Source organism: Opisthocomus hoazin, chromosome 2 (assembly GCF_030867145.1).
Source record: "Opisthocomus hoazin isolate bOpiHoa1 chromosome 2, bOpiHoa1.hap1, whole genome shotgun sequence".
Taxonomy (NCBI): Eukaryota; Metazoa; Chordata; class Aves; order Opisthocomiformes; family Opisthocomidae; genus Opisthocomus; species Opisthocomus hoazin.
The window spans coordinates 104861892-104976490 of NC_134415.1; the positions used below are offsets into that span (position 1 = coordinate 104861892).

Here is a 114599-nt window from a genome sequence, read left to right on the forward strand (position 1 = left end):
CAGGAGCTCTGCTCGCTCCAAGAAGCAAAGCTAAACCTAGTGAAGAAGAACTGCAAAGATGGTGTTCAGGGGAAAAGGCTAGTTTCACCATTATTTCCTTCTTTGCCACCCTTACCTTCTCCTTCAGGACACACACCTCCCCCCATCTCCCTCTCCATGGGACATCTCCATGGTTGAGTCTCCTGTCCAACTGCTTCTTTTGCTCCTGTGTAACCTCTGCCTCCTCATTTTACCCTGCCTGCCTGGGAGGAAGGCAGCTGCCTGCCCCCGTGCAGCTGCACGCCAGCAACCCCACACCCTAAGGATGCAAACTGGGAGGCTGTGCCTCTGCTTCCCACTGCCCAAGTGGTCGAAGAGACAGAGGAACCTGTGCAGCCAGACACAGGCATGAGCCACCCAGCAGCCCTCTGAAAATGCCTCACTTCTTGTCATTACGAAGGAAGGCACAGCAAGGCTTAGGCAGCCTGGACATTGGGACCGAGTGCCCAGGCCACAAGCCTGTGTGTGGCTTTTTTGTTCATGGTTAACCCAAAAAAAGAAAGGAAGAAGCAAAAGAGGGAGATGCTGCAGAGCTGCAGTTTGGCCAAGCTCAGCTCATCTGGCAGCTAAGCTTGAAGAAACAAGATGAGATTTCAGTGGGGGCAGAAAGCAGCAGGTCTGGCACAGAGAGTGAGCTGCAAAGTGTCTGCAAGGAGGCAGGCAAATGAAATTCTTCTTTTCTCCAGAGACAGGAGAATGAACAGCAGAAATGGAGACCCACAGGCCATGTAAGAGAGGTGAGAAGACAGGAGACCGCACCAAAGGCAACCTGATAAAGCGAGGAGATAGTCAGGAGGGAACACAAGAGTGGGCAGAACAGGAGAAAGCCCGGGAAGATTAGACAGCTGGGAGAGTTCAGCAATGTCTGTGGAGCCTGATGGTGCGAGAGAGATAGGGCTGGCGTATAACTTGGGGTGGAAGGCCTTTTTGTTTGCAAAATTTTGTCTTTAAAAAAAAATTTGATAAAAAAGAAAGAAAGAAAGAAAAGCTCCTCTGATTTTGAGCCGCTCCTTGCAACTTAGACATCCTGAAATGCTTGCCAAGGAATGCTTTCACATTCTTACCTCGTCAGCTCTGGCACGCGGCGAGGCAGGCAGGAACTCCTCTGCATCTGGCTACTGTGGAACTGGTTTCGGACATGCAACTGGCAACTCCTTTCCAGAAATCCTAGCAATTCCTTCTTCTTGAGCAAAGCCGCGGTTTCCATCCTCCCTCTGCTTCTTTCTGTGTGGCAGATAAAAACTGAAAAGGAATGGAGCACGGTGCCGTGGGACGATGGACGAAGATTAACGTCACTCATGGTGGCGATCCTAACACAAACTTTGGCTTTTGCAGGCTTACAGTTATCTTATCTATTTTTTATCTAGATCAGGGGTGATAAAAGTCAACAATTTTTTCCAAGATGGGTTCAGGCATCAGACCCTTGCTCATTTGTTGTCTTCTATAAGGGTCTGAGCTCCAGACTTTCCTCACATTTGACCTCCAAGTTTCCCAGGCGTCTCAGCACACACCCCTCCAGACAGAGGGGAGCACCAAGATACCGGTGTAGGTCCAGTCACTGCCCAACCCAGCAATGCCCAAGTCCCAGAGGGACTCAGTTTGGAAGGTAAGCAATAGCCAATGGCAATCTACAAATTGCAATGGTGGCCAATTAATTTTTTTTCAAGAAGGGCTTAGCAGAAAAATATCAGAGCTCCTATGAGACCCTTGTGGTCGGGGCATTTCTCAGAAAGTGGAAGGTCAGATGCTCTGCTGCCTCAGAGGGTTCAAATAGACATAATCTCCGCACAGAATATCTAAACCAATTCCTTAACATATTTTTTAAGGGATCTCTGGAAGGATGGAAATTCTCCATCCTCCTGATTGGACTTTGCTACCACAGGGAACAAAACAGAAGATATTTTTAAACCTCTTTATAAATCTGCAGTGTGCTGACATCTTCATTACTGTGCAATGTTCTTCCTGCCTTATCTCAAGAATCATAAAACGGAGCGAAAGACGGCCAAGGCCAAAGAAGATTTTCAGAAAAATAGAAGGTCTTTCATAACAAGGGAGACAAAGTAAGTTAGAAGTTCTTCTCTTGGAAAATAGGCATCTGGGATGGGGGGGAATGTGATAGGGGTACATAAAATTAAATCAGCTAAGTAAATTGTGGAACTAATCTGTGCAAGATGTTATGGGGGCCAAAATATGTGAGGGTTCAGCAGGTGATTAGCCAAATTAATGGAAAAGATGTAGCTAAAGTAGCTAGACAGTGGCAACATCATCATTGTCATTATTATGATTCTTATGGTCTGGTTTAACACCCAGCGTTTTGGTTGCCATGGTCTGGGTGCGATCTCTGTCCGAGGAAATCCCCAAGCCACAGGCTGCTGAAACGTAGAAAATACGTCAGGGAAGCATCATTTTTTACTGGCTGTTTCTCATGGTCCTTCCCTAAGCATCCACATGGCAGGGGGAAAACATTGGCTCTCTGGCCTGATGGAGTTGCGTTCTTACACAATGCGATGTTAATTGACAAGAGAGCATAGGAGAAAGAAAGGACTGCAGCCCAGCAGGCAGGCGTTGGGTTAGCAGTCCTGGGCTTTGGGAGCTGGTTCAGTGTTCATGCAGTTACTAGCAGAGTACAGAAAAAGAGAATGAGGACCACTCAGATGTCTCCCCTAGCAGGAAGACTCCCAGCCACCAGGCCTCCATGTGCCTTCCTCTGGCGGGAGCCTTAGCCATGCCCAGTGTCTCCTCCTGTGGCGTGGTTGGATGTGGCTGAGCATGCAACTGAACTGAAGTTGTCAGCTATCTGGGTGAGCCCTCCAAACACAATAGCATTGCACAGAAGACAACTAGATCAGCTGCAGGCACGTTGCCATGTTCTTTGACAGAGGGGTGAAGCATGCCCATCCCTCCCAGCAGTCACGCAGAGCAGGTAGGTGCTTCGTCTCCTGTAGGGACTCAGGGCTCTCGTGGGGCTACCTCTCTAACCACCGTGACAAAGCACCTGCTTAGTAAGGAAAACCTCAGTGTTTCCTATTGACTTTGCTATGCAGCAGAATTTTCAACTGTTTTGCTCCATGCACCTCAACGCAGTTGTTCATACCCTTATCCCTAACTACTCAAGTAATGCATTAATCTGCCTGTAGCTGCTCTTTCTCATGCCCCAACCACCTTCCAATCAGGTCTTATAACCTCATTAATGGGTACAGCCCACATCTTTGGCAACACTGCTCTAACAGCCCGTTAACATTAACTAGCCCCTTTGATGGAAGTACTGGTTGCTTTGAGCCATGGAGACACCTAACCCTACCCGTGAGGTGAAAAAAGAGTTTGGGGCTCATACACAGTCCTAGGAAAGCAAACAGTTCTGGCTGGCCATACAAACGCGTAGAAAACATGTGGTTACCTTATTCTGCGTGTGGTCCTAGCCCGAGCTGACCCACACTCTGCAGGCACGGCTCAAGGGTTCCGTGGGCATCAGGATGCGGCCACGCTGCTCAGCGTGCAGAGAGCTCAGCTGTATGGACACGAGTTGTGCTGGCCTCAAGATGAGTCATTTACTACTACAGATGCAGCGTGTGTATCTCCCACCAACTCCCACTGGTGAGAACAGGCTACATCTATAAATTAGGCATAATGAAATCTAACATTCATGCACCCAAATCTTTTCCTGGCTTTGCGACCAGACTCTCTACAGATCTCGAGGATTGTTGTGTCTCTGTGGTTATATCCAGCAGTACTTGATGGCACATCACGTACTATACAGGACCCAAGGAGCCCTTCACAGATGAGCAGGCTGGTCAAGTACTGCAGCTCCAGGCAAGGGAAAAGCCTCAGAAACCTATGATTCAACCTTGTGAAAATCAAGCAACAATCTGAGTCTCATATAACAATTTACACACTGTTTTCAAGTCCAACTTTTTGTAAAACATCTGAAATGCTACATCCATTCTTTGTGTCTGAAATAGCAAACAGATGTTCTTATGCATGGACAGGGTCTAATATCACTGTCTATTGCCTGCAGTGTGAGCAGGAACCAATTTGTTTTCCTGATAAAAGAAAGTGCAGTTCAAACGCACAGCAATTTACAAATTGCAGAACAGAAGCACGTAACAGTTGAGGTCGGAAGGAACCTCTGGAGATCATTTAGTCCAACCCCCTTCTCAAGGCAGGGTCAGCTAGAACAGGCAACCCAGGACTGTGTCCAGATGGCTGTTGGATATATCCAAAGATGAAGACTCCGCAATCTCTCCAGACAACCTGTGCCAGTGTTTGACCACCCTCACAGCAAAAAAGTGTGTTCTTATTTCAGATGGAATTTTCTTGTTTCAGATTGTGCCCATTGCCTCTTGTCCTGTCAGGGGCACCACTGAGAAGAGGCTCTGCCTTCTTCTTACCCTCCTTTTAGGTATCTACACACACCGGCAAGATGCTCCCTCAGTCTTCTCTTCTCCACTCTGAACAGCCCCAGCTCTCCCAGCCTCTCCTCATATGATAGTGGCTCCAGTCCCTTAATAATATCTCAGGCAGGTCATGGGACCCCCTCTGGTAAGCTCATACATTTCTTGTACAGGGGAGCCCAGCACTGGACACAGCACTCTCCCTCAACCTGCTGGCAACGCTTTGCCTAATGCAGCCCAGGATACCTTTAGTCTTCTTTGCCATGAGGGAGCATTGCTGGCTTCTTATGGTCAGCTGGTCCACCAGGACACCCAGGGCCACCTTCTACAAAGCTGCTGTCTAGCTGTTTGGCCCCCAGCCTGGACTGGAGCATGGGGTTATTCCTCCCCAGGCACAGGACTTTGTATTTTTCTGTACTGAGTTCCATGAACTTCCTCTCTGCCCATTTCTCTAGCCTGTCCAGGTGTCTCTGAATGGCAGTATGTCCATCCGGTGCATCAGCCACTCCTCCCGGTTTTGTGTCATCTGCAAACTTGCTGAGCAAGCACTCTGCCCCATCATCCAAGTTATTCATGAAGCTGTTAAGTAATATTGGCTTTAGTGTCAACCCCTGGGTACACCCTTAGTGACAGGCCTCCAGATGGACTTTGTGCCACCAGTCCCAACCCTTTGAACTTGGGAATATTCAGGCAGTTTTCAGTGCACCTCACTGTCTACTTATCAAGCCCACACTTCTCTGCTTGTCTGTGAGGATGTTATGGGAGACAGTGCTGAAAGCCTAGCTAATATTAAGAAAAAAAAAATCCTCTCAACCACCCAGCCACTCATCCCATCACAGAAGGCTATCAGGTTCGTTAAGCACAATTTCACCTTCATAAATCCATGCTGACTATTCCAAATAACTTTGATCACATGAGGCTCCTTCCAGTTATCTGAAGAAGACCTCATCTACTACTTCTTCCCGATCCAATGATCTGTACAAGATGCCCACAACAACGTAACCCATGCTGGTCTATCCTCTAGTACAAAACGAATGATCATTCAGCTTGATGTGCGTTTCCAGTCTAGTCCAATGGTCAATGACTGAGTTGTGGCAGAGACACACGCAAACAGAGGGAGGAAAAGAGCAGAAAATCATGTCTCATGGGTGGTGCAGAGGGTGATGCCACTTTTTGAGCTTAGGCAGCCAGCACACTGCTGTGTATGATGGAGCATCATAGCTCTGCTCTGAATATCTCAGACTGAAATGTTTTAAGGCAATGCAGTAAGGGATCTGCTCCAAGAGAAAGTTTTGTTGGGGCCTAAATACTGCAGGACAGGTCGTAAGGAGCATGGCCCTGTGCTCAGAAGGGGTATACCGTGGGTGTGCCCTCCCTGTCTCACTGCTCCTCTGTTTCTGGGCGTACCCAGGACCCATGCAGAAACCCAGCAACCTTGGAAAGCTGCAGGGCTGCAAGCAGTTCACACCTTCTACCTCTGGTACCAACCTGCAGCCAGGGGTAAGGCTGCAGTTGGCAGCAGAAAAGCAGATCTTCCTTCCTCTGAAGGCCTGAGATGGAAAGGGCAGTGGAAAGAAGGAACAGAGAGAGAGGGAGAAGTGCAGAGGGGAGAAGAAAGAACAGAAGACAAAGGAGTTTTAATAGTTCTCATACTTCTTCAAATTCGTACCAATGAACCTGACTGTATCCACGAATGTTTTGCAGGACCTTTACCTGTGTCAGATAACAGATGGGTAGTCACGTCAACAATCAGGTTTTAGTTGCTTCAGAACAGAGCATGTGTCCTTATACGCACACCTTCTGATGAATGATGCCCTCATAGCCTCCCTCTCAAATACTCCCACTGATGATTGCTTTCGAATTTCAACTTGGTGCCCTTTCCCTAGACCATTTTCTGTGCTTGGAGACACCTTCCTGATCTTTTAAGCACAAACACATGTCTCCTCTCCCTTCAAGCTCTCATCGTTCACACGGATTTCCAGTGCAAGGCACATTTCCAATGCTACAGAATTCATGGTTCGCTCCTCAACCTAGAATCATAGAATTATAGGATGGTTTGGCTTGGAAGGGACCTTAAAGGTCATCTGTTTCCAACACCCTTGCCATGAGCAGGGACATCTTCCACTAGACCAGGTTGCTCAGAGCTCCATCCAACCTGCCCTTGAACACACAGGAAGGGGGCACCCACAACTTCTACCATTGGTACGGCATTTGCCTAAAAAAGAGGGCACCTCGGAGCAGAGACATGTTCCCGGTGAAGCTTGTGCAGAGCCATGCAAACCATGGCCTGACGGTAACAGATATCTGGAGCATTTTACATCTAAATGAGGTAGGCAGCCAAATTTTGGTTTTCTCACCTGTGTTGCTACAGATGGGGGTTACAGCACTGCAGTTACCTCAGCACTACACCAACAGCAAGTGACAGCAGAAAGACACCCAGCAGGAGGGTTCTGCCATCGGAACGGGTAAACCGATTATCTTTAGTTGTTCTGATCTGCTTACTCGTTCATTGGTAATTCTGTATAACCTACACCTGCACTCTGGGTTTGTTTAAACATAGAAAGGCAATAGCCATAAAGTCCTTTGCAAATACACTGAATTTATTTTGGGAAAAGTTTTGCTGAACATTTTTAGAAGAGGAAGGCAGACCAGGAGTACAGCTTGCGTGCTGCCCAGTCCTTTCCATTACAGCGAATATTGGCATCAAATGGATACACAGAGAAAGCTGTTTCTGAGGAGATTTTGAGCATTGCATTTGAACTGCGCATTTTACAGGAACAGGGAAAGTAACACTAAAGTCACAAAAATCTTAACTTTGATAAAACCTTCATCCTTTACAAAACCCAGAAGGTACGGTAGGTGATCTTGCTGCATTTAGACCTTGTCCTCAATTGTTCCTTTTGCACAAGGTGTAAGAGAATGGCACATAATTCCAAATTACTGCAACAAAAGACAGTGGTTATTGCACTACTTACACACATACTTACATACATCTTTCTGGCAAGGTAAAATAGCCTTTTCCCACTGCCAGAGGACACAAAAGTGCGATTAGGTTGCAAAGTGCTTTAAGTGGTTTCTCTTCAATTATTTTCATCTTTTGGTAGTTAAGATTAGCGAACAATTTAAGATTTTGAGGTGAAAACTATTCATTTGTGCTGTTTTTATAGCAAACCCAAAATCACCTCTTGCTGTAAGCTAAATTTCTTGTGGATCCTGGAAGAAAGAGTAAGAAATCAAGCAAAGGAGCATGCAGACATTAGAGCTCAGTCTTGTACTTCCAGTAAAGCTCTCCGTGGACCACGAAAATACGTGTGTAGCTGTCATCATAGGTTTGGCCTCTGCAGTTGCTGCCTGACAAGAAATGCTGCGCTAGCATATCCTTGGTAGCATTGTAAAAAAATCACAAGATCAGCTTAGGAATAATTCAATGTTAATAATACTTTGTGCTTGTCTAACAGGCTTATTCGGTGACCTTGGAGCAAACCCTGAACTCTCCAGCTGGGAGGGCAAAGGGGGAAGCACGGCTTTCGGCCGCGCAGTGGAGGGGCCCAGCTGTTTGCCGAGGCTGGGGAACGCTTCGCAGACAAAGAGGGGAAGTGCTGATGCCATTTTCCCCCAGCAAGGCATTGAAGCTGTTTCTCCCTGCTATTGATGACACCATTTTCGAACGTGCATGGAAAACAAAGGGTATTTGTTCTTACGGGTTTAAAAACGTACAGTTTTCTTTATACATAGCAGGAATAAATCTATTTATTTTTTTCTTCTTTGTCAGACATGGCTCTCTTTGGGCTTGTGGCCATTCATGTTCAAACCCCAATTGTTTTCCCTGGTGTTTCCAGAGTTGGTTGTTTTTTTAAAGCAATTGTTCCTCTCTAACTGGACGGCGGCAGAAGTAAATCAGCTTCCACGTGTGTAGAATCAAAGGAACAATGAAACATTCAGCCAAGCTTGCCTCAACAGATCTCTTTTTTTTTTTTTTTTTTTTTTTTTGTACTTTCAGGGCAATTTTCAACAGGAAAACTGCCTGAGAGCTCAGCAGATTTGGGAGAAGGAGCTCCGAGCAGCAACTGTGACTCCCCTGGGAGATTTGGGGCCAGATCCTCCCCTCACAAAAGCTCCTGGAAGTTGTGCGACTGCCCCAACAGAGCTGGGAGAAGAATTTGATCCATTTGCTGCTTGCAGTGGTATGCTGAGAGTGAATTACCGTGATTAACGAGTTTCTGTTCGTCAGCTGAAGTGCGGTGACTGGGTGTGTGACAGCCGGCTCCAGGTTTCTCAGCAGCGTGAGCAAAGTTCAAGTGTGCAGCCACTCTGCTTATGGTCCTGGGAAGAGGTGGAAGAACACAGTGGGAGCGGGGCGGGCCGGTGCCAGGATTTTACACGATCATCCCATGGGCTGACAGCAAACCGCCAGGTAATGGAGGCCAGCTGTCACCTGGGAAGCTGTCAAGGCACTGATGTCCAATACATACTTCCTTAAATGCTAGGGGGCACTTGTACACAGGGGTCTCTTCCAACTGGAAGCACGCAGCCCCTAATAAGGCTGAGGCTACGTCTTGGACCTCAAGAGCAATTTCCGGTTGTGTGACCTGAAACCATCGCAAAATTATTGACTGTCTTGCTCTAAGACATGAAAGAAATGACTGAGGCAGAGTGAGGAGGGCATCACCCACACCCCGTCCGTCGGGAGCTGCAGTCGTGACACGGCACAAGCACATCTCCCCACCACTGTGAGCACCTAGAACATGCACAAAGATACCAAATTTGGTTCAAACCGCTGAAGGAAATTTCAGCAGAGAGTATGCAATCAAGTGGGCTGGAAAACAGCCAAGATGCTGATTAGCACCCTGCAAAAAAGTCACCGGTGATCACGATGAGGCCTATTTGATTAGCTGCCAGTGAGCTCCGAGTGCAGTGCGCTGCGTTCCCCACCACGCTCAGCAGCTCTCCCACCATCTGCCCTTTGCACCGTGACTAGCCGGAGAGCTGAGCAGAAACAGTGTCAGTCCCCGGCATCTTTTCCTTCTGGTCTTTTGCCTTTCTTTGCGTTGAGAGAGTTGGGGTTGTTTGGCCAGGAGAAGAGAAGGCTTTGAGGACACCCTATTGCAGCCATTCGATACTGAAAGGGAGCTTATAAGAAAGACGGAGAGATACTTTTTACCAAGGTCTGTAGAGACAGAACAAGGGACAGCAGTTTTAAACTGAAAGAGGATAAGTTTAGGTTGGATATAAGCAAGAAATTCTTTCCTGTTAGGGTGATGAGGCACTGGGACAGGTTGCCCAGAGAAGCTGTGGCTGCCCCCTCCCTGGCAGTGTTCAAGGCCAGGCTGGATGGGGCTCTGAGCAACCTGGTCTAGTGGAAGGTGTCCCTGCCCATGGCAGCGTGTTGGAACTAGACGATCTGTAAGGTCCCCTCCAAACCAAGCCGCTCTATGATTCTATGATTCTGTGATTCTATGATTCGGGTGCTCGGTGAGGCCAGGGAGACTGTTTGCCTTCAGCTAGCTGGACTGCTGGCTCTAGCAAATGTTTCCCAGAAAGCGAAGCTTACAGCTTGTGTTCCTGTTTTAAAATATTTATGGTTCTGAGTTTTGCCACTGGTGTTTCAAAAAGAGAACATTAAAATAGATTTGACATGAATGGCTGTATTCTTTACAGTTTTACAGTTTATTTAGCCTGTTCAAAATGTCATCTTCTTTTCCAGGCAGCATTTCCTTGTTAACATCTCGTCAAACCTTATCTGATTTCTTTCTGCTCCTCAGCTTTGTCCTTATGACAACTACCCTTTTTTCTTTCCAGTGTTCTGCATCAGTTCCACCACCTTTCAGTTTTACTTTCTGAGCTTCTTTTTGATTCTTTTTCTCAGCTAACTAAAATGAAGACCCAACACCATAAACATTTGTGATTTTAGTGATACTATGTAATGTAAAATGAAGGGAGGCACAGGAAGGAAGTACATATTTTTAGAAGAAAAAGAGGATGTTCTGAAAGAACCTTCAGAGAGAGGCCAGCAATGCTGGTAACGGTGTCGAAAAAATTGCATATGCAATGGGTGAATGGTTTTATGATCTGGATTTGTCTGAGGGATGAATCCTGGCCTGACGGAGGAACTTTGGTCCTGACCACAGGTATCAGTCTGTTCTTAATTTAAGATGACAATACGACCACACAAATTTAATACGAAGAAAGAGACTTTTGTGTTCCTCTGGTAAACGAGGCCCAGAACACGCCCGTGCTGGGCTGTAAGGTTGCACTCAACAGCCGTGGTTAAAAGAGTGCAGACTGACAATCTGGAAGAGACATTAGTCAGTGGAACAGTTGGTGGGGATAGAAAATCCCGAGCAGAGGTTCATGTTACTAACACAAAACTGCCCTGCAAACGGGCGAGACCAACAGATCAAATACTCGTCAAGGACAGAGGCAATTTGGGCCCCAAACTGCTGTTTTACTGATGCCCATTCAGCCCCAGCCCAGCACCCTTTCTGACAGGTAAGAGCAAGTCTCCGTAACGATGCAGGCTGCGATGTAGTGCCAGGTGTGGCATCAGGACAGCCACATCTAGCACTGCCTGCTAGAATTAAACCAATTAAATTTCATTTTTAATAAAAATCTGGATCTTTTAAACACAACAGAGACTTGTAGCTCTCTCACCAAACAAAGCTTCTGCTAGTGATACCTACTGTACAAATACCGTGCTCAGGAAAGGTGGGGGGCCCAAATAATGCCAGTTGATTTCCTGCCTTAAGGTCCGTGGTTTGCAGAAGCAGCCTCACAAGATACCTCCTTTCCAGTCCTTATTTTCCTTTTCACAAACATGTTCAAGACCTCACCCCTTCTGTTTGTTCTGGGATCCCTGCGCTGCCTTCCCACCTCCACCGTGCACCCCAGAGAGATGCTTGCTGTGGCCTGGTACCACTTGCCCCGAGGCAGGGCAAGGCAGGTTTCCACCCCAGCTAAGGCTAAAGCAACGTGTAGAGGGCATGACACACATGACTAGTCCCTGCAGACCTGCTGTAACTCCACCTGGGACATTATCAGCAGCTCCAGCTGCCACCCAGGCACCCCCCCAGGTGCTTCCATGAGAGGAGGGAGCTTGAACCAAGCCAAGCCTGACTTGTCTCTGGATTTAACCAAAAGCTCTTGGCCTTGCCAGCAAAAACCATCCTGAGGAAGTACCTCAGGGAGTGTCCCGCAACGGCACATCCCAAGGCAAGAGGCCAAGAGGCAGCGCCGACGAAGGCCATGGAAACTGAAACACGAGCTTCCTGGCAAGGGCTGGGCTGAACGCCCACACCTGGATGGGGCAGCCACCCTGCGTGCAGGCACCGCGATGGGAGTGACGGTCCCTGCGTTGCCATTCAGCTGGCGAGCAATGGCCGGCAGAGCCAGGGCGACCCTGCTCTCCAGCCGTCATTTCTGGTACCTGCAGTTTCACTCCTCACTTTACAGAATGAGTGTCACTCATTTTGCAGCATGCAGAAGTGTCATCCAGCAGGTAAAGCTCAGCCGAATAGAGAATTTGTTTTCTTCCCTTTGCAAGAGATGTTTTTCAGCTGAAATGGCATTTAAAGGGGGACCATGGTAAGTACCTGGTTTTTTATAGCTTTTACCCAAAGTGATGTTACTAGCCGTGGTCCAAGAACAGTTTGCCACGTGAAATCCAATTTTTAGTTGTTGTCTAAATCAATATCAGGCTCATTCCTTCTGCTGTTAAAATCAATGGCAATTGAATTTGAATTTTAAGCAGAAGCTGGGCCCTGGTTCTGTGAGAATATAAAACCAGACCTTTCCCTCTTGGCCCTGCTTTTTTTTCCAAAAGAGACTCAGCAAACCTACACCATGTTAAGTTTCCTTCTCTTCTAAATGTATGTTTCTAAAGAGGTTTCAAAAAATACTTCACTCTTTTGGCTGAAATATTTCCTTTATATCGTATTACCCATGGAGCTGGATCGGTGGCATTTCAGCAACCGCGTGTGAATGTCACAAAGCACATAACACTGGACAGCTTTCATGTAGGTGATGGCTTTTCGTAGCTGTGTGACTTCAGGGGCTTTTACCTTGCGCTTCCTACCAAGCCTCAGGGACATTCCTGAGACCCTGGGAATGGGCTCAAATCCTGAGCCATCGCTCCCACCACCTGTGGACTTGCTGCAATTTGCAGGGGCCAGTCGTGCCACTAATTTGCTCTAAGGCTTCACTGACAAATAGAAAAAATGATTGAACTGAGAGAGGTCTAGTCAATACATGCTACTGTAGAGCTGCTTTCTTTCGGTTCTAGTTGTACGAGATCTGACAGCATGGTTTTCTTCCACCTTGTTAATTCAGCCAGGGAAAGAGCAGCTAATGTAGGGAAATAAACCTTTGGGGAAAATAGGAAAAAAATAATAAAACCAGAAAATGTAATAAGTGTCTGTTTTCCAGAGATTGCAAGCAATTAAACAGAAAAAGAAGTCAATGTTTTCAAAAGTCTGCTTGAAACAAGAAGTGGAAAAGAGAGGTCTCATCCTAGGGACCTTCTGGAAAAGGAGACCATTAGCAGAAGCAAATTGCAATAAGCACATAGCACCCACACCCATGTCTGCAGTGACGACCAACACCGCAGCTCCACGATCCCTTAATCCAGCACGAGCGTTCACTCAGGCAGGAAGGGGTGGCCCTGTCCTCCCCCTGCTCCCACCTCTCATTCCCATCCTCTCACTTGCACACACACCAATGCTCATGCCATCTGCCAGAGCCTAATACCCTCTGAACGGGTTCTTTCTGATATCCTGCATCAGCAGGGTTTAATGTTTTAATACTAAATTACTTATTTGAAGATATCTGACATTACACAGGGCTTTGATTTAGCAGACTGATACAGCAATATACTGAAATCACAACACAAGCATAATATAGCAATTGCAATACACAGGTGAATCACAACGCAAACAAATCCCATTGCTATTCTCTGCGCACTCACCATCACAATGCTGGGCATCTCTGGTCGCTAGGAAGAAACAGGTGGGTTGAAGCCAGCTCAAGGCCATTGTCCTCATCACAGTTATTTTGCTGGTTCTTCAATTTTTGTATTCCATGTTGGGCTCAGACATGCATACACTTCCCCCATGCTGGCATGGCTGGCTCAGGAAGATGATTTCTACCAATTATTTTAAGGCAGGCCAATTACACAACCAGTTGATGAACTCAGCCGATACAGTAGTCTGTCTACAACAAAGGTCACCCTCCCCTTGGTGTTGAGAGAAGTTCAGCTTCCTTTACAACACCTGTGCTTACTTCCTACATTCTTTCCTGAGCTTCGTGACCACACCATCCTTGCCTACCTCCTCTGAGCCTTTTTCCAGAGCAAGGGTTTGTTGATTGATTGGTCACACAGCCGTATGGACCACACCTACTCATTTAATTAAGCATGCCAGGAAACGTGGCCAGGCACCGGAGCTCAGGCATCCATGCCTAAATAAGAAGAGCAAAGCCTTCTGGCCATCTCCCAGTTCCCGAGTTCCCAGGCATGATCCAGAGGTTAGCACAAGGAGGCATCACTCTCAACTGAGAGTCTACGTGTGGACACCCTGCTGCGGGTGGTCCCTGTACAGTGAGTCTGGCGGTGTGGGCACAGGCATCCTCAGAGCCAGAGAACAGCCTGGGACAAGATCGATTCCCTCATGTTGGTGTAGCTTTCTGCAAATCTTCCTTGCTTGTGCTGGGTTAGATTCCATTCAGGCTTCAGCCCCAAGATCAGGTGAATGGCAACAAGGGACACCTGGAACAAACGGTTGCAGAAAGTGATGGGTGAAGCCGGGCACCAGGCCTTTGACGGCATCCAGACTAAGCTGACCGTGGCACCACAGCCTGGAAAAAGATGTCACCGGCACTGTTGAGGGGAGTAAGTGCAAGGCTCTCCAAAGAAGTCCCCATCTTCTTGGGGAGAAAGGGCTCGGTGGAAAGTGAAAGAGAAATGTCAGGAATGTCAGATAGGCCAAGATGTTGCAGGGAGCTACTCCACGTCTGTAAGCCTACAGTCGCTTATTCCAGCCCCTCCTTAGTCTTTCAGTGCCCTGGTTTTGATTAAAACAGAACCGATTCTCTTTTACCAGAGTGTCCACGTAAGTTTTCAGGGGAAGGGGTCCATCTTACTGACCTGTTGTCTGCTTGATACCTTCTGGGGTCTATCAGGAATGAAAATTGTACACATACAGTCCATCAGGCGAACACTGAGTTTAAATGGCCAAACTTCATTTTCCTAGAAGCCTTTACCCACTGTTTAAGCTAAAATGGGATCTGGACCACAGACAAACGCCTTTACAGTGCCCTACCCGGGCAGGTTGCTGGCACAGTTCTGCATGCGTGCTACGAGGTGCGGGGTGCTGTGCGGCAATCGTGAACTAGGGATGGATATTTTATAAAGCTAACATTATGCACGGAATTCATTTGGGGAGCATAAGCTTCCCCTGCTGACTCCTGACAAAATACACACTACGTATTGCAGAGTATAACGGTGCAGTAAGAAACACTGATTACTGTATGTATTAAAGACGGGAACAAGCCCATGGTGCTAATACACACAGAGCAGAGTTCAAATCCTTTCAGTGCCTGTGTGGCCCGTCCTACCACCCCTGGGGACAGCCATCTTTTAAAGTCTGGATGCTGGGAATGCTAAGCCTCCTCAGCAGAGTGATGCTCCAGATCAAGTCCGATGACTGCGGCATTTGAGTGGGGCTGGAGGAGGCTAGGGTTGAGGAAAGGGCAAGGGAAGAGCAAGCACCATATCTTGAAATAGAACGGAGGATCCAAGCCTCATAAAGCTGCCTGTCAGAAGCAGGAGGGGCAGCGAATAATCCTGCGCCCAGGTCACAGCCCACAGGAGCTCCTCACTGGTGGGGCAGGACCTCACCACAGCAGGCACGGGGCAAACGCGGCTAAGGAAGAGACGCAGGCACACGCAGGGCCAACACGCACTGCGGCTCCAATGTCAGAAACCAGCCAGCTGTTATTAACTGAAACCCGCTTTCCTGCTTTCTTTTAAAGAAGACTACTCTCCACTGTCAAAGGGGGAGCTGGGCTCAGTTAGTCTGAGACTCTGATCTTAATGGGCTTCACACCATTGCCATTATTAGACAAGCCTTTACCATGTGGGTGGAAGTAAAAAGCCTGCCAAGATCTAGGAGACAAGTAAGAAGCTATGTGAAGAATGGGGATTTCTGATGAGAGCCTCTGATGATGAATCCCCTGCTACTGTGCTCGTCAGAACGGGGCCAGAAGTCTCAGCTCTCGAGCTGCCTTTCCTCTGCCGTCAGCGCTCTCACTGCAGGGCTGGAGCAAAAATGCGATGGTTATAAAAAGTGATCAGTGATCCATACAAGGGAAGTAACAAGGCAACTAACTTGTCAAAATGACATCAGGAGGAGGGATTATAACAAAAAGCAAATAGGCCTCGGCAGTGCTTTTTTTTTCCATCATAAAAGTAGGTTGAGGAAACCAAGACACATCGAAGATGACAGTTTATTGAATTTGGCAGCAGTTCAAAGCTAGAACCTCTTGTCCACGCTGTGCAGAGCTCACACCTGCTATCTGCAAGAGGTAAGGGATGAGGACCACAGGCGCCTCGCACAGAATAAAAGAGTGAACTGATTATTCTTCCTGAGTTCAGAGGATGCCCTACGCAGCCCCCAATGCAGGAAATATAAACATATTCAGTGAGAAACCGCTGCAATAAAATAACAAAATCCTAACACTTAAGGCTGGCAGGTGCTGTAAAGGAATTATTTTTAAAAATACACTCCATTGAGCCTCTAATGCTTCTCCTGGTATAGAATAAAAAGACAAGAAGAGCTGTTTACAAGGACCATTCATGCATGTTAAGTCCACGCAAAAGGCTCTGTTGAAGTGAAAGGTGAGGAGGGTATGAGGATACCGCCCATGCTGGAGCTCAGGCTTCAAAGCGGCTTTTCTCACTGACAACTGCATCCGGAATTTGGCGCATTTCAGCAACAAGCAGGAGCTCAGACAATTTTTAACTTGTCTAATTATAGCATGTTGGTAGCGATACTATAATTATGAGAACAGAGGCACTCTCATATATATGCCTAGAAGAGCTTCTGGTGCCAAGCAGAGCTGTTAGCAATGATAAGTGTCCCTGGTATATACTGAGCTAATTTAGTTCTTGTTAGAGTATATGTAAGGGCTCAGACACCTAAGCGGTCCCTGCAGCTGAACAAGTCTCTGTGCAGGAGCAGTAGTTAAAAGCTCTCGGTCCCCAGCAGAAGCAAAGCGAGCTAGCTTCGATCTGCAAAGATTTAGGCCGATGTACTTCATTTCTCACTTCCAACAGGAAACAAGAGCACAAACAACTTATTTCTGTGGTTGAAGCGATGTGGTAACTCATTAAACAGAAGCAGCTTGGCACTTCTGAGTTCCAGCTGTTTCATCCCGTCACAGAGAAGCCATCCGGGAGATGAAAGGGTCCAGGGACATCCCACAGCAGCCGTTCCCACGCCAAGGCTGGAGGCAGCAGTGAATGAACCACAGCGACTGCTCAGAAGTTTTTGGTTCTTACCATGTTTTAATGAAATATGTGATGCCAAGGGGGCTTTAGGGCAGGAACTTTCCAGGCTGACATGAGCTGAAGGTTCAGAAAGTCGGGAATCACCCAGCTGAAGTCAAGTAGACCTTAAGACACTTAATATCCTTCTTATTTTAATAGGCAGCCTGAAACATGAAAGAAAGAAACTCCTGCAAGTCTTCACCTTTGTCACATTGTAGGAGACAATGACACTCAATACAAGCTATTTGCCTTGCACTACTGCAAAATTCAAATAAATTGCCAATTTTGATATATTTCGGGTTCTTCTGTTAATTTTTCAGAGCACAAAACAACCACTTCTGGTTTCTGTTTGAAAAGACAAAAAAAATCTGAGGTTGGATATATGTTGCAACTGCTTTCAATTTTGGAAAAATTCAGTGTATAAATTACTCCAGCAATAAAATAAAAAAAGCTACTAGTCCAACCATGCTGAAGCTCTTCCTTTTAAATGAGAAAAAGACTATTACAAGAATACAAAATTCCTCTAAATTTGATTAAATAAAAACCTGGTGTTTAAATTATCAAATAATAATGATACAGCTAGTAGGCATGGATACAGCCAAACCAGAAAATGAGATCGAGTTCAGAGACAGAATCTTGTATCACAGAAAACACTGAAAAGATCGCCTTAAATGCAAGAGACAAAACAGTGAAGGTACTCAAAAAGAGGAACTTGCCTTATTTAAAATGGAGTTAGAAGAGAGAAATAAGGGCAGACAAAAAAACAAGGACTGGATCTCATACTTCTGATATTTTCACAAAAGTGGCTACTCACAGGTGTAGCTGTACTAGCCTTCTACTCTGGGAAGCGGTCGACACAACGCACATCATGCCATGAGCCCGCTGCAGCTAAGTAGGATGGATACCGATGTGAGAAGCTAGTACATAGTTTCTGATAACAGCATAATCATGCCATCCTCCTACAGCCTTTTAAATAGACCAACACATGCAAGAAATCCTAATAATTGTTGGTGAGACTGTGCAAGAACTAAAGTGAAAATTTATGGCAAAGGACTGGGAACTAAGAGTGCAGCAGGAAAATGAACAGGTTTTAGCAGCTTGGAAATGTTACAAATACAAAAAACTGTGTGAGCAGGAAGATGGAATTAAGATTATAGACCAAATTCTGTAACTGAGGCACAGGAGAAATGTTAGGTGTCATCAAAATAGGTGTAAGGCTTAATGAAAAAACATAAAACTAGAAGACAGGACTGTAAACTCAAATGCATTTGTTCATAAAAGAAGAGTCTTTGGAAAAATGTCACCTCAGCAGCATGAAAAAAATGCTTTTGGAAGCAAAACCAAGTACATTAAAACACTACTTTCACGGTGAAGTCGTAAGTAGTCACTTGTTATTTTTAGTTGTTGTTATTATTCGTATTTCTTTGGTTAAAAGACTTCTGAGGGAAGCAGTGGGTTGAAGAAGCAACTAATGAGACTGACCAGGGCATTGTTTTTTATACAGTTTATTTTCATTAGTATACATCAGGCATGTTTATTTGAGCCACAGCAGCACTGTGCCCCCAGAGACAGCAGCCTCCGCTTGAAGCGAGAGATCTTCTTCTTTCCCAGGACCCCACCATGACCTCCTGTGGACTTCAGCGCAAGGCCTCGGGTGACAGTCGCAATCTCAACCTATGCGCTTGGGGCACTGTGATCAATGCGGCCAGGGATGTTCGTTTTGGCTGCTCACCTTGCACACCAGGATCAGTTTAGTGTCTTCAGCTATGCTCGGGAAAATCTCACTGTGCCTAAGAGTGAGAGAATGGATTCGATCGCCTTTAAGACCTTTGCTTACTTATAAACTCATGATGAGCTTGTGAGGCGTCTTTGGAGAGCTACCAGCACTGTACCCAGTCTTCCCTTAGAGCTCCTTGGGTCATTATCAAAGTGACTCCAGTGGGGTGCAACATTTCTATACCCTTCTCTTATATCCTAAATATTTGTGGTCCACTCAGCACACACGTAGTAGGAAAGTGTCCCTGCCCTGAGGAGTTTACAATGTAAGTGGTCAAAATAAGCAAAGCGTGAGGGAGAAAGAGATTAATATCCACCACTGTTTATCTCAGTGTCTGCCTATACCACAGCTGGGAAAAAAATAGCAATCCTAGGAGAACAAAAGCCAAACTACCCCTCCTTCCCAGGGAAAACCAAATTACATTTCACCTAACAAGAAGCAAGCTTATGCTAAAATACCCCCTACACAAAAACCGATCTGGACTGGTGGCTATATCCCTCACCAGAGATTATTCCCAATAGCCGGCAGGGTGCTGCTGGTAGCTTGCAGCCAGGGAACATGCCCAGGGTCCCCTCACAGTTCTCCTGAGGTCAGCAGCAGGGCTGGAAGCATCAACAGCAGCCACTGGTTTGGGTGGCTCACTTTTCAGCTGCACTTCTTCAGAAGGCCCTCTGGAGATGGTCAGTGAGAAGGTGGAAAACTCGAAACCACTGGTTATTTTGAACGTTTAATCTTTAACTTGGCATTTTTTTCCAGTTGGCAATACAACACATTCCCAGCCTTCCCTCTTCGCAGGCCATGCGAGCAGGGGTCCACAGGGCAAAGGCAGGTTCTGCCTTCCCAGGTGAGAGCTGGAACACTCCTCGGAGTGTTTGTATCAGGCAAAAAGGTTACTCTTGCATTGTATGCAACTCAGCACAAATGTCCACGTATAATGGTTTTCTCAAAATACAGAAAAGGTCTTCTGTGAACACTAAAGACTGGAAGAGGAAAGGAGCTATAGCAGGATCCAAGTGCTCTGTAGGGAAACAGCCTCCTCAGAAATGTGACTGCGGTAATGACTTAATAACTGTACTGACTATTCAGTCAAGAGTTGGTGCCACAAAGTTCAGCAACAAGGCAATCTGAATGTATTTAATACTTGAAAAATTCCAACAAGGAATGACAGTCATTCAGCTTCACGTACATGTTTTCAGAAAAATCAGAGCATTTACAAAAATACTTTCCCCCATCTCTAATTTTGCATTAAGACAGCATGATTTACTGCTTGCTTTAAGCAGTGAGAGGACGTTTTCTCTCAACAACAGGATTATCTCAAACAGTTCACGCTGACTGTGATTAAAGAGAAATGGATAGGGAGCATGGCACATGAAGAGGGATCGCAAATCACAGAATCACAGAATGTTCGGAGTTGGAAGGGACCTCTGTGGGTCATCCAGTCCAACCCCCCTGCCGAAGCAGGGTCACCTACAGCAGGCTGCACAGGACTTCATCCAGGTGGGCTCTGAATATCTCCAGAGAAAGAGACTCCACAACCTCCCTGGGCAGCCTGTTCCAGGACTCCGCCACCCTCAGAGGGAAGAAGTTCTTCCTCATGTTCAGATGGAACTTCCTATGCTTCAGTTTGTGCCTGTTGCCCCTTGTCCTGTCGCTGGGCACCACTGAAAAGAGTCTGGCCCCATCCTCCTGACACCCACCCTTCAGATATTTATAGGCATTTATAAAGGTCCCCTCTCAGCCTTCTCTTCTTCAGGCTGAATAAGCCCAGCTCCCTCAGCCTTTTCTCATAGGAGAGATGCTCCAGTCCCCTCATCATCCTCGTAGCCCTCTGCTGGACTCTCTCCAGTAGCTCCTCATCTTTCTTGAACTGGGGAGCCCAGAACTGGACAGAGTACTCCAGATGGGGCCTCACTAGGGCAGAATAGAGGGGGATGTTGCCCTTAACTGCTCCTCCAAAGCAGAACATCTAACAGTCTTAATGGAAACACAGCGTTGTACTCTTACCAGCTCCACTAAACCGAGTAATGTGACAGGTCTGAATCCCGGCCCCTTTTGTTTCGAGATACAGCAGAAAATTTGTGTCAGGCTGCAGTGCACAATGATGGGTTTATGATGTTGTCTTGGAAGACTGAGCGTTGTTTTGAAGGATTAGAAGTTGTAATCCATAGAGTAAGTCAACAAAAAGGAACCACAAAAGGAACAGGCGAGAAGCAGGCATCCAATTTCTAACGCAAAATAATACAGTTTATACTTTATTCACCCTGCCGTGATTACCATTAGCTCTTATAAAATCCCTCTACGGAAGCAGAAGCTGCTTGCTAGATGAAGTGACAATACACTTATCCCCTTGAAGAGCTTCTAATCTTAGCTGCAGACGCGTCCAAATCATGAGGGGAATGCCCAAAAGCAGGCAGGGAAAGAGAGCGGGGACGGGCTCCCGGGGCTCTCTGGGGTCGCACCAGAGCCGGTGGGATGAGGAGTACCAGGGTGAGATCCAGCCAAGGTCCTTGCCTCCAGGTGAGCCGATCCTTACGTCCTGCTCCCTCCCTTGCACCCTGCAACCAGCAGCAAAACCCCCGTACGGGCTGAGGTGAGTCGTGCTTTACCAGAGACTGGGTCTGCCCCGGAGAGAGAGCTACGATTTGAGCACAGGCTTCTAAACGAGACGCTCCCGATTGGTACTTCTACTTCAGACGCTGGCAAAGAGGAGACGGGCTGAGGAGGACCCGTGGGTTGGCTCAGCATCTGTGCCTCTGGGTTAAGCGACCGCTTTCTTCGTGCCTGTTCTGAAACTCCCTGCTCCCTTACTACTGGCTCATCAGAAACACCTTTTCATTCTCCGCGCGTCTCCGGTTAGCAGCCCCGGCAGCTGCCAGTGACAGCTGTCTGGCAGTGCCATGGGGACAAACCAGCTCGTATGTAGTGGCAACGCTCCTGGGGCTTGTTGTTTTCTCAGCTCAGGGCAATCAAAGCTTCAGCAGCCAACTGACGACATCAAATAAAAATGCACGTATCCCAAGTAACTAAGGTGAGCAGCGTTGACAAGAGCTGACAGCAATTGCCTCTCTGAGATCATGAGCGGCACTGTGAGAGAGAAAAACAGACTAACGCCAATGGCGGAGAAAAATTCCTAATTATTTCAGCTGGATTCTATTTGGCAAGAAACAAAGTATTTTGCTGTTGTGGGACGCCATCTGCTCTGCCTCTGGGGTAAACCTGGCTCTCAAAATACACTCCAAGTTTGGTGGGTCAGTGCAGGTCTTCAGCCTTAGAAAGTGACCATGTGCCTACAACACCGCACGCTGCAGGGAGATGTGAGGAGAGGAACTGCAGGAAAGTAACTGCTGTTCATGTAAAACGTGTGAAATTGGATCAGAAGCGTAGTCAGGGCCAAAAACCTGCCTCCACTCTAGCGTGTGAGAATTTTGCCCTCGATGGCAGAGAGCGAAAAGCACCCTCAAAAGGTAGTGACAGTTTGCAACGCGATCGTACCTCAGAACAGAGAGTTAGTGTGTTCACACCAGATTTGTGTTGGAATCTCAAAACTGCAGCTTCATCCAGCCACTTGCTTACGAGACCTGCCAAGTACAAAACTGGGAAGAAAAACCTCGGTTGGAAGCTTTTCCCACGAAGACCAAGTACTTAAACGTTAGACATAGTCGTACAAACAGCATGAAGCGTTTGTGGTTTGCACAACAGAAGAAAACATCGTATTCAGACAAGGCAGATGCTGAAATTTCACGCCCGACACTTCAGTCCAGCATTTGATTTAAAGAGAAGAGTAATCGCATCCTACTTATCTTGCTGATAAAAGAACACGGAGCTACCGCAGTCAGCCTGGAGGGAAGCCAAGGCAAACCCGGGCAGACCTGAAAATTCCCATTAAGACGACTGAGTGGCAAACGATGGTTATTTGTTCTAATCAACATGTTAACTTATTTCTGGGGAAAAAAAAGGACTAATTTGTTTCTAATCAAAACAGGGACCAGTGTGTATGATGAACCATTACGAAACAGGCATAGGTGGGATTTCTAATAGATTTTTTAAAAAGACGGGTTTAGTAGCTGACCCCCCCAAAAGAAGATCATTCAGGCTCATCTCCCTGCAACGCACACTGCCATCACTTTATCCAGGCTAATTTCAAACCCCGCATTGATGGACCTTCTACTCCAAACTCTTCCGTCTCCCCTGTGCTGCAGCCCCTGCCGACTCCTCACCCTACATTCAGTTGTCCCAGCTATTGCAGAATCACAGAGTGTTTGGGGTTGGAAGGGACCTCTGTGGATCACCCAGCTCAACACCCCACTTGAAGCAGGGTCGCCTACAGCAGGCTTCACAGGACTTCATCCAGGTGGGCTTTGAATATCTCCAGAGAAGGAGACTCCACAACCTCCCTGGGCAGCCTGTTCCAGGACTCCGTCACCCTCAAGAGTGAAGAAATTCTTCCTCATGTTCAGACAGAACTTCTTGTGCTTCAGTTTGTGCCCATTGCCCCTTGTCCTGTCGCTGGGCACCACTGAAAAGAATCTGGCCCCATCTTCCTGACACCCACCCTTCAGATATTTATAAGCATTTATTAGGTCCCCTCTCAGCCTTCTCTTCTTCAGGCTGAACAAGACCAGTTCCCTCAGCCTTTCCTCGTAGGAGAGATGCTTCAGTCCCCTCATCATCCTCGTAGCCCTCTGCTGGACTCTCTCCAGCAGCTCCTCATCTTTCTTGAAGTGGGAAGCCCAGAACTGGACACAGTACTCCAGATAAGGCCTCACCAGGGCAGAGTAGAGGGGGAGGAGATCCTCCCTCGTCCTGCTGGCCATACCCCTCTTGATGCACCCCAGGATGCCATTGGCCTTCTTGGCAGCCAGGGCACACTGCTGGCTCATGGTTAACCTGTCATCCACCAGGACACCCAGGTCCCTCTCCGCAGAGCTGTTCTCCTCCTACCTGTGCTCTCAAACGCCAGCATCGATTTGCCCTCTTCCCTTTTGCTTACCATGGGCTTAGTGAGGACAACCACATCTGCTGAGGCCTCTGGTCACCTCTGCTGCTGCTGCCTAGGCTGGGTCACTTCGGACTCAGCTTTCTGTAGTGCTCAGGTCCTGCCTCTTCTCTCTTAAAAAGCAGGATTACAATAGTCATGAGAGACAGGTAAAAATCAAATGCAAGGTATAACTTCTTTTAAACCTGTCCTAGAAATCTTTCTGTCTAAATCCCTAACAATGTTTAATTGGCCCTTCTCTGAACTCCAGCCTCACTGACCCCACTCCAGTAACGAAGTCTCTGAAGCCCATCCTGAGCAAATATCCCGGCAGCAGTTTCATCAGTGCTCTGCGGAGAGGTCCACAGCAATGCCTTCACCCATGCCAAACTTGCAGATGCTGCAGGAGGACAGGTACCGTGCTGGGACTCCGTACATCTGCAACCCAGAACGCCGCCGGCCGGCCCCCCACCCTCGTTAAATGCCGGACGCTCAGTGCCAAAGCATTTGGCGCGGTTTGCTTCGCTCTCCCGAACGGATAATTCCAAAATGACGTCTCCCAGGTCGTGACCCTGCTGCTGTTCTCTGATCACAGCACGAGCGCTTCGGAGAGGCCGGGAGAGGGAAGGAGCAGCAGCTCAGCGGCAGGCAGCAAGTCTCACCCCGGAGACCCCTCCAGCTTCACCCCACCAGCAGCTGCGTCCCCCCAGCGCCAGCTGATCGACACCCCGGCCGTACTGACCTTCATTAAATACTCATTAAAACAAGTGGGGAGCGCCAGCCGCGGAGCAGGAGCGGGTGCACGACAGCCTCCGGCGGGCTCAGGGCACGCTCCCCTGCCCGCCAGCACCGTGGGACGCAGCACGGGTACGGGGCAGCCGCGCATCCCGCTCCCGCAGCCGGCACCGCTCGCTTCCCAGCCGCCGACCGCCTCTCAGCCCTGACGCCCCGCTCCACCCCTTCCCGCGTCTCAGGTCGCCAATGGTTCTTACTTTTTATTTCTGAACCGCCAGATTGGGTCTTAATTATTTAAGCGTCTTCCAGATTTAGACAGCTGTTCTGGCTGTGAGAGTAACGCTCAGCGCAGCGCGCTCTCATCAATAAACCACGGAAACAAATGTGTGTGCCCGTTGGAAAGCAACTTTATTTAAAGCACGTTCAAAAGTCATGCTCAGATTTGCAGATGTGAGAAGACCTAACGCCGGTCCCGCTTCAAGGAGCTCAGGACATTTTAGCCCAAGTGAGAACAAACGGGACTTGTGCCTTATTCCGTTAATTTTGCTAGGAGCAAGATTGCTCCGTCCCCCTCAAACGAGAAGGGGTGCCTCGGAGACACCCAAAACACGGGCTTGGGAAAAAGACGGTGGAGGGCTACGAAGATGATGAGGGGCCTGGAGCATCTCTGCTGCGAGGAAAGGCTGAGGGAGCTGGGCTTGTTCAGCCTGGAGAAGAGAAGGCTGAGAGGGGACCTAATAAATGCTTATAAATATCTCAAGGGTGGGTGTCAGGAGGATGGGGCCAGACTCTTTTCAGTGGTGCCCAGTGACAGGACAAGGGGCAACGGGCACAAACTGAAGCGTAGGACGTTCCGTCTGAACACGAAGAAGATCTTCACTCTGAGGGTGATGGAGCACTGGAACAGGGTATAGAATCATAGAGTCATAGAATGGTTTGGGTTGGAAGGGACCTTGAAAATCATCTTGTTCCAAGCCCCCCTGCCATGGGCAGGGACAACTTCCACTAGACCAGGTTGCTCAGAGCTCCATCCAACCTGGCCTTGAACACTGCCAGGGAGGGGGCAGCCACAGCTTCTCTGGGCAACCTGTTCCAGTGCCTCACCACCCTCATGGTGAAGAATTTCTTCCTAATCTCTAATCTAAATCTGCGCTCTTTTAGTTTAGAGCCATTTCCCCTTGTCCTATCACTACACACCCTTGTGAAAAGCCCCTCTCCACCCTTCCTGTAGGCCCCCTTCAGGTACTGGAAGGCTGCTGTAAGGTCACCCCGGCCCTCCTCTGGCCCCGCTCCAACACATCCACGTCCGTCCCGTGCTGAGGGCTCCAGAGATGGACGCAGGACTCCAGGGGGGGTCTCACCAGAGCAGAGCAGAGGGGCAGAACCCCCTCCCTCGCCCTGCTGGTTGCCCGGGGGGCTGTGGATTCTCCTCTGCTCAAACACGCTCCCGTGCCGCCTGCTCCGGGCGACCCCGCTTTGGCGGAGCCGCAACCCGCCGACGCCTCGAAGCGCCCGGGGCGGTGCTTCGAGTGACGTCACATCACTCCCCCCTCCCCGCCCCCCCCCCGCCGCCGCTCGCGAGCCCCGCACCATTCTGACGTGCCGGTCAGCCCACGGCCGGCCGCTGGGCGGGGCCCCCCGGCCTCGCGCCCGCCCCGGCCCCGGCCCCGCCCCCGCGGCGCCGCAGCGTGACAGAGCCGGCCGGTGCCCGCCCGCCGCCCCCAGCGCCGCCGCCGCCGCCAGGTAGGGCCGCGTCCCCGGGCGGGAGGAAGGGCAGCGCCGGGCCCGGAGGAGGAGGAGGAGGAGGAGGAGGAGGGAGGGCCGGTACCGGACGGGGGCCGCGGCGGGCGGGGGTCGCCGCTCCGCGGGGCGCGCAACAAGTGTGGCGGCGGGGCGGAAGGCGGGCTGGCGGCGAGCGGCGGGGCCGCGGCCGGCAGCGGGGCAGGAGGGAGGGGAGCGGGGCGGCGGAGGGGCCGGGGCTTGCGACGGGAGCTCCTTTCCCCCCTGCAGTTAGTCAAGAGCATGATGCAATCCCGCATTGCCATGGCTACCGCATCCCGGGGCGGCGGCGGCGGCTCCTTCCGCCGTGGCGGGGCACGGAGTCGCCAGAAATAACCCGGGCGGGGACGGGGTGGGGGGGAGAACCGGCTGCCTTGAACGGCGAGGGAGCGGCCCACGGCCGGGCGCTGCCTCCCCGAGGCTCCAGGCGAGAAAAACCCGGGCCCGCTGTTTGCCCCGCAGCGGTGGGGCCGCCGGGGCCGGGAGCTGCGGGCGGCCTCGGAGGGGAGGCGGCGGCTGTTTCCTCCTCCTCCTCGTCCTCGTCGTCCCCGATGCCGTTACCCCGCTCTCCGGCCCGGTGATTGCCGGGTTGGCGTGCGGGGCAGGGCAAAATCTCAAGATTTATCGAGTGCAAGCGTTGGGAAAGGAGTGCCGAAGGAAGGGCGCGCGGTAGAAGCGTGCCAGGCACGGGCTTGCTCAAAAACTTTGTGACTTGGCTTTTATCTCTTCCACCGCCTCCTGGAAGCATCCGCGGCGTTAGGGGTTATCGTCTGGGGCGACTGGAAGCGTTTTCTGCTTTCCCGCCCTCACCCGCTTCCCGCGGGCGCAGCAGCGGAGGACCCGACTCCGGAGAGCTTCCCCGCACCCGTCCGAACCCGCAGGCGGAAGGCCGGTTTGGCAGACCCCGGGCGGGGATGGCGACACCTTGGCTTGCTCCGCGAGAAGGGCTCCTGGCAGATGGCGAGGGGGGTTTCTGCCCCTGCCAGCCGGGTACCGCACTGCCTGCTCGGTGTCCCAGCCGCGGTGGAACGGCGCTGCCCGTGCCCCTAAGCAGTGTTCCATGTGCGGTGGGTGAGCTTCGGTGGGGCCGCGGCGGAGAACGCGAGCGAAGAGCTCAGCCGGCTGCTGGCGATGGTGAGGGAAAACAAGGCACCGCAGCTGGGACGCTTCCGATGGGGAGGGCTCCGAAGCTGCTCCGTGCCGGTGGAAACACAAACACGCCCTGCGGCTGAGACCAGAGGGCAGGCGTGCAGGCACCTCCGGCCCTTCGCCGGGGTTTGGGGCCAGGTTGCTTCCAGGGCGAGGTTATCTCTGCGAGAGCAGCTCTGTGTCAGTGCCCGGCAGCTGCGGGCCTGCCGGAAGCCCTGGGCTTAAATTGTCACCGGTGGCCCTGGCTGGATGGGGGGGTTTGCAGCTGTGGAGCCTTTGTGGATGCGGGTGAACGGTGTTGCTGCATCGGTGTTAAGCTGCTGGCGTAGAGGGAGGGGATTTATCTGTTTTTAATACGAACTTGTGAATGACGCTGAAGTTCTGTGATGTAACTTTGGTAATTCACTCTCAGCCCTCCTCGTTCCTTTGGTGCAGTCGCAGCCCGAGATGTTTCTCTGTTGTTGGCAAACTCCAGCGCTAAATACTGGTGTATCCTCACCGCTGGTGACGGGAGTCGAGGCTGCGTCGGGGAGCGTAAGCCTGTGGCATGCCTGATCATCTGGTGCTGTTTGGCAGTGAAAGCTGGAGCTTCTTACAAAAGTATTCACATATTTGAGGTGCGCTAGGCGTAATCTGTTTGCAGAGCAGCGAGCAGCCGAGGCACGCGCCCTGCCTGGGGGCAGCTGGGCTTCCACGCGTAGGGCGAGGATTCCCCTTGAAAACTTACGGAGCCTGGAGGTGGCTGGGATCAGCCGGGTGGAGATCCTTCTCCAGCTTCACACGAACTGAGGGGCAGAGGAAAGGGGCTGCTGTGCTGTGAGTTTGCTGGAGTTAAGGCTGGGTTTGCTCTCGAAGATGCTGTTGCCAGCTGACACAGGTCAAGGGGGCTAAAAGGCATGCCAGAATTTTGCTGGATTTTTACTGAATTTATGACAAGGTGCGTGTTACGTATGTAATGTGTGCTGGAAGCCCTTAGGGACTTCTTTGTGGTTTTTATCCGTGATTAGCTAAGTGAATTTATCATAAGTGATCTAACTTAAGTCCCCTGTATTTCAGCGTTCAAATGCAACCAGAGAGTGTAGCAGTGAAGTTAATATGCCGTGGGGCTTTGTCTCAGGAGCTGGGGAAGGGTCTGCTTGTTGGTCTGTTTGCCTCACTGTGCTTTTTAAAAAGCAATTGCAGTTTGTGTGGTTTGGTGACTTTTACATACCAGAAACTGATCAGATGAAGTATTTTTGACTGGAACTCATTCATATTTGGTACGTATATATAGCATCATTGAGGATACTTAGTTTATGTGCTGTCTGACTAGTCTCTGGGTGTACTTCTTGCAGTATTTTTAGTAAGTTGATGTTGTCTTTACATTCCTCAGCAAGGATTCCTCTTGTTGCATTCCTTGCCTTTAGTACTGCCAGAGTTGAAGTAAAATATTTTGAATTCTCTGGTCTAATATCTTCTTTCCCTGCTGACCTTCATTTTGTTTTGTTTACAAGAGGAATTAGCTTAGAGAAGATACTGTTAATGGAACAAAAAAAATATAAATTGGATATAGTACCATAAATCCATCAGGCCTCTGGGTAACACCTTTAATGGCTCATTCTTTTGCAACTTGCTAGGAACAGATTTGTGGAAATATGTTTGAAGATTGAGATATTTTGGAACGTTGGTGGAACTAACAGTATTTTAGGATTTTGGACTGACCTGGTGGTGAGGTCCGTCAGCCACAGGTGGAAAGCCCGGCACTGAGAGCGATCCAGAGCTGCCCCTTGGGAAGCGTATTCCTTGTAACTGACATTCAGTCGGTAATCGGTTAAACGCTGTCAAGTACTGAGCTGACCTCGTTCCTTTACCTTCCTCATTTCTGGGGCAGCAAACATTGCAACATCAAAAGCTGCTGATTCTGCTGAGCTCAGAAAAAAACCCCACGCGTACGGAGCGAGGTGGTGGTGCTTACAAGGTTAAAAGACTCGTCTTCTGCCTTGTCTTCTAGTGGCGTCAGTAGCCCTCGCTCTGTGGTGGACAAGGTGAGTCTCCCAATGAACACGTCCCGGCTGAGACAGATCCCGGGGAGAGAGGCAGCGATTGCGTACGGTCTCCATGTTAAAACAGCGCCGTGCCTCTGTGTCCTGTTGTCCCCTCTGTCCTTCTTGGAGCTGAAAGGATGCCACCGATAGGCTCTCACCCTTGCTGCCGCCCCACGGGCTGGGCAGGAGGGGTGGGGTGGTGCGGGGCAGCAGGCGGTTGGGCTTGGCGGCATTCCATTCTGGCTGTCACCTTGCCACCAGCACAGGAGATGGCTTCGGCAGCGCTCGACTTGCTGCCTGGCCAGGGGTTCCTGCCACGGCGGCAAGAAGCCAGAGCTCCCACGCCTTCTGGATGGGTCGTGCCAGAGAGGTCCCTTTGGACTGGGAAGGCCTTTTGGGGCAAACGGGCTCTTGGTGGCACGTTGTGTGTTGTTTTTTTTTATTCCGGGCATTGAGGGTTTGTTCTCTGAGCAAACAGAGGCAGGGATGCTCTTTCACTGCTGAGGAGCAGAGCCACAAATACCTCCACCTGTTACTTCTTGGCTTTTTTTTGACTCCCATGAGTGGCGTGCTGTCTGGAGATGGGTCAGAAGCAAGCTCTGTTGCCTGTTCAAAGCTACTGAAGCTCCACTTAGATTTGGCAGCTCTTCATACAGGTCGTGAAGGCATGTATGGGGGTGATGGTGCTGTTTGCTATAACCTCCCCTAGGTAACTGAACAACTTGCTCATTTTGTTCTCTTAATCTCAGTCCTCTTTTGTTACCTTCTTTGGTTGCCATGTCTGAGATTAGTGGTATAGGGGCAAGATCTGTTTAAACATAGGAATACTTCTGGGACTGTTCGCCTCAGCTCTTTCCAGTAATGCTTTTGTTTTCCTGCTTTTACAGTGTACAAAATGATGTTCTTCCAGGATGGAACATATGCTTTTGAAAGCTGTTTGACTATGTAACAGACTGAAGAAATTGATGCTTACTGGATGGCAGTGAGAGCATGCTTCTCTGTGTGCATCCAAACGCTTCGCAAAACTGACAATAATCCCTGTAATCTGTAGCTGTTTTGTCGTGTGCAGTATAGTCACTAACTCGTTTTGTGATTCTTAAATGTGTTAGAAATGCAGAAGATTCCTGCGATCCAAACGATTTACGCCCGCTAGCATTGGAAGCACTTTTTCCCTTAAATGGAAGATCACACGCAAGGACAAGTTAAAAGGATAGTCAGTGTATTATGTAGAAGTTAATCTGTTTAGAAACTGATTTCCAGTTCAGATTGCTTTGCTACGGCCTTTCCTAAGGCTGTTTAAATTTGGTGTTGCAGCAATATGGTTAAGAGGGCATTGCTGAGGCTGACATCCCTGGAGATCCCAAGTGCTGATTGGTAAAAGCGGTTAATATCTGGGTTCCCGAGGGCACCGAAGCGTGTTCCCTGCTGACAGAACAGCAGTTATATCTCTGTTTGATAAAGGTCTTGCCAACAGTGACCTGGATTGACTTTTTGATTGACAAATCAAACAAATGCTGCCTCCAATCCTACTACGGAGATAACTCGTAGAGTTGCTGTGGAGTGTGAATGCAGTCGCTCTCCCTAGATCTGTTTAATGAGATTAATCTCCTAAAATTTATTGCGTTGGTCTCTCTGTTCTTGTTTTGGCATTTAGGACACTTTATCTTACAGGGTAAATAAGTGCACAAGAGCAAACTTGTCCAAAGTATGTGGTCGGTAAACGCTTTCCTGCTGGGTTTGATGTGTTGGAGAATTATTTAATTTCCTCGTTGAAATGGTTGACTCATATAAAACACAAAGCGTCAAGCATTTAGAAAGCACAATAGCAGTCTAATAAGTTCCCTTACCAGGTGAAGAGATTTTACGGATGCTTGCTGCTAAATGTAGTTGTCACTTCTCCAAGAACAAATGAATCATGCTGCTTATGCTGAATGCAGCGCTGCGAATCAAGAGTTGGTCTCAGCATCCCATTGCATCTGGGTATTTTGCATGCCCTTATTAAAGCATTATTAGCTGTAGAGGTTGTGCTTCATTAATGATAGCTTTGTTGGTGACAAACGGGATACAAAGCAGGTAGAAATATAAAAGCCCTCCATGAACTTGTATTTGTGCTGAAGTTGTCTGGATTTAATTGACCTCCATGTCAAAGCTTCATACTGAACATTTGTGTGCCAAGTGAGATGCTTTGGGCGATGACTAAATACACTGAGTTGCACTCAGTGTACGGAAGATATAACTTCAGAAGATATAACTTGCTTGTGCAAAGCTAACAGTGAATGTGGAATAAACCCTTTCACTGGCATTTTCAAATTCTGCCCTGCTTTTTGATCCTTACTAGATCCTACCCTTTGAGACACTGGGTCAGCAGTTTGAACAGAGTAACTCTTTGTAGAATCGTAGACTGGCTTGGGTTGGAAGGGACCTAAAAGATCACCTAGTTCCAACCCCCTTGCCATGGGCAGGGACACCTTCCACTAGAGCAGGTTGCCCAAAGCCCCATCCAGCCTGGCCTCGAACACTGCCAGGGAGGGGGCAGCCATGACTTCTCTGGGCAACCTGTTCCAGTGCCTCACCACCCTCATGGTGAAAAATTTCTTTCTTGTATCTAATCTAAATCTACCCTCTTTGAGTTAAAAGCCATTACCCCTTGTCCTGTCACTACATGTTTTTGTAAAAAGTCCCTTTCCAGCTTTCTTGTAGACCCCTTCAGGTACTCAAAGGCTGCTGTAAGGTCTTCCCACAGCCTTCACTTCTCCAGGCTGAACAGCCCCAACTCTCTCAGCTGTTCCTCATAGGAGAGCTATTCCATCCCTCTGATCATTTGTGTGGCCCTCTTCTAGACGTATTCCAACAGGTCCATGTCTGTCTAGTGCTGAGGGCTCCAGAGCTGGACGCAGGACTCCAGGTGGGGTCTCACCAGAGTAGAGCAGAGAGGCAGAATCCCCTCCCTCAACCTGCTGGCTGTGCTTCTCTTGATGAAGCCCAGGATACGGTTGGCCTTCTGGGCTGCAAGCACACACTTACGGGTCATGTTTAGCTTCTCATCAACCAGCACCCCCAAGTCCTTCTCGTCAGGGCTGCTCTCGAGCTGCTCTCCGCCCAGCCTGTATTTGTGCTTGGGATTGCTCTGACCTATGTTCAGGACCTTGCATTTGGCCCTGTTGGACTTTGTGAGGTTCGCACAGGCCCACCTCTGAAGCCTGTCCAGGTCCCTCTGGGTGGCATCCCCTCCCTCCTGCATGTCGACCGCACCACACAGCTTGGTGTCATTGAAAAACTTGTTGTTCCGCTCCTCTTATCGCTTGGAAGCACTCCTCTCCCTCTGTGACCTTGAGAAAACTGTTTCTCATCTTGCTGGCTGTCTTTGCTGTGGCTGGAGGGTAATTATTTTTTTCCTATGCACAAGTTCAGCTCTCTGCTGTAAAATGTAGACTTGATTTCAAAAGCATGTGGTCTTGATTTCAAGTAACACTCCAGCTTTTCAGGTGTGTGTATGCTGATGGACGTTTCTGTTGGTGACACAGTTCCTAAGGATGTTACCAGTGTTAGACAAAAACTAACAGGTATTTATTTACAGAATAAGTTGGTTTAGCGTATTAAATGAAATACACCTGAAAGTATTTTATTGTTTTAGGCCATATGTTTAGCTAATTAATTCATAGGCATGCGAGTTTGTATTGGTGCCTGTTTTGCTCTTTTTTTTCTTTTTTTTCTCCCCCCTCCCTTTACTTTATGCTGTTACAAACTCACTGGGAAGCATTTTGGATTAAGGGAGTGTTTCTGCTGTGCATTTGTTGGCTAAGGAGGCCCTAGCAAGTGCTAGTTACGGGAAAATGCCTTCTTCCCTTAGGTGCCGTATGGTTGCGGGTTTGGAGCAGACCGCAGCGTGGTGGAGGAGCTCCTCTGCTGAGTTAAAGCCATGGCATCTGTATTCAGATAGAGGTCTTGAAGCTCGAATTATGTCTTGAAGCTCTTAGAAGTGAGCAAAAGAAATCTGCTTGTATGTTTGCCACTACTTCATCAAGTGTCAATATAGGGATCCGAACATAGGGGTCCGATCTGGACTCGTGTCCTCAGGTTTGGTTTCTCTCGAGATGATAACAACTTGGGAAACTGTAGACCTTTATGCCTTAATCTTTATAGGCTTTCCCTTAAATATTCTATTTCTATGCAGATAATTTAATCAGAAAGCTTCTGTTAACCTTTTCCTAAAGGATTATCTCCTGCTCCCAGCTGGCTTTTAAAAATGCTGATTTTTCGAATCATCATTCTGAGAATCGTCTCCTGGCCAAACAGTAGGGAGAACCTTTGACTTAAATAACAATAATTAAACCTTTAACCAGTTAGGAGGATGACATTCTCCAATGTTTAACGTCGCCCTGCCCTTTGGAAAAAGAAACTTGAGAAACCTTTTTGCGTGCTGAAGTTCAAACAGCATGCTAGTTTGGGTGCATGGCACGTGTGCTTGCTGAAAAGCATCTGCGTGTTCAGTTCGTGCACGTGGCGGCTCGCAGGCTTTTGAGCAAGACCTCACGTGGTGGCTGCAGGACAATGTTGGTAGAGGCAGAGGAATCTGGAGTTGGCTTTGAAGGACACAGTGACAGTTTGCTGTGCTTGCATTTTTATCTGCATGCTGATGTGGATTGCAGGGTGGCAGATGCTTATGGTGAATGCCTGATTCTGGTTCGGTGGTTCATTTCTCCTTTGCAGGACTGGCATGGAGAGGTTGCTCGTAGCTGACCACGGACCTGGTGAACTGACGCAAGCTCTCAGCCTTTTGTCCTAAGTTAGGGTCATGCATTTATCACTTGCGTCATATATTTGTCCCTCAGTTCACTCATGTACAGTGGCCTTTTGGTGTGTTGTTAAGCTTTGCATTAGTTTAGTGAGCTTGACTTATTGCATGCATGAGGCCTCATTAATGGGGAAAATAGCTACGCTTGTGACACAGTTCAGAATTTTCTTTTTTTATTAACATATGTGATACAATGACAGAAAATACGCTGCTAGCCCAGCAGCCGTGGTTACTTAGGACTTTTTCTTTGCCTCCTCAACAGGCCTAAGTAGAAAAGCCTGTCACAAAAGATTTGAGCAGATTTTTTGTATTTTATTGAATTCTGACTTGTGTGCCACCCAGAAGGCGCAGCTCACACCATGGTCACCTCTGCAGCCTCTCGTTTGCTCTGGCTACAGCAGAGGTGGCTGAGCTTTCCCAGCCCTGGCCCCCGGACTCAACCGTGGGCTGGGAAACTTTGGGTGGGTGTCCCCATCACCTTCTGCAAGAGGTTTAAGTGCAGTGTAAGGGCCAGAGGAAAACGCAAGCGTGGGGGAAGACCAGCAGTATGTAGGGTGGCAGACCCGTTAGGTAGGGATGGAGAGGGATGGCACTAAGCAAGTCAGTAAGGAGTACTGCATTTGGCAAGCCTTGTCTGTTTGGTTAAAAACGAGGAGAAAAAATAATAATAATACAGGTCTGCACAGAAAGGTCGTGGTGTTCCAGTGTAAATCATTGCCCTGCTAATGCATGAGCTGCTGCCGCTGCTTATAGGTAAAGATTGTCCGTGGGCATAAGCCATTTTTAGAGCCAGTGATGGTGTCAGACCACTTGTCATGAGAGTTTGAATGGTTGTAGCTCTGTCCTCTGGTTTTGCAGCCTTCGTCAGGTTCCCGAGTAATTCTTCAGAGGCCGTACTCGATCCTGCACTTTTACTTGACAGATTCCCAGAACCTCTGACTTCCCTATCCATTCTTCTGCCCTTTCAAAATCATCATCATCTGCCCTTCAAGCAAGCAAAAGCAGGCTGCGAGTCTGACCGTGCCTTGCAAAACAAAAATAACATTCTTTGGTACTTCTTTGTATTGATTTCTTGTTCTGTCACCACTAAGTGGTTGCATTAAGGTACAGGGAGGGACTGCTAATGTTGTTCTCAATGGTTTTTCTCTCATTTCTTGAAGTCCACTACTTAATTGCCTCATTCCTTCTAAATTCAGTAGAGAGCTCATTTAGATAAGGTATTCAAAGCTAAACTCCAGTTGAGCAATTTGCCGAGCTATCATGAATTTCCAGTTGTGCAGACTGAATACTTCTCGGTTTCACAAAACACCTTCAGGATCAAATGCTGCCCCAGCACCAGTATCAGTTGCAGGTAGCACAGTTCAGTTTTCTAAGCATTTGTGGAAACTGACTTTGTGTCTTAAAATACACATTTAGGAAGCTGTTAAAACACAGATTTGAGGACACACTCGGTGAGAACCCGGGGGTGTCACCAGGTTTTAGCCAGCGTTTGCAGGGTATGAAGAACGATCGTCCCGCAGCGAGTGCTTTGCATCCCTCGGTGCTGTGTTGCCTCCAAAGGAGAGATGTGTGGCCTTGGGGGGAGATGACTGGCTTTGGACCTGCGGTGATGGGGGCTGCAAGTGAATTGCCAGCTGAACGCGTGAAGAAGCTTAGCAATGAAGTTTCGCGGTTTTCCACCCCTCTCCCCCCCCTTCACTTTTCCTTGCTGCTCCTTTTCTCGCTTTCGTATTCCTCTCCGTATCTATTTTTCAGGCTTTCCCTTTTAAAAGCTTGTTCACCCGGCGCCCTGGGAGGTTGTTTTGCAGAGCAGAGGAGCAGGGCTGGGTTTGGGGATGATGAAGGATCCCTAATCGGCTGTAGTCGGCTCTGACACGTCCCTCCCTACAGCAGCATCACTCTGCTGAGACCCCTACCAAGTTCCCACCTAAGCTGTCAGTCATTAAGGTGCGAGCAGAATATTAACCAAATCTGGTGTATTAATTTTTTTCCCTTCCTCTGTTCATCTGCAACATACCAGCTCCTGCATGAGGCCGTGAACTCGAGCGTTTAGCTTCCCTGGTCTAGAATAACAGGTTTATTTAAATGAAGCCTCCCTTCACTGCTGTTTGTCTTAGAGATGACACATCTGTGTGGAGGACTTGCATTCCAGGGAGATAAAAACATTGTGGAAAAATAGCCTTCAACCACTGAAATTGTCTTTTGAGATTTGAAATATTGTTTCACGAAAGAGTTTTGTTTTTGCAAAAAAGCATGTTTTGCTTTTAGCATGCAGTAAAAATAGAGCCGTGGTGGTGGCGAGATTCTGGAGGGGGAAACTTTCAGAGAGCTGCCAACATGAATAAGCAATTTCGTTGCCTCATGCTTCATTCTGTATCCTACACAGTCTGTACAAAACATACATGAAATAGGTGCATTCAGAATGTACAGGTTTGGTCTTGCCTGCTGAGCAATTTTTAATGTATTGCCATCCATATCCTAGATGCCAGTTTTACTGTAGAGGCTAAAGAGCCTGTCTTTTGCCCAGAGTTTAAAGAGTTGCTTTACAAGTGTGGCTAATGAAACTCAAATTAATTCTTTCCTGTCTCTCATTCCTGGCAGAATATGAGCACTTAGGAGATACAATGCAAGTTAGGTTTTCACTTTGCTGCGAGCAGTGTAGTAAAGAAAAGTTTTATTTTCCATCTATTAATCACTTTCTAATTATCTAGCGATGTGTTTTTCTCATATAACTAATTTAATTTTGAGCTCTGGCATTGAGTAAAAAATGTTTGGTATTATCAGAAGATCAAACTTCTCACTGAAATTTAGTCTTAGGCTGCTGCACTCAAGTTGTGTCTCAAATCACTGCTAAGGTTGTTGCAGGATCCTCAGCTGCAGGCTGACAAGTGTGTAGTAAGAGTTTTCAGTCACGTTCACCATCTGTTTAGGTTTTTATTTCAGTCTTTTTCTGTGTATTTCTTTTTCATAAGTTCTGTTTCTACTGGAATAGTTTTGCTGTGTTTAGAATCATAGAAAGTTTTGGGTCGGAAGGGACCCCTAGAGGTCATCTAGTCCAACCCCCCGCAGCGAGCAGGGACACCACTAACTAGATCAGGTTGCTCAGAGCCCTGTCCAACCTGGTCTTGAATGTTTCCAGGGATGGGGCCTCCACTACCTCTCTGGGCAACCCGTTCCAGTGTTTCACCACCCTCATTGTAAAGAATTTCTTCCTTATATCCAGGAGTTTAGATGGAGTAAAACACTGAAGTTGCCTTTTTTTGGAAGAAATCTGTGGTTGGTCTCTGTCTGTTGGGTTTCTCGATGGTTCGTGTTCTCCCCCTTGCCTGCGAGTCCTGCCCTCTCACAGCTGACCTGCTTTGAGACCACCCTTAGTACTGCGGTTTTCAAGACAGAAATGTAGTAATGTGTCTTAAAATCTGTCTCCTTCATATTTTGAACGTTTCAGAGGAATGGGTATTTGCTTTTTAGAGTGCAGTAATCTGTCCGTTTGTGCTGTTAGGATTATATTTAAGAAGTCTCTGCAAGGTAGCTCTGCATGACATTAACATATCCTGTATCACCTTTTGTTATTTCACATTTTCTTTTTTTCTGCAGTTCTTGCAATTTTCACTAGAACCGTTCCTGTATGTAAAATGATGTGTGTGCAATGCATTTTGTTTTCGACTGCTCTTTAGAGCATTTTAGAATTCTACTTTAAAGGTTCTGCATCTTTCTTTTTATCTGTCTGCTTTATTTACCTTTCTGCTACGGTCTTGGTTTCTTGCCGGGTGCAATGCGATGGCTTTGCTGAGCTTCAGTCAGGTCAGATGTGTTTGTCACCCACATGCCTGCCTTGTGCTGGTACTTCTCCTGCAGTAAATCAGGTGGTGGGATGGACCCAGCTGAAAGCTGGTCTTCTTGCTTGGTTGTTTTTTTTGGGGCTACCTCAATTTCCTCCTGCTTTCTTCCACCCGGGCAGGGTGGAGTGTAGGGGACGAGTGAAAGCACCCCTTGCAGCAGCATCAAAAGCTGTTCTTGATTGCTCCTGGCCACCCCACATGCCCTGGGTGTGGTTTTATAGCTGTCACCTGGTTGAATGGAGAAGTTGAAGTGAGGGTAAGGCGATGCGGTGGCTGTCAGCCCAAGGGTTACTGGTGGTCACGAGCCAGCACCGTAGCAGGTGTGAGCAGGAAAAATGCCTGTATGGAGGGGAGCTTCTCATCTTTAGGAACAAGTAAGTTGCCGAAGACATTGTTAGAGAGAGACTTTGCAGAAGCGTTGAGGCAGAGGCGGCGTATCTGGTACCCCTGCTCCAGGGGACTGCTGCTATGCGGAGGGCGGAAGAGCTGCAGGGTCAGGGAGAGAACTCCTTGCCTGCTGCTTGTCTGGGTGTTGGTGTGTGTCTGTATTTAAAGCAGATATAGTGAATTAAAGTACTCGCCCTGCCTTTGATCTGGTACTAAAAGAGTGGCTAAATTTTGGAGGGAATGGGCTTATTTTGCTGGAATTCCCTACATGAATTCTGCAGGTGCCTGATTTTTTTCTATTACAACTTGTAGAAAACAGCTTGGCAGCTGCCAGATGTGTGGACAGTGTGGGTTTTTTTTTTCCTCTGATAGTCTACTTAAAGTTCGTAGAAAGAGTGGATGATAAGATCACACTAAGCTTTACCACTACAATATTTCCTTTTAATTGGGAGGTTGGTCTTTCTTCCCTTAAGAAAAGAGTAAAATACAAGAAATTGCAGTACTTTCATCCTGGAGCAGGACCTTCTGATGAAGTAATGGTTAGGAAAGTGCTGCCAACATCAAACCAAGGAAATGTACAGGTAGAAATGCTTTCTCTTCTAACTACTCCAGGAGTCAGCCATCTTTTTCAGTGGCCCTTGTTACAGGGATGATTTGGTACCCAGAAACTTGCTGATTCTTGGCAGGGGTTGGTTTGGCACAGGTCTGGTGCAGGTCAGGATGTTCAGCTCTTCAGGACTCATCAGGCTTTTTAGCTCTGAGCTTCTGTAACAGAAGTGCTATCAGCTGGCTGCATAGTTCTGGCAATACTTCATTTACGGATGTGCTAAGTGTCCGTGTTTTGCTAGAAGGGGATGTGATCCAACTGATGCATCTGTAAAAAAAATTCCTGTCTCATCATCTTCTGCCCCTTCATGAGGACATGTAGTTGTCGAGGAACGCAGCAGATGTGACAGTAAGTCTCGTGGCTGGGCGCTTGACTGAGGCGGCTGGGGGCTTGCAACCTTGCAACCTGCCTGTAGGCCCACAGCCCCAGGGACGTACTCCAGGTCCCTGCCATGATGGTGGGCACTCGCCTCTGAGCTAAAACCAGAGTTCCTACAGTGGAAGCCCCTATGATGTCTGACGGAACTTGCTGTGCTTCAGTTTGTGCCCGTTGTCCCTTGTCCTGTCGCTGGCCACTACTGAAAAGAGCTTGGCTCCATCCTCCTGACACCCACCCTTCAGATATTTGTAAGTATATATTAGGTCCCCTCTCAGCCTTCTCTTCTTCAGGCTGAACAAGCCCAGCTTCCTCAGTCCTTCCTCGCAGGAGAGATGCTCCAGTCCCCCAATCTTCTGAAGCACAGCAAATTCCGTCTGAACATGAGGAAGAACTTCTTCCTCTGAGGGTGACGGAGCACTGGAACAGGCTGCCCAGGGAGGCTGCGGAGTCTCCTTCTCTGGAGATATTCAAAGCCCGCCTGGATGAAGTCCTGTGCAGCCTGCTGTAGGTGACCCTGCTTTGGCAGGGGAGTTGGACTGGATGACCCACAGAGGTCCCTTCCAACCGCTACCATTGTGTGATTCACTCTCAGTACTGTTTGTCAGTGCTGGGCAGGAAGAAAACAAGGTCAGCGTCTCACATTACAGAGTGTTAACCCCTTTATCCTTTGGAAGGGAGATTAGATCTTCAAAGGCAGTTGTTTTTCTGAATGATGAGCCTATTATTTTTGTACTGTTTTGAAGGCAGGGGGTTTAACAGAGCACCCAGCAGCAGGGTTTTGCTCTGAGCAGCACAATGCCAAGGCGTAACAGTTGTACTACGAGTAATTTTTTTTTATCCTTTATTTCTCTTAGTTCTCTGAATGGTGGGAAAAGTAACATTTCTGGTACTTTCTTCTATTTAAAGCTACCAGCCATTTTTTACGTTCCTGACTTTTTTTGATAGTACAACTGTACAATGTGAACAGTACTGTCTGGCACGATGTCTGGCATCTTAAAATGAAGGCACCACGTACTGATACAGCTGCAGCCTGACAGGATTAACTCATGCCTCGTGGGGATACTGCAGGAAAATAGAAAAGTTTGAAGATTGACTTCTGGTAGGGTGCCTGGCCGTACGAAGAAACAGCAGAAAGGCCCGCTGTGGTGTGCATTTACAGTGTCAGTGAGTGTCTCATCTTCCTTTAGGTAAAAGCGTGGAAATTCATGTTTATTGGGGAATGTAACTAATTCAATAGATACCATGTTTGGGATTGTTTAGTGTGTTATGGCCCACCAGGGAATTTCAGCCCTCCTGTAGCATTCCAGGTACTACCCCGTTCTCACTGGAAATAAAAGTAAGGACACAAATAACTACTTTACATACTGTGTAACTGGCCTAAGGGTGACTTGTTTGTGTGCTTTTGCAGTGTGATCTATTTCCCAAACTCGAGCGGTCCTCCAGAAGGTATCGTTCACCCATCTGAACACAGGAATTGTAGCTTCACCTCTTAGCAGGGCATTTCAGTCCGGGTTTTCTGGGCGCTGTTATCCCTGCATCAGCCAGATTTGCATGGTGCAGCATTACTTTCATGACTGTCATCCTCAGCTTTCATAGGCTTCCTATAATTCATCAGCTTTTTATTGGATCGCTGTTTCTAGTCAGCATGTGAACCCCAGATAACCTTGTGATAGCTACAGCCTGTTTACTGGAGAACTGCACGCGGCCATCTCTTGCTTTGTACGTACGGTGTTCCACCTGCGCAGGAGAACTGCAGGTGCTTTGATGGATCAGATGGCGAGCTTTCATATGTCAAGCTAAGAAATGCCGAGAGGATAATCAAGAACTATAGACCTGTCGTATCATTTCAGTTTTCTTCTTGAGATGTCCCCTGGGTTCAGGCCTCGGTGCAGCAGCGTTTTCACTGACAGAAGGGGCAGGCTGGTGGCAGGCGCTGGCTCGGTGCTCGGGCTCGGTGCCACTGCTGCCGGGTGTTAGAGGAAACGAGGGTTCACATGGCAGGACAGCCCCCCGTTGCAGCTCTTTTTTTTTTTTTTTTTTTTTTTTAAATTTTAGTATGCAATTATGAGATGTGGGCATTTTATTTAAAAAAAAAAAAAGTAAATTGAAGCTTACTGTCTTGAAGCTGCGCAGTACTCTTGAACTCTGCTGCTTGTAATGGTCGTGCAAGGCTGGGCTCCTGCATCCTTTGGACCTGTTGGCCGTGATCTCATCGGCTCTGTTGTTAGAAAATAGAGAGTCTTGAAGAAGGAGGCTCATTAAAATAGGCTTTGGGGACTGGACCTTTATTTTTCTCTTGTGGAAGTAAAAAGTTCAATGGAGTGAAGTGCACAAATGGAGATTAGAGGACCCCCTTTATTAAAGAGGAGGAGTTTTTCAGACCTTTTTGCAGGTGGCACTTGAATAAGAGAAAGGAGACCCAAAATGAAAGCTGAAGTCCTTATGGCCCTCTGGGCTTAGCTTTTGACTCCTGCATCTTCTCAGCTTGCTCTCTTTAGCTTCCTAGGCTTCCTCTGGCTAATTTGCTGTTGTGAACTACAGCTAGAAACATTTTTCCTATTGCAGTACCAGCACTGCTTTTGAAAAAAGAGGGAGCTTCAAATTAAAACAGTAGCTATTAATGAACACTCACATACTGCTTGGGGGAGGAAGGCTTTGCAGCAAAGCTGTATAGCGAATGGTGTGCTTTGGCTTTCCTTCCAGAAAAGTCAACCTGGAGCTCTTGTGCCATGTACATATTTTCCTTGTTTCCATCTAACCTAGCTTGCTACAGATCCTCTTCTCGGTTTCTTTCCCATATTAAAAAACAAACAGTTCTTTAACCCCCAGCTGGGAGTTGTCTGTGCAGTGTCCTTGCACATTTTATAGTTGCGCGCTATTGCAAACACAGCAGTTGAATAAACCTGCGTGCTTTGCCTTTTCTTCCTCCCCATTTCATTTCTGTAAATACTTTTGCAATCTGCACTTTATGACTCTTAACAGCACCGTGCTATAAGCTGGCAGCGGCTAGGAAGTTTCCAGCGTCGTGGTGCCAGGGTAAGGGCGCAGTGGCCGGGCACCAGGTACCCCCTCGAATGTTTTATTCTGGGAAAATGCACACTGGCGCAAAACGCATTTCAGTGTAGTGCTGGGGGATGCCGGGTCTGCTGTTGCTAAAGGGGGCTTTGCAGCACAAGACCCTTATATCTAGCAGGATGTGTCCTTCTGGGATGGAGAGGCAGCGGTGTACCCTTTTCCACCCATTCTCAGCGCTTCTGTGGATGCGTTTGTGTGGTTGCTTCCAACTCGGTCTTCCCCCTTGACTGTGGTCCTGCGCGTTCTCCCTCTGGCTGAAGTTGTCCCCCGGTGCAGCAAGAGCTGTTGACTGACCTCAAGGGGATGAAATGCATGTTAAGCTCCTAATCCTAGGACGTTCAGATCTTGATTTGGGCTAGTTTAGATCTGCTGAAAATATGAATAAAACTGCACGGACCTGTGATTTGTCTTAAATCACCTATCTGAAGGTGGTTTAATGAGGTGTTGGGTATTGAGCACAATTAGTTATTCCATTTTGCAGCATCCTTTCTTGTATTTGTTCCGTAAAATACTTCAATTGCCACAATTGTGTTTATGTATGAAGGCAGTCATTACTGAAGGGTTTGAGGGGGTAGGATGATGGGAAAAGTAATGGCAGGAAATCATCCCCCTAGTTAACTGGCCAAAGTCTTCCTTAAACCCCTGCAGTTTTGAATGTTTGCAAATCTCGTTGAGGTTAAACCGTTGGAGACTAGCCTCTCTCCTTTGTCCTGCGTTTCTCACTGTTCCCTGAGTTTTATAGAAATCATTTATTTCTAAATGTCCTTACGCTGGTGCTGCTAGTGAGCGTGAAAGCTCGGCGCTGGGGGTCCTGATGAGTCAGCAGCAGGCTTGGAGGATTTGCTGCTGCTGCAAGGTGGACCAAAAATCTGCATCGCTTTGCTAGAGATACAGTGGCAAGATAAAGTTTAAAAATAGTTTCTTGCATTTTAACAAAACTGAAGTGCAGAATCCACAGCATTCCTGCTTCAACTGGTTTCCCATAGAATAAATGTACTTGCACTTTCAGATCAATATGGACTGATTTATTCTAAACTCCTTTTTATTGCTAATATTACGCATGCTTGGGACCTAAGATGGTATTCAGAAAGGGCAAATAAGGGGAATCTGGGGTTGGCGGCGAGTTGAGAGGCAAAGGGAATGCATGCAAGGGGCAGTTAAGGCTTTGGGAGCGGAAAGGAGGAGTTGGGCAGCTTTGGAAAATGGACAGTTAATGATTGACAGCTTTGATTATCGGTGCTGTCTTCCAGTTCTCGGGCAGCTGAGTGTTTTCAATTCCAGGACATGTACGAGAGCAAACAGCAGCGTGATTGTTGTGCTTTTGGAGGAGGGAAACGAGTCACCTCTGCAGTGGCAGGGACTGGGAAACATCACTTTAATGAGAAAACACAATTCAAGATTTCCAAAATCAAGTGCCTAAAATTAGGCTTCGGAGGCCTAATTTAAGAACGGAGCAAGTGGCCGGTTTCCAAGAAGGCTGAGCAGCCAGGCCTGATGGCGCGTTGCTCTCGGAAGCCAACGCAGTTATTCAGATGCCTATTTTGGGGATTTTTTTGGAACTCCAGTTCAGGCACTTAAATGTGAAAACTGGGATCTGTTGTTGCAGGGCGTTCTCGAGCAGCAGGGTGGGAGCTGGAGGATCCTGCTGGAAGGGAGCAGGCTCCCAGTGCTTTGAGCTTTCAGCACAAAATGTTTTGTTGCTGCTATTTGGTTTACTTCAAAAGAGTGGCATGGGATGGGAGGGGGCAAACCTTTAGATGTTCATGCCTAGTCTTTGTACTCGGAAACTGAAGTTAATCCAAGAAGAAACTCAAGAAACAACATTAAAATGCGACCGAGAATTCTTAAAACACTTTTTGGCATAAACCCTCCAGAATGTTTTCTGTGGAACGTGTAGGAGAGAATTTCCTTTGAGGGGAAGGAGCTGGTAAAAGACTTCAGCACTTAGTAGCCCTTTCCTCAGAGAGTAGTGATGTGCATTAGAAGAGCAGGTTGCCACTGCTGGTAGCCTGTATGAAAAGCTGTTGTAAATAAATTTAAAGAAAAAAAATTTACTACGGGAAAAGCACATCTCTGTGTAGCCTTTGGCCCGTGTTTTCGGTTGCGTGGCCAGGGCCATCCATGCCCAGACGAAGAGGCAAGGCAGCGCTCGCATCTCCTGAACATGTGGGTGCTGCCGGGGCGTAGTGCATGTCCTGGTTCATAGCCCCAGAAGTGGACCAAGGATGTAAAAGGTTCTGTGGACGTCAAAAAAAACCCTTATCTAAGTCAAGAGGATTTTGGAAAAAGTAATATTTTAATGATGGGGTCGATCTTGTTGGAGCAAGGCGAGGCTTCAGCCTTCGTCATGTTTGTGTTGCAGAATTGGAAGTGCAGTAATTAAAAGGATCTTGCAATATTTCTGTGAAAATCAGTGCTGCTTGGAGATGCTTAATAGCTTTAAAAATATGAAGAGAGCCAATGATATGATCTCTCGATGCGTTTGTTACTTCTTTGGAGTAGTGCTTCATACTAGGTGAAGACAAAGGCCTGGTTAAAGTCATCCCTGCTCTGTGTTTCCTGTTAATATCTGCAGTCCTCCTAGGAGTGGCTTTGTGCACTACCTCCTGCTCCAATTCAAAAATGAAGGTTTTTTTCTTCCCTCGAGCTGTATCATCTGAACAACCTGGATGTGTCCATGCTACTACCACACAGGCAGCGAGAATTTTCCCTCTTCTGTATGATGGAGCACCAGACCTCAGGAGGTCAGTGTCAAAGGAAACAATCTCTGGAAAAAAAAAAAAAGTGTTTTCGGTGTCTGCTCTCCAAACCTTTCATCCCCCAGAACCTTCATCTTGATGTGCTGACCCCAGACCTCTTAGTGCTTGCCCCAGCCCGGCGCCATTACCCCCATGGCAGGGGATGCTGTGTGAGTAGCTGCAGCCACCAATGCTGCAGCCAGCCCCTTGCTCGAGTCCTTGAATTGCATCTCACTTCGAGAAATTAATGCTCATCTGGGTGTTTGATTGCTTTGTGAACTGTTCTTGTAACCTGTCATCCGTAATGGGTGCTTGCAGCCTAACGGTGCTATCTATGTCTCTACCTATAGCTTGCAAGTCATAGATGAAGAAGTTGCATATAAACCAAGGAAGCTGATAGTGTTAAAATATAAATCTGATATAATGACACATCTCTGCTCAGTAAGAACAAATTAGCAATGTGTATGGGTTTTTTTCTGGAGGTGGAATGGTGTTTATTATTTTGACAGGTAGGAAATTTTTTCCTCCATCCTACAAGCATGTAGCTGCTTTCTCCAGCCTGAGGAGACCTTTACCCTTCCATCTCCCCCAGCTTGCGATTAGCAGCTTCCTCTGGGCTTCTCCTGGATTTTTGTGTCCAAACACAGATTGGTGTATCACAGCCTTCTTGTGTGCCGGTGGCTTCCGTCTGATGCTGTCAGCTCCAGGTCAAGTTTTCATGGTTCCCTGAACCGTGACCTTTGGTAGGGTGGGTGGTCACCTGTCAACGGGTGGACTGCTGAACTCGCATTCATGCAGTTGGCTCGACTACAGCTCAGCACTTGGCTTTGTGAGTGGACACGTTGTGAACTTTATTTTGTTAGTAGCCTTTGTGCCTTTTTTGTTGGATTTCCAAACCCTACTTGCTTATCATCCTAAGAATTATAGGGGAAGAGAAAGTGAGAGCTGGTTTTATGCTACTGAACGTAATTAGCAAAGTTAAGTATGTAGGATGGATCCTTTCTTACCTTCTGTTAATGAGAAGAATGCAGTCCTTTTGACCATGATGTGGCTTATTTGGATGGACTACCGTGATGTTTATGTGTACCAGAAGAGCACGAAAAGCACAATGCATTTTTCAAACTGTGTTGGAGGTCTGGTTTATGTCCATTAACGTGAATATCTGGAAACTCTGAGACGTCCTCCATGTACCTCTATGGAAGATTCTCTAGTATCTGTAAAAATCAGCTGGGCTGGGCTGGGTTTAAAACACCAGATGTGTGTTTTCCTGGGTTAAATATGTGGACTTGAAGGAGCACAGCCTCTCTCGGGCTGTAAGCCTGGGCACTTCCAGACACTGATCCATCTTGCCCTGGTGTTCAGGGCTCTTCCTGCGCTGGTGAAATTTGGTAGCAGAGAGGATGGTTGCCTTCCTGTCCCCTGTAGAAAGGCAGGTTAGGGAAAAATAGTGTGTATAGAGGTACCTGTTCTAGAAAGCAGCGTGTGGCATGACTGGGTCCTTTTTTTATTTGCCTTTTTCTGACTGTGGGTACTGAATAGTGTGCTTGGCTGTGGGATGGCTGCTAGGTAAAGGAGCATTGCTGATGATCTGCTCGTGCGTGTGGTCGGCTGCAGAATTCGCTGACTTTCAGCATGAGGAAATGTGCCCATTACAGTGTTTCAAATGGCAACTGGTTTGATTTTTGTGGAAGTCGATGTTCCTCTGAATCGGGAAAACTATTCGAATTAAAAAAGAACCCTTGTAGTCGCTGCCGTTGGAGCAGCGTTTAATGTTGTGTGGCTGTTGGCGGGAGACTTGATGCCTTTTCACATGACCCCCGCTGAACAAAAGCAGATTGTTTCCCTCTGTTTTGCTGTTACGCAGATGAGTTCCTTTCAAAACAGTTTCTTTTTCGGCAAATTCTGGAAATCCACACCGGGAGTAGTTCTCCCTTCGCTGTGCCTTTTACAATCTGCTGTCTGATAATGCTGGCACAAAAAGCTGCTTTGGGGTGGCAGCCCAAAAAAGCCGAGAGCTCTCCAGAACACCTCCGCTTCTTGGGGAATGAGTTTTTCTTCCAGTGCTACGGAAGGGCTGATGGTTGAATTTCATTTCTTGCTGTCTTTGCTCTAGCTGGGTGGAGCTTGTTGCTGCTTTCTTTGTTGTTTCATTTACTTATCTGCATTTTCAGTGTCCAGCAAACAACCGTATACAGCAAGTCAGTTCTGGGTTAAACTTTTTTGTATATTTTTGTATAATGAACCTCTGTTTTTGAAACAAACTCTCCCACCTGGAGTCTTCCTCTGCAAAAAGGGGAGTGGAAGCCAGGCGCAGATGCTGGGTTGTTGGATGATGCAGCGCTGTGTAACTAAATCAATCGGTGCTGGATCAAAGGAGCGACCGACAAATTGAGTAAGTGGGGATTTCAAGCGACAAAATTAATTATCCGCCGGGGAGTGCTTTTCCTGGCGATATTTAATAGCTGACCGATTAAAAAAAAAAAAAAAAGAGAGGTGGGGGGGGACACAAAAAAGAAGAGCTTGCTCTAGATAACTTACTTTCTTCTCCTTGGAAATGATATACTTCTCACAGTCTTCCTGACGTTTGTGCTGCTGGTGGCACAGCATAGACTTCTCGTGGCCGTTCACACGAGCGCTCGCCATTTGAGTGTCGTAGCCGGCGAGGTGACATAATCCCAAAAATGCACCTTCTCGTGAAGCGTGGATTTATATGGGCTGGGCTTCTTCGGCCAGACGATAAAGCCGGTGTGAATCAGGGCTGCAGTAGGCTCGCGGCGCCAGGCTCCTGCCCGCGACCCTGCCGTCACAGGGTGCGGGCTCACAGAGGTGCCCCCGCTGTGTGAGCGCCCGTGTCCAAGTCTATTTTCATGGTCCCAGGGTGAGTTGAAGCCCCTGAGGGGCTAAGCGGCTCCTGGTCCACTTTGGACCAGGGACAGGGCATCGTTTGTGCCCTGCTTGGCTTTTTGTGCTGGGCTCGGAAGAAGTGGAGGTGTCAGTCCCAGCTGACTGAAACCAGAGGACCTAGTATTTGTTTTACTGGCAGAAATCAGAAATGCCCTGGAGGCAGGGTTTTCACAGGTGCCAGAGAGATGTTTCTCTAGCTGGGACTGAAAAAATAAATAGAGATGAACTTTTTTGTTGTTAGCAACTACATGTAAGCTCACATAGTTGTTCCAGTTTATGCTGTGGTTACGTTGACAGCTTATGTGCTCCTTACGTTATTTCCCCGTAACTAAAAATTCCTGTTAAGGTTAGTACTTCAGGGGGGAGAAACACCGAGAAGTGAAAACTATCCTGTTAAAAATGGATAAAATAATGTCAGTGAAAGTTTGGTATGGATGTGGATAGAAAAGAGGAAATTGGAAGGGTTTTTTCCTTTTTTCTTTTGGTTATTTTTTTCCTTAATAAAGAGGAAATGAGTTCCTCTTCTCTTCAGAAGAGCTTCGCGTACCGTTATCCCTGCTGCTGGGAAGTGTTACTGCTGCTTCCCTGCTTTCAGCCTGGGGAGGTACAGCAGCTGGCGTACCCCAGTGTATATAGCAGGGGCTACTAGTACATACTGGCCGTGTGAGGAGCTGACAGAGGACGTTTGAATCACTCTACAGTACTGACGTTGGTCGAGTTTTATCTGGTAACGTCTTACCAGTGAGCAGTTTCTGGAAATGGAGGTGCTCCTGCCACAAACAGCAATGTTTTCTCCCTTTCCTCTTCAGCCCTCTCTGTCGTTCGGTGGCTGTTGATCTCTCAGTTTTATGGGCTGTTAATCAGAGCTGTAATCAGTCACCTATCCACAAAAGTGATAGCAGAGCCAGTTTTCGCTTTTTTTTTCCTTCCTTCCTTCCTCCTCGCCAGCTAGCGTTGCCAGCTGTTCGAGTCTCTTCGTGAAGAGACCTTGGTCGTATTTGTTTGAGCATTTCAGTGTTGCTGGTGTTCTCCAGGTCCAACCCTTCTCCTCCTCCTTGCAGAGGAAGCGTGCAAGATGTCATCCTGTATTTGCACTTACAAAATACAGAATTAAGAGGAACTTCAGGGTAATCCAAACTCATTATTTTAAGCTTCTGTGTATCTAGATCCGTGATTAAATACTGCTCTTCCACCAGTGGCTGTCTGAGACTAGAACAGGCTTGATGTGCTTTATATATGCTGGTAATGTCCAGTATGTCTGCTGCAATTTTTGCATATTAGTATTTTCTTTAACTCTAACAGATGGTATTCAGATGGTTAAACTATTTTCGTGAGCTGAAGAACTAACTTTCTCCTCTTCTTTCCGTTTCGGTAGGTTGTAGAATGGAACTTCTGGATAAAACAATCAACAGCTACCTTGATGTTTGGCTTGGACCCAGAGGTAAGATTTGTCAAAACTTAAATACGTAAATAAAACAGGTATTAAAATGCAGGTACTCGAGCATAAGAGACAGCTTCCTTCTAACATTCTGACATTGACAGGTGACTACTTTCTTCAGTATCTGCAAAGCATCAAAATGTGTGATTCTGTAATGAGTAAAAAAGTCTGTTCAATGCTTCTGCTCTTTTTACCTGAAGTGCTGCTAATTTTTCAGCTGTGACAATCATGGGTGCTACTCTTCTTACTGTCAGTTGAGATTGTGTTGTTTAGTCTTAATCTCACTCAGATCTTCACCACCTTTTGGTTTTTAGAATTTAGTAATAGCTTTTATTTAAAAAAATCTTTTTTTAATGTGCATTTGGCAATTTGATAACATAAGAATACTCTTGCCCTCATAACTAGAGCTGCTAAGGAATTCTTCACTGAAAAAGTCTGTAGTTTTTGGAAAGCATTGCTTCTTTGAAACCATTCATTTTTAAAGAAACAATGGCTTTGGTAGGCTTTCCACTGGGAAAAACTCTACAGGCGAAGAACAGCAATCCTGGTCAGCGCGAGGAAGGGAGAGGCAGTGGGACCAGTGGTGGCCTCGTGATGAGGGCTTCCAGCAAGGGTAGGGATGGCCCTGTTCCTCCTGCTCCTGACCAGAGAAGACTAAATGCCAGCATCCCATACGAGTGCGCATAGCAATGCTGCTCAGTGGCATCAGCTTTCTTCCTCTGATGGCTTCAGCAGCATCTTCCCCACCACTTTATTTGTCCCAGTGCAACTCCAGTGGTGGTGCCGCTTCCTCACAGAACAAAGTCCACAGGAGTGGAACAAGCCTCTGATCTGTCAAAGTGTGTTTTCTGTTTGCTTTTAGTGGCTTGGTGACCGTGTTGTCCCTCTCTTCATACTAAGCCCATTTAAATTAGTCTGGATGTTCCAGCACAGCTTAGGGCGTGTGCTGGCATATGGTCTATATTTGCTGTGACTTAAAAATAATGAACCATAAAGGTGGTAAATCTAAACAATTCCTCGGCTTTCTTAACTGCTTCCCAACCTACGGTTTAAGGCCTCACTTCTTACGTTCAGGATCCACGTATGACTCCTTTAAAATTAAATCAGGGCTGTGAATGCCAGCAGTACTTGAATTGTTCATTTATGGGTTGGTAAACTTGGTTTCAATCCTTTGGGTCGACTTCAGTGAGAGGATTGAAATACCGCCATGCTGTTGCCGGGTACGGATAACACAGCTGTGGTTCAGAGGCTCAAGCACTTGTCCCAAGTGTTCCCCTGAAATCCTCTCATTTGGGGTAGTTTATGTGCTGTTCCCAAGCGGCTGACATGTTGCCGACAGGGCTGGCTGCTCTGTGTGTCATCGCTCATGCAAGGACTCCAAAATTTAATCCTTTTAAGTAGCACATAGTACTAATTGGGTTAGTATCGATCCAAAAATAATTATCGGGATCATCTACCGATAAACACAAAGGTGTCTGCTTCATCCATGGCTTTGCAGGCTCTGTGAGGAAATGAGGTGTGTACTATCGGGAAAGGTTGGTTTGAGAGAATAAGGGGGAGAGGGTTGTGGAAGCTTTTCTTTAGAATTTAAGCTCATCTGTGGTATTCAAGATGGACGACGATTCTGAATGGTAATGAGTATTTAAAAATAATAGCGGTTATAATTTAAAAATGTTTTTGCCTTAGGAATAGAATTATATCTGCTTTCATTAACAATTGCACAACTAAAATCTTATTGTATGCGAAGGTTGTTTGTAATTAGCCATGTGGCCCTTAATGAAGGGGCTTGCTGCTCTTCCTTCGTCTTTCTCCAGTATTCTGGCACTAGAAACATTTTGAGTACAGCTTTTTCTGGATGCACTAAACTCTTCCCCTTACAAAGTCTAAGTGTTGGTGTGTTTGTGTTTGTTTGTTTCAGACCCCAGAGTAAAAGGATGGCTTCTTCTGGAGAACTATACACCTACCTTTATCTTCTCAGTCTTGTACTTACTAATCGTATGGCTAGGACCAAAGTACATGCGGAATAAGCAACCGTTCTCGTGCAGGGGTGTTCTAGTGGTCTACAACCTTGGACTTACACTGCTTTCGCTGTATATGTTCTACGAGGTAGGAGAAAAGGGGCTGGGTCGGGGTTGTTTTGCAGTGTCTGTTATATTGGCTTGTGTTGAAAATGATCCCTGAGGACGGTCCTCCTAAACCTGGGGAAACATCTGCAGAAATGTTGCAATCGTTCTTCAATGTCACTTCTTAGGGGAGAAAACCATAGTTGTAGCGTTACCTGTAAGGATGGTATGACACAAACCTTAAAGGCTTAAACGTCTATGCTGACCTCTGTTAGCAACGTTTCAAATGCGCTTCTCTCGCGCAGCGCACGTGAAGGCCTGGTCTTTCAGCGTGAACCTGGCTACTCCTTCAGTAACTCCTCCTTGCCTAGAAGTCACGCTCAACGAGATCGTGCTGGTGGATTGTACAGAGTACTTTGTAGGAAAACTACGGCTTGGTTTGGAGTGCAAGAAGTGTTTTATTTAAATGTCTTTAGTCATGCACACACTCTTTGCATCTATTTCTGTAAGCTTGCAATAGCTTCTTTTGTGTCCTCTTAGTTTTGCTGAAACAATCGCATCAACGCCATTGTGATTCATCTGTTTCTTGGAAGTTGAAATCTGAACACACAAATGGATTTTACACTGAGTTGAACTTTCTGTGGACTGACTTTCTTTTCCTAACAAAACAAAGATTTAGGCGGGATAAAGTTTTCCACTTCCCGGAGAGCACTTTAGCTGCTTTTACTCAGAATTGTATGTTTGTTGTTGAAGTGAAAATTAAGAACTGTGGCAGTGTAAATACAAATGTGGTCAGAAAATGACTGGGTGTCTGGCTTGCTTTTAATCAAAACTGTTCCTCCTTTCTGCAAGGAGAGATTTCATTCTCAACATGCAATTACAAGCTACTGCTAAAACTACTAATCTCTTTTTTTTTTCTTTGTTTTTTTTTGGCATTTGCTTAGAAGTGTATGCAAGCTGTAATTCTCCTTTAAGTTTGTAGTTAATTCTATACTGTTTTGCAAGGTGAGTATTTAGATAGGAAGTGATTCAAATTTAAAGTTCTTTCTCTTGTGTAATGAATTGCCTAGTCAAAAATTACTGAGCTGGGTTATTAAGAACTTTGATACTTAATTCTTCAGGGGGAGCTGTTCTGGATTCAGTAGGTGCTTGGGACAACTTGCATCCCTGATGTGCTTACATTTCTAACCTCCCTGTCAGGATGTTATAATCCAGAAAAATTTATGTTCATCTGTTTAATTTGTCTAAAGTAGTGTTTCTGTGGACTTCATGTACACCATCTGCATTATTTTATGCCGATACTATTTGTAATGATATAATAATCTATTGTTTTAACCTGCAGTTATGTTACTGAGGGTTTACAAGTGCACACTTTTCTTCAGTTGCACGAAGTGTGGATAAAACTCTCAGGACTGCCAATCTTTTTTGCTTGAATACTTGGAATAATACTCAGTAGTTTCCAAATGAAAATAACTGTAACGTTCAGGCATGTTACAAAAACTGCTGATAAATTTAAACAGTACAAAAGATCTGAACTGTTGATCTTCTAAATGCCTTTTTCTTGTTGACAATGAACTGGTTACCAAGAAAGGACTATTTGTTGTATGCTGAAGAAGTCGTCGTACTTGTAACCAGCTGAATAGGTGTTACATTGTGAAGGAATGAGACAACTGAAATACAGTGAATATTGAGACTTGTCCTTCCTGCATAGTGAAATACTTCACATCAACATTAATATTGTTCTTAATGTAACGTTAGCTGTGTGGAAGTGTTCATTGGTATTGTTGTAAATAGTAACCTTCTCTTTATAAATGGGAATACACGAAGCTACAGTGTCGTGGAGGCTATTGAACTCGTGATAGCTGCAACGAAATGCGTTTGACAGCACTTAGGTGCTAGACATGGGGGCAAGCGGTGTTCTGCAACACGGGACTGATGCCATAAAAATGCTGCCAAGCAGGGAGCCGTGCTGGCTTAACGCCGTGCTGCTTGGTGTTTGCAGGGAGAGAGCCGAAGGGCCGGGTGATAGGGGAAAAAAAATCAGCTTCCTGCGCCTCCAGGTACGCTCACAAGCTGTAGTCCCTCCGCAGTTACCTGTGTCAGCGCACAGCAGGCGATACGCTCACTTGGGTCGCATCAGTCATGGAAATTTGGCGTTTAAGGATCAGCCGTACGTCAGTAGCAATTTATAGTACGTGTACTCACCTTTGAGATAAAGTGGTGAAGAGCAGCATTCAAAAAAAGAGATGCAACGTGTTCTCTTCCTTGTTGTCGCTTTGAGCTTCATCTGGATTAATCTTTTCTCAGTCCTAGTTTGAGGAGAGGCATAAAACATCACCACTTATGAACTTGTTCAGCAGCCTGTCTGAAAATAAGCTGCCTTAATAGCTTATGTACAACACACCTGAAACCCTGCTTTGGAGTTTTTCCCAAGTTATAGCTGTGGTGGTTCAGGTCATGATTCATGGCATGACAGCTCAGTTTAAATGTTGTATGACCAAACCAAGATGTTACACTGAGGCATCCTCCCAACCAGGATGAGAAAGATGACCTACTTGGTTTTCTGACCTTTAAATCTGAATGTTCATATGCAATAACGTGGGGGAAAAAAATTTGCATTGTAGGATTTGTATAATTCTAGTTATTGTGTACTTGCACCATTTGGTTCACTGAGGTAATATAATATAACCTTATTTTAAAGTCACTAGAAATCTTATACCTCTTATTTGGAATTCCTAAGATAGCCGTTTCTGTGTGTGCTTGCTATAAATTATTTATTTGGGCATTTAATGGCTGGGCTGGGTTCTGGTGCTGGCAGAACAGAGTGGTGGACTGTTCTTGTCCCAGACGATGGAAAAGGCAAGGCAGACCTAGAGGAGTGGGAGAGGTTTCTCCAGGCTGACCTGTCACTCCCGTGCTTCAGGACAAGGGGATGCTCAGTAGGGGCAAACAGCCACGTTTTATCCTGTATAAATCTACAGTGCCTGGACTTCGAGGGGAAATAACACGGCTGTCTGGGGCAGGGGCAGCACGGGGTGGCCTCCTGTGTGGTGGGGAGGGCGCGTAGCGGGGCGGCTGGCGGAGGGGCAGGAGGTGTGGGGTGGTCGCTGTATCTCAGAGCCGTGGGAGCAGCAGCACCGCTTCCACCCGTGTCGCTGCCCCGCGCCGCGGCCGGGAGCCGGCTTGTCCTGGGACGCTGGGAGCCTCGCTGTGCGAGTCCCAGCTGCGTCTTTCGGCAAAGCAACGTGAATGACAGGTGCCCAGTCGTACGGCATGCAGACCTATTTTATTTCGGGGGTGTTTGTTAGCAAAATGAGCCAAGGGATCTGGACCACCTGGACTTACGTTTGAGGAAACTGGTCAGTGGTGAAGGCTCACTTTCTTAAGTGAGCTCTTTGCTGTCTTTTTTTTCTCCATCTGAAAAATTAATTCCCAACCGAATCTGCCTGAAGAAAGTCAGGGGTTTTCCTGATGAGGGAGGTGGGGTATACGCTGTAGGAAAAGCACCCCAAGAGCTGTTCCTTCTGTTTGAGGAAGGACGGGGCTCGGTGACGGGGTGCCACGGGTGGCAGCTTGCTGCCGGGCTGCTCTCGCCTCCACCCGTTCTTCCTCTCCGGTCCTGAAGCCCTTATCTCTGTGCTGAGGTGACTGCGCTCACGTAAAGATAAAGTTTCCTATCTCTGCAGGCATTTGCTTGCTTTGATCAGACACGGTGAACTTCTGTTTCTTCTCACTCTAATCTGTCTCCGTTTGAGAGACGCCTTGACAGCGTGATGCAGTGCTGGGTCCCTTATCTGCCGCTCGCCAGCGAGTCTCAGACCTTGGTTGTATCAGGAGAAGGCAAAATCCTCCCCAGCAACACCTCTCCTAAAGCCCAGTCCGACTGGTGTTAGTATGCTGGTTTATTTTGGTAGCAGAGTTGATTAAAAAAAAACACATGCCATGGCATTTGAAAGAATTCGGCAATGGAATTACAAAATCAAAGCGATATAAAAAAAGAAAATTTCACTGCAGGGGAAGGAAGTATGAGTTGCTTGAGCAGAAAGGCAGCTTCGAACTGCAGGGTTTTGCCCTGAGCCGAGGGACTTAACATTGACTTTGAGTACCATTTTAATTGGGTTATGGAGGAGCTGTCTCTTTTTGTGTCATTTAAAAATCGCGTACTCTGATGAAAATTATCATAGTCAGCCTTTTTGAGACAGGTTAATTTCTGGAGAGAAGATATGCCTGTGGCTGTGCATCAGCAAAGCCATTAGCAAGCCTGGGCTCCTGCCAGCCGGACGGTGAAGGGCCCCGTAGGGACAGCGGGCGGGGAAAGGTGGTCTCCAGCCTGGGGTGGCTGAGGAGCCACCAGCCCGTTGCTGGGCACGCTGCAGCCTGCTGTGCAGTAGCTGTGAGGAGGGGCTGGAAGCTCTGGCCATTCTGGAAGCGGACCACAACAAGCATGAACAATGACTTCAGTGTGCTAGCTGACAATTTATGACACCCCCGCTTACTGCTTTTGAGGTGACACGTGAGCAGCTCCCCGATGCCGCGCGCCCAGCCCCGTGCGTAGCAGAGCCATGTGGGAACCGTTCAGGGTCAGGTCTCAGGGTGGTCAGTCGGTTTCGTTTTCTGAAGCCTTCCGGCACGTGTTGAAAGTGCTGTGGGTGCAAGGAGTGGTGGTGTCGGGCAAAGGAGCAGCTGGCGGACTCGGAAAGAGGGTGATCTGTGTATGTTGTATGTTGCACCAGGCAAGGTTTGTGGGCACCAGCAGCGCTTCGTGGGCAGCTGTAGCAGCTTTTCACCATTTAGCTCCTTCTGGAAAGGGAGGGATTAAATTATTCTTGTAGCTGTACTATTTATACGGTAAAAGATGTTACCATTTCGTACAAATGTTGCTTTGCTTCTGTCGTTGAAGCCGCCGTGGCTGTGAGAGTGTTAGAACTCCTGGCACGTCGTTACGTGCTCGTGTGGAAGCGAGGGAGTACTCGGGTTTAGCTGAGGCTGCCTGTAGCCACGCTGGTGCCTTTGCCCTTCCCAGAGGTGGGATCCATCCAGACATTTTTGGCTGCGTTACGCTTTGGGTAGTGAACCTGTGTCACCTGCAGGGAAAGCTCGTTGGGTTTCACTATGCTGGCCTTTCCTTGAGAGAAGTTTGCGGACCGCAGGGTTAGTGATGGAGGCTGTTTGGATTAATGACAATATAAACATTGTGATTACGCCTCTATTCCTAACACTTCCTTGAACTATGAGAACTGTATGAAAACATCTGTAGGCTCTTAACAACATGAGCACAGCACAATGTGGTCTTCTGTCTGAGGGACTGGCAGGCACTCGTGAAGCCACACGGCCCTGAGAGCGGTTCGTGCAAGGCTTGCTCCGGGGCGTAGCTGGTGCTTGATCAGGGCACTGCTTTCAGACTGGTGTGTTTGCACAGCGGCGTCTTCTTATGGCCGGGAGAGGATTCCTCCTGTGGCTGCGTTCCCTTGGCTGCTTGGGTAGAGAAATTGCTTGGGTCTCGATGTTCACGGCTGCCCTGCTCTCGCCGTGGCGGGGTGGTATTGATTTATCTCTAGTATACAAGATAATTCCAGGTCTTATGTTTTTTTCCTTTTTCTAAATAGTGGCAATAATTCTATCTCAGAAGGTCAAAAATGCTGACTGGGTATTTTGAAAGCTAATTTAAGGGGAAAATGAGCCATGAAAGAAGTAGCATTAGGAACAGGTAGATCATTGAAGTGATAATCTTTATTGTACCTTTTAGAATTAGCTTCCCATTCACAGTTCTGAGCAGCATTTAATCGTACCAGTTATTGCAGTCTTTCAATCAAGTGATCATTTTAAATGACTTATGGTACAAAGAGTTTTCCACTGTGGCTTTGCAAAGCTTTTTTTTCCATCCTTCACAAGCATAGATAAGGCCAAAAATGGACAACTTGCTCGTGCAGGAAATCTGTCTCTGCCTTTAAAATGGTTTTTGGGATACCTGACAATTCTTCTTTTCACTTGGGAATTGTCTAAATTTGTTACTCCTCTTCTCATGCTGTTCCTGAGAAGAAAAATGTCATTATAAACAGCATCCAGCGATCCCTTCTGTCGCGATGTTAACAGGGTACTCGTGCCTGTCCTTGCGCCCACTCCCTCCTCCGTCCCACCCTCAGCCTGCCCTTCCGTCTCCTACCCGTGAAAGGGAGGGACACGGACACCCAGCTTGCTTCTGGCTTCTGTCTCAGCAACAGGCTCCCCCTTATCCTCTTGTGACTAATAGCTGGTCATTACTTTTAGAAGTAATTCCATCACATTTGAGGTGCTATTTGTTATGCCAGGAAGTTGGGCAGGCAACGGCGTATCCTGCGGAGGAAGGGTGTACTGGGAAGAGTGTCATGCACTCAGGATGAGTGAATTATGTAAAAAGATCTTGAAGAATTGAAATACAGTAAAACATCAGTTGCTAGCTGTGAAGGACAGCAAAGCTGAAGATCTGCTGTGCTACACAGTTGAAAAAGTTGTAGTCAGATCTCTGTGTATAAAACTTCTTAAAAATACAGCTTTTTCATTCCAAAAATAACGAGAAGAAAAATATATTTACTTTTCTGTGGCCATTCACTTTCTCCAACAATGAGATCATCAGCCAAGAAGGAAAGATGTTTCTTAAGAATCTGTCTGGAATATGACTGTGCAAAACACACGTGCTGTGTGGGACAAGTGGGGATAAGATGCTACCTCCTGTTTTTATTCTGGTATACCCCAGTTGGAAGAATTTGTTAATTCAGCCTCTGCTATGATTCAGTCACCGCTTGGAGCTTGAATCCGACCTAATGCCACACTCGGGTGCCTGTGGATGCCTTGACACCAGATGTCTCGGCAGAGCCGCTGTCAAGGTTTGCACGTGCTGTGGGGTGCAGCCTTCTCCCCAAATGACGCTTTGTTCTTTGATCTTCTCAGCTGGTGACGGGAGTATGGGAAGGAGGATACAATTTCTTCTGTCAGGATACACACAGTGGAGGAGAAGCTGATATGAAGGTAACGTAATCGAGACCTATAGCTAATGACGTTTAAAATTGTCTGCTTGTGTGTAAGTGGAGAGCAGAACAGTATTGATTATGCAGATTTTGTTCAAACTGTGGTTTTTTTTTTTCCTTTTACGATACAATGGACAATGCGTAGTCAATAGCTGATCCACAATGTATTTGTGGTTGGTATTTACAATTTTGACGAGTAATTACCTGTAAATTTTCAAGTGTTCCCAGCTCAAAAAACTTGGGTCTCCAGACTGTATCCAACCACTGTGTGTCGTGACTCCCCTTCTCTTTCTGAGATGTGGTGATGATTTCCTCTGGTCACCATCCAGAACTCTCCTTTACAGAGAGCACTGTGGGACCAACTCTGGTTAAATATTTTTCTAGTTTCTCCCAGGACACCCCAGGTGCACAGCAATAGCCTCATAAAGCAGTCTTTGTCATCCTGTTTTCAACTGTAGCTATGGGTTTGTACCTTGATCTCCTACGGAGAGACCTGAGGCCAAAGCATTATAGAAGATCTCAGCAGTGTCTTCAATCAAAGTAGTGCAGGACAGAATCTGGATATTTTAATTACTTAGATAGCAAAAGGGTTGAAAGCCCCCACAATGTGCAACGCTTGTAAAACTTGTTTCCTCCTTTACAGATCATACGCGTCCTCTGGTGGTACTATTTCTCCAAACTCATTGAGTTCATGGATACCTTCTTTTTCATTTTGCGGAAAAATAATCATCAGATCACTGTTCTGCATGTCTACCACCACGCAACGATGCTGAACATTTGGTGGTTTGTTATGAACTGGGTGCCTTGTGGTCACTGTAAGTACTGGGTTATGGTGGGGAACGCTTGCAAGAAGGGCCTTGTTTTGATTTACTTTTGGTACAACCAAACATCTCTGGTAGCTTCAGCTACAGGGTTTGTTCTGTCCCATGTTAGGCTGCTTTGCTGAATTGCACCTATTGCAGATAGTTACAGATATTAAGCTGCCTGCAGAGCCTCTAGAAAAGGCATGCCTCTGTAGTTTGAAGGATTTGTGTGACAGTGTGACATTTATCAGCTGCAGTAGTCCAGGTCTGACACCTGTCAGCCTTCCTTTCTCCTTTTTGCCGTGGTTGCAGACCCTCTAATGAAACAATGCTCTTTTCCAAGGCAGGTCCAGAAGCTTGTTTCAGCCGCAAGCTGGCTAATAGTGACTCTTGTCCTTCTAGCTGTCGAGTAACTTGAGATGTTACTTTCTTAATTTAATCTCATTATACCACTAGCCATAACAAATTATTTTAATGGAGTGAGTGGAGTTAAATCCAGCTGAAGGCCGGTCAAGAGTGGAGTCCCCCAGGGCTCAGTTTTGGGTCTTGTTTAACATCTTTATCAATGATCTGGATGAGGGGATTGAGTGCTCCCTCAGTAAGTCTGCAGATGACACCAAAGGACGGGAATGTGGATCTGCTTGAGTGTAGGAAGGCTCTACAGAGGGATCTGGACAGACTGGATCGATGGGCCGAGGCCAACTGTATGAGGTGCAACAAGGCCAAATGCTGGGTCCTGCACTTGGGTCACAACAACCCCATGCAACGCTACAGGCTTGGAGAGGAGTGGCTGGAAAGCTGCCCGGCGGAAAAGGACCTGGGGGTGTTGGTCAACAGCCGGGTGAACATGAGGCAGCAGTGTGCCCAGGTGGCCAAGAAGGCCAACGGCATCCTGGCTTGTGTCAGGAATAGTGTGGCCAGCAGGAGTAGGGAAGTGATCGTGCCCCTGTACTTGGCCCTGGTGAGGCCGCACCTGGAGTGCTGTGTTCAGTTTTGGGCCCCTCTCTACAAGAAGGACATTGAGGGGCTGGAGCGTGTCCAGGGAAGGGCAATGAGGCTGGTGAGGGGTCTGGAGAACAAGTCCTTTGAGGAGCGGCTGAGGGAACTGGGGCTGTTTAGTGTGGAGAAGAGGAGGCTGAGGGGGGACCTTATTGCTCTCTACAACTACCTGAAAGGAGGTTGTAGTGAGGTGGGTGTTGGTCTCTTTTCCCAGGTAACTAGCAATAGGACAAGAGGCAATGGCCTCAAGTTGCATCAAGGGAGGTTTAGATTAGATATGAGCAAAAATTTCTTTACTGAAAGAGTGGTCAGACATTGGAACAGGCTGCCCAGGGAGGTGGTGAAGTCACCATCCCTCGAGGTGTTCAAAATACGTGTAGATGTGGCACTTCAGGATATGGTTTAGTAGGCATGGTGGTGTTGGGTTGATGGTTGGACTTGATTATCTTTAGAGGTCTTTCCCAACCTATGATTGTATGATTCTATGAATTAAAAACTTGTCCCCTGAGCGCTAGTGAACTTGACCGAATGCATCTTAAGTGGAAGATTTCCATGTCTCTCCTGTCTAAATCCTGCTAACCTCTAGCAATCTTTCTTTGATTCTTTGATTTCATTACTTTTAGCTGTCATTTAGTTTCCTAACTGCATTAGCGTGGCTTAGATGCGGTTCAGATGGGCAGCTTATAGATACTGGCTTTTGTTGAACCCTCATCCGAGAGAAACCTTGTCAAATCCAGTGGATGTGAGGTACCGGCAGTGCAGACCGAGAGGCTGGGGTGCTCAGGAGTCTGCTGTCTGAGCCAAACAACATAGAAACTCGTATTTGTTTCATGTTGTCAGCACAACAGTGAGTAATGCTGAACTTATAAAAAGTGTGCAACTGGAACCACATTCTTCTCCAGGGAAGTCGATCCCTGTTTATACAACAGTCAAAAGCGCAGATGCTTGGAGCCTGTCTTGTGTTTGTGTGGTCTTGAGAATACTTCTGGGCTATTTCTAGTGATGTGGTTTTCTTCTTCCTTTCCAAGCTTTATGTTCTGCTTGGTTGTCACGGTTCTGTGCAATTTGGTGCTAAGCTAAAAGTTTCTTTAATCACTAAAGGTGCTGTAAACAAGGACGAATAAAATGGCTAGCTTGCAGGTTCTGAAGATACCCGTTGCTTTTGGTTATAAATGACAAAATACACTCCTGCCTGGAAGAAAGTGGAATAAGCCTAAAATTAGATGGGTGAAGCTATCAGTTGTTGGGTGTGTTTACATACCTCCTTTTTATCAGCTTTCTCAGTTCCCTTGAGAAGCCGTAATGTAGATGTGAAAAAGAACAAATCGAGGAAACAAAACCAGAAGGCTGGTATGAAGTGCACAGCTGCAAAGCAGCTCAGCCACTCCGTTGGGTGAGCAGAAGAAAAACAGGGTGGGGTGGGGAGGGGTTGCCTTTCTTCAAAGAGAAATCATATTTTAAGTAGTAACATTTTCAACTTGTTATGTCTGTAGGTTCCATGAAAAGGCGTGTTCCTGGTAATGCAGTGTACTTTCTTTTTCCTTTGCCCTTTTCAGCTTACTTTGGTGCCACGCTGAACAGCTTTATCCACGTCCTCATGTACTCCTACTACGGATTGTCTGCTGTTCCAGCAATGCGTCCTTATCTGTGGTGGAAAAAGTACATCACTCAGGGGCAGCTGGTGAGTGATCAGCTCTTCAGTGCTTCAGCAGGCTCTTGTATTCGTGATGGGGTCCTCTTGCCTTTACTGAGTTAGAAAATTTTGGCAGGAGGTAGAGGAAGGGAGAATGAAGGCTAGTACCTTTTATGTCTTTAAGTGCCTAAATCACCCCAGAAATCCAGCTTCTGCTCCTCCGTTTGCTCTGTTTTCAGGAGGATGGGGAGCTGGAGACTGATGGTGTACACGCATCAGTGCTGAGATCCGTGGGATCTTCCTCCACCTCCCCGCGTTGCGTGGCTTGTCTGGGAGTTGCAGCGCTGGGTTTTCTGGGACTCACTAGCCAGAGAAGAGGGAGAAGCTTTTCTTCCAAGCCCTCTTAAGCTAGCATGCTCTTCCCCGTGCTTGGTTGCTCAGGCTGATAGCGAGATGACAAACCAGATACCAAGTGCAATGCAGTCCACAGCTAACAAGGCCCTTCATTCTAGTCCTGTGGGACAATGGCTTTTTTGTCCCGCTTCTGCATGCAGTTGCAAATGGTTTATTAAAAACTGTTCAATATTTCTGGTCTCTTTCTGCACTTTAAATGGGCAGATTTTTTCCCTCTTGTAATTCTGTGTGGACTCCTTGCATCCATTTGTATTGTTTCCTGTGCGTACAGTGATGAAGCCTGAATGCTGCGTACTGGAGGTAAAAAGAGCGACAAAATTAAGCAGTATGGCACACGCCGTAGTGATACTGCACAAGGACCGGGTTTCCATGTGTGTAACATGTCAGAACACCACAAGGAGACGTGCGTGGGTGTTTTGTCTTCCCCATTTTGTGGGTGGGGAAACTGAAGCCTAGAGATAGAGAGCTTTTATTATCCTTCCTCCTTCCTCCCCCCACTCGCTCAGAGCTGTGAATAGGTTTAATAACATTTGCGGGTGATGATTAACAACATTTGCTGCTGGCAGTTCAGAGAGTTGATTCGCAAAATCTGTTTTTTCTTAGCACTCTTCCTTCCTCAAGAATGGCGAAGTATTGTAGCAGTGGGGATCATAGTTTGGGGAGGGGGAGTTTTGCTTTTTTTTTTTTTCTCTTCCAGATTTAGGCTCTATTCTTCAACCTGATTGTTGGAGTGCCACAGAGTGAGAATGTCTGGGTGCTTGGGTTGCTCCCCTGGTGATTGTCATAGCTGCTTTCGCTTCCCTGCGTGCTCTGCATGCATAGCTGTTAGGGCAGGAAGACAGCAGAACAGAATGGTCTTTCCCTTTTTAAATAAACATTCCCTAATCTGGTAGCCTTCATGTAAAGATGAATTTTGCCCAAGGCCCTCTGCAGCACTTAAGCCCGAACTCTGTTTTTGCAAAAGAGATAACTGAAGACAATTAAACCCCAGTCCTCCTCCTCAGCCTTCCTGCAGCCTTTACCCCAAAAATTCTTCCACTGGACAAACGTGGAGGGCAGTCCCTGTCTGTGGGAGAACATCGCGGGATCTGCGTCTAGACCCGGCAACCCCACATGGTTTGCAACTGAAGCAGCAAGACACAGATCTGCTCTGTTGGGCTGGCAGAGTCAAACCCTGACAGTCTCTCTCTAGGGGAAAGGTGGTCTTTGTCCCTCAGTATATTTATAAATCAGTTCTACGGAAGCTATTCCAGTGCTCTAAAATGGAACAATATTAGTCAAATAAAACTACTTAAACAACAGAATATCACAGTCTGAATGCCTGCTAACTCAGATTTACACTGTTCATAAGAGAGAGAAGATAAACTTGTCAAGCAGACAGTATTACATATTTTTGACTTGGTTTGGACATAACTAATGAGATTTTGGTCACTAATGGCTTTTTTCCTCCTCGCATCGATGTGCTCCGTTTCTCTTTTTTTCTCTTTCCCCAGACTCAGTTTGTCCTGACAATCTTCCAGACGAGCTGTGGTGTTGTTTGGCCATGTGCATTTCCTCAGGGGTGGCTGTATTTCCAGATTTCTTATATGATTTCTTTGATTATCCTCTTCACAAATTTCTACATTCAGGTAAGACTAATATTTCTCGACTCTGTAGCATTCTGCTGGCTGTATGTCATTGGAAAACTGCTTTACAGAAAGATAAACTTGAAATAGCCTTGTGCTATTGCCGAGTTTCAGCATCCATGCAGGGACAGGAATGGCTCTCACACATTGATACAATGCACAGCCGATTCCTGATTTATTGGTTTGCTTGCGTGGTTATATACATTTTCCATATCTGCACACACGATCACGCTTATTCTACAGACATAAATCACGCGCTGTTCACGCACCCCATATTCCCTTATGATTGGTAACTATGCACTAACACCAATAGCAACAGACCGCCTCCATGTCCTTGAACACATCTTGTTTTTGCTAACCCACATCATGTTTATTCTTAGCTGCCCTTTCCAGCGGCCTGTCCAGCTATGCTAACTGTTTCGCTTAAGTGGCCTAGTCATGCTAACTCTCAAACTACATCGACCCCAACATGCTATCTTCCGGTAACATGCATAGGCTCTGAAAGTACTGTACTTCTTGGTCTGCCCGCAGATTTGGGAGCTTCTGGTGTTTTGTATCCGTAATTCAGAATGATTAGTAATTTCAGTAAGCGGAGTGGCACAAAAAGGCACTTTACTAATGCAATTTTAACTGCAGATAAGGGAGAGGAGGAGCTTTACATAAGACACAGCTTTCCAGTCTGAAACAAAACAGCAGCCTGTGAACCTGTGAAGCACCCAAGGGAATTGTGCACTACTGCTCTGACAAGGGGAGATGCTTGTTTTACACCCAAGAAAACTTACCAAACTCCCAACATGCAGAAATCTGGTTTTGGCTCACCTTTACGGCCATTTCTTTGTATTTCAATATGGAAAATTAGCGTTTGAGTTGTGTTTCTCCAAAATTGATTTCATGTCTGAACAAAATCCAGACTTGAGCAGTTCATCGTCAGACTCTGTGCAAGGATATACCCATCATCAGAAAATCAAACCAGCACAACCTACTGCCCCCAAACAAGCAAACCCTGTGGCGTATTTTAAACGTCTCTGGAAAGATGTGAGCTTTTTGGGTCTGGCAAGAGTGATTCATGGAGGGAAACGCGGCAGGCTTCCCTATCTGACCTTCTGGTACTTCTTAAAATCAGTCCCGTGGTTCACATCACTTGCTGCGTATGAACGTGCGAATGAAACATGGTAGTATATCACAGGTATTACTTGACTTTCTTCATCAGTTTAACCATTTAGCTTGCTTTCACACACAAATATTATGGGAAGCACACTCTTTGCAGGTGACTGAGCTCCTGTGACAAAGTCTAATTACCCACTTCTGGCTTTGTTTGAGACAGTCACCTGCAGCGCATCAAACCTCCTTCCTCACTTGTCATTTTGAGTATATGCTTCTGCCGTAGGCTGCTCAGAAAATCTCTTCCCGTGTTTCTAATTTACTGTTAGCGTAACACTACCAATGCTACCATCGTACTACCAAGCCTTTTCCTTTTCCAGTGCACTAATTGTCTTGCTGTGATGAATGAAAGGCATAGTATAGCCTCATACACAAAAAATGGTAAAGCTTCTTAGGCCCTGCCACTGGCACAAGGTCTTCAAAAAATGGCGGATGCAAGTTGACTTCTGAGTTTCCTGAACTACTGTGAGGAAGCGGTTATTTATATCTATTTAAGCAAAACCATGTGTCTTTCCGTATATTCTAGACTTACAACAAGAAGGCATCCTCGAGGAGGAAAGAGTATCAGAACGGCTCCACGGCCACTGTGAACGGGTACACAAACAGCTTTTCTTCCCTTGAGAACAATGTGAAACAAAGGAAACAAAGGAAGGATTGAAGACCAAACTGAAAAACCATTTTGATAACCCCAACAACAAAATCATCTGATTGTAAGCACAATAAGAGTTGTGCACTAATACTCTAACAGCTACTGTAACTATTCCTGCCTAGAATAGTGTGGTTTATGTAGGACTTAACCAGTGCAAACACCCTAGAAACTGTATACAGAAACATAAAAGTAGGTTAAAAGTTTAAAAATAATTCTGGGCTGTCACTCACCCCACTATAGACTGTGGAAGGGGAGTATTATCGTAGTATCCGACACTGCTGTTGCCTTACTAGTCAATATGATAGGTGCTGAATTATGGTTCACAATTTGAAAACACTGTAATCTAAACCTCCATTTTTTTTACTGTAGATCATGCATGTGATTGTAGAGGTAATTTGTACGATGCTGGTTTCAGTAGATAAACACACATGCCTTAAATTAACAAGCAGGGCCCAAAGCTTATTACTGGTTTAAAAATTAGGGTATGTTTCAACTTTTCAGTTGACCGACTTTTTATTAAAAAGTCATTTAGAAGAATCCATTGATCGTTTTACTGTTCTGTGTGTGATACACGATGTTACGTATCTCTTACGCGATACAGTGAAATTGGAAATGGCACATTTAGTTTTGTATATTTGGCTTTAACTGACTAAACAGTCACGAACCAGATAGAAAAGTTATTTTACCTTTTTAATAGATCTTATTTTTTTATTTGAAGTATGTCACTAATGTAAAATTAATTGGCGCTTACACAGTCCAGTAAGACTTCAATATTGTCTCTAAGGTTTAGAGTATATACAGGGTGGACCCATCTTTTCTCTTCTCTTTTTTTTTTTCCTTATTTCTGAGAATTCTTGAATGCTAAATGAAGAGTGGTTTTTAATATGGAAACTGGCAGAATTTCAAGTGTTATTACCATAGCCATATCCACATTTTAGGAGCTACTGTTTAAGTCTGTGACATATCCAAAAGAGTATTTAAAAACGAAGACAGAAGGATGTTTTTCTGATGAAATTTTCTGTATTTAAGTTAGTATCTGTACTGTTCTTCATGAAGCATATGTTCATTTTTAAAATGTGCCTAACACAAATGTGTGTGTTTTCCCAAACAAGCAAAATTAAACAGTCCAAGTCATACCTAATGTTTTTTAAATGTTACTGAAATGTGCTGGAAATGTCTGTTTCTGTAACGTGAGTTGTGTATATCACCGGTATGTTTTGGCTTGTTATCTGAGGATTTGATTTGAGTGCGTGTTAAAGTTACTCCTTCTTGTAAAATCTTGCCGTGCACAGATGAGGAGTCAGTTGCAAAGCCAGTATCTGTTGCTGGTATTCTGGTATCTGCTGTGGTGGAGTTTGGCCTATGAATGTTTTATTCATTAAGCTCTGAAAAATTGAATTGTGCAAGACATTCTGCTGGTTATTGGTCGAGTTTAATGGTTTGTTTTTTGATATTTATAGAAATGCCAGTTTTAACGTGTTTAATTTTTTTTTTTTAATTAAATCTTTTTAAAAATTTTTGCACATCTCTTAGGGAATTAATAAGTTCTCCTACTAGCCTGGTGGGTTTTCATTCCTTGTTTTGAAGGAGACAGTGTCTGTTATGTTTACATTATCAAAGCTTATGAGTGTGTCTTCATTTCTAGGTACTGGTTTGCAGAGTCTTTACATAGCTCAGTACAGCAGCTATAATGTTCAAAATAGGCTGTCTAAATGTGCTAGAAATAAACCCTTGCCTCATCTGAATATACCTACATTGTTAATGTTTGACACGGTTTAATCATTAAAACACTTTTGATGATCTCTGCCTGAATTCTGGTGGGTTTGTACAGATTCAGTGTGCTGCCCCATCCCGTGCCAGGCCAAGGAGGAGCTGTCGTGATGGAAGGACAGCTGCGGATGTTCAGAGAAATTCAGCGCTCTGGCGACTTGGTAACAGATTCCTTACAGAAGCCTTTGGCTGTTACCAAACACTGTTCCCCTCCCTGGCTGTAGAAATACTTGCCCGTGTGATGGATTAAACCTCCCGCGGGGACTGCTGTCTCAGCGAATGCAGAGCAGCCCACGTGCCTCCGAGACGACGAGTGCCAGGAGCGAAGCTTAACATGGCCGAGAGGGACTGTCTGCCTCAGCTATCCTGTCTATACAATGGGAGTAATAACTCTCTCCAGAATGAGAGTATTTTTGTAATTTCCTAACAGTTCCCCTTGCCCTTAAGTGCCCATTTCTGAGCCCTCTCTGATTTGAGTGTTTAATCAGTGTGTTGGAACAAGCCCGGATAGCTTGGTGATGGACTTAGTGAAAACAGAACTACTTACGTAGCTGTCTGTCTTCTCGGTTGCAGGCTCTTTAAACAAGAAACCTGGACCAGCACAATGGGGTTTGCACTTTCCGTGAAAGGCTCAGAGGTGTCATGCTATGCTGGTCTCTTCTGGGAGGGAGCTCCAAATGCCTCAGATGGTTGCTAAGAAAGTTTTTTTTCTACTGCACAGGCAAATTCACCTTTGAAATTGAGTGTTTTTCAAAGTGGGGCTCAATAAGGTGCAGTTCTTTGGATGATAAGCCGAATCTACAGGCAGTACCTAGAAGGCATTAGCTGCAGCCTTCCCTGGTGAGCCAGCGGAGATTGGGCTGCTGCGCCCCAAACCTAGCGTTCAAGGTCAGTGGCGCACGGTGACAAAATGTGATGGCTTTATCATTGTTTGCCACCACGTAGACCCGGTGACTTTGTCCAGAACTGGCAGGAGATGTGGTCTTGGGGAACATGTATAGAGTCAGTGGCGTTCACACCTGCAGGTAGAAGGTTGTGGCTCCTGGATACTCTTCTGCAGTCTCAGCAGCGACTGATAAGTGTCTGAGAGCTGTAGGGGTTGGGTCAGACATCTCATGGCCGTAACTGTCAACCAGACTGACGGACCGAGGCAGGAGCCTTGGGTCTGCCTACCTGGCTCAGCTTCCAATGCGTTACCTGACCTGGGGCAAGTGACAGCCTTTGGATTGCCTCAGTTCCCTGGTAAGCTGCAGTTTTCCTCATAGGAACAAGTGTTACTGGTTCCTGGGATTATAGGAGTCCTCCAAAAGGACTTTGCGAGCTGTGAAGGCTGAGGAGATGAAAAAAAGACCAGCTGCTGCCAACAGGAAGGAGAGCTTTCATGTAAAGTCAGCTGAGAAGCATGAAACACTTCAGCACCTGTTTTCAAAGAGTGAATGACCAAGCTCCAAGCTGTTGTGTTAAGATCTCGTGCAGCTCGTGAGCTGACCAAATCCTTTCCCGTACTCGGGACCTACAGCCCAAGTGATGGAGAGGGAGGTGAATACTTTCGTTAAGATGTGCATGGGATAGGTGAGCTCAAGTGCCCAGAGCGTAGCTTTCCTTACGGTGGTCCTGGTGCGAAGACCGCGAGTGCTGTGTCATGGATGTGCAAGCCACCCCCGGGGCTGGAGTCACTCAGGCAATGGGATTCTCAAGTTAGCAGAGGGGAGCGGAAAAGCAGAGAACTATTCTGGAAATCCAGCAAGCTTTTGTGGTTGGTTGTGTATTTTACTTAATGCAAGGCAGATATTAAGTCAGCGCTGGAGCTTCTGATAGGACTTATGCCACCAAAACGGGGGCCGAGAAACCCCCAGAGCCCCAAACCCAATGGAGAGCTGTTCTGGGGGTTGCCTCTACCTTTGATATTTAGCAGCTGTCTTGAGGCGTAAGTTGGTAGAAATGGATGTATGTTATATGTGACGGGAGTATGTGTTGTTACAAGGTATGCATTATTCAAAAGAGAGATGTAAAAATAAGCTAGAAGCTGAAGAAAAGTGTAAATTACAGGGCAAATTACTTTGACAGTGTGTGATCTGCTGGGAATCCGCTAGAAGCAGTGAAGGGGATGATTAAAATATGGAAAGAGATCTCTCGTTAGATAAATGCTGCTGAGAATTGCATCGGTACAGATTACATTGTCACTGTCATCCTCTTGCCAAGAATTACTGAGCCAACAAAGGTGATTAGTTGTAATCATCAGGATGTTGCAAGAACTGGTTTAAAAAGCAAACCTGAATTCAATTTTGAGCTTTCAATCCATTTAATTTAAACAGACAGATAACAAAACAAGATCTGCATGTTTCTCGATTTCAGTAGAGCAAATCTGGATGAGCAGGAGAAGCTGGAGTCCCCAGGGGCTTCCATGACCTGACAGCAGCAGATGCGTTACATTTTAAGTCAGAGGTGCTAACATAGTCTCAGACAGAAAGGAGGAAAATGACTTCAAAAGTCCAGTTAAAAAAAGAAAAAAAAAAAAGTGTTTTAAGTCAGTCAAGCTGGGATGTGCAGAAGGAGCAAAAAGAATTATGTGTCTTGTGTTTTAAGGATATATAATGTAGACACTGTATTTTCTATAGGAAGAATATAAAAAATGGTACTTGGTAACTGGTAGGCTTGATGATAGTCTGATTTCAGTATGATGCAAGGCTTCAGAGTAAGTGAAAAGAATGGCACAAGGAGTACAAGGAAGTAAACAGAAAATGGGAGAAAATCTAACACAGCTTTTCTGGAAGTGATCACACTTGACTTACCAGGATTGTTGTTTAATAAAAAAATACTGTGTAGACAAAGGAAATACATCGTACATCCATTGGGAACAGGTACTGCTTTTAACCTCAGAAATAGTTATCTAAACTAGAGGGTGTGGTGGCCAGCAACAAGATCTATGGACAAGCAAGGGTCAAACTGATGAGAAGATGGGAGCCTGCTCGTAATGTTTTTAGTAATGACCCTGGTGTAACAAGTAGGAATATTTGCAGTGATGTTTGCAAATGACAACATCAGAAAGCAATCAGTGCCAAGGAGGATTGCATATCCTACAGCAACCACCAGATGACCTTGATGGCTGGATTAAGAGAGATGAGATTAGTGTCAGTCCCCCTTCGGGGACCAGTAACAGAATTTCAGCTGTTCACTGCATTCACCCATTCTCAAGAAACCTGATTCTAGAAAATCAGCAGTGCAGAAGAGTTACTGGGAAGGTCAGAGAAATGGAGAAGTCTTCCAAAATGGGAGTGTAGTAAGACCAAGGCTGAGCAGAAATGCAATTGCTGCCTACACAGACATCGTGACAGTAGACAGCATGAACAAAAATGACCTACTGTAATTATGTTGACACAAAACAAAGCGGTATAAGGTAGCCAAGAGTAAAGCTAGAAATGGGAAGGGTGTCTTTGTTAGTGGAATAGAGCTCTGGAGCATTTTTCCCGTAAAGGTAGCATGGAGGTTTGGGGAATTACTTGAAGATGGGGTACTGACCATGTTTAACGTTTGTGTGACCAAGGGATGAAACTCCGTGGTGCCCTGCTCTGTGTTCTGGCAAAAAGCATCTGGTGGTGCCTCTGTGAAAGTGTATTTAAGAAAAGGCAGAACACTGCCCAGCAGAGAGAGGAGTGTGAGGAACAACCCTGCAGCCACCGAGGTCAGAGAAGAAGGAGGGGAGGAGGTGCTCCAGGCGCCGGAGCAGAGATTCCCCTGAAGCCCCTGGAGAGGACCACACCAGAGCAGACATCCACACCACAGCCCGTGAAGGACCACACGGTGGAACGAGTGGACGTGCTTGGAAGGAGCTGCTGCCTGCGGAGAGCCCGCACTGGAGCAGGTTCAGCCCAAGGGACCCATCCATGCTGGAGCATGAGGAGGGAGGAGCAGCAGGGAGGAGCTATTAGGGTCTGACCACCCCAGACCACCTGGGGCAGGGAGGAGGTAGAGGAGTTGGGAATGAAGGAGCTGGGAGTGAAGCTGAGCCTGGGAAGAAGGGGAGTGGGAGAAAGGTGTTTTAGTTTTTGTCTTTGTTTCTCACCATTCAGCTCTATTTTAACTGGTAATAAATGAAATTATTTTTCCTCAAATCTGTTTTGCCTGTGACGATTATTGTTGAGTGATCTCCCTGTCTTTACCTCAACCCACAAGCTTTTCATCTTACTTCCCCCCCAGTCCTGTTGAGGAGGAGGAGAGAGTGGTGGGGTGGACGTCTGGCAGCTGGCTGAGGTCACCCCACCCACGCACATTTTCTGCTTACAAATCCAACAGCTTGGGCAGAAAGCAGCTTCCTCGATTGTGAGGAAGACCTGTCAAATCCCGTGACGTACCACAGCACCAGAAAGCACAGCCCAAAGGGAACTGGTCATTGTGGTACAGCTGGAGCTCTCGTAGTCAGGGAAAAAATGCTCCCTGGAGTGAAGTGGTCGCTTTTTTTTTTTATCTACCTTGTTTCTTCCAAGTCTAATTCATATTAAGGCAACATCTTTTCCAGGGATCTGACCTGTCATTATTGGAAAGTTTTTAAAGGCAGTGGAGGAATCTCCTGCTTGCTGAGGGAAGGTACCACAGTGGCACCAGGTCTGGGAGGGAGCTCATGGTCAGCAGGAAGGTCCTAAATTTCCTCATGAGAGGCACTGACACGCTTCAGAGGCAGTTGGAGCTCCAGCGTTTCAAACAGGGATGGTCCAGCTGTGTGACAGCGAAAAATGCAAAATTGTTCTGGTCGCATTTCATTTGGGAACAGGTAAAACTTGAAGGGAACTGAATCTGTTGACGTAAAGATGCAGTCCTGCAGGAGTTGTCTCCAGCTGTGCGCTTGCTGCTCCTGAGCTGTTGTAATGGGGAATGCACAACGCCCCTGGCACTGCTGCACTACGAACTGCCTTAGACTTGTCTAAGTGGGTCATCACAGCATTCCCTCCTGGACTAGCCAGCGCCAGCGGGGACGCTGCGTGGGGATAAATTACCTGGCAGCAGCATTTAAAGTGGACCCAAGTGAGATTTCTTCCACGCGTGCTGAAGCAAGGCATCGTGGTGCCTGTGCAGCTGGTGAGACGTCTGGCGTCTCGTCCCGTTTAGCGAGCGGGAGGCACGTCTTCATGAACTGTTCCATCTGATGCTGGAGGCCAAATGTTATCTAAATGCTACTAATGCAATTTTACCAGCTGTTGTAGGAAAGCAGAATCTCAGCCCACACAGCAGAAATAGGAGCATTTTGAAAAGAAAAAAATAAAAAAAAGCGGTAGCCTCTGCAGTTCCCCAAGTACCTTATTTCCTTTAAAATCAGCAGGATCTCGGTGCTTCAGGGCCCTTCTGGGCCTAAGTTCCTAACATGTTTCTGTACCTTTAGAATGCATTGCCTCTCTGAAAGATCCTCTGTTAATTTATCAATTATTTGCTTTGCTTCCCACAGCGCTCGGGGCTGGGAAAGAGAGCGAGAGCTGCTCTTGGTGTGCTGAGCTGTGAGGGACTTGAGACATCTTTGATGCAAATGCACTTTTGCTCAGTGGAATAGTGATGAGCTTGCCGAAAAGACCAGGAAATGCCTCCCGTGCATACAGATGGCATAACTATTATCGGCTGACTATTATCAGCTTTGTTTCCTTTCTAAATTGTTTGTTCAGATTTTTGCAAATCGTCATGAAAAAGACCCTTCTGTCCTCGGAAGTTTAACTAAAGAGCAAAGAAGTCGTCTCTACATCTGACTCTGGTTTCCACGCTAAGTAAGTGGGAAGAATTGCTGCCCATTCCCGCTGTTGTAAAGCTGTGCAAGTAGATTTTGAAATGAGCGGGAACTCCGGGAACCAGACCAGGCAATTTGGGGATGGATGCTCTGCACGGTTTGTCAACTTTTTTTCAGTACGCAGTGTTTGCCTAAAGTTTCTTTACAATGCAGGAAAATCAGGATCATTAACAACCAACTCTCTTTTGGTCACAAAGGAGCAAGATACAAGTTTTTCAGAGATCTCCAAAAGCGTGGCGGCAACCATCTGGCTCCAGCTGGCCGGAGCACTTAGAAAAAAATGATGTGAGATTTTACTTTATGAAGTAGAAGTAAAAAACAACACCAAATTATGCCCCCCTAAACCTCTCGCGCCCCAAACCCACCCATCCCACCCTGGCAAAACGAACAAACAAAATCCCCCAAACATGACTATGTTAAATTTTGCCTTCTGGCCTCAAAAGTGGAGAGAGCAGATCTAAGCAGCATCTGTCTTGGTTTTGTCTCTTACGCCGGCAATTTTAAGGAGGTTTGAGGATGATGTAAGCAACCACTGGGATTTTAAATGAAGTTCTCCAGAAGCCAAGTGTCCTGGTTAACCCCAGGACTGATGCCAGCCTTGCTGGCTGAGCAGGACAAGCAGAGCAGGAGGCTGTGAGACCCGATGAGTGGGGTGAGCGTCACGCAGCCCGTGGAAGGGATCACTCGGGGACGTGCACCAGAGGGGATGCGCTGTGAACCGATGTCCTCTCCCGGCCGCACCTGTGGGGTGACGGCTGGGGACAGGATGGTGCCTGCCAGCGCAGCACGACCAGAAGGATTTCGTGAAAAACTGGAGCTGACACAAGCGACAAATATGGCAAAATTTAGCACAAGTGAGGATGGCATGTAAATATTTACATTGTAAAACAGATTTCGCAGCCACAGACCTTTTCCTCACAATTGCACTGTAGTATGTTCGTCAAAGACCACGTTTAGCCCCTTTGTAAAAGAGGAGGACTGGACAGAAAGGTAGGTCCTAGGTAAACAGAGCTCCTACCCTACATCGGAAACATCTGCACAGTAGGTCCTAGTAGTACGGCTGATCAGTGTCTAATTAATTTTGCATAACAGAGACAAGAATAAAATAGCATGTTGCCCTTTATTTCACTGCTGCAAAGACTTTGTAATCAAGAGCTTTTCCTCGTGTGGAAACAGGGGTCATAAAGGAAGAGGAGATTAAAAGCAAACATATCCTACATAATAGCTTTTATGATGCATCTGACCTTGATTACACAAATAACCTTGGGAGCACTGGTTTTCGGGGAAAAACAGGAGCAGTTTTGATTAAAATGGTTAGAATACAGATCTGTATATCCTGATACCCAGGCCTGTTTCAGAGCATTTTATAGGTAGAGGTGAATGAGTGCTCATAGAGAGGTGTTTAAGCAGGGAAGTAAAAAAAGAACAAACTCATTAAACTCAGCCCAAATCTCAAATGAAATGTATTTTTACATTACAGCTTAACCTGTAATGGTTATTAATATAACACACCACCAGCTGTCCAGCACATACAAATGGCTGGTAATTATTCGATAGCATTCAGTATTTATCATGCTTTAGAATCACAGAAATCTAAAATCATCAGGTCCAACCGTCAACCCAACACCACCATGCCTGCTAAACCATGTCCTGAAGTGCCACATCTACATGTTTTTTAAACACCTCCAGGGATGGGGACTCCACCACTTCGCTGGGCAGCCTGTTCCAATGTCTGACCACTCTTTCAGTAAAGAAATTTTTCCTAATATCCAATCTAAACCTCCTCTGGCGCAACCTGAGGCCGTTTCCTCTCATCCTATCACTTGCTACTTGGGAGAAGAGACCAACACCCACCTCACTACAACCTCCTTTCAGGTAGTTGTAAAGAGCAATAAGATTCCCCCTCAGCCTCCTCTTCTCCAGACTAAACAGCCCCAGCTCCCTCAGTTGCTTCTCAAAGGACTTGTTCTCCAGACCCCTCACCAGCCTCGTTGCCCTTCTCTGGACACGCTCCAGCCCCTCAATGTCCTTCTTGTAGAGAGGGGCCCAAAACTGAACACAGCACTCCAGGTGCGGCCTCACCAGGGCCAAGTACAGGGGCACGATCACCTCCCTACTCCTGCTGGCCACACTGTTCCTGATCCAAGCCAGGATGCCGTTGGCCTTCTTGGCCACCTGGGCATACTGCTGGCTCATGTTCACCCGGCTGTCGACCAACACCCCCAGGTCCTTTTCCTCTGGGCAGCTTTCCAGCCACTCTTCCCCAAGCCTGTAGCGTTGCATGGGGTTGTTGTGACCCAAGTGCAGGACCCGGCATTTGGCCTTGTTGAACCTCATACAGCTGGCCTTGGTCCATCGATCCAGTCTGTCCCGATCCCTCTGCAGTGCCTTCCTACCCTAACTAGATACATATTCCTAACTAGATCTGTATAACTAGATCTATACTAGATAAAGTTGAGTGAGCAAAACCCAGAATGCCCGGCCTTGGAAGAGGAGCAGGAAGGGCAGTTCTAGGACAGCAAAGCCCGTGCATCACAGAACAAAGCGTCCCCCCTGTGCTGACACCTCAGCAGTGTATGAGGGTCAGACTGGCTTAACCTGTGAGCAGACATGAAAATGTACAGAATTATGGGAGCATAGAAAGAGGAAGCTTCTAAAACAGGCTGGTGAGTGAGGGATGGAAGGATTTGGTCATGTTAACTAGAACTAGTGGTAATCAAGGTCCTGCAGTTGTCCAGAGATGGCAGCTGGAGCACTGGGGAAAGACTACTGCAGGCCCCTTCTGTTGAGCAAAGCAGGAGGCTATTTAGGAAAAATGAGGGAACACGGCTCAGTGGAAAACATTCGGAGGAAGCAGAAGACACATAAACTGCTAGAAGAAAAAACTAATGAGGAAAGAGACTAGCAGGCAAGAAAGAAGGACACCCTGGTGGCAGTTTTGAGAAGAGGGACAGGAAGAGAAACTGGAGAATATGAATTGCTCTCATTTTCAGCAAGGCGAAGGAGATTCTGCACAGGTGCGAACACGACACCAGATCAGTATTCTGATCAGCTGCATTTACTGTCTGTCTCAGCAGCAGGGGCTTAATGAACACCCAAACCCATCCCTACTATCTGCAGAGCAGCTGCAGCTCAGGCTTGATGCAAGTGTAGGTTTCCTTCAAGCAGCACTAAAGCACATGTTCGCTGTCTTTACTCCTTCCTTTCTTTGCCCTGATATCACACAGCTGTCTTTGCTGTCTAGACACAACTTTGCTTCTCGGGGTGTTAGCCTGGGTCAAATGATCACCAGGTCAGGGGGCAATCATGCTGCCCCTCTTGCTCTTGTCCGTACGGAAACCTGATGGTGGACTTCAGCCACATACACTGATGTTGCTGTTTGCTAGTAGCACCTTCTGGAGCAGACTACCTGGTAATATTTTGCTTGCTGAAAGCTCTTCTGGGTCTTCTAACTCTTGTCTCCAGTCTTTATGGCTCTTGCTGAGTCGGATCATTTAAAATATCTATAGAGCTAGAAATCGGTTGACATTCAGAGTAGCATGAATAGCATCCTAGTACTGATGTTGCAACGAGTGCTGCAACTCTTGGTGGTCATGTTAACCCTTTCAGATGGAGCTGTGGGTTGTGGGGGAATGCCTCTCTCCCAGCACCTGGTCTCTGTCCTGGCCAGGGGAAGCTCAGCATGAGCCGAGACCCATCCTGGAGGAGAAGCTGGCATACAGTGGAATATGGGGACAATGGGAGAGGAAGGAAAATGGTTGCTGGTCTTCCTCCTCTCCCCTGTCCCACCATCCTCCCGGGGCCCATACTCAGCACTGTGCTCTGCCGGAGCATCCCCGGGGGAGCGAGGATGTCCAGCGGCTGGGAGCCGAGTTTTCATTCTCTCCCCTCTGTGATGCTCCTTCACCAAAATATTGTCCCTTCCAAGGCACTCACTGCAGTGGTTTGGTAAATGCCCAGGAACCCTCCCCCAGGGAATACAGAATCACAGAATCACGGAATGGTAGGGGTTGGAAGGGACCTCTGTGGGTCATCTAGTCCAAACCTCCTGCCGAAGCAGGGTCACCTACAGCAGGCTGCAGAGGACCTTGTCCAGGCGGGTCCTGAATATCTCCAGAGAAGGAGACTCCACAACCTCCCTGGGCAGTCTGCTCCAGTGCTCCTTCACCCTCAAGAGTGAAGAAGTTCTTCCTCATGTTCAGATGGAACTTCCTATTCTTCAGTTTGTGTCCGTTGCCCTTTGTCCTTTACCTGAACACCAGGTGCCACTGAGGTCCTAAGACAACATTTCCTTGCTGTTTATTTCAGCTGATATTTTTCAGTTATTTAGTTGAAAAATACCATGGGGTTTTTCCCTGCGGAAAAAAATGAGTGTCCCCATTTCTGTCAAAGTGATCTATGGAGAAACATAGCACAAAAACACTCTCCTACAAGCAGTACTAAAACATAAATTGAGAGACGACACACAGTCTTAGGTGTCCGGGAGCCTGCTTGATGTTTGCAATACTAAAGCAGCCACCTGTAAAGCAAGCCGAGCCCTGTCAGCTGCTGAATGATCAAATCGCTTCAGTGCAGCAACTTTCTCTCAAAATAATGATAGCAAATATATTTGATGATTGGTCAGAAGTGCGCTTGAGTTGCAGAACTATAAGAACTTTGCTGGCTGATGAGATGCAGGTTCCTTCTGAGAGAGAGGTTACACATTAATCATTTATAGTATAATGTGAAGAAATCAGGCCGTAAGGAGACTGAACACATTCTAAAAATAATGTAATCTGGTGGGGAAATGAAGAGGTCTGCAAGATGCAAACTTAGAGGACAATTCTGGCTTGACTCTTTTGTCCTTTGAAACTGAAGATCCCAGATCAAATCCTACCTGGGCCTTTAGCAACACAAGAACTGAACGAGTAAAGGCAACATTCCATGTTTAACTTCTAATTGAGTGAGGTCAGATACCCAGCCCACCAATGTTCGGTGGGGGTGACTTTCTCCCTGACTCCACTGGGCTTTTAGGCAACCTGAGATATTTTGAAATGGTTTTTCTGTACTTAGGATGGCTGAAGTCTTTCCGTTGTCCTCACTTTTCAAGGGTGTCTATTGGTGAAGCATCTGCGTTTCCAGGCCCTCTGTCTACCAGAGAGCATCGAGATTCAGGGAGCTGCAGAGTAAAGACAGGAACACCTCATCTCTGTCCTCAGCTGCCTGGAGGGTGATACAGAGGAGGACAAGTGGGCTCCTCTTGGAGGGGCATAGCAGAAGATCAAGAGGTACAACAAACAGACAAAGGCATAAATTGCAGCAAGGGAAATTCAGATTAAATATAAGGAAAAAATCCTTCACAGTGAGAGCAGTAAAAGACTGGCACAGGCTGCCCAGAGAGGCCGTGGGATCTCAGTCCTTGGAGATGTTCAAATTTCAACTGGTCAGGCCCTGAGCAGCCTGCTGGAACTTTGAAGTTAGCCTTGCCTTGAGCTGGGTGATCTCCAGAGGGTCCCTCTAACTCAAATTATTCTGTGATTGTGGCCGTGCGGAGAGTGAGAGGAGACAGACATCTGAGATCTTGTTTATAGGGGGAAGCAACTGCGACAGCTTTGCTCCTCTGAAAAAGTGAAGTACCCTGGCCTCAGCCCAAGCCAAGCATGCCCGCACAGGAGTTGCTGCAGTGAAAACCCGGTGACAAGTTTGCAGTGTATGAACTTCCTTGTATAGATGAACTCTAAGAGTCACTAAAAGAAGGCAGTAAATGTCACCCGAAAGCAAACAGTTTGAAACCCGAGCTTTTAAAAAAGTGCTTTGCAATAATAGGACACACAGCGCAACCTTGTCCTCGTTGTCCCCACACTACCCCAGCTGAGCAGCGCTGAAACACAACAGCTGGCACCAAAGGGTTCCTGCTCCTCTTTGCTCTAGAGTTACTGCTGCATGGGCTGCCCTGCTCCAGGACCACCAACTCTCCTCCAGGGCTAGGTCTTCTCTTCCTGAACGTTTCAGCTAAGTACAGTCCAGGAGGGCTAAATTACAGTTTTCAAAATACCTGAAACTTAGCTTGACTTTTACTACCCAAAGTGGGTGTTCCGTAGGTTTTGGGGTTTCTACCCTGGGTCTTCCCCACCAGCCACAGCATAGCTTTTGCCTTTCCTCTGGAGCTCAGGAAAGATGCTATCAGCAAAACGTGACGGTCATAGCTCATGCTTGGCACACATCTATTTTGAATGTTTTCTTTATGATGCCAGGCTCCACCACTTAGACTTCCACTTTTCTTGCACAGTCATTGCTAAATTCACTTGTTTTTTTCTTCTGTCTTATTAAACAGTGAGTAAACAAATAAATAAAACTCAACTTCTTGGACAAGCAGCTGGATATTCATTTTGAGATGTTACATTCCACATTTGTTAATATCTGTTGTTAGAAAAATTCACCCTCACTTCATAAGTCCTTTATTCTTTGTCCTGTCTGTGTTCAGCTACCTTAACATTTTACTAGAGATTCAGATTGTACTTAGTCCATTTGCTCCTTTAATTCTTTATTCTGCACTCTGCTTCCTACACATAAGGAAACGTTTTCCCCGTTCAAAGACACGTTGCCTCCCCAGGACAGCATCAAAGCTCACCTGTGCTATAATGCATAGAAGAAAAAAGTGGCAATAGCTTGGTTTGTAACCAGTGCTACCAAACTACCTTATTAGTAACAGAGTGCTGCTTACTTGCACCTATGTTCTGCAAGGATTCAGTCAAACAGGGAACTGAGCTTTAAAGAAAAGCAAGTTATAAAGAAAAAGTAGAAAACAAAGCTGGAAGAGAATTGGCTTGCACACTTGGGGGCAAGCAGAGAAAATGTGACCGAGGGCTCCCAGGTGATGCTTTTGGAATTTGTTTCACCAGGGGAACAGCCTGCTATCTCCTATCGAGGCAAATAGGGACATTTATCAAAGATACATTGGTCTTCATCCGTGCTCTGCTGGATTACAGCTTCGAGATGCCGCCACCCTCCGTTGCAGAGTTGTGGCTGATGGGACCCACTGTTCCTTCTGTTGCTGATTACAGGGTGTGCCAAACCATGCGTGCCATCTACGCTTAAACTGGCACACCTTTTGATGTCCTGACTGTCAGTACTTGCTCTCTCCAAGCTTTCTTCCTGCCCCAGGACACCCTGTCCTCCTGATCCATCAGAGAACATTGATGACTGGTGTAATTGCCTAGAAGTGGCAAAGCCACTCCCATGAGCAGGGAGGTGGAACCATGCTTGGTGGGGTTTTCCTTTTTTTTTTTGTCTCTATTCTCATTCTGTCCACAGAGTGTAAAATACACAGATCTCTATTGGTTTAATGCTGTTAGGAAGTAAAAGAACATGAAGGAGGACAAAGAAAACAAAATGGACAGGGCAGCAGGCAGGTTGGGTGCGGTGCATTCTCACCCATGAGCGCAGAGATTAAAGTGACTCACTGATACATCAACACCCAGGCACGGGGAGCCTCTGCAACATTTCCAGCTAGCAAGATCACTTATTGTAGTGTAATGATTCAGTGACCTTAAGAAGCAGCCAGAGGGTCTCTCCAGAGATTGCTGGAGAGGCCTAATAGATGGGAAACGGCACTGAATACATCTTTTCTTGGTCTTGTTGATGATCTCAGCATGCACAGCTCATTTCAGCTCTCTGAAAATAGCTGGCAAGCTGTTCTTGAGATTTCAAATCATTTTAAGGTTGGTACTCAGCACTGAGAAGTATAAAGCATATTTTAGTGGTGCAGTGTTTACTTTCCAATGTAATTTTTGAGTTCTTTCATAACATAGGGGTCCATTCCCTGTATATTAAGGTCACCACAGAGAACTTTCCCCTAAAAAAAAAAATCCACCCTAAGGCAAAACTGGAAAAAAATTTGGCATTTGGGCACAAACTGCATACTGCCTGGCGCAAAAAGTAGCAATTCAGTCAAGCAGTGGGTTGAGGTGACCTTTCAAAATGTGTTACTCCCAACTTTTACAATTCTGGAACATTTTTTAAATTTCATGTAGCTGTGCTAAATATGAAGGCACATTACATGAAACGGGAGCTAGTAATACCCAGAACAAACAGATAATGTCTGCCCCCAGAGCAACCTGAGCACCTTATAAACGTCCCTTTCAAACCTGTGCTTAGAAACTGCTGCTTCCAGGTCCCACCTGGCTCAAAGGGGAATTTGCCCTTCACACAACTCAGGTGACATGGCGATTCCTGAAGTTATGCTGGAGCATCTGCAGCTCTGCGGGGCCCTCTGCACCATCCCTGTGGAAACTGCTGACTTCTGAATATCCTGAAAAGCAGGCGAAGTCTTCTGCTGTCTGTAGACTACAGCAAAGCTCTGGTTTACGTACTAACAAAGAGCCAGTATCAAGGAAGAAAGGAAAGCAGGAAAACTGAAACCAGCAGCTGACTGCCACACAGCATTTTAACCAGAGGCACTTACTGGGCCTGTTTAGCCAAGGATGAGTTTGAAGATGGCTGGAAGTCATCTTACCTTGTGAGCTTTCTCTGTAGGTTGTCCAAGACAGTGATAGAAAATGGACCAGAGTAATGTGTAAGGGCATATTGTGCATCCTGCACCTGCACGAAGCCCTTTGCCATCTTGTCCTGTTTTCCCTGCGTGATGCAGAACGTGGCGGGTATGATCTTAACAGCAGATGTTTATCCCAAATTCAGCCATTTATTTGATTATTTTCCCTAAGAAGATGTTTGTTCTTAACAAGATGACTGATTCAACTTTTTTTTTTCTTTTTCAAGAGTTTGCTGAATGGGAGTGAAAGAGGCAGCCCTCCCTGAATGAGTAACCACTTAAACTTTGCATTCCAAGTAGTTTAATGTTTCTGCCTTTTTTTTCACTGTTATGTGACTAATAGATGTTGCAGTGGTTGCTACAGTCGTGGCTGAAAAGTCCCTTTGCGTAATTCCTTTATATATAAATAAGTGGGGTTTATGGCTTTAAAAAAAAAAAAGGCTCAGTGAGCTCAGCTGTTGCCTGACAGCAGCAGTCTCCACCTCTGCGATGGAGGCCTGACAACCCATCCCAGTCACCACTTTCCACATGTCCCTCAGAAAAGCTGCAGGACAAGGTCTTAATGCCAGCAGACAGTATTGCCCCTTTCCTTGATGTTGCTTTTCTCTTTTTCTGTAGAAGAACTTCTAGAAATTAATTTCAGTGACTCGACTGCCTTAAGGGATAATATGTATTAGAAAACTTGTGTGCCCGAAATAAGCACAGTAGCAGCAAGATTACATCAACTTTAAGTGCAAGGGAATTTATAAGAGCATCTCTTACTTGTACTTATTTAAAACCTAGATATGTAAGTATTTTACATTTTAAATGTGGAGAAGGATCATCAAAATGAGGTGAGAAAATAGCAGCTAAGACTGGAAATCATCACTGGCAAAGCCAGAGGTCATGCGCATATTGTGGAAGGAATAGACAAAAACCTTCTTTCTCCATCTTTCTCATTTTGCAAGAGCTTCTGCTTAACAAGTTTGCAGTTATTCGGGAACGGGGTGGGGGGCTAAAAGCAATTTTCATTTGTGTATCAACAGCAATAAAAAAGGCATTTTTGCCACAAAATCAGACTATCCCCAAAGAAGCAGCTAGCTAAAATGCAGCTAGAAGAAAGGTAATTCAGAAACCAGCAGTAAAATTGTTGCTCTGAGCGCTTGGGAATGAGCTGTACAACACCACAGGTACACTGTTTCCATAGGGTTGAGATGTACAAAGAATACCCCGCAGTCAGCAGGAGTTCCTGCTCAGCACAGGCTGTGGGTGTCCCTGCAGGCTTCTGCCCAAGCGCACAGGTCCTCGCTCTGCTGCTGCTCCTCATTTGTTGTCTTCCTGCTGCTGGTGGCCCCACAGAGGGGAAGCAGTGTCGAGGTCTGGGGTTTCGGGACATTCAACGACAACTCGCGTTTGTTCTGTGCACACCACGCCGTACCTTCTGTCCTTGGCCTCTGCTTCTGGGTTTCAATGCCGGCAGCAAGTGCCCTAGATCTGTGGGGCCAGGACGGTGCCCTCCCTCGCCGCTGTCACAGCTACAAGTCCCGAGGCTTTAGTTCAGCAACAGCCTGTGCAGGAAAAGCTGCTGGGAGTCATCTTCACTGAAGGACGAATGGATGAGGGAAATGCAGGGAAAACGAAAGGCAGGCTCGTCCTTCTGTGCTGACGGGAGCACGAGGTGTAAGGAAACCCAGTGATGATTATTAAACTCCCACTGCAGTTTGTGCTGCCGCACAACAGCAGACGTGCAGGCAATCACTGGAGCGTGTCGTCAGATTACCAGAAAATTGCTGCACCATGTTATTAGATATGTTCAAAACTGTACTGTATTTAGTTTCAAACACAGGGTCCATCTTCTGAGAGGACAGTGGTTTGTTCAAAGCAGACTCAGAACAACTTGCAATACCGTGCTGTAGACAGACTTTTGTAGCAAGGCTGGTCTGATATTCAACAAACTGAGCAGAAAGGCAGAAAGAAATGCTCCATGGCACAGCATAGTGCAAGACAGAAAAATTACAGCCAGCAGAGCTAAGTAACCTTGACTGAGCAACCTAGCAATGCAGCTGTACAGCTTCCAGTACCTAACCAACTAGATTGCTTTATAGAGACATACCCAGGCTGCATGAGTGCTTGACAAGGGAGTCAGTCATTCTGCAAACGTGACTCAATCAAGGCAAAATAGGGGAGGTCAGCCCCAGAGTTAAAGAACAAACCAGCCATCCTGGGCTACTAGTCTTGCTGCCTGTTGTTCTATAAGGAAAAACAATTTGGAAAAGCTGTAGGTATTGTAGATACTGCATTGTGCACACTCCAGATAGCTGGGGGATAGGTGAGTGTGAGTGGAGAAAGAAAGCGGGACAAGAGATGTCACATGGGGAACAATGCTGCTGTCACCACTTTTAGGAAATTCATCTGTTAGCATGTGAGGACTTTAGCTGCAGTAGAGTTATTGGATTTTTAGAGAACAAGGTGTTATCTTGCACCATTGGATTATTTTATTGGAGTTATAGGTGTCCTAATATGAATCCATGTTGCCAGTGAAACGAGGTCTGCAAAGTGGCTACCACAGGCAGGACCAGGAAAAAATACAGGGAGGGTATACAGACCTTTTGTAGAGGAAAGCAAACCTGTGGGTCTCCTTCTGCCCATGGGGATATTGCAGGCGTCAGACACCAGCTCAGAAACCTGAGAAACTCAGCTGTGTGCCCTGCTCCTGTGTGAGATACAATAGCAAGGTAGATTTTTTTCCAAGCCAGTCGTGAGAAAGAGATAAGCTTAGAAATGCACTAATGTGGTAGATGGACATCAAATGAGAAAAGAGCATGTTGGTCTTAATTTTGACAAAGAAAGAGGCAATAATTACCACCTCATCAGTGCAGGCAGGGACTGCCCACGTGGGTGGACATACCTGTCTGGGTCTGGCTTGTTTCCAGTTCCCATAAGGCAGAAGTGCAGCTGGTCTTCAGCGAGTTTTACTGGGGACCTACAGAAGTAGACGCTGGGGACTTCTGTGAAGGTAAAAGAGAAAATGTTTGAATAGAGGATACTGGAGCAGCTTTTGCTGGGTTGGATCAGATGAGGCCAATGGCATGGAGGGAGCTGAAGGATTCCAAGGAGTGACAGACACCACCTCGGGAGGCTACACCAGACTGCCAAGCCTAGGCTTACAGCTGTCATTCTTCTCTCCTAAGAGCAACAGAAATAGGACCTGGAATCAAACAGATAATCAGGTGTAATCTGGCACTTCCAAAACTGAAAAAGACCTGATCTTGTGTCACTGTTATAATTTCCACCGAACCCTTGGATACTGACCCCAGCCTGATTGGAAGAGTAGCGATGCTTTCTCAGAAGCAAAGCAAGCTATGCCCTTTTGCAAAGCAAGTGACCAGAATGAAACTCTGCTTCTCCCACAGGGTGCCCCTTTCAGTTGCCCAGACTATGGAAAAGTGCCTCTCATTCTTGAATATATAGCAGACCAAATTATTTAAAGCTTAATAATCTACCTGAACGCTTGAGTCTGTAGAAAATGGAACATGGTGTACATAAAGGATCACCACAGAAGCTGATTACACCAGAAACAGTGGCTGTTCTGAAGCTAGGGGATGATTAACTGATAGGAATTTGTTTTGGAATTACCTGCAGCTGTGGATGGATTCAGTAGATATGGCGCTCCACCTGACCCTGGAGAAAAGCAGAGAGTGCTTTCAAAGATATCAGAAATGAGTCAGTTCCTACAACGTGAAAATTAGAATGCATATCGCAACAACAGAGAGGGAACAGGGAAAACAATAATCATAGCGACATACCAAATTCCTGTTCTGAAGCAGATGGACATGAAAGACAACTCATTTAGCAATTAGACATTCTTTAAATCACGAAAGGGAAGATTACAGAATTGCAAGGAAGAGAAAAGCACCACGTTCAATAGCAAGTGTCAATCCATGAGATGAAGTTTTGTATGCATGTGATGTTCATGGTAGGCAAAACAACAAAATTTAATGTATTTGCACCAGATGCAAAGACAAGAAACTGAGTGTTAGATCAAGAGATGACATGAGTGACTGCACTAGGCTATGAAGACTAGCAAAATAAGAAAGAAGAATGGCCATAAACTAAAGCCATTTTTAGATTCTATTATAATGCTACCACTAGGATATTGCAATTTTTAAGCATAAGACCCACAAAAAGCATTCCAACTAAAATTTTAGGTAACTCATAGAAGCCAGTAATTTCAACTAAAGCATGTGAATTTGTGATCTTAGGGAAAGAAAAAACCAGGAAAGAGAGTTTATAAGTCAGCAAGATGCACAAGTTAAACCAAAATTTTATCCAGACCTGAATCCACCACAGCATCCCAATATTAATGCTGTTACGATAATACCATGACTGTTTTGCATTTGTGCACTAGCTGCCATGAGTTTTACCCTAGGAAGTGAATAGGATGTCTAGAACATCACATGCTTTGCAGAGTGTTCGATATGTTAAGAGGAAAAATTAGAAAGCTCAATAAAGTGAGTAGAAAGCTAGACTTAGAGGTCACATCTTTAGTAAAGAGCTATTGAGAAATAAAGTGAAACATCTGTCTGCATACACTCAAACACCCCAAACAGATGAGTAAAAAGAGCTCAGGCCCCAAACTTTTTAACTGGGGCTATGCTCTTCATGCAGCAGAGAAAGCTATATTCCCAGCATTCAATGCTAAAACATTGCCATAGGGACAAAAAAAAGTCTTAGTAAGTTATTCATACTGTCCTGTTTAGTAGTAAGTCATACAACTACCAGGCTATCAGCTGAGAATGCCGCTTGGGAGCTAACCCACTAGTGGACAAATATCAGTTTCCTCAAGAAGAGGGACTGAGAGGGCTGGCAGAGATATTTACTATATGTTATACAAGTGTGTGGACGTGAAGTTCACATGGCAGACCCTTTGGCAAGGCATGCCCACAACCACATCCATCTGCTAGAAGGAGTCAGGGAATTAAACAGAAAATGAAAAATGAGAATACTGCAACTGACTGAAGTATCATTCAATGAACACAGAGGAAAAACTGAGATGATTGTAAGCTGCTGAGTTAGAGCAGTTGAAGAAATTACCATCCCATCAGCAGGTTTTTAATGTCCATGTAGTAAGGTGGTACGATGGTCTGTGTGTGCATCTCTGTTGTGTGCAGCAGAGGCACCAATAAAGGCACACAACACGTGGTACCTCCCAAGCGGTCTGACAAAGCCACCCTGAGAGTCTGTACCCAGTAGTGACCTAACCCACTGAGGGCAAGAGTGATGCAAACCACATATTTGTAGTCTGACAAAAAATAGTCTGAGACATTCATCAGTGTTTGAGCTCTGAGGTGAATTCCAGGCTAATCTGTCTGGTTTATAATCTGTGCTGTAGACGTGTCTGTTTTATATGATGTGACCATCAGAGAACCCTGCAGAATATGTCATTTCAGACAGCACTCTACAAAGAGGATGTCTGGACAGGGAAGGGAAATTAAACTTTTAAATTAAAAAAAAAAAAGTTAAATAATGTGACTGAAGCAGCAAAGCTAGAAGAACTACACGACCTACAACTGACTTCTTATTCAGAGCAGCCCGGAGTTCAGAAATATGGTAATTAAATGAAAATATGGGATCATCAGCCTCTTCTGATATGAAGGGCATTAACAAGACTAGTTTCAAGTAAAGAACTAAAGAGAAACAAAGGACAAACAAAACCAACCAAGGATTTCAAAATACCTCCATTTCAAAATGCGTCCATCTTTCTTTCAAACAGCCAGACCACAGAGGAGAAGCTTTCACTTTTGGACACTAAACGGTGAAGACAGCATGAGCATTTCAAATTATGTTGAATATAGAGGCTGCCAACTTGAGAATACATTAGGGCCATCTGGGAACAAAAGCTTTCCTCCAGAAAATGAGCAGCATCCCCCTGTGCACTTTTGCACAGGCCAAAACTCTCTTCTGATTACAAATGACACATCTATTTGTAGTGAGCTTATGCTTTGTGTCTGGGAGTTTAATCATATTACTTCATCCTGCTGCCACAGTTGATCAAACAGCAAGGCTGAACTGGAAGATAATTTGTTATTTTCAAGTCTGTAGAATGTGTTTGAGAAAGAAAAACTAATTGTCAGGCCAATCCGGAGAGATATTCCAAAAGCAGTATTAGTAGCACCTTGGTGTAATAGAGTTGTCATCCAGGCATGCATGTTCCTTGGGTCTTGTGGTGCAGCACTGTGAAACTCTGCAGTAATAAAAGGGGGATCAGAGAAGGCTGAGATGTCTGCCAAGGCCAACGCCTGCAGTGGAGGAGAGGCAGGAGAGCTCCCGTCAGCAGGGAGAACCTTTCAGTGTCAGGGAGGGCACAAAGGCAGCCATGGAAGATAGTGAAACACGTGGTGCTGGCAGGACAGGTACCTCAGCTGATATAAAGAGCCACTGACCGCACCTGAAATCAGTTAAAGGTTGTCATGGCTGAAAGGTGACACCAAAGAGAGAAAAGGGAAGACTGATGGGATCACTGACAAAAGCACCTTCTTCGTGTGGTGGTAAAACAATACAAGAAAGGAGCCTGATCTGGTGACCGCCCTGTAATAGCCTACATCCATGCACTCCTGCCACCAGCTGTCCTTCAGCAGAGCCTGGCAGCAGAAGACAGCGGTGGGCAACCTCTGCAGCAAGATGGCTGCTTTCCCTAGGCACTGCCTGCCAGGGCTGCACAGCCCTCTCCAGAGTGTGAGCCTGAAAGCAAGAAGCTTTTCAGGGCTCCAGGGCTTTTTCCAGCCTTTGATCTCTTGTAGATGACTGCTGAAGAACTCTTGACACACATCTGCACTTAAGGTCTGCAAGACTGTCCTTCCAAATAGGAGCTTGCAGGTTATATTGAATTAATTTAACCTGTAGGCTCATTCAAATTGGTAAATATACATAATCTCTTTTAAGAATTCATAATCCTTTTCCGAAGTGGTCAACAGCAAGTACTTCTAAGGAAAACAGAAGAAACTTTCCTAATCCTTGCTAGTTAAAATTTTCCACAAGCCATAAAATATGAGGCTTAATATCTCTTTCTGAATGTTTTATAACATATTTCGGATGTTACACAGATATAAGTATTAAACAGCAATCTTCAAATATTATTTCTTATTGTTGGTCTCTTTTTTGGTCTTGCCTTATGTTCAACCTTCATGACATACTACAGCAATATGAGTAATAATGCTGTAGCACAAGAACGTAAAGAAATAATTGGGGCAAGGCTTGTAGGGAAAGGAAATAACTTTCATTAGACCAACTCATACTAATTACATAGTGAAAGAAAAATGCATTTCTTTGTCTCACTTTTGTTGCCAGTTGTTTTCACTCTGTGCCTCTGGGCTCTTGGGCAGTTAAACAACAAGAAGCACCCTCTGCTCCCTTCTGTATTTTAGGTCATTTTTATAGTACCCTTCCTCATATGTCTCTTTTCTAAAGTGAACAATCCCAGCTTTCATGGATTTCCTATGCCCTGAGCCCTTTATCATTCTGGGAAGGACCGGTATTTTTGCACAGTATCGTAAGTGAAAGATGAGTGGCGGTCTGTGAATTGGTAACGCCATAGTTTATTGTGTGGCTCTTCATTGCAGTCTTTCTGTATTCCAACAGCCTGGTCACTTTTTGTCTCACACCTTGAGTTTGTGGAACTGCCCATATGGATCCCTCGTCACTTCCATGAGTTAATTGAGAGCAGTTCTGTAAGACAAATAGATACTTTAAATATTACTCTTCTAAACATGAATTATTTTGACAGGGTGAAACATAAGTTCTTCTAAAGGATTAATTCAGATATTTTTTTATAATCTGTGCATTTTTTTCTCCCTTTCTGTTTTCTTCACTTCCAGATCATCAACTGATACATTATACATTGGACCAAAACCAGAACCTTGCTACACCCTGCTGTTTATCTTCTGTATCAATGAGTATTTACAAGGAATAAGAAAGCAAAAATAAACTGAAGGGCAGGAGAAGAAGTAGATTACTTTCACTTTTTTTCAAGCACAATGAATTGCACTGCATTCCAGTGCCAAACAAAGGTGCTGCTTACATTGCTGCTTCTTAATATAATAATTTCCATTTTTCTTACATGTATACTTCCAAATCAGAATAATTCAGTGTCGGCATCTAAATTTTTGCTTTTTGTCTAAGAAGAAGAGAACACTTTGTTCTGGGCACGGCAGGAGAGGGAGAGGAGAGGAGAGGAGAGGAGAGGAGAGGAGAGGAGAGGAGAGGAGGGGAGGGGAGGGGAGGGGAGGGGAGGGGAGGGGAGAGGAGAGGAGAGGAGAGGAGAGGAGAGGAGAGGAGAGGAGAGGAGAGGAGAGGAGAGGAGAGGAGAGGAGAGGAGAGGAGAGGAGAGGAGAGGAGAGGAGAGGAGAGGAGAGGAGAGGAGAGGAGAGGAGAGGAGAGGAGAGGAGAGGAGAGGAGAGGAGAGGAGAGGAGAGGAGAGGAGAGAGAAAAAAGAAAGAAAAAATTTTCAGACTTAATTTATAAAGCTGCTACACTTTAGTAGTATTTAAAGCTACACAAGTAACAATCAGTAATTTAATGTCACATCATCCTGTAATTATCATTCAAAGTTTTTGCTACTATATCAGCCTTTGCCTGCAAGTAGCTAAATATGTATGAGTCTCTGTAACTTCATTTTTTTGTGCATATTATTATGAAATTATCTGTGTTTTTCGTTAATCTTTAAGGTAACATTTAATTATTGCTTTATCTCTATCAGTATAACATAAAAGAAGAAATATTCCATTTTCTCTAATAAGAATGAAATTAAAAATCAATTTCTAAGCCATCTCATTTTGAAAAGTAATTCTAAAAGCAATGACACTATCATTTTGAATTATATAACAAATCATTTCATGTCTTAGAGCACACAATAGTCAAGGGTCATTTGTTTAGTAAATTCAACTCAGTTTTCCAATGCAACTCATATTTTGTTTGTCCTGATTTTACTATCTCCATCTTCATTGTAGTGCAAAATGAAAATATATGCAGACCTGATGTTTCTTACAGCTGTTTGTATTTCTGAGCAGTGATGTTCCCTTCTCCTCTGGTCTGGCATCTAATTTGCACCTGTCATGGGTTAGTTGCCCTCCAAAAACCAGCCTCAGTTCAAATTCCTGACCGCACTGGTGCTGACTACCAGGCACCCCTCTGTGGGGTCTTATTCCATGGGGGATGCTCTGCTGTAGCTTTCTTTCTCCCCCTCCACTGCAGCCTGAGCCACGAAGTGGGGCAGTGGGGCTCTGACTATGCCGCCATAGCACCACACAGCCAAATGTCTCAAGTGCTCTGCAAATATCCACAAACTCTTGCTTTAAAGGGGATAATATAACATGAGAAATTAAGATCACAGGTATTTTATAAATGAATAAACTAAGGACATGAGGGCTAAGTTGCTTTCCAAGGGTCGTGCATATGCAGAGCCAGAAATAACAGTAAAATAAATTATGTTTGATAAAGTCTGTGAAATAGAATTGCATCAAGTAGATTTTACTTCTCCCACTACTCAGCAGTCTTTAACAAATCCTTAATTGGCATAAATTATAGTGACCTTCCCTAAACCATTGAAGCTTTCCCAGCTTCCAGAAAGAGAAAACTGGCCTGTTCATTTTCTGATTTGCTTTTTCTCACTTAGCCAAAGCAAACAAGCCCCAGAATGTTTTAATGCGTGGGTTCCGAGGATATGGTCTTAAGCTTGGCTGGTACTGACATTTGGAGTAGGACAAATGCCTGCTTTACAAAATTTCAGGCAAAAGCCGTTGGTTTTAGCAAACATACCTTAGCGGGTTTTTTTACTTCAGTCTGCTGTTGAGATAGGAAGACTCAAGTAGCCCAACATCATTTTCTACCCTTCCCTCCTGCAGTTGGTAAGCTCTCAGAGATGCCAACAATGTTTGAAATGTTGAGTGCCATTTCATCTGAAGAGATGTGGCAGTCCCCTCTCGTTGTTCACCTTTGTCACGGGCAGCGTGTGAAGTATCTAACGGGTAAGCGGTGACTCAAAGAGCCCCTGGCAGCCACTGAGCTGGTCAGTCGGTTTGGCTCTGGAAAACACTAAGCCAGAGTCAGATCAGATGTACAAAGAGCCTGCGAGCAGAGTTACATGACCATAAACTTGATATGAGAGGAGACCAAGCAAAACAGAACAGATGACAAAGGCACGATTTGCTTGCTGTCAGCTGTGCCTTCGTAACACCTCAGGCTATCTCAAAGCTATATTTCCCACTGCATTGCCGGCTTGCAAAACTTTTAATGGAACAAGTTTTTCTGGCAGAAGAACACTGATTTTTATCTTTAATGAGCAGCCTCTCTATCATTTAGCTTCAGGAAAGAGCTTCCTTGTTGTAAACTGCTTGAGAGCGCTGACAGCCAGTCAACTTCAAAAGCAGCCAGGAGAAACTTTCTCGCTGCATTTGGGAAGGAATTAAAAAATGCTGCAAGGTGCATATGATGTTGTTATGGAGCAGGAGGACTCTGTGGCCCAGCATGAAGAGATGACAAGTTGGGATATCAACGACACCAGACTTCCCCAGGTATGTGTCTGTGTCTTAGAAACTAATCCAGTTCTGACCAGTCATCTCCACTTCACCGCTGATCTTAAATGCTTTCTCAGTCATCTGTGCCTTTATTCTCTTTGCCAGCTCAAGGTATGGGACAGTGTTTTAGTGAAGAGCTAGAAAATATTGAGCAAATATTGAAGTTTCCATGCATTTTTCCTTAAACATATTATTGAAAGCACTGCTGAAACATGAAAAAATAGCAATGCTGCAGATGCGCTGCCATTCTAGTCCACTGGTGGATGAGGTGCAGAGAAAGCAGGGAAAAACCTATCTCCTGCTGTGGGTGCTTAATTAGAGATCGCCAGGACTTGCTTTTTGCTGTGGGTAGAGCTTTATGAGAAGTTAGCACAGCACCCACGACTGCCTTGCAACTCTGCTGTTGTTGCCAGAGGGGCTGTGGAGTCTCCTTCTCTGGAGATATTCGAAACCCACCTGGACAAGGTCCTGTGCAGCCTGCTGTAGGTGACCCTGATTCGGCAGGGGGTTGGACTGGATGATCTCCAGAGGTCCCTTCCAACCCCCACCATTCTGTGTGTGGTTCTGTGAACTCTGGGTGCTCAGCCTCACTGCAGATTGGGCTCCAGGCAAGCGGGCTGGCTTTCCGCATGAAGGCAACACTCCTTGCGTAAGCACCTAGGAGAAGCTTGCTTCATATTTGCAGAGATTTGCTGAGAGGCAGAATAGTGATCTTTCCCTCTCTCAGTCCGTTTTCTCATCCTTTTATATAAAAGTTTCAGCCATGCTCCCCACTGAAGGCCACAGCATCCTGCAGGCCAATGTCATCTCCCTGTCCCTCATCTCAGCATATTTGTGCCAGATTCCTCCTGCTGCGGTCCTTCAGCATCCAGCCCTGCCTTTCACCTCCCAACCCCGTCTTCTCACTTGATGCCAGTCTCTTCCCTACTAGGCCACTGCTGTTCGCTCAAAGACTCCATGTCCCAGCCTGCCCCCTTCCCTGCCCTCCACCCCAAGGTCACCTTCACCCGCATTTCAGCCTGGAGACTTCCTCCACACTCTTCCTTACACCACCCAATAGCTCCTGGGGGACCATAGGAGTTTTACTCTTTTCAGCTGATGTTCTTGCTGATGTAATGGCTCTGGGTGGTTGGGTTCAGCAATAGCAACGAAATTGCTGCTAAGTTTTTGTACCCCTACAATGACCTTTTCTCTCAAAACCATCACTGGGTATGTTAGGTGCTGTACAGCTTACTGCATTTTACTGTGCTGACTGTACCCACTGAGGTGATGTGTGGTTGGTCCTTCATCTTTTCTTTCATGGAATTTTATTATTATTGTTCCTTACAGTCTTGTCTTTGGGATTTTTTTTTTTGCTTAGTCCTTAGAAGTGAAAAAAAACACCTGACCAAGATGTTATTTGTTTTGGACTTCAGAAAAATCACCGTGGAAGTCATTCATGGCACTTAGGCAAAAACGAACCAAAGTCTGGAGCTAAACACCTACAAATGTGGGCATAGTCTCAGTCTGATTCAGTATTTTCCCTTTTTCCAGCACGTCGAGCCAAATCAAGCCAAATGATTCAGTGTAACGCTGTTGTGAATGACCTAAAGACAAAGTAGGATCTCTGCCATGAAAGCTAACAGAAGTTAGTCAGGCGGTGACTGCTGCCTGCAAGGAAACTTTGTGCCATTTCATAGAATCATAGAATAGGGTTGGAAGGGACCTTTAAAGGTCATCTAGCCCTTTTAACGTCAGGAGCCCTACCTTCTTCTGCCGGGGAGGTCTTGTACCAAGCTGGACCCATGAGTGAGTGAGAACAACCTCCTGGCCAGGCTTTCCTGATGCTTGGGGGCTCACAGGGAGTCGCAGGGAGCTATGTTTTTTCTGCCTTGTCTCCACTTGTCCCTCCTGCCAACCAGCATCACCTTCCAGGGTGCTGGAGTCACCCAGGCTAGAGGACACCCAGCAAAAGACCAGGTCTGCTGGGCTCTTGCACAAGCTCTTCTCTTCCCAGGCCTAAAATGTGTCTTGCTTTGGTCTCTCCACAGGATGTAAGACAGATAGACTGGTTTCAAGAATGGCCAGATTCCTATGTAAAACACGTCTACAGCTCAGAGGATAAAAATGCTCAGAGGCACCACAGCAGCTGGGCAATGAGAAACACCAACAACCACAACTCTCGCATCTTAAAGAAGTCCTGCCTTGGGGTGGTAGTCTGCGGCAATGACTGCTCCACCTTGGATGGGAGGAAGATCTACCTAAGACCAGCCATATGCGATAAAGCTAGGCAAAAACAACAGCGTGAGTATGAAGAAGGCTGTTCATTATATGGCAGTTCATCAATGAACACAACATAAAAGAAATCAAAGCAGAGGACACTCTTTGGATTATACAACCTTCCTGCTGCTATTCTTTACATTCAAATGCAATTCTTGATTTTGGAACAATGCATTTTACATTTCTTACCATTAGCAGAGGAGTTGTTTACTTGCTTGTTTTCTTTTTTTTTTTCTTTTTTTAATCTCCATTTCTGATGGTTAGAGATTGATTCCCAGCCTTCTCAGGCCCATGAGTGAGGCTACTGAGAAAGCTGTGCAGCGCAGGCAGCTTCCTGCTGTGCTGTTCCTGCTAACCTCAGTGTTGGCTTCATTACTGCGTGGACCCAAGAGTAACTCAGGAAAGCCTTGCAGGAAAGAAGTTACTCATAAACTATGATGACTGGAAAATCGGCCTCATAGTCATGTCACCGGACCAAGACAATGCAAATAGAGAACATAAGGTGCATATACATTTTTAGTGAGACCATTCCAAACAATTTTTGATTGCTCAGTAGAACTAGCCCATAGCACTCGAGCACTCACTGAGGTCAGAATGATGTCCTCTAGAAAAATCAGACAAGAACACATATGACATTCCGGACACTGCCCAGTTAAAACCAGCTGAAACTGACCATGATAAATAATGACAAAATGATAAGAAAGTTATAATATAAATATTTTTTCCAGTTATATTTAATAATGGAACAGAAAAAAGGCAATGATAAGTTTGCTTATATTGATTTTTGCATACATTTGAAAGGTTCTTGTGTAATTTTCTCAGTCTAGTTTCTGAGCCCCAAACCAGAAGTGGCAATCCAATGAACCACTGCATCACACAGGATTCAGCTGATTGGTGTTATATAGAAAATATTTCCCACTATCTTTGCTCCAGGGAAATGCTGTCCAAACTGCAATGGACCTCTGCAGCTCCTTTCCTGCCGAGGCCATGGTGGTTACCCAGTTACCAACTTCTGGAGGCATGAAGGCCAGTTCATATTTTTTCAGGTTTGTATAAAATTACCTTACATTATGCAAGTTAATTTTAAAGATTGTATTTTAAGATTGATTAAGGACATTTTTTCTTCCAACAAATAAGGGTCATTGCATATGACAAGGTCAAATGACTGTAAGAAGAAAAATGTTCACAATGAGTGGGCAAGGGCCTAAGCAACCTGATCTAACTCTGAAGTTTGTCCTGCCTGAGCAAGAGGTTGACCTAGATCTCCAGAGGTCCCCTCCAAGCTAAATTAGCCTATGCTACTATGATTTTACAGCATATCATTTTTTCCATTTAGGCTTCCATGAAAACACTTTTCAAAGCACTTTGCCTCAGGTACATAGGAACCAACAAATCTTCATAAAGTCAGAAATGCCATGTTATCTCAACCTCTTCTACAAGGCACCATGCGTCAGCATGAGGCTATCTTAGAGCAGGAAATGGTTGTACCCGAGGGACTCTCAATGGAAAATGCCATCTGTGCATTATATGTAGCTCATATCCGGAAAACAGTTTATGCAAGCGTTTAAATAATGGGCGCTATTTCTAGAAGCTGTAGTCCTAGTGGTACCATAACCACTGAACTGTCTCCTGTTTTCCAGTCTTTCGCTTCTGTGCAGGTTAAATAAAATTAATTCTCTGTGGAAGGTAATGGAAATTAATGTTCTGATAAACACATCTAAAGTGTGAGAAGAATGGAAATGTCTGCAGGGACACTGTAGCCAGGCCGCAGAAGGCTTTGTGGCTACAACTGGGGCTCTAGTGCGGGGAGTCCCTTTGGCACATAAATGCTGTGCGCTGGTTTTATGATCTCAGAGAATTTCTAGCCCATCACACTTCTTCTGAGATATGTTGTTTATGTGAGCTCACATTAAATAAGTCTTACTAAATACAAAGCATTAAATCAGGCCATATGTGTGGTTTTGGCCTGTGCTACAAATTCCACTCCCTTAAGATTAATAACAATCTTGTTTCTAACTTTAACGTATCATAATTCCTTTCTAAAGTCCAAAGGAGCTCATGACCATCCACGTCCAGAAACAAAACTAGAAGCAGAAGCAAGAAGATCAATCCAAAAAGCACAGACAGCTTTTTCTCCATCTTCTCCAAGGTTAAAAAGAATCCGGGAGATTGAGGTAACTCTTATTACCAACCAGTGAAATTGTGGGGTCAGTGATCCATGGTTCAAGGCACGGTGGAGGCTATCTGGGCTTTGGGCCTGGGTTGGAGCAGGCTTTATATCTCTGCATTTTGCCTCCCCGTGATCAGGCCAAGAAGGAGCAGGGCTGTCCTGAGCATCCTGCTTTGCTCAGCACTGTCATCCACTGCCAGCACCTCCTATCTGGAGTCTCTTTGGGCCTGGTGGCAGCAGGGGATTACATCTGCACTGGTAAACGAAGCGGGGCCGGAGGGCAGGCTCAGTCATGTCACTATTCACATCACCCCTGCCATGGATTTGGCCAGCGCTATCTTGTGCTCACAGGCAAAATGCCCTGGCGTGGGTCAGCAGGACAGCATGTGCCAGGGACCATCCCCTGGCAGGATTCTGGACAAGGTTGCATCAGATTTGGGTCCCTTCACTGTACATGGATGGCTCTGAACCTACCTGTGCCCCAAGTGCTGTCATGCACAGGCAATAAGAATCTCCAGCTGATGCTGTGAAAAATAGCTCTTGAGGGGCTGCAACCCAGCCCTTGCATCATTTCACTTCAGGTCCAGAGGTTGCCCAAGGCCAGGATGCAGTGTGGACACTGCCAGCCCATTCCTTTTGGTTCCCATCACCAACGACAGCCTTGGCCTCATTTTATTTAGCAGCATGGACATAGCTTTAGAGCCCCAATTCTTTCCTTTTTTAAATGCAATAGTTGCCTTTAGAATAATTTCCTACAAGTTCTTTGCTAGTGCTGCTCCAGAAATTAAATTACTTAGAAAGAAATCAGGGAATAAAGTAATTAGATATTTAGTCTAATCAGTATTGACATTGAAGGAGAATATTAGAAGGTTTTAATGAGATTTAACTTATAGTATTGATTGCACCACCCCCATGAGAGAATTGTAACAAACTCTTGAAAACTGGGAGATACTTTCAGCAAAAACTGAACTCAGGAGGAAGATTTGTGTATGTGTGTACACACACACACTCTCTAGACTATTTTACTATAGAATACAATATATAACATTACCTATATGCTGCGCCTATTATATGCTGCGCCTATTATATGCTGCATATGGAATCTTGACAAAACAAACTTGTCATTAACAAGGCAAATCCAGAAATCCTTACTCCTTTTTCCCCCAGTCCCCTAACCTTTACTCAGGAAAGCAAACCTTTACTTCAGCAGTAGGCCTAGATCATTTTATTCACAGACTTAATGCCCATCAAGGACAGAAATGCTCTCCTGCAGGGCAGCTGCCCCGAGCAGGATTCGGCCACCTGCAGACCCTCAAGGGCTGTGAGGGCACTCTAAGGTGCAGGAGGCAGCCTCATCCCTGGGGAGACAGCAGGAGGTCATGTTTTCTCCTCATTCACACATGTCCTGAGGTCCTCCACTGACATGGAGCAGGTGCCGCAGAAAAGCAAGGGCACCCTCCACCTCTGCTCGTCCCCCCTGAGTTTTGCCAGGGTTGATAAGGTGTAGGTGCATCACCTCTGCATGGTGTGCCCCGCCTGCTCCCCCGGGTCTCCAGGAGGGCTTTGAAGGCAGAAGGGTGTTCTGAAGGACTTACAGAAGCACTGATGTTAAAACATCAGCCCTGCTGCATGTGGAAACACTTCCAAAAGCATCTACAGAGATCCCGTGTACTGCCGCATGCCTGATGGAGGGAAACTGGGTAGATGAGGCTGTCTCCAGTGACCTTCCTTGCAAAGGCTGTGTTACACACACCTGTATGCCACCAGTCTTCACACGCAGTTTGTCTTTTGATGTGCTGGAGGTGGTGCTTCCTCCCCAGCCTGGTGTTCGGGGTAGTAATCCGCGTTATTTCAGCTACAGACCAAAGGGATAATTACGCTTAGTGGGGACAGACTTCTTAAATGGATGACATGAGGAAGCAGGGGGATCCAGGAGCCCAGGAAGCAGATTAAAAGAGTGAACAGAGAAAGTTAAACCCATTTGAATGGAAAATGAGTTTAGAAACTGCAGCTGTTTCTACTGGAAATACTCAGGAGGACACTAAAAACCAGAGCTCAGGCGTGACTCTCATGGAGGCACACTGACTTGGGATGGGACAGTCAGAGAATACACGATGGCCTGACAGTGGCCTCTTGACACAAGCACCTGGGAACATGAGTATAAGAAAAAGCAGCTGAACCACTGTGTAAATGTCTGACAAATACAGAAACAAGGATTTTCATGTCGCTGGTTTAATTCTTTCCCCACAAGCACTAAAACAGGCCACACCTAGGAAATGTTACTTAGCCACATGTCTTTATTTTATACCTGAGCCTGTTGGTCTTACTGAGGTCAAGGTCCCTCTAGACATGTCTTTGTCTTTTCCTTCCTACATCTTCCTGGTGTTTTCACTTCAAATTGTGTAGGGGTAGGAATGGACCAAAGATGTTATAAATACCTAATTGTAAAGCCCGCTCTTGAACTGGTCTGACTCTGCACAGTCAGAGGGATACCATATACCCTCAGCTGGCTTTCCAGTTCATGGCTTTCAGCCAGGTTTTTTTCTTGGGAATAACCCATCATATTCTTGTTCTTGCCATGGCTGGTGGTGATACAACAAACTCAGGAGTCTGATTTGACACCCAGAGTTTGTGTTACTGAATCTGCAAAAAAAGTCCTCTTAAAAGATTCAATTTTAACGTGTTCACAAGACACCAGGGAGGAGAACTTCAGCAAAATGTATGAGCCCAAAACAGAGCAAGTGATACAGAGGATGTTTTCTCTATGGTGTCAGCGGTCTTTAGCTGAAGGTGGGTTGGGTCCCACTTCAGGCTGTTGGAATTTTTTCTCATGGTGAGTGCAGAACTGCTGAAAGGAGCTTTGCTACTCTGGCAGTCAGCAAGTCAGAAAAGCACTATAATTAAAGGGATGCAAAAGCAGAACTACAAAGAAGAGAGAACTGTAAGTACCCATCAGAAATGACCATCTGAAAGGAACTGAAGTTTGCAGAATTATAATGCAGTAATTAGGGCTGTTAGAGAAGTTGTGAAGAATAATTCCTGTGTGCTGCTCCCTCCCTGAATGAAGCTTCTGTTTGTGGGGCAAAAAAACATAAAGATAGGAAAATTCATCAGTTAAAATAGAAGTAAAAGTTCTTGAAAAGCTGAAACATTATATTATAGTAGTGAAAAGTTCACTTCAAAACAATCAGTTAAAAAAAGTTACACTTAGCTTTTCCAAACTCCATAGAAAAAAAAAAAACGAAATCTGTGATGTCAAATGTATTAGCACAATTTCATTTTCAGGTGCTACTTCAGCAGATGCTGGCAGCGGCCCCTGAGGGCTGTGAAGGCAAGGTCTAACAATTCTTTCAGCCTGAAACTGGCTTTGGGCAAAACGTGGTGAAACCAAGCCAGGCCCGCGGCCTGGGAGCCCTGTTTGGTCTGCCCCTAAAGTCCGCTACCCTGCGAGGAGGCTCTGCCGCGGCGTCTGCTTCATCACCTGTATTTGTGAGCGTCTCAGACAGGATGTTTTTTATTTCATGCTGCTAGACTACACCTCGTTTTACTAAACCACTCCTCACCTTTCCCAGTCTCTACCAGGTGCGACGCAGACGCAGGAGGCTTTGCCTTTGCTCCTCTCCAAGACGGACGCTTGCCTTCAACCTGCTAATGTTGGCGGACGTTTAGGCAACAGCTGCCGGGAGCTGACGCTGGGCAGCTGCTCCGGGTGGCCGCCATACCCATGGGCAGCTGGGGAGGACAGGGGCTCCAGGCGGCCGCCATGCCCATGGGCAGCTGGGGAGGACGCGGGCTCCGGGCGGCCGCCATGCCCATGGGCAGCTGGGGAGGATGGGGGCTCTGGAGAGGTACCGGCCTGGAGGGGGAGCCCAGCCCTTGGCAGGACCCCCAGCTCCGGGAGGCCTTGCGGCCGCCCTGCCGGCCCCGCGGCCGACCCGCCCTGCGCAGCCTCTTCCCCCCGGCACTGCGCCCGCCCCGGCCCCCAGCACATCCCGCCAGCGCCGAAGGGCGGCCATGACACCCTCAAGCCTAACTCTGGCCCTTCAAGGGATGCGTCCCACGAGGCAGAATCGCTGCCGGCCTGCAGCGGCAGCTGCCACCCTCCGGCGACCTGCCCCACGCCTCGGGGCGGCCCCGGCCCTGCGGCGAGCGGGGCACAGCACCCCTGCCAGCCCCGGGCTCCTCCGAGGGGGAGCGAAGGAGAGGGGGGCGAGGGAGGGCGCCGCATGGGTCTCAGCTACTGCAGTGACAACGTGTTTTTTGACCTATACCCGCTGCGGTGACAGGGTTCAAATGTCCTCTCTCCCCCCACCTCTGGCGCCCGGCCTGATTCTCCAGCCCTGCTGCAGTGTGGATGTGGGAGTGCTGCCACGCCAGCTCCCCTTGGCTCCTCTTGCAGGCCTGAGGGAGGGCTTTCGTGCCTGAAGACTTGTCTCCGTTCTTTCTTTTTTTTGTCAGCTGTTGTTTTTTCCCCCACTATTTTATTGGTCTAACAAAAGGTATCAGCTCTTCTTACAGACTACCTCGCTGCCATTCTGGTTTGGTAGCATTTCAATCCCCCTTGATACTCAGTTTGTTCAAGCCTGTGGGACCATGGAAGGTGCAGATGGATGACCTCAAGAACCACAGGTTGCACTATTCCACCTTCTTCCTCAGCGATCCAAGCCCCTCCACTGCACCATCCCTGTGAATGTATTGTACAGAATCATCACAGAATGGTTTGGGTTGGAAGGGACCTTCAAAGATCATCTAATCCAACTCTCCTGTTGTGGGCAGAGACCCAACCTGGCTTTGGACACTGCCAGGGATGGGGCATCCCCAGCATCTCTGGGCAACCTGTGCCAGCGCCTCACGAGCCTCTTAAAAAAATTTCCTCCTTACATCTGATTTAAACCTACCCTCTTTCAGTTTGGAACCATTACCCCTTGTCCTATCACTACACGTCCTTATAAAATGTCCCTCTCTTGCAGGCCTGCTTCAGGTACTGGAAGGCTGCTGTAAGCTCTCCTCGGAGCCTTCTCTTCTCCAGGCTGAACAAGCCCAACTCTCTCAGCCTTTCCTCACAGGAGAGGTGCTCCATTCCTCTGATCATTTTTGTGGCCTCCTCTGGACCCGCTCCAACAGGTCCATGTCTCTTTTGTGCTGAGGGCTCCAGAGCTGGACGCAGGACTCCAGGTGCCGTCTCACCAGAGCAGAGCAGAGGGGCAGAATCCCCTCCCTCGACCTGCTGGCCATGCTGCTTTAGATGCAGCCCATGATTCAATTGACTTTCTGGGCTGCATGTGCACACTGCTGGCTCATGTCCAATTCTTCATCCACCAGTACGCCCAAGTCCTTCTCTACAAGGCTGAACCCAGTTTCATATGTGTAGATATTCAAGGTGCCTTGCTGCTTTTTCCAGCCACTTTTCATTTCTTTCATTGCAGACTGTAGTGAATCCTTCAGCACCCTTTCCATACGTCACCCCCTTTTCTGATGACTTCTGTAAACTATATTTCAGCAGGAGCTACCAGTTCCCTAGATCTTTTTTAAAAAGTAGGGTGCCAAATATTCATTTTCTTGCCTGAAATTAGTGGCCAGCTCAGAGATCTTTGGCAAAGATTTCTTTACCTTTTTCCTATAACTCATATCTGCATGACTTTCCTGCATGATGAACCTCTGCTGCTCTCTGGACCAGGTTTCAGGGGCCGCTGGCCCTCAGTCCACAGAGGGAGGCACGGACACATGTCCCTGCCGTGCCACCTCTGTGAGGAAAAGCTGAGGGACATCATGTCTGAAGCCACATTTCATGGCTGGTTCCTTTAACCGGCATGAAGGTAAAGAGCCTTGGCTCCATGGGCTGCCCAGCTGGTGGTCCTAACCGTGCCCTGCCCTGCCTGCTGAGCAAGCCGTGCGCCGGTGGTCCGAGGCAAAATAAATATTTTATTGGGATGGATCTGGGAGGACAGTGTTATGAAACAAGTGGCAATAAAAACTTCACAATACCTCAGACTGTGGTGTATCTTGTGTCTATCAAACAGGCTCAGTCTTATCATTCATCTTTTTTTTTTTGCTTGCTTTCATCTTGTTTTAAAAGACTTTGGAATATAATATTTACTAGGGAAACCACTCTCATTGTGAAGGGTGGAGTTCAGAGACATTCATCAGACAAGAACAAATTATATTTATAGAGTATTTCAAAATGCTTATTGCAATTTGTGAAACAGGGGATGTGTACCGATTTGTTTTACGTGGAAAAAATCTAAATGTAGATCACAAAATGACAGTCCGCTGTTGTATGTGGAGGTCGGTTCATCAAACTTTTATTTACTCCATGAGTTACTCCCACACTAATACCAAGCTTTGTGTGTTTTATGTTGATTCTTCGGATCAGTAACTCACAGAAGGAGACTGTGATCAAAGGTAGTAACAACCTCCACCTCCAAGACAGAAAATCAGCAGGAGCAGTAAGCGCTTGTGCTTCGGGAGGTGAGCGGCAGGAGGAGGGGCAGGCAGGTCCCCTGGGGCTGCATGGTGTCCCATAGCTGAGATTCCTCGCCGACTGCCAAACTGGTTGCACCAGGGAGGGACAGCACAGGGCATGGACCCTGCCCGCTGCCGCTCTGTCTCGTCTCGCTTCTCCTCTGAATTCCTCACCTCTCTGCTGCACCGCTGCCAGCATCGCCTTTCAGCAGTGGTACCGTACAGATGTGCGGCTGGGAGGCTCCTCAGGCGCTGGTCCCACACCGAAGCACCATCCATTCCCTTTACACCTACCAACCCCTTCCTCCATTTTTAAAACCTTCCAGCAAATGGGACTGGATAATCAATCCCATAACCTGTATTACAGCTTCACTGTCGCAATCCCAATGGTTAGAATTCTTTTTCCTGATGTCTGATTTTCTTTCCTGCAGATCAACCATTTCTTCACGTCTTTGAAGATGGGTAGTGTCCAGTTATAAAGTTTCACAGGCTTCCTAAAAGACTGTTCATACCAAACCTTCCTAAAAGACCATTACTACCAAACCTGTCTTCCTGCCTGAGAAGCAGGGAGCTTTTTGTTCGTTTGCCTTGAAGTCTGAACCAAAAGGTTTCCATAACGAAGCCTATTCCTGCGAGCACAGCTCCAATCCGTAGCTACCTGCCGTCGCAGGGCCATGCCTTCTTGCAGCTCTCGTGCTCTTAACCCTGTGTGCCCAGGCCCCAGGACTGCCTCCCAGTTCGGGGGGGGACCCCCAAGTCCCCGTCCACGCAGTGTTCATTGCACCCAGTACTTTTCCGAGAGGAACACGTTTCAGGCTCAAGGAGGACAGGTTATTTTTAAAAAGCAAGAGACTAAGAATTCATGATTTGTCTATGGTTAAGCGCAGAAGGGCTTGCCAGATTTACAAGCTGCTAGGGTCAGGCTGACCTTTCCATGTTCTTGCACTGACTTGTGTGCTGGCAATGACTGCCTCCACTTTTGGTACAACCAGCACAGTGGGTCAGTACAGTGCCGAATTTATATCCGTTTGGCTCAAATTATGAAGATACCAATCCCAGCTCTGACCTTCGCAAAAATGACTTTTTGCAACAGATTTGGGATATTGGAAAAGAAACGTATATACATTGCTGCTTTAAGCCTCTTTTAGCCAGCTCCAAGGCATTGTGCCCAACTGAGCGGCGATAAGAATCAGAGGTGAAAGATGGGACTAGATGCAATTTTCTGTGCAATTTGAAGAAAATGTACCGAACACAGAGGTTACTCAGGGTAGGTGCATGAAGATACACCAATTCATAGGTGAAGATCCACCCAGAGGTAACTCTGTAACCTTATTCTCTGCTGCAGAAAATGGTTTTCAGCGAGGCACAGCTGCAGTAAGATATTAGGAAGGCAGCAGACATGTAAGGAGGTCAAGATGTGGATGACTACACAGGGAAAATGTTTTGTTCTGGCTTATCGGTGTTTCAGCTGGCTGTAATGACTGCCAAAGCCTACACAAATACCCCTACATGGCATGGATGGTCTGCACTCACTGCTTTCCTGATGCCTTAGCTCCGAAGGCACTGGCCTCAAGATTTAAGGGGTAATTCTTTGGGAGTAATCCCTGTGTTTGCTCTGGAGCAAATATTTTTATATATAAGGCATCTTCTGAGGCCATCAGAGACACCACAGCTGTGTTGCTCAGAATTATACATGTAGCCAGGCTGCATCTTACAGAAACACAGCTTCTATGGGGTTTTTTTTGACCCTTGCAGCATTTAAAGATAAAATCTAGGCATATAATCAGAAGGAGCTATCTTATCAATACATGGTTGGACACCTCCATTTTTTGGTGTATTTATCCTCAGAATATCGTTGTGGGAAAGGGAAATGCTTCTGTATCAGTCATATGGATGGGGAGATGAGAAGGCAGAACAGTGATTTGACCCACATCTCTCCAGCCCTGGGCATATACCCTGCTCTATTTCTTCTGGCCTTCCTCTCCCCTGGGTCCTCTGCCTTTGCGCGTGAAAAGAATTGCAGGTCAGACTGAGCACAACCAGCTATTTTCATTTTCACCCACTGGTACAAAGCCCCTGCCCTTTGGCAGACCAAGGCTATAAACTATTTTATATAAAGTGCAAGGTTATAGATTATTTTCTAAAATATGGTCCTAAGTGCATTCTCTGTATGTTTAAACAAAACAAGTGTGTTAAACTGCCGGTGGCAGAAAGGGCTCCAGCTGAGGAAGCTTTAGGGGATACACTCTGAGTAATTGTATAAAGCTTTTCCTTCCTCGTGGCCTTTGGGAGGTTTACTAATCGGTGTGTCTGGTAGGAAGTCTGCTGGTGTCAGAGTAAAAATAGACACAATCAGTAGCCAAAGCAGAGCGTGAGTAGGATATTAACGCTGCACATCTGAACACCCGAAGCAGTCTGGACCGGGCTCTCATGCAAGCTATGCAGGCTAGCCCTGATTCAGCAGAATGCCCCTTTCTCCCTGAGCTGCTGCAGCCTCCAGGCACTGTGGGGTTTTTGTCTTTCATGAGGCAAACTTCCCCGACATTGCTCACCTCCTGGAGCAAGGAGGACTGGCCACCGATGCAGGAGAACCAGGCTAGGGAGCACTTCAACAAACCTGACATATGTAAGCCCGTGGGCCCTGATGGGATGCGCCCACGAGTGCTGAGGGAGCTGGCAGGTGTCATTGCGAGGCCACCCTCGATGATCTGTGAAAGGTCGTGGTGGTTGGGAGAGCTTCCTGGAGGCTGGAGGAAAGCAATGTCACTCCCATCTTCAAGGAGAACGAGAAGGAAGATCTGGGGAACTACAGGCTGGCCAGCCCCACCTGGAAATCTGCAAGGGTGATGGAGAAAATCCTCCTGGTAACTGTTTGCAAACATATGAAGGACTGAAAAGGGATTAGTCAGCATGGATTTATGAAGACAAAATTGCACTTAGCCAACCTGATAGCCTTCTACCATGAGGTGAGTGCTTTGGTGGATGAGGGGAGAGAAGTGGATGTTTGTTATTTTGACTTTAGACAGGCTTTCAACACTGTCTTCTGTAACATCCTCACAGACGAGCTGACGAAGTATGGGCTTGCTAAGTGGACAGTGAGGCGGACTGAAACCTCAGCTACTCTGTGGTTCTGGGGACATTCAGGATCAACCATAGCTGGTCTCATACCAGACAGCTGCAGACTCCAGCTGCTTCTGTTTGAATTACCTGTGTAGCATGCGGCGCATCCGGAAAGTCACCCAAAAGCCTGGCGTACTAGGAACAGCCTGGGGCAGCGGGACACGGACTTTGTGGCTCTACCGACAGCAGCATCAGCAATCTGAACACCACAAGCATCCTTGGCTCTGCTTTGTCGGATTACTTGATTTCTGTGAGCAACACCAAATGATGTCCTGAGTGGCAAGTGGTTCCTGAGGCACAGATAGCGCCTTCAGAGGACAGGGCAAGGCAGGAAGGCCTTTGGCCAGCTTTTCACACTGAGCTCATTCCTCCTGTTTCCAGTTAGCAACTGAGAAAGCAAAACTGCCTTGGAGGGCTCACCTCGGATGAGTGTTTTTCATTTCTCAAAACAGTTATGCCAAGAGTCAGACTTCACATCATTTGGCAATTGTATCACCAGTGACGTGGTTTAGGTCTTCTGTTACCAAGGGCTGCCCAATCTGTTTGCTCTTCTAAAGACAGATCGTCATAAATAATATAAACCTCAGCACGAGAGTGTTCTCTTTGCTCGTTGCTTTCTGTGCCTGGTGGAAACTGTTAAGCAAAGGCCAAAGCCATACGGCAACTGGGCATCCAGCCCCTTTTTGCTTCTAGAGGGGACAGCAAATGCCTCTGGCAGGATCAGGCCCCTCACCCCTTTGCTCCCAGCAGAGTGTGCCTGCTAGGACACAGCAGGGACCGGCTGGTGGGGCTTCCTCCTGCCCCAGATGCCAGGTAAGGAGCGGAGGGGCAAGGACATGCTGCTCTCCCCACATCTGCAGCCTCTCCCCTGGCACCCACGGGACCCAGAGTGCAAGGTGAGCTGGTGGCATCCCAGCCCTACACTGGACGGTGCTCAGACACTTACAGCAATGAGTAATGGCTGCCATGAGAAGAGCTGTGACCAGACTAATGTCTGTGGGACACTGCAAACACTGGGTGTTGTGAAAAGCTGTTTGCCAAACATCCAGACCTCCTCGCAAGTCACAGCAAAGACAGGGGGAAACCATGATCTCAGGGAGGACTTCAGCCCAGGCAGCACTGGCCCTGGGCAGAGCAGGGTCACTGGAGGCAGGGCCCTCTAAGCCGACGGCAAAAGCAGCGATAAATTCCAGGGGGGAGAAGGGTTGGTTCATGTTCTTTGCCTCTGGATTTCCCTGACTCCCCGCAGTGAGGAATGGACCTCCTTGCCTGAGGCCGGGGATGGTAGGACAGGGTGGTACGGGTGTAAATGGCACGACTGGAGACCCACTGACTCCCCCGCTTGGGGGGTAAAGCCTCGGGGCAGGAGGAGGGCAGGAGAAAAAAGAATGAGTGTCTGGCCTCAGGGTGGGCGAAACACAGGATGAACAAACAGACCCTGGCCACAGCTAGTTAAAATAAAAAGTAAATTGATGTTGTCTTGCCCGTCTGTTCCACTGGAGTCATTGATCCTTAATTGGTTTTTGTATGCGCTGAGGAGCAAACTGGAGGCCAGACTGTAACCCTGCCCCGACCTTAGCGCCCTTCTATGCACTAAATCACCGCACCAAGAGGGACTGAACTTCCCAGAGCCTCCACTTCCCTGCCAAGAGCTGGCCTGGGAGAAATGAAAACCCGAAGCCGTTCCTCTTCGTGCGGGTGGCTTAGGGAAAGCAACCGCCCCGTCCACGCAGGGGGATGCATCTGCATCAGGGGGCTGATGCTCGCTTTCCATCTCCTGCTGGTGCAGGAGTCATTAGTTAATAACAGCCGTACAGCTAATTTAACAGGGAGTTCTGGTGTGACTCGACAAGCTCTAAGCTAACTGAAGCACTCACACCAAGCACTCAGACCAAGCACTCGCCGAGTGCTTCGTTGCAGTGATACTAAAACTCTTGCCACGCACCCGCCTCCTTTTGCAAACTTCCAGAAGATGAATAAATGCTCCTTTAAAGATACTGTCTCGTGTACAGCTTAATCCTGCTCCCTCCCTGTGCCTTGCGGAGCCCTTCTTTTGGGACGGAAGGAAGTTCGCCCGACTTTGCTAAACTACCACATACGCTGTTAACTCCTTTACACACAGCAGTACTGCTGAACCTATGGAAGCAAAGTTTGTCTTCAGCCAGATGGAACTGTTTTCCATATCTGTCATCTGCAGGAGAAGCATGCTCAGCAACGTGTCTGCAGCGTGGTGGTGAGGTCCAGGACCCGCAGTGATGGCTCCCGGCACCAGCTGAGGGAGGGAAGGAGGGAGCTCGGCTCCCCGGCACACAGCAGCCAGCCTGCGGTGGTTCGGCTGCGGGGTGAGGCCGCAGACGCTCCATACAGCGGAGACGAGGCATCTTGCTGTCCACAGGCAGCACTCAGCCTCCCCGCCGGGCTGACCTTCGGCATTCCCTGCTCTCTCCCGAGCCCGTGATGAAGCGTGTGCTTTGCTCTTTCCTGTAAAACTAATGCTTTCTCGAAAGGTCCCTCCCGGGCGCCAAGGGAGTGCTTCAGTATTTTAAAAGGTTGGTCTCTCAGAAGCCCTATTCCAGTAAAAGAAGAAAACCTCATTACGCAGCAAGAAGCTTAAAGTTTTTCCAAGTAGATCCTTTTAACACTGTCAGTGGAATTTTCTTGGCCATTCACACCTCCTCAGTCAGCACCTGGCCATCCTCCTCCAAGCCTGATCGCTCCTTCATCCTGGGAATACGGGGTCCCAAACTCCAGACAGTCTCCACCCCCCTTCATGTCATTGCACGGAGTGGATTCACGGTTTTCCACACCTACTCTTGGAGGTTAATTTCTCTTAAAAAGACTCGTTCAGAACTTCTACCTACTTGATTAAAACCATGGTCTTACATGGCAGAAATTGTGAAGCTGGGGCTTGGCTTCCTCTGCCACTCTCCCTCGTGAATTCTTTGGGGTCTAATAATGGAACAGTATAAAAACTATTAAAATACTATATACATCATTTGTGATTATATAAAAATTGAAAATAGACATCATGTGGCAGGCTTTCTCCCCACGGAGATACTAGCAGTGTCTCTTTCCACCCACCGCCTACTTCCGTCAAACCCGTGGGAACTTGGCATAACAGAATCTTTGGTCCCTCTGTCAAATTTATTTGGAAACTGGTCACTGGGTTCAAAAGTTATGGGTGGAAACTGTCAGCCTGATAACTGCATAATACTTCATTTTGTTAGGAACTGGCTAAAAATTGACGTGCAGGGAGTCACAGGGCTTAGAATCCAGGCAGGCTTTGATGCGGGTTCACTGGAGGGTGAGGGCAGCACAGGTGTATTTGCTGCTGCAGGTGGTTGTGATAATCCAGGTGAAATATATAACATGGTCTTTTTTTCATGGAAATAGTCTCTTCATCTCTGTGATGACTATAGCTTTACCAGCTGTTATCCCATCCTAGTCCTGCTGAGAAATGCTGATTTACAGCAAGGGAGCAGAAGTCCTGTTTCACCTTACCCAACCGTGGAGGCTGGCTGCGTGTATTTAGTAGGCAGAGACTTGTGGGAACTTGGACCTACTTCCACCAAGCTCACCGGTCCTACACCTGACCGGCTCTAGCTGTGTAACCACAACGTAACTCTTCCTCTGATTCAGAAAAAAAAGCCTCTGTCTGGCTCTTGCGTGTTCAGGTAAGACTGCTCCCAGGCCTGGCCTTCAGGAGAGCAAAATGAGAGAACGCTTAAGCTCACACACGTCTTTGTGAAGGCCAAGATCACTTCTACGTAGAAGGCGAGTGGTTTGGGCATAGCTACAGTCAGGATTCGCTGGCCACGTTCTCCACCATCAACCCCAGATGCCTCACGACGACGGCACGAAGGCAGTGCCAGGGAGATGGCCCAGCCAATGTCCTCCCGAGCACATCCCAGACTCTGGCACAGCAAGAGACCGAGCCCCGCTGTCAGGGCTGTCCTCACGACTGGGTGGCTGCTCCGTTCCCGGGGTAAGCAGCATAGAAAGACGCAGTTTGCACCTTCATGGCTTCTGCCCACCCTGCTTTTAGCCATACAGATGCTGCCCAAACCGGCAGGCATGCTCCACACATTTCTGAAACACAAGGGCGCCTGAAAAACTTGCAGGCTCCTGCTTTTACCCACATTCTCAACCTTTTATCACCCCAATACCTCTGTATTTTTAGTAGTCCCCCAGCAGGGCGAAGAGCACTAAACTGCAGGAGAGCACAGCGACTAGTTCTCTTTGATCTTGCAGAAAACTTTTGCTCAAGCTTGACTGTAAAATTAGGGTAACGGTAATCTTTTCCCTGTTCGTATTGTTCTACAGCAAACCATCTTCCAGGCCTGAGGAGCAGCAGAACGGACGCAATTTCAGCAGAAGATGATGAGGAACGCTGCTGTGCTGAGGCTCAGAGATCACCAGCTGACCAACAGCACGCCCCATCCTCTTTTTGTTTTATTCCTGTGCACAACAGTAACCACCTGCTGATGACACAGTGTACGATTTTAGTCTCACAAAAGACTCTAAATTAGAGTCCTTCAAGAAGAAAGAAGAAAAACTTGATTCACTGCGTTGCACATACTCAGACAAATATTCATCTTATCATCAGATTACTTTTGTGGTAGTTTTTCAGGTTCTACAGACTTTGGTGGTTTTTCATGTGAAATGTTTAAAAAGACACACTTCTTCAAGAGGGAGCAGGTTCCAGACAAAACTGCTGGCAACTGTTTTGTCGGCTGCTATGAAAGTTAACCCCCCCAGCCTTCCCACTTTATTACCACTGAGAAATGCAGCTGACTTTAATATCTGTAAGTTTATTTTTCCCAGACTTCACTTTCCAGATCACCATCTGTCTAGACACTGTCAATTACTAATACGTGTACGCAAGGTGAGTTTAAGGGTACTCGATAATTTCTTCTCTGTGGGATTAAATTTCCAGGCAGCACTGAACCAACCCACTATATTCACATTTGTTGTTTAAGGCAGATGCCATATTATCCAAAACAAATTAAAGAACGTTTCATTGATTTTTACTGAAACTGAAGTACAGTTTTGGAAAGCACCCTGAATTTCAAAGGTCTTCTTGGAGGTCGTCTAATAGCAACAATCTAACAATCTTTTCCTTGGGTATCTCCCTACTCCCCCCAAAAATCAGTGAGGTGTGGGAAGAAGGATTCAGCTGAAACAAGCTGTGAATTAACACTGCTTACTGTAAAGAGAGAATGGAAAAGCCTTTGAGGAGCAATCAGCTTGATGCCACCCATCCCTCTACTAATCTGTGCAGGGAACGATATGGCTGTGCTGGAAAAGGAGCAATTGCATTTAGCTTAAATACAGTTTCCGCTCGGCAGCATCCCATGCAGCTGGCCTTTTCCGCACGCGCCGGTTGCCGAGCGCAGGCCAGCAGTGCCCGGCGGGCGCAGAGCCAGCTCTGCGGGCATCGGTGCAGACGTCAGGTAGCCCAGGAGCGAGCATCTTTGCTCTGCGCATGGTGTCAGACACCGCGGCAAACAGATTAAGCTCTGTCTGCCAGAACTGCTGCTTCTGGGGAAGATGCCACAGCCATTAAGATAGATCAGCTAGGAAAAAAACCCCTAAAACCCTCGATACGTATACTCTTAATGAAAACTGATTGTAACCTATTATTGCTTTCGTACACGTTTATCAAATTTCCTTTATACTACGAAGAGATCTGTGCCTTTTCCTCTGCGCTAAGCTGCTGAACCCCATTCCCCACCAGCCCGAGGTGCCTGCTCCCCCAGCTGTCTTGAAAGCAAAGTCAGCTGTTTGTATTACCATGGTTCAAGGCAGGAGGCAAGGACATCGGGCTTTAGGGAAAAGCGGAAGAAAAGGACCAGTATTTTGTCCTTTTTTTTCTTCAAATGTCCAACTGCTAGCTGATAAAAACTAACATCCCCATAAACATATCTTAATTGGCCAACCAAGTTTAATAAACACCGAAGTGTAAAGTACTAGAGCAAAATGTGATTTCTTAACAGCATAGGAAGCAGCTTCCTAAACTCCCCTGCAGCGAGACATCCCTGCAGCACCTTCTTAAACACAGGAGACAGGATTGCTCCTTTCTGCTTCCCAAAGATAGCACGTGATGCAACATCAAAGACTGGGGGAGATCCGCATAGAAGGTAAACACACTTCCAGCTCAAGGGTTCACCTCTCTCCTCTGGCCCAGGTACCCCATTCACACCCATGTGTACCAGTTCTATAGGGTTTCTGGGGACAGTTCAGCCTTCCTCACTAAAGCTGTTCTACAACAGATAGACTCGTTATACACACTGCAGGACAGGATGACCAAAACCCCCCAAAAGCAACCCCAAAAGCGCATCATGGATGATGAGGGGACTGGAGCATCTCTCCTACAAGGAAAGACTGAGGGAGCTGGGCTCGTTCAGCCTGAAGAAGAGAAGGCTGAGAGGGGACCTTATAAATGCTTATAAATATCTCAACGGTGGGTGTCAGGAGGATGGGGCCAGACTCTTTTCAGTGGTGCCCAGTGACAGGACAAGGGGCAATGGGCACAAACTGAAGCACAGGAAGTTCCATCTGAACATGAGCAAGAACTTCTTCCCTCTGAGGGTGACGGAGAACTGGAACAGGCTGCCCAGGGAGGTTGTGGAGTCTCCTTCTCTGGAGATATTCCAGACCCACCTGGACAAGGTCCTGTGCAGCCTGCTGTAGGTGACCCTGCTTCGGCAGGAGGGTTGGACTGGATGACCCACAGAGGTCCCTTCCAACCCCGACCATTCTGTGATTCTGTGATCATCCTTCGTCACGTAAGGATGTTCCTGCTTTGCACATTGGCTGCTTCAGATTCCATTTGGAGGCCGTCCTCCTGGGGTCTAGGAAGCCAACTCAGGGCTGAAGGCTCCAATCTTAAAATCCTTTTTAGAACCAGCGTTTGTTTATTCCCATTCAGTTGTGTTATCGTGGACATCTTACTAGTGCAGAAACCTAAGGAGCTGAAGGCTTGGCAGGCCAAATGTAATGTTAAACTACTGCTTGTTGCGTTTTCTCTATTTTTCCTGGAATGTTCTCAAATTTTAAATAGGCTGTAGGGAAAAATACATACACTTAGTTTATTAAGTACCATAGAAACTTCAAACTGTGGCGTGCCACCTAACGGCAGATCAGCAGCGTTGTGCACTGGTACCATAAAGGCGCGTCAGGAAGCGCATCCCAAAGCTCCTGTTCATCACCAAGCTGCAACAACCTGTTGGGGTAGCGCTACTTTGGGCACGGGGGAGGGGAACCAATCCAGCAAATTCCGTTGCCAAAACAAACAAAGTTTGCAAACTAAACCAGGCAGACCTTCTGTTTTAGCAACCTTAGCCATCTCTTACCCTTATGAAAGTAGATTTAATGAAAAGAAATTTACTTTGGGTGTAAATTTAGCATGGAAACATGTAGAGGTCACAGTGCTCGCAGGTGTCTTTTCCAAGGAAAATTCATCCATTCAGAAATAAAATGCGTGGCAAAAATGCCTACTCATTTTGGCTTTCCACGTTAAAGAATAATTTGATTTGTCAGGATTTACTAGTCTTACTTTTTTTAGCTCTGCACCACATCCAGCTATTTATTTCTCACAGACGATTCTGAGGCTAAATTAATAAATGTGCTACAGACTTCTTCAAAAGATGTCAGAATACCTCCAGCTGCCAAGGCAGGAAGGCTGTCAGTCCTAAAAGATGCAGGAATATTGTCTTCAGAAGCAGCCATGTTTCATGATTCCTTTTTCTATTCATACTCTGAATATCTGTTCCATAAAATCACACTATACTGTAATTTTAACACCTGTCTCTTACTGCCTTGAATGGTAGGTACACGTCAGCGTGGTGCACCTGGACCCTTTCAAATGGGCTACACTACCAGAGCTGAAAGCAGTTTTAGCTGAGAGAAAACGCCACTTTTACACATCCCCAAAAGCTCCATTCAGTAACAGACTCTGTCTCTTCCACATCCTTTGTTTCAGCCAACGTTATCTAGGACTATGTGGTTTTAAGAATTATTTTAAGGACTCAGGAACCTTTGCCTGTA

General features: G+C 46.6%; 2 protein-coding genes across 6 annotated transcripts; both read left to right on the plus strand.

The window, feature by feature from the left end:
* The first annotated feature begins 26139 nt into the window (after nt 1-26139).
* Nucleotides 26140-67722, plus strand: ELOVL5 (ELOVL fatty acid elongase 5). 5 transcript variants are annotated; one of them, XM_075414669.1, is made up of 8 exons: nt 26140-26198; nt 49509-49574; nt 51490-51677; nt 58562-58639; nt 59282-59453; nt 61997-62121; nt 63981-64115; nt 65800-67722. In XM_075414669.1, the coding sequence occupies exons 2-8, from the start codon at nt 49517-49519 to the stop codon at nt 65929-65931; spliced, it is 888 nt and encodes a 295-aa protein (XP_075270784.1). In that variant the 5' UTR covers nt 26140-26198; nt 49509-49516; the 3' UTR covers nt 65932-67722. The 5 variants fall into 5 exon arrangements, with proteins under 5 accessions (XP_075270784.1, XP_075270786.1, XP_075270787.1 ...); XM_075414671.1 differs by lacking the exon at nt 26140-26198 and adding an exon at nt 28051-28320; XM_075414672.1 differs by lacking the exon at nt 26140-26198 and adding an exon at nt 29322-29407.
* Nucleotides 67723-92434: 24712 nt separating this feature from the next.
* Nucleotides 92435-101393, plus strand: GCM1 (glial cells missing transcription factor 1). The gene is made up of 7 exons (XM_075445027.1): nt 92435-92536; nt 94570-94822; nt 95732-95844; nt 96844-96972; nt 100541-100679; nt 100770-100976; nt 101017-101393. Exons 1-7 carry the CDS (start codon nt 92435-92437, stop codon nt 101391-101393), a joined length of 1320 nt encoding a protein of 439 aa, XP_075301142.1.
* Nucleotides 101394-114599: the final 13206 nt, after the last annotated feature.

Coding starts and splice junctions, on each gene's coding strand:
- ELOVL5 (XM_075414668.1), top strand. CDS start 45,169: ATGCTACTACCACACAGGCAGCGAGAATTTTCCCTCTTCTGTATGATG. Junction 45,236..49,508: donor GGAGCACCAGACCTCAGGAG/GTCAGTGTCAAA, acceptor CCGTTTCGGTAG/GTTGTAGAATGGAACTTCTG. Junction 58,640..59,281: donor GAGGAGAAGCTGATATGAAG/GTAACGTAATCG, acceptor CCTCCTTTACAG/ATCATACGCGTCCTCTGGTG.
- GCM1 (XM_075445027.1), top strand. CDS start 92,435: ATGCTGCAAGGTGCATATGATGTTGTTATGGAGCAGGAGGACTCTGTG. Junction 100,680..100,769: donor GCTGGGCAGCTGCTCCGGGT/GGCCGCCATACC, acceptor CGGGCTCCGGGC/GGCCGCCATGCCCATGGGCA. Junction 100,977..101,016: donor CATCCCGCCAGCGCCGAAGG/GCGGCCATGACA, acceptor TGGCCCTTCAAG/GGATGCGTCCCACGAGGCAG.